At 46.8% G+C, this 131,802-nt stretch overlaps 36 protein-coding genes across 36 annotated transcripts; 15 read left to right on the forward strand and 21 right to left on the reverse strand.

Annotated features, from left to right (window-relative positions):
- Window positions 1–947: 947 nt before the first annotated feature.
- Window positions 948–2,637, forward strand: EDD37DRAFT_675374 (aspartic peptidase domain-containing protein; the record flags this gene model as incomplete). Its single annotated transcript, XM_062819538.1, has 2 exons — window positions 948–1,451; window positions 1,547–2,637. The coding sequence occupies 2 exons, from the start codon at window positions 948–950 to the stop codon at window positions 2,306–2,308; spliced, it is 1,266 nt and encodes a 421-aa protein (XP_062665481.1). The 3' UTR covers window positions 2,309–2,637.
- A 901-nt stretch (window positions 2,638–3,538) lies between these two features.
- On the forward strand, window positions 3,539–5,958 carry EDD37DRAFT_200320 (uncharacterized protein). Its single transcript, XM_062810163.1, has one exon. The coding sequence runs from the start codon at window positions 3,677–3,679 to the stop codon at window positions 5,627–5,629; it is 1,953 nt and encodes a 650-aa protein (XP_062665482.1). The 5' UTR covers window positions 3,539–3,676; the 3' UTR covers window positions 5,630–5,958.
- Window positions 5,959–6,782: 824 nt separating this feature from the next.
- On the reverse strand, window positions 6,783–10,214 carry EDD37DRAFT_200318 (uncharacterized protein). Its single transcript, XM_062810162.1, has 3 exons — window positions 9,473–10,214; window positions 9,210–9,423; window positions 6,783–9,160 (listed from the first exon to the last, which is right to left on the reverse strand). The coding sequence occupies exons 1-3, from the start codon at window positions 10,112–10,114 to the stop codon at window positions 6,831–6,833; spliced, it is 3,186 nt and encodes a 1,061-aa protein (XP_062665483.1). The 5' UTR covers window positions 10,115–10,214; the 3' UTR covers window positions 6,783–6,830.
- A 1,183-nt stretch (window positions 10,215–11,397) lies between these two features.
- EDD37DRAFT_570882 (peptidylprolyl isomerase) lies at window positions 11,398–12,375 on the reverse strand (the record flags this gene model as incomplete). Its single annotated transcript, XM_062814305.1, has 4 exons — window positions 11,398–11,584; window positions 11,644–11,750; window positions 11,809–11,978; window positions 12,138–12,375. The coding sequence occupies 4 exons, from the start codon at window positions 12,373–12,375 to the stop codon at window positions 11,398–11,400; spliced, it is 702 nt and encodes a 233-aa protein (XP_062665484.1).
- A 268-nt stretch (window positions 12,376–12,643) lies between these two features.
- On the reverse strand, window positions 12,644–15,851 carry EDD37DRAFT_675410 (uncharacterized protein; the record flags this gene model as incomplete). The annotated part of the gene is made up of 2 exons (XM_062819539.1): window positions 12,644–13,516; window positions 13,566–15,851. The coding sequence occupies 2 exons, from the start codon at window positions 15,849–15,851 to the stop codon at window positions 13,109–13,111; spliced, it is 2,694 nt and encodes an 897-aa protein (XP_062665485.1). The 3' UTR covers window positions 12,644–13,108.
- A 1,344-nt stretch (window positions 15,852–17,195) lies between these two features.
- On the reverse strand, window positions 17,196–20,748 carry EDD37DRAFT_654496 (3-hydroxy-3-methylglutaryl-CoA reductase; the record flags this gene model as incomplete). The annotated part of the gene is made up of 3 exons (XM_062818688.1): window positions 17,196–17,565; window positions 17,615–20,358; window positions 20,413–20,748. The coding sequence occupies 3 exons, from the start codon at window positions 20,746–20,748 to the stop codon at window positions 17,196–17,198; spliced, it is 3,450 nt and encodes a 1,149-aa protein (XP_062665486.1).
- Window positions 20,749–21,455: 707 nt separating this feature from the next.
- Window positions 21,456–23,008, reverse strand: EDD37DRAFT_642626 (toxin biosynthesis protein). Its single transcript, XM_062817377.1, has one exon. It carries the CDS (start codon window positions 22,782–22,784, stop codon window positions 21,543–21,545), a length of 1,242 nt encoding a protein of 413 aa, XP_062665487.1. The 5' UTR covers window positions 22,785–23,008; the 3' UTR covers window positions 21,456–21,542.
- A 1,439-nt stretch (window positions 23,009–24,447) lies between these two features.
- On the reverse strand, window positions 24,448–25,585 carry EDD37DRAFT_200855 (3' exoribonuclease family, domain 1-domain-containing protein). Its single transcript, XM_062810164.1, has 2 exons — window positions 25,258–25,585; window positions 24,448–25,198 (listed from the first exon to the last, which is right to left on the reverse strand). The coding sequence occupies exons 1-2, from the start codon at window positions 25,434–25,436 to the stop codon at window positions 24,601–24,603; spliced, it is 777 nt and encodes a 258-aa protein (XP_062665488.1). The 5' UTR covers window positions 25,437–25,585; the 3' UTR covers window positions 24,448–24,600.
- Window positions 25,586–25,648: 63 nt separating this feature from the next.
- On the forward strand, window positions 25,649–29,448 carry EDD37DRAFT_200986 (DNA excision repair protein ERCC-6). The gene has a single exon (XM_062810167.1). It carries the CDS (start codon window positions 25,729–25,731, stop codon window positions 29,038–29,040), a length of 3,312 nt encoding a protein of 1,103 aa, XP_062665489.1. The 5' UTR covers window positions 25,649–25,728; the 3' UTR covers window positions 29,041–29,448.
- Window positions 29,449–30,513: 1,065 nt separating this feature from the next.
- EDD37DRAFT_200894 (uncharacterized protein) lies at window positions 30,514–31,525 on the reverse strand. Its single transcript, XM_062810166.1, has 2 exons — window positions 30,772–31,525; window positions 30,514–30,715 (listed from the first exon to the last, which is right to left on the reverse strand). Exon 1 carries the CDS (start codon window positions 31,324–31,326, stop codon window positions 30,961–30,963), a length of 366 nt encoding a protein of 121 aa, XP_062665490.1. The 5' UTR covers window positions 31,327–31,525; the 3' UTR covers window positions 30,514–30,715; window positions 30,772–30,960.
- EDD37DRAFT_200893 (uncharacterized protein) lies at window positions 31,526–32,612 on the reverse strand. The gene is made up of 2 exons (XM_062810165.1): window positions 32,259–32,612; window positions 31,526–32,188 (listed from the first exon to the last, which is right to left on the reverse strand). Exons 1-2 carry the CDS (start codon window positions 32,381–32,383, stop codon window positions 31,726–31,728), a joined length of 588 nt encoding a protein of 195 aa, XP_062665491.1. The 5' UTR covers window positions 32,384–32,612; the 3' UTR covers window positions 31,526–31,725.
- Window positions 32,613–34,175, reverse strand: EDD37DRAFT_675422 (uncharacterized protein; the record flags this gene model as incomplete). The annotated part of the gene is made up of 3 exons (XM_062819540.1): window positions 32,613–33,520; window positions 33,545–33,669; window positions 33,746–34,175. The coding sequence occupies 3 exons, from the start codon at window positions 34,173–34,175 to the stop codon at window positions 33,077–33,079; spliced, it is 999 nt and encodes a 332-aa protein (XP_062665492.1). The 3' UTR covers window positions 32,613–33,076.
- A 2,804-nt stretch (window positions 34,176–36,979) lies between these two features.
- EDD37DRAFT_201020 (D-xylulose reductase A) lies at window positions 36,980–38,542 on the reverse strand. Its single transcript, XM_062810168.1, has 2 exons — window positions 38,301–38,542; window positions 36,980–38,251 (listed from the first exon to the last, which is right to left on the reverse strand). The coding sequence occupies exons 1-2, from the start codon at window positions 38,322–38,324 to the stop codon at window positions 37,202–37,204; spliced, it is 1,074 nt and encodes a 357-aa protein (XP_062665493.1). The 5' UTR covers window positions 38,325–38,542; the 3' UTR covers window positions 36,980–37,201.
- EDD37DRAFT_642634 (D-lactate dehydrogenase) lies at window positions 38,536–40,879 on the reverse strand. The gene is made up of 5 exons (XM_062817378.1): window positions 40,448–40,879; window positions 39,237–40,399; window positions 39,075–39,186; window positions 38,850–39,025; window positions 38,536–38,797 (listed from the first exon to the last, which is right to left on the reverse strand). The coding sequence occupies exons 1-5, from the start codon at window positions 40,740–40,742 to the stop codon at window positions 38,726–38,728; spliced, it is 1,818 nt and encodes a 605-aa protein (XP_062665494.1). The 5' UTR covers window positions 40,743–40,879; the 3' UTR covers window positions 38,536–38,725.
- A 734-nt stretch (window positions 40,880–41,613) lies between these two features.
- Window positions 41,614–42,735, forward strand: EDD37DRAFT_613649 (CVNH domain-containing protein; the record flags this gene model as incomplete). The annotated part of the gene is made up of 1 exon (XM_062815473.1): window positions 41,614–42,735. One exon carries the CDS (start codon window positions 41,614–41,616, stop codon window positions 42,733–42,735), a length of 1,122 nt encoding a protein of 373 aa, XP_062665495.1.
- Window positions 42,736–42,868: 133 nt separating this feature from the next.
- On the forward strand, window positions 42,869–44,566 carry EDD37DRAFT_642639 (2OG-Fe(II) oxygenase). The gene is made up of 2 exons (XM_062817379.1): window positions 42,869–44,160; window positions 44,213–44,566. Exons 1-2 carry the CDS (start codon window positions 43,126–43,128, stop codon window positions 44,345–44,347), a joined length of 1,170 nt encoding a protein of 389 aa, XP_062665496.1. The 5' UTR covers window positions 42,869–43,125; the 3' UTR covers window positions 44,348–44,566.
- Window positions 44,567–45,183: 617 nt separating this feature from the next.
- Window positions 45,184–45,634, forward strand: EDD37DRAFT_669763 (uncharacterized protein; the record flags this gene model as incomplete). The annotated part of the gene is made up of 2 exons (XM_062819347.1): window positions 45,184–45,542; window positions 45,601–45,634. The coding sequence occupies 2 exons, from the start codon at window positions 45,184–45,186 to the stop codon at window positions 45,632–45,634; spliced, it is 393 nt and encodes a 130-aa protein (XP_062665497.1).
- Window positions 45,635–60,414: 14,780 nt separating this feature from the next.
- Window positions 60,415–61,817, reverse strand: EDD37DRAFT_660123 (uncharacterized protein; the record flags this gene model as incomplete). The annotated part of the gene is made up of 2 exons (XM_062819088.1): window positions 60,415–61,629; window positions 61,725–61,817. 2 exons carry the CDS (start codon window positions 61,815–61,817, stop codon window positions 60,415–60,417), a joined length of 1,308 nt encoding a protein of 435 aa, XP_062665498.1.
- Window positions 61,818–72,508: 10,691 nt separating this feature from the next.
- Window positions 72,509–73,906, forward strand: EDD37DRAFT_596863 (uncharacterized protein; the record flags this gene model as incomplete). Its single annotated transcript, XM_062814591.1, has 1 exon — window positions 72,509–73,906. One exon carries the CDS (start codon window positions 72,509–72,511, stop codon window positions 73,904–73,906), a length of 1,398 nt encoding a protein of 465 aa, XP_062665499.1.
- Window positions 73,907–74,908: 1,002 nt separating this feature from the next.
- On the forward strand, window positions 74,909–76,006 carry EDD37DRAFT_554701 (mannosyltransferase putative-domain-containing protein; the record flags this gene model as incomplete). Its single annotated transcript, XM_062813694.1, has 1 exon — window positions 74,909–76,006. A coding segment is annotated over one exon (1,098 nt), but the record flags the coding sequence as incomplete, so codon positions are not given.
- Window positions 76,007–76,756: 750 nt separating this feature from the next.
- Window positions 76,757–78,481, forward strand: EDD37DRAFT_642646 (acyltransferase family-domain-containing protein). The gene has a single exon (XM_062817380.1). The coding sequence runs from the start codon at window positions 76,769–76,771 to the stop codon at window positions 78,440–78,442; it is 1,674 nt and encodes a 557-aa protein (XP_062665501.1). The 5' UTR covers window positions 76,757–76,768; the 3' UTR covers window positions 78,443–78,481.
- Window positions 78,482–79,529: 1,048 nt separating this feature from the next.
- EDD37DRAFT_642647 (uncharacterized protein) lies at window positions 79,530–81,879 on the forward strand. Its single transcript, XM_062817381.1, has 2 exons — window positions 79,530–80,155; window positions 80,222–81,879. The coding sequence occupies exons 1-2, from the start codon at window positions 79,931–79,933 to the stop codon at window positions 81,704–81,706; spliced, it is 1,710 nt and encodes a 569-aa protein (XP_062665502.1). The 5' UTR covers window positions 79,530–79,930; the 3' UTR covers window positions 81,707–81,879.
- Window positions 81,880–82,251: 372 nt separating this feature from the next.
- On the reverse strand, window positions 82,252–83,880 carry EDD37DRAFT_201280 (uncharacterized protein). The gene is made up of 3 exons (XM_062810169.1): window positions 83,547–83,880; window positions 83,016–83,491; window positions 82,252–82,963 (listed from the first exon to the last, which is right to left on the reverse strand). Exons 1-3 carry the CDS (start codon window positions 83,568–83,570, stop codon window positions 82,297–82,299), a joined length of 1,167 nt encoding a protein of 388 aa, XP_062665503.1. The 5' UTR covers window positions 83,571–83,880; the 3' UTR covers window positions 82,252–82,296.
- A 20,718-nt stretch (window positions 83,881–104,598) lies between these two features.
- EDD37DRAFT_201298 (uncharacterized protein) lies at window positions 104,599–106,731 on the reverse strand. The gene has a single exon (XM_062810170.1). The coding sequence runs from the start codon at window positions 106,572–106,574 to the stop codon at window positions 104,844–104,846; it is 1,731 nt and encodes a 576-aa protein (XP_062665504.1). The 5' UTR covers window positions 106,575–106,731; the 3' UTR covers window positions 104,599–104,843.
- Window positions 106,732–107,309: 578 nt separating this feature from the next.
- Window positions 107,310–109,189, reverse strand: EDD37DRAFT_201301 (uncharacterized protein). The gene is made up of 3 exons (XM_062810171.1): window positions 109,087–109,189; window positions 108,978–109,043; window positions 107,310–108,928 (listed from the first exon to the last, which is right to left on the reverse strand). The coding sequence occupies exons 1-3, from the start codon at window positions 109,173–109,175 to the stop codon at window positions 107,503–107,505; spliced, it is 1,581 nt and encodes a 526-aa protein (XP_062665505.1). The 5' UTR covers window positions 109,176–109,189; the 3' UTR covers window positions 107,310–107,502.
- A 154-nt stretch (window positions 109,190–109,343) lies between these two features.
- On the forward strand, window positions 109,344–110,375 carry EDD37DRAFT_201391 (succinate dehydrogenase cytochrome B subunit). The gene is made up of 3 exons (XM_062810175.1): window positions 109,344–109,479; window positions 109,532–109,619; window positions 109,670–110,375. The coding sequence occupies exons 1-3, from the start codon at window positions 109,440–109,442 to the stop codon at window positions 110,130–110,132; spliced, it is 591 nt and encodes a 196-aa protein (XP_062665506.1). The 5' UTR covers window positions 109,344–109,439; the 3' UTR covers window positions 110,133–110,375.
- EDD37DRAFT_201471 (aliphatic nitrilase) lies at window positions 110,173–111,908 on the reverse strand. Its single transcript, XM_062810176.1, has 5 exons — window positions 111,584–111,908; window positions 111,438–111,523; window positions 111,138–111,338; window positions 110,648–111,087; window positions 110,173–110,599 (listed from the first exon to the last, which is right to left on the reverse strand). Exons 2-5 carry the CDS (start codon window positions 111,449–111,451, stop codon window positions 110,214–110,216), a joined length of 1,041 nt encoding a protein of 346 aa, XP_062665507.1. The 5' UTR covers window positions 111,452–111,523; window positions 111,584–111,908; the 3' UTR covers window positions 110,173–110,213.
- A 154-nt stretch (window positions 111,909–112,062) lies between these two features.
- EDD37DRAFT_201331 (uncharacterized protein) lies at window positions 112,063–112,561 on the forward strand. Its single transcript, XM_062810173.1, has one exon. It carries the CDS (start codon window positions 112,156–112,158, stop codon window positions 112,456–112,458), a length of 303 nt encoding a protein of 100 aa, XP_062665508.1. The 5' UTR covers window positions 112,063–112,155; the 3' UTR covers window positions 112,459–112,561.
- Window positions 112,562–112,664: 103 nt separating this feature from the next.
- On the reverse strand, window positions 112,665–114,258 carry EDD37DRAFT_613661 (Aldehyde/histidinol dehydrogenase; the record flags this gene model as incomplete). The annotated part of the gene is made up of 4 exons (XM_062815474.1): window positions 112,665–113,285; window positions 113,369–113,626; window positions 113,668–113,674; window positions 113,708–114,258. 4 exons carry the CDS (start codon window positions 114,256–114,258, stop codon window positions 112,665–112,667), a joined length of 1,437 nt encoding a protein of 478 aa, XP_062665509.1.
- Window positions 114,259–114,701: 443 nt separating this feature from the next.
- On the reverse strand, window positions 114,702–117,111 carry EDD37DRAFT_201524 (uncharacterized protein). The gene is made up of 2 exons (XM_062810177.1): window positions 116,842–117,111; window positions 114,702–116,789 (listed from the first exon to the last, which is right to left on the reverse strand). The coding sequence occupies exons 1-2, from the start codon at window positions 116,962–116,964 to the stop codon at window positions 115,146–115,148; spliced, it is 1,767 nt and encodes a 588-aa protein (XP_062665510.1). The 5' UTR covers window positions 116,965–117,111; the 3' UTR covers window positions 114,702–115,145.
- Window positions 117,098–118,804, reverse strand: EDD37DRAFT_201327 (Alpha/beta hydrolase family-domain-containing protein). Its single transcript, XM_062810172.1, has 4 exons — window positions 118,450–118,804; window positions 118,264–118,402; window positions 118,108–118,216; window positions 117,098–118,064 (listed from the first exon to the last, which is right to left on the reverse strand). Exons 1-4 carry the CDS (start codon window positions 118,717–118,719, stop codon window positions 117,260–117,262), a joined length of 1,323 nt encoding a protein of 440 aa, XP_062665511.1. The 5' UTR covers window positions 118,720–118,804; the 3' UTR covers window positions 117,098–117,259.
- A 703-nt stretch (window positions 118,805–119,507) lies between these two features.
- On the forward strand, window positions 119,508–120,416 carry EDD37DRAFT_201387 (poly(A) polymerase). Its single transcript, XM_062810174.1, has 2 exons — window positions 119,508–119,950; window positions 120,001–120,416. Exons 1-2 carry the CDS (start codon window positions 119,716–119,718, stop codon window positions 120,300–120,302), a joined length of 537 nt encoding a protein of 178 aa, XP_062665512.1. The 5' UTR covers window positions 119,508–119,715; the 3' UTR covers window positions 120,303–120,416.
- A 1,315-nt stretch (window positions 120,417–121,731) lies between these two features.
- Window positions 121,732–123,629, forward strand: EDD37DRAFT_201610 (tRNA-dihydrouridine synthase 1). Its single transcript, XM_062810178.1, has 2 exons — window positions 121,732–122,002; window positions 122,062–123,629. Exons 1-2 carry the CDS (start codon window positions 121,820–121,822, stop codon window positions 123,532–123,534), a joined length of 1,656 nt encoding a protein of 551 aa, XP_062665513.1. The 5' UTR covers window positions 121,732–121,819; the 3' UTR covers window positions 123,535–123,629.
- On the reverse strand, window positions 123,572–126,167 carry EDD37DRAFT_201619 (uncharacterized protein). The gene has a single exon (XM_062810179.1). The coding sequence runs from the start codon at window positions 126,037–126,039 to the stop codon at window positions 123,724–123,726; it is 2,316 nt and encodes a 771-aa protein (XP_062665514.1). The 5' UTR covers window positions 126,040–126,167; the 3' UTR covers window positions 123,572–123,723.
- Window positions 126,168–126,721: 554 nt separating this feature from the next.
- Window positions 126,722–130,177, forward strand: EDD37DRAFT_642718 (uncharacterized protein). Its single transcript, XM_062817382.1, has 11 exons — window positions 126,722–127,200; window positions 127,257–127,558; window positions 127,610–127,627; window positions 127,675–127,870; window positions 127,931–128,226; window positions 128,280–128,486; window positions 128,536–129,035; window positions 129,110–129,210; window positions 129,292–129,530; window positions 129,596–130,044; window positions 130,100–130,177. Exons 1-10 carry the CDS (start codon window positions 127,101–127,103, stop codon window positions 129,686–129,688), a joined length of 2,052 nt encoding a protein of 683 aa, XP_062665515.1. The 5' UTR covers window positions 126,722–127,100; the 3' UTR covers window positions 129,689–130,044; window positions 130,100–130,177.
- Window positions 130,169–131,678, reverse strand: EDD37DRAFT_642753 (uncharacterized protein). The gene is made up of 2 exons (XM_062817383.1): window positions 131,183–131,678; window positions 130,169–131,125 (listed from the first exon to the last, which is right to left on the reverse strand). The coding sequence occupies exons 1-2, from the start codon at window positions 131,300–131,302 to the stop codon at window positions 130,400–130,402; spliced, it is 846 nt and encodes a 281-aa protein (XP_062665516.1). The 5' UTR covers window positions 131,303–131,678; the 3' UTR covers window positions 130,169–130,399.
- Between the last annotated feature and the right edge of the window lie 124 nt (window positions 131,679–131,802).

A 131,802-nucleotide genomic window follows, 5' to 3' on the forward strand; every position in this document is an offset into this window, starting at 1 on the left:
CCCCCCATCGTTATCAAAGGTCGTTCAATAGGCTTTCTTTTAAGCGAGGTAGACAGCCACGAGGGAGAATTGGACTGTGTGGGGAAGTACTAGCTTAACTTATAGTACAATAATTGACTCGCCGGGGCAAGGCATGCAGTTCCTGCCCCGCATAATCCACTGGTACAGCCCCCACCCCCGGCCGGCCGAATTTAGATAAGTTAAGAACTCTCGCTAAAATCTCCCCTTCATCGAGCCAGGCACTAAGTATCTGGCGTCCCTTGGTCTGGCGAAACTTTGGGACGCACATCTGAAAGTTCGCTTCTGCATCTCTGCGCTGCTCTCTCTTAACTTGATTAGCTGCTGCTCATGTCTGCCCGTATCAGTCCAGCAATTGGTGAGGCATTCCCAATTGAGACGTCCCGATATGGATGGCGGTTTTAGTTTCCCTTGGCCGCATGCGTGTTACCTCGTGTTACCTTCGCCTGACAAAGGGAATACCCTCTGACCTCGCTCACCTAAGTCGTTGTGGTCGACCACATTTTGATATCATGTTTATGCGCGGAGGAGGACTGTGGCGGTAACACCCTTCAACCTTGCGTTGCGGGCACAAGGGCTCTTTGCCACCTGCGCGGCGAGCTATTTTGAAGGAGCTGTCTGGGGTTAACGTATCAAGCAAGGCGAAGCCGCCGTATTCTGCCTTGATGGTGACGTCGAGGCGCACCCTTTGAAAAAGACCATGCCTTGGGGACTCAGCCTAAGGCCACACCGTCCAAATTTTGAAGAGCTGAAAGGCACCAAGCCGAGTATGGAAAGACATTTGTCTATGTCCAGTCCAGCTTCGAGGACATATATGGGCCTGATTGCCGCTGCACGATCAGCGAGGCGCCGAGGCCATCACGGTTCATATTTGACAGTGACTTGCTTCATCCACAGCAGATTTCAGCAACTCTCCATCCCTGGGCAGCATGGTCTCAGCGCTTGCATTGCTGCTTATTGTGCCGCTGCTTGGCATCACGGCGGGCTCGCCTCTTTTTCACGCGCCTGACTTGCGGCCCTCGCGTCACATCGGTACGTTTAGCCGCATCCATAGTCCGACGGAACTTCGTCGACTTCGTGTGCCAGATTCCGGGAATAATCGGCGTCGACGAGGGGCGTCGCTCCTGGACATTAGGAACGATGGTCGACCCGCCGTCGAGGTGGCATTTGGGAGTCAGTCATTCTTCTTAGAGGTCGACACTGGCAGTGCCAACGTCTGGGTGGCGTCGTCGACGCTGACATGCGACCCTGTTGGCTCTTGTTACTTCGGATCGGGTGGCTTTGAGGCCGACAGTTCGACTCAGCCCCTCCTGGAGCAACATTTCAACGCCACCTACGAGTATGGCCAGTGGGCCAACGGGTACGTGATCGACGAGAGCCTTTCGTTTGCCGGCATCACAGTCCAGGGTCAGAAAGTTGGAATCGTGACCTCGGTAAGCCAAGATACAAGCTGCGTCGTCTCACCCTTCCCGTCTCTCCTGGCAGGTTGACTTGAGGCTCTAAGGCTTACTTTCTAACTTGACTCAAGGGGGGCGACATCGGCGACGGGACTACCTCTGGTATATTGGGCGTGGCCTTTGGGCCGTCGGCCATCTACTCTGGGTCGAATCCCAAATTCGATGGCGCGAACAATCGACTGCAGTACTCGGTTGTCATGAACACTATTTTCGACGTCCAGGGTTTAACATCCTCGTACTTCTCACTGGCACTGTCGCGCGACGCTTCTCAAACCGGGTTCGGCGGCTACCTGGCCATCGGCGGCGTACCGGACCACACCGACCCTCGTGTCAATGCGGCCACAACCTTCGCCAGCAGCCCGATCCTGATCGACCCGAACTTCGACGCCGCTGAGCCCTCGTTGTACACCGTCGACATTGGCGGAGTCTTCTGGTACGGCAATGATGACACCACCTCTGGCAGTGACACCGAAAATATAAAGTTCGTCATCGATTCGGGGGCGGCATTTTCCTACGTGACTCCCGACACGGCAGCTGCCATCAATGGATTGTTCGACCCTCCGGGCTCGATTGTTGACGGGTCCTGGGAGGTGGGATGCGGTGCCACGCCTCCGAGTGTCCAATACGTAATCGGCGGTCAGGCATTCAAGGTGAATCTGGCAGATATGATCCACCAGCAGTCCATCAACCAAGGGTGCCTGAGTGCCTTCCAGACCATGTCACCTGGAGGCTACCAGTCTCTCGGGGACAATCTGTTCCGCAATACTCTTATCGTTTTCGATTGGGGTGAGATGCAACTACATTTGGCAGCGCGGCCAGACTATGAATCATAGGGGTTCCCCGCTCAGTCTGATTAGCTGATGTTTCGGTGTATGAATGATGATGAGCTCGGATGCGTAACTGCCTAATCATAAACGTAGTAGGGACAAACCGAGATGGTAATTGGTCTCACAAAGGACTCGCTAGCTGCCAGCTCCCCTCCTATGTGCCTGTCAAGCGAGCCAGACTGGTGTCCGGCTGAACCAGAAGCAGAGCCCATGATACCAAATTTTCTGTTTCAAAACCTCGCACTGGTCGCCCCAGAAATCCAAGTGACTATCCTCACGATGTGAGCCACATGGCTCATCTAAGCTTTATGCAAGGAGTCTTTGCTTCCACGCTACCGCTGCAAACGCTGTTCCAGGCGCCGACCTAACTTAATTTGTACGTCTGCCGTACGTCAAGAGGTTGGCGAGTCAGGCAGGGCGCGCACGCACGCTAATTAGCTTCGAGCTGAACTGGACTGGACTGGACTGAGGCTGGTCTGTCAAAAATGCGGACAGATATGCAAGCTGCAGTGATGTTTTTGACCGGCAGATTCGAGAACCGAAGGATGTCTCAGAGAAGCGTTTCCCAAGGAATTTCAGAGGGCATCGTCAATTCCAGTGGGAACTCCTGATATCTTCCTCAAGCGCCTTGCGTCTTCGATGACGTTCGCACCCTAGAGACAATCAGTGGGTGGTGCGAATGCGCTCTAGGAAAAATTGGTCAGGCTGCCGCAGGCTGCTCCCTCCCTCTATGAAAGCGCATTCCCGCCGCCGAACTCTTTCGATCTCCAGGTTCGTATTCGTGGCAGCTGTTCCACCTTTGTGGCCTTTGCAATGGCTGTGATTGACTGATGTGGCGAGAAGTGACTGGAGATTCCACTTGCCAGTTTCACTGACTATGCACTCAGCCGCAAATGCTGGACCTAATATGGACATTTTCCCTGTGATCCTTCCTATGTAGGCTGCATTTGACGCTGGACTCGCTCATGACAACGGGCTCAGTCTCGAGACTAACGACATCCAGCCCAACATTAATTACGAGATCAGAACGTTCATGCCTCAAGACCTAGATAAGTCATCAGACCATGATCCGTACTAGCCTGCCCCCGTTCAATCACAGTCGTCTGACCCTCTGCTGCACCGGGAACAACGATAGGTAGGTGGAAAAAGCCAAGCAAGGCTGTGCTCGAACAGCTCTCAACATAAACCCTCCAGAGATCACTAATTGACACGGACTGTTCATCTCTCATGTGACTCCGTATCTCCATTACCACCAAAGTCGAGACTGCAGACGTCACACGACTCAGAAAGTACATCTTAAAATTATTGCCACCGTTGGGGCTCATAGCGCCTTACACAAGGAGTTTTCTCCGTTCCCGAAGGCCACATTTGCCAATGGCAGCGCTCATACCACAAGATCACCACTCACAACCAGTGTCTACGCCTTTGATACGACCGTTGTCGAATAATGACACCCAGAACAGCCGAGTGACCTCCGAACATCAGGCGAACTCGCTCTTTCACGAGCAACGAATTGCTAGGAAACCTGTCCCGATCGCGTATCAGTGGACTGACGGACCACCGCTTCGATCTGATGGAACTTCACAGCAGGCAGAAGAACCACCAGTGAGCAGAAACGTTCATTGGGTAACTCCTACAACAGCAGTGGGGCTTTTCCTGCTGGCAGTGGGCATGGCTTTCGGACATCACTTCTTCCTGAAGTCCCTGAACGACAAACCAGTCTCCAACCAGGCGTGGGTAAATCGATACTCACTTGCAATGGCTTTCGTGGTCAAGTTTTCGGTAACTGCGACCATCTCACTCGCATATGTACAAAGGCTCTGGTTTACACTGCACCGCACCGAGGACGCGGACGGCGTTACGATCAGGGCAATCGACGCCTTATTCAACGCTCAAGAATCATTCCTTAGCCTGTTCGTCGTGGACTTGTGGAGATCGGCCTTGCTCACCGCCTTGGTCGCGGTCGTCGTCTGGCTCATGCCCTTGATAGCTCTGGTCTCTCCAACGGCTCTGTCTGTGGGTCTACTGACACAGTCGTTCTCGATGTCGAAATGCGCCGTGCCGACGCTCGACATGACTGATCAGAACTGGCAAGACTATGGTACATCCCTGGCACTGTCTACGGTAACATACACAGGTGTCACCTACACCCCCTCCATGACTGCCCGAAGGATAGTGACAGCTACATACCAGGGTGGACAACAACTAGGCTGGACGTCACCATGCGGCTCAAATTGCACTTACAGTGTCAACTTTGTTGCACCAGCCCTGAGATGTACCCGCACACCGGACATTGACAGTCCCCAGGCCCCATGGACCATGTCGCAGCCTTCCTATGCAGATAATGCTTCGTACTGGTTTTCCGGATATGGCAGCGGGTACAACTACAGTTTTGCGAATGAACAGACCTTGTACGACCGTCTTTACTACGCTGGACTCAATGAAAACACCAATCAATTATGGGTCGGAGTCAGCAACGTTTTCGCGCAGCTTCTGTCGGAGAATGAGTCTGTTCAGCAAGCTCTTGACGTCCATGTTTATTTCTGCGATTTCATGAACAGTTCCTACACTTTACGAGTGACTTACAGAGATGGTCAACAGACCAATGATATCCTGAATGTCAGCCATATTAACAGCGTCGGCTTCTCGTCCTCCGCTTGGAACGGTCGAGGACCTACCGATGCCGGCCCCATTGGCCCAAACGGAGTTCAACAGAGCCTCACTCCAGCCGCCCTGGATACTGCAGCGATATACCAGATACTGATATCCACGATCAATGGTAGCATTTTTCGAGATCCAAGAGAGGTTCTCGTCGACCAGACAACCATTGCTTTGGTGCCGACTCTGATTAGTCAATACAACGGAAGCAGTCCATACGGCCAAGCTGAATTGGCAATCCCGCACCTGAAAATTGGTCCTCTCATCGAGGAGCTTTCTCACAATATCTCTATCTCGCTGCTTTCTGAGCCGCGCCTCCAGATCACCAATATTACCAATACTTCCTGCGCAACCACCTCCTCAAGCACGGTGTGGAAATACTCGCCTTTGCCGTTGATAGTAGCATATTCCTCAGGCATTGGACTCGCACTGCTCTGCCTAGCGATTGGCGCTCACGCAATGCTATCTAGTGGCTGCGCACGAGATAAGACCTTTTCGTCGATTGTGCGTACAACTAGGTCTTCTGAGCTGAATGTGATAAGCTCATACAAAGACGACGGAGCATTACCGCTTTCCAAAAAGGCTGAGACAGTAAGAATCCGGCTGTTGACTGAAGCTGGAGGCAGGGTAGCTTTTCGTCTGTGCAAGCCGGAAACCGATGGTCCGTAACTTAATCAAACACTGTGCGACCTTGCGAATAAAGGCTCTGATGGGGAAAGCTCACGATCTGCAAGGACTATGTACTTGAAATGTTGTGGCTCTGTCATCCGGAGGAGTCTCTTCACGCTGGATGCCAAATATACACGCCAAAGCGCGCCTCACGGTTTTTCAAAACGTCTACGATTTCTCTTTGTACCAGACTCATCTTTCAGTTTCCAGCCTTCCTGGTAACGACGGGCAAGCTGTGGCAAAGGTAGTCAAGTATGATGAGTTGCCACGTAGTTGCGCAGCTGCCTTGGAGGGACTTCGAGCGGTCACTTTGGATCCCAAGGACCGGATCTTCGTGACGGCCATGCAGGAAGGAGACGTACAGCGTATGGAAGCTGCCTATCAAAAAGCATTGAGGGCTTATCAGAGACGGAGGTTGAGCGGAAAGATCTGGCTCGGGTTGGAAAGTGTGCGGTTATGGACTAAGGAGGTCTCGCGCCCTTCTGCGTTTCAATCTTTTTGCAGCTCCGTTCTGGGTGGATTGGTGGTTCTTATCATATGACGCTGGTTGGCATGATCTCGGCAGGGAACTTGATATGTGGTCGAGTCCAAGAGACATTCCAAGTCCAGAACGTCTACTTGCGATCTGTTCATAGCAGTCGCCGTAAACATCTGAACTATGAATGATAGTGCGTTAGCTATCCATTGCCAAAAGTCAAGGCAGCTTGGATGCAAAATATGGTACATCGGAGTCTGGCCAGGGGGTTCAGCCTTGCGCAGGTCTCAGTCACGTGACTGTCATTTCCCGCCTCATTCAACGGCGCTCCGTCTGTCCACCCAACTTTGCACGGCCGCTGTCCCTGTTGAAATATCCCTGCCTATATCTTCAGTTGAGTATGTGGACCATATCAAGGTCTGTACGGGACGATGGGAAGGTGCCGATGTCTTGATGCGCAACATTGATGGACGAGAAGAAATGAATTGTCAAACTTGTTTTTCAGATCTTTCAAGCCCTTGCATTCCCCTACTTTCGTGCTCGGAAGAACCTGTCTTCCAAATCATGACTCATGATGTAATATCACCTCTTTATCAACCGGTTGGGCATTCTTCACCGGGGCATGACTGAAAGCTGGACTCGTCCACGCACAAAGCTCATCAAGGAAATCGAAAAATGGTCATGCCAGCCACAGCCTCCTCATTGGAGCAACATGGACTCAAGGACTTACTGCTGTTCCAGCGCAAGATCTGGTATAAATTTCCCCACAGCCGCCGCTGGCTCAGCCAAGCCAGCTAATTCTCGGGATAACGGTTCCACCAGGCTGTCTGTCGGGAGAGAGCTGAGGTCGGTGGCTGTCGATGTTCGAGTAAGCACCTTCAGCGTTTGTTTCATGCCCCGAGACTTTGCGATATCCACGGGTGAACGTCTGTCCTGTGCAATAGCTCTGGGATCAGCGCCTTTGCGCATCAGAATCTCCGCCAGGGTGGCAGCCTTAGCGTCCAGCTCCGAATCCACCTTCCGTTCCTGCTCCCAACATAGCGCCTCTTTCAGAACTTCCTCCATATCCAGCGCCTTAACATCCAGCTTGGAATCCAGGTTTCGTCCTTGTTGGTGACACAGCGCTCGGCCCATCACTTCCGCAACTTCAGCGGCCGTAACATCAAGCTCGGCATCCAGCTTCGGGCTCAGCTTCTGAGACTGCGACATTTCTAGACGGTCCTCCACTATATTTAGGCACCAACCCGGCCATGTGGGGCCCAGCCGTATCATCCGTATCGGAAACCGAGACACATCTGGATGATGTTGCTTTCCATCCACCTTCGTTCTCTGAATCAAATGAAGCAACCGTTCCAGCTGTTGACCCAGCTCCCAGTCGGCCTCGCCACAAACGTTGTGCAATGGAGTGTGGCCACGTGAGTCCATTTCATGGACCCTGAAATCTGGTCTCTGGATGAGGTGCGTCGCCGTGGAAAAAAGATGCTGAGCACAAAGAAATGACAAGATCGTGTCATGTCGAGCGCATGTAGGGAGCTTACGCTTCGGAACTGATGGATCTTCGACCTTCTTCCATTCGCGAACCAAGCCAGCCTTCCAAAGATCAGACCCGTCAAGGAGATATGAGGCCACAAACCCTAGTATATCGGCCTTACGCGCATAGGATGGCCAATCACAGGCGTAAGCTAGCAATGGCCATTTTCGCTTGTTGATGTGGAGGTGAGTGTCCGTCCGAGAATGACCCACTTTCTCCGAGCAGAGATAATGGAAGTACAATTTACTCAGTACGAAATGCCCCTGTCCGATCGCGTCGCGGTGGGTGTTGACACCGAACAGCAGAAAGCCTTTGTCAGCAAAGAACTCCTTGACGGTTTCATGAACTGGCTGGACTACCGACCCATCGAGGGAATTTTCTTCGTCGGAAGAGACCACTTCAAGGAGCCCCCGAGACAGATACAATAGTCTCAATCGTGTTCTGTGAAGTTCGTCATTGACCCAATAGTACTGGGCGCCAAAACTATATTTCGATGCTCGTCCGGTGCGATCAAAAGATATAGCTTCATGCAACTCCACTAGGTGCATGCGAAAAGGTGTGCAGATAACCAAGCGCCACATTTGCAGAGCCTCCTCTCTGTCTTTCATGTTGAGGTTCTTAAAGAGCTCCGCGAAAAGATCAGCCATCTTTGTAGGGATATCGTCAAGTCTGCGTTGCATCATTTCCCATGGTGAGCCTCTGTCCGCGTCCTCTCGCAACATCTGAAGAACAATGACGACCCATAGGAACACTCCTGATGCTTTCTGGATGACCGTCACGGCAATCTCCTGCAGAGACGTCTGGTAGGACGCATGGGTCCTTCGTAAGGTAGTTTGCACATATCTTTCAATGTCATCTTTGTTTCTTTGCTCGACTATCACTTCAGGACAGTCTGGCACAGATATGTTAGGATAGTGACGGCTTGAGAAGCAAACATTGAGATTGGACCCATGGGCAAAGGCTGAAGAACTAAGTTCTCGGAAAAAATCAACCACTCTTCGAGCTTCTGGCTCATCGCATTCATCTAGAGCGTCGATGTAGATCTCGATCCGCTGCTCTATCGACTGATGAGAAAGGCAGTCCGCCAGGAAACCCTCCAGCTCAGCCTGGTGCCAGGCTACTGTCTGAGCTGTAGACGCTCTCTTCTCCACATACATCTTCAGGATCTTAGCTTGGGCTCGCCAATCATTGTCTACAATCTGCAACACCAAAGAGAGGAAGAGACCAAGAGCTGAGTATTCAAGTTCACCTCCCCGCGCGTTGAAGAAGTATGACATAAGGAGTTTGTCCTCTGCCTCTGCGTCGACCGATGTCCGCCGGAGAGCTTCTTTCATCAGGGTTGATTTTCCACTACCTGGCTTTCCCTTAATCCAGAGTAGACCTTGATGAGAGTCAGCGTCTCTGCGGTGGTACCAATTGAGGTAAGTTTTGTCCGCGAATAGCCAATTGCAGGTGTCTTTCATTGGTGAATGTATGCTGAGTTGTCTCAATGCCATATCCGCATATTTCAGGGACGACAAGCAGGCTAAAATACATATCAGCAGATTAAAAAAGGCTTAAGGGTGTATTCTTGCCGTGCAGATCTGCCTGTGAGGCGTCTGTGCCTTGCTGCACTACCGCTCGCGTGGTTGCCGAGATCTCTTCGACCAGGTTCTTGAGTTCCCCTCTGAGCTGGTTGTAGCGAGGGTCGTCGGCTCCATAGAATCGGCACATGTTCATGTGATTGGCTTCAATAGTCTCGGCACGTTCTCTAGGATCACCGAGCGAGGACGATTGCTTCGGCACAACCTGAGAGTTCGGAATCAGACAACCATTCGATTGTCGTGTGTTGACTGACCTTTTCATTTAGCAGTCCCACGTTGACGCCCGTCAGAGGCAGTGCTTCCTGGAACGTTTTGACGTTGAAGTCGTACAATCTCCATAATGCAATGAAAGACTCTCTTCCGAGTTCCAGCTCGGGGCTGTGAAGTCCAAGGGCGCGTAATATGGCTGGATTGGTGTCCATGCGTAATATTGTGCTCGCAATCCTGCGGATCACATCACCGACAGTCGCGAAAGAGGCACTGCCACCATGAGGTGTTCCTAGAAACACGATTCCAGAGGTGGACTCCACTATACCGTGAATCGCGGGCTCCGTCGCGTCCTGCGAACGGCGAAGGGCTTCCTTCACAATGATACCTCCAAGCGAGTGAGCAACGAAGATGAGTCTTCGGTCCTTGTCCTTCGTATGCTCTCTCTGGAGTGTAAATAGCAGATTTTTGGCATGCGCGAAGATATCATCTTGGTTTGCTGCACTATGGCGATTTGTAATCATTGTATTGTATCCCCATGTCAGGATTCTTGCGTCGGGACAGTCATATGGCAAGAGGTCCCGAGGCCAGAAAACAGTCGCTGTAGGCTCTTTAGGAAAGGGGAGTGCGGTTGCATCCTGCCTGGATGATCTCGGCTGTTCATTGCCGCGGCCTAGTGGCTTGCACATCAATTTCTTCCAAAATGTCTTTTGAGAGTCCAATTGCGCAGGAGGTGGCGGAGAAGGACAGGACCAGGTCCTTTGAGGATGACCCTGCAGCCCATGCACGAATACGATACTGCCATAAGTCAGCGTTTGTGCGATGGTGACGTGGTCAACATGCTCAGCGACTGGTGCTACACCCACTGGTTCGTAGACAATAGATAATCCGATATCAGAAATTGGTCTCGATCCCATAATTGCGAGGCGAATTCCGGTTTACTGTGATAGTCAAGGTCTATCGCAAACAAAGCGGCCGATCGCTATATCCCGGCGAAGGATGAGACAGGAAACTCTTGAGGTTGACAGCAGAGCTCAGAAGAGACAAAGCCACCAGCCAAGGCAGACTTCCGCCAGGTGAGACGTCGATTGGTTCCAGGCGCCATCGAGGCATCTTGCAGGATTGGTCAACTGACGACGAGTCGGTTGGTAGACTGACCTAGGCGTTTTTAGCCCAACCCCCCTAATCAACAAGGCTGGAGTGTGCCAGACAGGGACCCTATCTGCAGACAAAAGTGAGGGGCAAGGTTCCTTCACATCCCGAAGTTACCATGATGAGGCTGCAACGTCGAATTCATCAAGAGGTAACAACCTTTGACCGAACATGGGCAGCAGTGATGATAAAAGTTCCTACCTTCATCGAGCCTCACCTACCGCCCTTGCGGTGCTTCTTCATCTCTTAGGAAGGATTCTCCAGCTTGACGGCAGTCTCACAGTAGAAAATGAATTCACGACTTCCACCAGCGACGCGGCGGGAACATATTACATACCTCCAGCTCACATGCTGGGGACGTAAACTCATCGAGTACATTAAACTGGCGGCACCAGATGAATCACCTCCCAGAAGCACGTCATGACAGAACCGAAACTTTGCCATTCCGACTCAGGGGCTCACGAAACGGCAAATGATCGGAATGAGGGGTCCCCAAAGCAGATCTCAACGAAATTTCACAGTCCAGGTCGCGGCCATTGCCGTTGAACATCATCGATCGACAGTTGAACACGTTAGAGAACAAAGAAAAACTACCACTATACCACGCAGTATATCACGCACTATCACGCAGGACACCACGAAGAGTTATGAGTATGGAGTAGAATCAACTTTTCATTTGCCTATTGTATGGGGCTCTCTGTCACTCCTAGCAACAAGTCTGGCTTTTGTTCGCTCTCATGAATGTACTTGAAAGTACTATGCTTCTGCGTCTCTCCATGTTTTGCAATTCTGCCAACTGCAGTCTCATCGATTCGCACTTCTAGTTTGCACCAGCATCGACGATGGTAGGCTTGAACTGCAGCTTGACCTGACCAGTGCCGGAACCAGTCTTCTCGAGATCCTGGACGATTCTCAGGCTCTCTTGGTCGGCAACCTCACCGAAGACGACGTGCTTGCCGTCCAACCAGGAGGTGACGACGGTGGTGATGAAGAATTGGGAGCCGTTGCTGGACACGAGAAATGTTAGTATATAACTTCCAATCGGGCCAGACGTGGCTGCACTTACGTGTTTGGTCCGGCGTTGGCCATGGACAAAAGACCAGGCTTGGTGTGCTGAAGCTTGAAGTTCTCATCCGCGAACTTCTCGCCGTAGATGGACTTGCCGCCAGTGCCCTGTATTTGTATCAGTATATGACGCCCACATCTCTTTGAACTTGTTTTCTGAACTCACGTTGCCCCGGGTGAAGTCGCCACCTTGCAACATGAACTGAGGGATGATTCGGTGGAACTTGCTACCCTTGTAGCCGAAGCCCTTCTCGCCAGTGCAGAGAGCACGGAAGTTCTCAGCAGTCTTTGGGACTACATCGTCGAAGAGGTTGAAGTTGATACGGCCACGCTTAGCTAGAAATGAGAAGTCAAAATGTCAGCCAATGGTCGAGAAGCAGTGTAGAGAAAGCGAGCTGGCCGCTGGATAGATGCACAAGCATGCCCGGAGCTCTGAGGTGAGCCTTGACATGGAGAAGAATGGAGGGCAATGAAACAAGGGGTGAGTGAACTTACGAGGAGGAACGTTGCCGCCGGATCGTTCAGCATCAGATCGAGCTCTGTCGAGAGCAGCGTCGGTGTACTCGACGTCGAAGTAGGCCTTGATGGTCATGCTTGCGGGTGAAGAAGAGAAGGATCTGACGGATGAAGGAACAGTTGGAAGTCGATGAGTGATTGGAAGAGTGGAAGAAGAGAGTCGTGGGGTGAAGGTGTGAAATTTAGAATAATTGAGACAGCGGCGGGGCAGTGCCATAGTTGACCAAGTTTGTGATGCTGAATGAGGGGTTAAAAACCGTAGTTATTAGGGCGGCGGGCGGCGGGCAACGGTAACAATGCACCGAGTGATGTGATGCACGTGATTTGATGTGGTAAAGGGCGAAAGAGAGAAATAGAGCTAGGTACTGATGGCATCACCTGTCAGCTTCACTCCATCACGTCTTCAAGATTCCCATTGATCCGACTCCTTCCGAAGCTGGACCATAGAAGAAACTTACCAGCTAGCAAATATAGCAGAGCAATGCTGGGTTGCAAGAGCTCAAGAACGACGCCTTTTTCAATGATGCCAGGGGGCGCAGGTGTAATCGCTTAGTCTAAATATGCACCACGCAACGATGTCGTAAGGGATGCCTGAGAAATCGTGTGGCCGGAACCCGAAAGAAACCCAAGATGGAAAATGATATAATCTTACAAACGAATACTGTAATGTACAATGATGCAGGAGAAGAACTTTCTGGTTGGAGAATGTCTTGATAATGGAGCTGTAAGAGAAAAAAAGCTCGACAGCCTGTCATGTCAATCGAGATGCCAAGCTGTCACGTGCATCCAGAGAAAAAGGGGCTTCAAGGGCTTCCATCAAGGGGTGGCACATCAACAGTAGGTATCTAACCAATATTGATACATTATCATACATCGATACTCATGCCCATAAACATCGTAGCACTTTCGTCTTCCAGCCGTACAAACTCCCGTATTGTGGTGAGTTGCTATCAGCTAAAATCTTCGGCCTCACCATGTCCCGCTTCAATGGCCATGACTCTTGACACGAGTTCCTTTGTCTCTCGTGCAACCTGGAACGCCAGGGGAGGTAGCTTCTGCATGAACTCTTTGCTCTCAGGTCGCCCCTCATAGGCTGTCGAATTCGTACTTGCCTGCGAAAGCTGCTCCCCGCAGTCCTGTAAGATCGAGATAATCGGCCCTAACCTCTCAGTCAAAATTGATTGGTATGATGACGGCTCATTCCTTGTTCGTTCCACCGATGATACGACGTTTTCGATCGTGGCGGCAATGGCGGAGATATGGTCGCGGACCACAGGCATATCTTCATCGTTGCGGATGGCATCGACGAAGAGAGTAATGGATTGGACCAATACATCGGTTCGATCCTCGAGGTACATCTAGACCGGGGTTAGCTCAAAAATCACACACTCGAGCGACAGATCATACCTTAAGATCCTCAAGGTCCGCCTCCTCTTGGCTGGTGCCATACGTAGACTGAATACCAAGTCCCGCACCGTTCACATAGCCGGAGCCATTCTTTTGGGCCGCTTGCATAGAAACATTTCTAGTATCGGGCGGAGTACTCAGAGCGCTGTAGATGCTTTCGACGGCACTTCTTCTTCGAAGGCTTTCGGCAATGTTGAAGTATCCATTGCTCTGCATTGGTTCGAGTGTGCCGTCGTCATTGTCTTCCAGCTCACCAGGAGGGGTGGGACGAATTTTCGCGGTATGCAGAAGATCGACTACTGCCGCCGTCAAATGCGAAGCCGCTGCATCCACAAGACTGACAGGGGAAAGCCCATTTGCGGAAGCGAAATTCTTGGATGCCGTGATGAGGTTGTTGGCTGTAGCCGACACCTTGCTTTTGAGCTTGGTCCTTCGCTTCGCGACCTCGTCAGACTTGTCCGCAGTCGCATCCGCGTCAATGTCTGAAGTGATGGCCCGCACAGCCAATACCACTGTCTTCATATGGTCAAGTACAGCAGCAGGACTGTCAGACCTGGCGATACGGAGCAGCTCATCAATGGAGATCTGGAATTTGGTAACGTGGACGTCTTTGACCAAGCCTGCTTGATCCTGGAGAGCAGCCGCGTGCCGACTGGCATCTGGACGAGCGATGCTGAGTCCTAGTGAGCTGGCTCGAACGCTGCGGAGCGCGGTTTTGGTCTTGACATATCGAGCCTTCCACTCTTTGACCTCTTCCTCGAGTTTGTGAACATCTGCTTGTAGCTTCTGCTCACGGTCCAGATTGCCTCCTGATTCGGCCATGGCTCTCATCTCCTGCAAGAAGGTCTGAGCTTGCTGGCGAACTTCGTCAGTCAGCTCTTGTTGTTGCGCCAGGCGACCCTGTAGATTCTCGTGATTTTGGTCGAGTTGCAGGTATTTGGTTTTCCAAAGGACGTCTTCTCCGCTGTTATGTGGCTGCTCCACCTTCAACCTTTCGATTTCATCCTTCAAGGATTTGTTTAGGTCTTCTGCCGCTTGAAGCTTCTTTTCCAGTTCTCGAGTCGTGGCTTTCCACTGATCAGAGTGAGCCGTCAAATCACCAATCTCGGCATCTTTTGATTCCAAACTCAGCTCCAACTGAGAGAGCCTGTCTTCCATTTCTGTCAGGGCTGGCTGATTGCTTTTGTATTTGGAGCTGACCCCGCTTTGCGAAGTGGCTGATGTATCTCGATCACTTCGTGGACTGGCAAGAGAACTCTCTAGGCCAAACGCATCGCTGGAACGATCATACTTGGAATCCATGGCTTGACTATCGTCCTCGTCCTCTACCATCATACTCTTATTGGGCATAATGGTGTTGCTTTGAAACTGTTTAGCCATTGGGCGACCGTAGTCACTGGGCGGAGGGTTGTCAAATTGTGGAATATTCGTGACAGATTCATTTCGTTGAGAATAGCCAGGACCGGAACCGAAAGTTTGAGCGCGTGGTGGAGGACCAAAGCCGTTGGAGCCGTCTCGAGAGGAGAAACTGCCTGTCGGGCCTCTCGAATGTGATCGGTCACTTTCCCTCCGTGGTCCATCACCGCGCGCAAACTGGGGAAATCTTCTCTCCAGTTCGCAGAAGACATCGGTTGACAGATCTTTGAAGCGCGGAGCTTGGAGCGACGACAGCTTCTGTCTGGCTTGGTTGCGCTTCTCATGGAAGTCGGGACGTGGTTGTAAGAATGGAGGAACGTTTTGTTGCCGTGGTGGCCGTCCTGGTAAGGGCGCCGCGGCTTGTCTTCTTTGTAATTCGTCAAAGACGTCGGTGCTTAATTCGTGAAATTGGACTGGGGAGAGACGCAAGAGCTTGTCACGAGCCTTGTTAGGGCGAGGTGGAACTTGCGTGCCTCCTTTCAGATATCCTTTCAGTATGGTATAATGTTGGAATAATTGCGCCTCCATTCTCTTGTATCTCCTACTTTGCTCGTCCGAGATGGTCCCATCACTCGACCGGGAGGCGGCAACCGAGCCGGCTCTCGACGAGCCTCGAGAGCCAGACTCCGAGGTTTGTCGTTGCCCGAAAGGGTCGAGGGGGCCTGGGCCATAGGACATGCTTCCATTGGCTTGAGGCCGAGGAAAAGGTGGTGTTTTGAGGGGATAGTCGTCGCCGGAGGACTTGTATGGTGCGAAAGGGCCATCATTGCGCGGGAGTTGGTTGTATGTGTTCACGCCCGACCACTCACTCCCTGTAGACACGGGAGATAATTCCGACCCTCGTGAGGGAGGCGGCATTGTTGCTTGCATTACTTCACTGGGTCATCCGCAAGGGTTTGTTGAGCATTGACGATGATCTGGTATCTAGGAGTCTTCTCGAGCGACCAGGTGAAGCGAGGAAGACTTTGGAGCTTTTCGGTGTAGGGTTTGCAGGTGAAGCAGAATGTGTCAGAGGATATGCAGCCGAATCAGGGCGTGGACGACCGGGTTGGCCAATGTCGCAGCCGTGACTGCGATTGCAGCGCCAGAAAAGGAGAGTAGGTCTGCAATTATAGGCCGATGGGATGAGATACGGTCGGCACTTTGCACCAGACAACCAAAAACGAGTGTGGCAGCGAAGGAATGCTGGAGTAGGAAGAGGAAAAACAGTTGCGGTGTGGCGTGGTGTGGAAGGTGAGTGTCCAGTGTCCAATGTCCAGTGTCTGCAGGCGCAAGCGGCAGGGGTCAATTAAAAAAGTGTAAGGCACTCGACTCCGTACTTTGGAAACGTCAAGCCTGAACGACAGTCCAAGTACGAGTCACCCTTTGTCCACCTAACTTATTCCATTCCTCATCAATCCCATTCTCTCAACATTCATCTCAGCTATAGACGCATATGCACACCTCGGCCTCAACCACAATGCTGGGTCTCTTCAATTTGCACGAGCAACAACAACATTATGCGAGATCAGCAATTGAACATTCCAGGCTTTTCACACCTCCACGCCCATAAAACCTTTTTACCCCTTAACTAAATCTCACGCTAGGGATCTGACATTCCTGTCCCGAGGAGATGGGCCTTTTACTTCAGCCTTCTCGCCCCAGGGCGTCAATACGGTGCACCGATTGGTCTCGGTCGCGGTCATCGACGCCAACCCATCAACACGCGAACCACTCCACGCCGGCCACATATCGATACGAATTGTAGAGTTGGACCTCACTCAAGCGCGAGAATGAGCTAGAGAGGTAGGCTACACGTGTGAAAAGGGCGCAATGCAACATATTGTTGGTCATACTGTGCGCAAGACTTGCCCTGCCCATCTCCCCTCCAGCAGATGTGTAGGGTTCCTTCCACAACTTTGCGTCCAGCTGCTTTGTAGAAACCGTGGCATTGTCACCTAGCGAGCACCAGGCGGTTGCTTGTCACTGCTCACACAGATTATGAAGGTCATGATAATAAGGTCGTACTTGATTGACATTAATTGTCTTCGTATTGCTTGGGCACTGTCTTTTCGTGAGACATGTATCGCACACTGTGCCCGGCCCAGGAGAATTGCCTCACTGTGGATTACCATACCAGGTGTTACCATCCATCTATGCTCCTACAAAGTTTGAACGCCACGCGAACAGCCCGTATATACAATAAGGTTCATGTGTACACTGTCGGTACGCTTTTCATTTCCCATTCGTCATCTTCAGTGACGAAGGGACGTTAGACCCATTCTGAGCCTTAAGGAAAGGTTCAACTGCAGCAGACACAGGCGTAGAAGTCCGCGTTGGGGCTGCACTCCGGTTATGCGCCATGTGCGCCTTGACCAAGTGACCAGCTGCAAGAGCACTGCACAAGCTAAGCTCACCAGCGAGCACAGCTGCTGCAATAATCCTAGCTAACTGTCGAGCATTGTCGCCAGGATTGGTGGGATGAGCTCCTCGCACACCAAGCAGATCAAGCATCGACGACTGCGCTTCGAGGATGGTCCCACCACCAATAGTGCCAACCTCCAGGGAGGGCATCGACACACTGATTTGTAGGTTTCCGTTGTTACTAAATCATGTTAGTCATCTCCCTCACAGAATCAAGATGCATCACTTACTTCTTCATGAGCGTGATGCAATTGGCGCTCTCAACCACCTGAGCCGGATCTTGACCCATGGCTAAGAACATAGCAGCGACAATATTCGCAGCATGGGCGTTGAATCCACCAATACTGCCTGCCATAGCACTACCGACCAGATTCTTCGAGATGTTGAGCTCTACGAGAGCATTCACATCACTCTTGAGCACGTTCCGAACCACGTCACCAGGGATAATGGCCTCAGCAACGACTGCTTTACCTCGTCCATCGATCCAATTGATGGCCGACGCTTTTTTGTCAATGCAGTAATTGCCAGAGAGTGATATGATGGCCATATCATCAAAGCCACATTCGGTTGACATGACATTGAGGGCCTTTTCAACGCCTTTGGAGATCATGTTCATGCCCATGGCGTCTCCAGTGGTTGTCTTGAATCGGACATAGAGGTTGGTGCCAGCTATCGCCGACTTCATAGATTGCAATCGGGCGAAGCGACTGGTGGAGTTGAAAGCCTCTCGCATTCTCTTCTGACCTTCTTCCGAATCTAACCATATCTTAGCCTCTCCGGCTCTGGTTACGGTCGGGAAGCTCATGCATGGTCCTCTTGTCATTCCGTCGGCAGTGAGGATGGTAGTAGCACCGCCACCAGAATTGATGGCCTTACAACCACGGCTTGTGCTAGCGACTAGTACACCCTCAGTCGTGGCCATAGGAAGAAAGTAGCTTCGACCATCAATGACCAGGGGACCAGCAACCCCAAGAGGCAGAGGTAGATACCCAATGACATTCTCACAGCAGGCGCCGTGGACAAGCTCATAGTTGTAGTCTCTGTAGGGGGCTTTGGAGGCTTCCAATGCAGCTGAAAACTGTTTGGTAGCTGGCGTCCTCGACACGACACCTCTTCGTACCTTGACTGCTCGGACGAATGAATCCAGCCGAGTCATGACTTCTAGGTTTTCTAGGGTCTTTTCAATGGCGTAACCCGGGATCTTGCCTTTCAAAGAGAGCTCTATCAACTCTTCGTCTGTAAGGAATGCAGCTTTCTTTTCTTTCAGCATTTGCTCGGCCTCAGCTGATGATCGATCTGATGTGGCTGATAAGTCGAGGTTGAGCGGCTTGGGTTTTGGTGCCGCAGATAATTCCAGCCGTGGAGCCTTCGTACCCTCTGGTGAACTCGTCGACGACTGTGGCTCTTTCATACTCCAGCGCGCCGCATTGAACAAATATCCGTTCAGGATCAGACTGAGCGTCAGGACAATGAGGAACCATTTACTTAAAACAGGATCCTCGAGACTCTTCAAGACTCCTCCAATGACACGACCGCCTACAACGTTCAAGAACTGGTCTGTATATTCTTGATCAAAGAAGCCGAGGTCGTCTTGAACGTCATGTTGAAGCGATGGACAGTCGAACTCATATTTGATAGGTGGTAGAACAGTAACGAAGGTGTCAAGTTTCCTGCTCTTTGCCATCACATATATCGCATCCAAGCCATTCTCTGCAACCTTGAAAGGATCGATAGGCGCGGGTGTCAAAACGCTTGGTATAGAAGCTCCCGGAGCCTTGATGTTGCTCATGGTGCGAAAAGGCACCGTGCAAAGGTTCACAACATTGATGATAATGAAGCCGGTGACCATCCAGATCTTGAACTTGGGCACGCTATTGGCCTTGATCTTCTGGCCGAAAATGTTAAATCCGGTGTGATCCGCCGAACCACTCGGCCAGTCGTTGCCAGTGGCCACGTTTTCGGCGACCTTGTGGCTGATGCCATCCTCTTCCAGCGCTCTGCGCAATGCGACATGACGCTTAATGCGATTGATTTCTAGCTTGATGCAGAGAATGGTGGCGTAAAAGGTAAAGAGCAGAGCACAGTCATAGAAAAGGATCCATGCCGCCAGGAAACAGAACTGTCGCAGACCACCTTGGATGCCCGAAGCTGCACCAAGAACAAGGATGGCAATCTCAATTGCGTAATCCCGAACAATTTCGAATCCGGTCTCTTTGACCGCGATCTGGATGGCGTCCTGAATGGAGTTTGGTGCATTTGGAGCAACTACTGGTCCAGTAGCGCTCCCGTTGGCGGACCCATTCTCCGTTGGTCGTCGCTTGGTATCGTAAGATGCAGAAAGCACAGCTTTTGTGAGAATGATGGACTTTTCGAACCCAATGGTGACAACTAGAAATGGCAAGCCTTCCGAAAGCAGGACCATGTTGATAGGAACTCCAAGCTTGGTGGTCGTCACCAATCCGAACAAAAATGCAAACAGGCTAGAAAACAAGACCGAGACAGCCAACCAGGCGTTGGAACCGAGGCGCTTCATAGAAAGAAATAGCGAGATAAAAGTCAGATGCATGGACAAGTAGCCAAGAGCCATGATGACAATGTCCAGAGTCTCGGCATGCTTGATCAGGTCCACGAAGGAGGTCCAGCCCTCTTTGAACCACGTCGCATATGTTCCTCGCGAGCCATTGGCACCTATTCGTGCCGCTTTCATGATCCAGAGAGCGGAGTCATCATCTGTCGAGGGTGTATGTCGTGCTGGGAGCTCTTGCACAGACCGCAGAAAATCTGGGAGTTCGGAAAATGCAGCATAGAATGCGAGTGAGGTGTCGTGCGAGATGGATGAGAGGACGTTTGAGGTAGTCGGGATGTTGTTGGCTGTGACATTGGAAGGCACGTGAACAGAGTCTACCTCGGGAGCCAGCTGTGTCGAGGAAGAATCAGGGAAAACGAAGGTCGTAAGAGCGTAGTGGTTGGGACCCTAACATGAAGTGTCAGACGTTATACTCAAGTCGAAGCTTCTTGAACAACTCACCAGCGACACTATAGGGACGCTAAAATCCTCGGAGAACTGCCACTTCCAAGCGGTGTTCTGAGACAGTTCCAGCGTTCTACTCCCTTTCAGGAGTGCCTCAACGTCTACCCGACCATTGTGTTGTAAAGACTTGACCCCACTGTCAAACAGGCTCTCTTGTAATAGGCCAACATAGGAGGTACTGGCGAGAAGAGCAATGGCAACGATGGTATGAATAGGATGTCCGCAGGCAACGTGGCAAACTGCCAGTAGATTCGAGGTGACTGTGCGATTCAGCCAGCTGTCGCTCTGGCCCAGGGAGCGGAGTTGTTTAGGAAGGAGGTGTGAGCCTCTCATTTTGGAGGTGGAGAATAGGACGGTCGCAGAGAATCGTGTGTAGGACAGGAAGCACAGGTGGTTGCTGCTACCTTGCCATGCTCGAGACCCGAGATAGTGGCTCCTGGTTCCAAGTTGTCAGTCGCGTGCACAGCGCGAGGGGTGAAGAAGTTGTACCAAGACGCAAGTGGCGGTCAGGAGGAGGACTCCGGTGCGGCGTGGACAATTAATTAATTCTTTGTCTTGGGTGACAATGGCTTGGTTCGTGGAGAGGATGCTGCTTTTCTGTGATGAGTGGTGTAAAGGAATGAAAGTATCAGCGAAAGATAGACTGGAGGCCAAATGAGAGATCGCAGTTGATCCAAGGGGAGGGAGTGGAAGGTGGTTCTCTAACGTTAACTAAACCTGCTAGAGGTACAAAATTTCGAGGCCATGGCGACTTCCCGGTATCTGGGAGATGGACTGTGCAGGTCGTTCCACTTTGACTACTGTAGCAGACTGCACTCCACAAATGCCGGTTGATCGAGGGTTTGACGCCGGTTAAAAAGTCCCAAAAGGCAAAGGGAAAAAAAGGTGGCAGAGTGGCTCCAGGTGGGCGCATTCGGCTTCTACGCCAGCCGTCGTCGCTAAAGGGGCCTGTGATTCGTCATGCACCCTGGACTGTCATCGGTACCTGCATGATGCATTGCGTTACAAGTATTTCTGCTACGCCACACTGCATATCAGATCTGGGGAGACACAGAGATAAGAGAAAGATCCAGACCCATATTCTGTACGAGGGGCCCTTTTACCATCAATACTTTGCATTTCGCTTATCATAACTTCGTAACGCGACTCACTTTCTGCATCCGCTCAATAACCTCCCCAGGGACGTTCTCTGGGTCGATGGGCGCATCCAGACGTCGCCTTCCCTCCTCCTCATTCCAGTCCTTCCAGATTTGCTCGATCCATCCCACCGATGCTTCAGCGGTCTCTGTCGGTACAATGAAAATCAGAGAATGCCCGCCAGGAACAAATTTCTGCTGTATCTGGCCTGGTCTTGATCCCTTGGCTTGAGCGGCATCGATCAAGCGTTTTCGGTAGCTTTCACTGCTGATATAACCGCCCTTGCTCCCCCAAAGGAACAGAATCTTACACGTTACGTCTGCCAACGCCTCTTTGACTCTGATCTGCACGGTCTTGTAGAAGCCTGGAGGATGATTGGCCTCTGCAGGTCTCGTCGCGTAGTCCTCATGCTCAGGATATCCACGTAATGGCGGAGACGGTTGCTGAAAATGGTGTAGAGTTAGATTCGGTGGTGTTATGAGTTCAACTCGTCCATCATCCAAATCTTGATAGTCATATCGTAGCATCTGCTGCAAAACTCGCTTGTCATATGGTTTCCACATTTCGTTCCGACCGACTGATTCATTGAGGGCAGCACGGCTTGGATAGTGTCGCTTCCGTCGACCGACCATGAAACCGATGGGTTGGCGAACTGCCGGGTGTGCAAGATCTCCATTCTGGGAAGCCTCAAGGGCATGGTAATAACCATTTTCCGTAACTGGCTCGCTCATTATTACTCCCTCGAACAGTCGAGGATGCCATGCTGCGCACATTGCGATTACGGAGCCGCCCCAGCTTTGACCAAAGCCTATCAGGGGAGGTCGCATCTCTGCCTGAAAGTGATTGATCACTTGCAGAAGATCTCTGGAACTGTCGAACCAATGCGGTTCATCTCCTATTTCTTTTCGGTTCAAAAGAAATGATTGACCAGCAGAGGCAATGTCCATGGCCCATATTGACCTCACCGGCGGCAGATTCGGCTGGCATAGCAGATCCCACATGAAAGGCTCGCAGGCTTCTTTATTGTCACCCGGCGGCATCCCATGTTGTACAATCAAGGTGACGGCATATCCATCGTCGGCCAGAGGCCGCGGTGTAGCAGGGATATACTGCTTGACGTGGAGCCGTAAGCGCGAGGTTTGTGGATCGCGCACACCCCGGCGGTATCCTCTTGGATGAGATGCTGGAATGACATGCTCTTTGACCGTCCACGTTGGACGGAAATCCCCCATATCTTTGTTTTATATCGTGCATCTGGTGGTCTCACGATACATGAAGACAGCTTGATAACATAAGAAACTGTTGAACGACATTCTTGCTTCAGCTTGGTGGCCTGAACAGGATTGTCAATACTATCAGCATTAGGTTTTCGGCTATCAGGAACGCCGTAGCGCGCTGCAATCTTCGTACAATGAAGCGAAAGCGACTGTTACAGACAGCATGACGAACGTTTAAGACAGGTAGACAAGGAAAATACAACGTAGCAACAGTAGTATATGCATCTTATGTTTCTGGACATTTGGAGTATCTTATTACACCGACGGATCTCTGAGTTGCCAGGTCAGAGCCTTGCGGTCGCAGCCTTGTCTGAGCCAGATCAGCTTCATCAGCAATAGTCCCGAATGAGCTTCCAGCCTTCCAAATGAGCTTCCGGAAGGTGCTATAACGTTTGCCACGTGAGATCCCAGACGCGACGTACTGTATTGTTCTTCAATGCGACTCTTTCCAACTCTCTTTCTCGCTCCTGCCTCTATGAAAGATGACTCATTGTCTTTCGCACGACAACAATAGCAATGTCGACTGTTGCATGAATATCAGTCGGACCTGGAGCGCACGACTGCCTGAACATGACTAGCAACGTCGAGCGCAGTGAAGTCCGGGGTGATGATAGACGCGTGGTGACGATCGCAGTGAAGCCAGGTACGTTGGGTATAAGAAAGGCTCTTCCCGGCTTTCCAAGGGTAGAGTCTGAACAACGCGCTGCCAGGATGGCACGAGCATAGCGGCATTTGCCGGCTTGCCTCGGTGCATCCATCTCCAAACATGTTTGTACAGTGAAGCTTGCTGGGTGGACAGTATCCTCTTCAGTTTGGCTAACCTCTCACCAGTATATATATCAGCTCACAGACGTTTCTTCGGCGCTTCCTCCTCTCACCAGATGCAATAACACCTCGTCTATTGTCCAGCTTTGCCGAAAGTGCTTGAGCTCGACAGCAACAAAACACAACATCAACAGCTCAAGCGGTCCAACATGGCACCCAAGGCAGATGGTGCGCAATACTCGAAATCGCGCCGAGATGAGGAAGCAGCTGCAGCCAAAAAAGCACGAGCTCTCATCCCAGACAAGTACTTTGAGACGGTCGAGGCCGAGACTGATGGCCGCCATAACCCAACGACAAAGTTGCTCAAGGCTGTCATGGCCTATCTCAACGACATGGCAAGCGGCCCAAGCGTTCCATCCACACAACAGCAGTCAGGATCCACTGTACGTTCTGAATCATGCCCGAAGTCCTTCTTCGCTAACACCGAGCAGACAGGCCCGATGGCAGCAAATCCTCCACAATGGGTGCAAGATGATCCTGGTCTCCGCGCCTTACAACAAGCGACGACACGGTTGACTCAGTGCATCCAACAGCGGGCATCGGAGGAAGGAGAATTGTCCGAGGACGTGAAGGAGATAATTGACCAGACGAATGATGCCTTGGTGGACGTGATTGAGAAGATCGATAGAAGATCAGCTTAGTGTCGGGGTGGATGCCGGTGTATCCAAGGTGGTTCGGGCCATGGAGCTGGAGGCCGTGTTTTGTCTTTATTGTCACCCAGCCGAGTGCTCTTTAGGAGCGTGCTAGATCCAACGAAACATTGTCCTGGTTGTGTCTTCGAAAGCCCCTAGCCGCAACGCCATAGTTACCCTTGATGCAGGTGCCAGGTCATATGGCCCCATCGTGCATCTGGACATGACGACCGCCGCGCTTGGATCGCCCTTGAGCTGATGCAGTACATCCACCACGTCAGTCAGGGTATTTGAAAAGCTTCATCTGCCCAAAACTACTTTCTGTTCTGCATTATTTTTGCGCCATGTTTTCTGATGACTTCCTCCATCTTGCGCCTTACTTGCTTGCATCCATCCACACCTGTCGCTAACATACTCTCCATTTTGCTGTTCGCTCCACCAATTTGGCAGCGTGTTTCCATCATCAAGACAGAAACCCTGTCTTCCATTCCTTGTTGGCCAGTCACAGTTGCAATCGATAGGAAAGGCAATTCTAGCTCCTCGGCATTGTTTAGGTCGAGAATAGGCTCGGGCTTTGCTGAAGAGTCGTCCGTAGGTGTGATACTTCCGCTCGAGATGGCTGCAAGTATTGAAGGCATTGGAACACCGGCGTCGACAAGGGCAAGGCTCGCGGCGTTGAGACATGCGACCAGCAGAGCGCCGTCTAAGCTGAGGACATGCAGGGTTATGGAGATGGTGGATCGCGGATATAAGTGTGTGAAAAGATGACTCTGGAACGCATTGGAGATTGTGGTCTGGAGTTCTTGTGTACGCTTGTCGTTTCGATTTCGTCGCCGGCGGTCCATCTGTGCGAAAGGTGCGACGTTGATTTCGGTCTCAATGATAGCATTGTTATTGTCTCGTTGACCACGACTGTCATATAAGATCAGCATGGGACCGGATAGAGAACAGCTCATTAGAGACGAACATACCCTTCTCTTGGACCCGTCACAGTGCACAGCACCATGGTGTTGCCCATGGTCAGCAAGCTGCTGCCATCACTAGACGGCTGTGTTGATATTGAGGCAGTGATTCTGCGGAGCTCATTCCATCGTCGACCATCTTGTCGTAGCAGAGTTTGCGAGTAGGTTGCGAGGGTATCGAGAGGCATGACGCCGGAGTTGCTCACCTGGAGCAGATAGCTGCAGCAATCGTACCATGGACTGCCTCTGCAGGACAGTCAGTGCAGTTCTAGATGGCCAGGAAAATAAAAAGAACGAGGGCCTGCGGAGTGAAATCATCTTATCTCTTATCTTCACGTGCCGCCGCGGAAATTTCGTGCATCAACGCGATGACGTGCCGTTCTTTCCAATAATGCGCCTTCCCTCGTCTACCCTCCTGCCTCCTTCTCGTGCAGTTGAGCCCCTACGGCTTTGAGGCGCAGCCTCCTCGGAATTCTCATCATGGTGTTCACCGATAGCGAAGACGATGACTTGGATGGACCACGCATCAAGCGAGAGATTATCACTCCTCCCAAAGCGCACGCTGGACATACCGACAAGCATCGCCCATACGTATACGAAATCAATTTTGCACCAGCCACTGAAGCCGAGAACTCAGATGCGGTCAAAATCGCGAAGAAGCCCACACCGAAGAGAAGACGCAGCCCCACCACGACTAGTTTCTCCCGAGTGCAGTTGGACTCGGACGATGAGTTGAACTACATGCAGTCGGAGGACGAACGATTCAACAACAGAGAGAAGGATGCCAAAAAGAGGGCACTCAAGTCTGCGCGGAAGGCGCGTGCCATTGCAAAAGAGAATAACCCACCTCCGCGGTCTAGAGCAGCTGGAGCCACAACCGGTGTAGGGCTTCAAGGGCCGAAGAAGAAACGTAGGAAGCTGAAGGACTATGGCGAGTCGGATTCAGACGACAACCTCATGGAATGGACTATGCCAGACTACGTCCGAAGTCGAAGGGCCGAGTTCGATAAACGCACTGAACAACTGAAAGAGGGCGGTCTCTGGTTGCCACCAACATACAATGATGTATACTTTTCCGACGATGAGCGATTGCAGCATTTATCAGAGCGGCCAGACTTCCCACGATCGACAGCTGTCCAAGAATACAAGGACATTGAGTTGCCCTACTCCCTCGGCCTTATACCGGCGCCCATTGCTCAATTCTTGCGAGATTACCAGATTAAGGGCGTGGCTTTCTTGCACGAGCTGTTCGTCTACCAGAAAGGCGGGATCCTGGGCGATGACATGGGCTTGGGGAAAACGGTGCAGGTCATTGCGTTCTTGACGGCTGCTTATGGCAAGACAGGTGATGAACGAGACAAGAAGAGGATGAGAAAGATGCGTCGAGCCGGCAAGGAGTATCCCAGAACATTAATCATCTGCCCAGGCACTCTAATGGAGAATTGGAAAGACGAATTCCGCCGCTGGGGATGGTGGCAAGTTGATACCTATCACGGAGGCGCTGGTCGTCGCGATGAGGTCTTTCTGGAGGCCCAGGCTGGTATGCTGGAGGTCATGATCACCACATATCACACCTATCGTGCTCACAAGAGCGAGATAAATATGATCAAGTGGGATTGCGTTGTGGCCGATGAATGTCATCAGATCAAAGAGCACCGATCAGATACCACAAAAGCTATGACTGACGTCAATGCTCTTTGTCGTATTGGTTTGACCGGAACTGCAATCCAGAATAAGTACGAAGAACTTTGGACCCTCCTCAATTGGACCAATCCCGGACGCCTCGGTCCAATGTCGACCTGGAAGACATCGATATGCGAACCGTTGAAGTTAGGTCAAAGCCACGATGCTTCGAACTACCAGCTTGCTCGGGCGAGGAAGACTGCAAAAATGCTGGCTAACAACCTTCTACCTCAATTCTTCCTACGCCGTACTAAAGCGCTCATCAAAGATCAACTTCCGAAGAAATCAGACCGGGTGGTCTTTTGCCCCCTTACTCCCACACAGGCAAGAGCGTATCAAAACTTCTTGGAAAGCGACATTGTGCAAGCCATCAAGAACAGCTCCGAGCTCTGTGACTGTGGTAGCAGGAAGAAAGCAGGCTGGTGCTGCCATATGAAGTTGGAGGATGAGAGCACATGGCAGACATGGGTGTTTCCTGCCATTCAAAATCTTCAGAAGATCTCGAATCACCTTGCCGTACTCATCCCACAAGGGTCGGACTCGAACGAAAAACAAGCAAAAGATCTCGACATGTTACAAATCGCTATGCCTGACGAATGGGAGGAGATTTATCGTACTCGAGACAGCATTCTTCATATGGGAAACCCTGAGTATTGCGGGAAATGGCGGGTGTTGAAGAAGCTCCTGAACTTTTGGCACGACCAGGGTGACAACAAAGTGCTTATATTCTCGCACAGTGTGAGGTTGTTGCGGATGCTTCAGACCCTTTTTATCAGCACCAAGTTCAATGTCAGTTACCTTGATGGCAGCATGCAGTACGAGGACCGCTATCAAGCTGTCAGAGATTTCAACACGGATCCATCTCAGTTTGTATTCCTGATCAGCACGAGGGCTGGCGGCGTTGGACTCAACATCACTTCCGCAAATAAAGTCGTCATTGTTGACCCAAACTGGAATCCCAGCTATGATCTGCAAGCACAAGATCGAGCTTATAGGATTGGTCAGACAAGAGACGTTGAAGTGTTTCGGCTGGTCAGTCAGGGAACAATGGAAGAAATTGTGTACGCTCGACAGATATACAAGCAACAGCAAGCCAATATTGGCTACAACGCAACATCAGAGCGTCGATATTTCCAAGGTGTTCAGGGGCGTACAGACCAGAAGGGCGAGATATTCGGACTACGGAATCTATTTGCCTACCAGAACGAGAACCAAGTCTTACGTGACATTGTGAACAAGACGAATGTCGCAGAGTCGAAGGCGGGCGTACGAGTTGCTGATCTCGAAACCCAAGAACAGGAGCAGGAGTCTGCCGACGACGAGGCTGCCGTGAAAGACGAGGACGGCAATCGCCAATTCATCAAGACTGAAGCAGCAGACGCCGCAATGTCCCAATTAGTGGCGGAGATCATTGGAGACCAGAAGCCACGCTCCCGTGGTAAAACCTCTTTCCGGCCGGATGCAGCAGCACAGCAAAAGCATGATCCTGTCGAAGCCATTCTGTCCTCTGTCGGCGTTTCGTACACTCATGAAAACAGCGAAGTGATCGGCACCTCCAAGGTAGAAGCCTACCTGTCTAACCGCGCCGAAAAGGCCGCGAGCAACAAGACGAATTGGGATACCCAAGAACAACTCTCCAAAGTCTTTCAAGATGGATCGCAGTCTCAGATGAACCAAGACCGGGTGTATTCAGACGGAGAAGGAGATTCAATCATCACGCCTGATGGTGATATCCGGTACCGATACAAGCCTCCGCAAGTGGTGCAGAGACGCCAGTTCTGCAGCATGGCACGCTGGGCAGGGTATGGTGACGATGTAGTGTCTTTTGCTCTGGTCGTGGAGAACTGGACGCAAGCTGAGCGGAGAGAGTGTCTGGATCGGTTCTATCATGCCCGGCGTGATGTACTTGCCGGTCTTGTCAAGGAGGAAGAGTTCTATCAACACGACGTCAAGACAGCGAAGGACGGGTTGAAGACTGAGGACGACGTCAAAAACGAGGTCAAGCGTGAACCCGAGGTGAAGACCGAGGAGAGTATGAAGCACGGCACGGAGGTCAAGATTGAGCATATCGTGGAGCTCCGAAGCGACGACGAAGATGATGAGCTTTGATATCCATGATTTGATGACTTATGAAGTTATGACTTGATACCCCTGAATGAGAAAGAATTTGGTGGCAGGAGTACCCCAGGTAGTACTGTTTCAAGCAGGAATGTCTTCAACCACAAGTGTGCCTGGGAGCATTCTGTAGTATCAACGTCGCGAGACATTTGATGCTAAATCGGAACTTCCCCATGTCAGTCCTGTAACAATTCGTGCCATTGCGAACCAATCTCCAGCTCAGATGTGTCAAAGAACTCCTTCTTTCCTACTCCACTCACTGCTGTAGCCCAATGTCCTTAGCTGTCGGCTTGCAACGTATGGGAGAGCCACGGCTCGATGCCGGGATTACCGTACAAAGCTGAGGACGCTATGATGGACGACGGTGCTGATCCGGCATATCCCCTCCATCGGACCTTGACGATTCGGTGGTGCCGCGTTGAAAAACTTCAAGAAGGTCATTGTCTTCTGAACTTCTGTTCCCCGGTCTTCCCAGCAGCCCTGCGGAGATGTTGATGGCGAGCACTGTCCCAGCTGTACTGCCAGGACATCTCTCCGACTTGTTCGAGTACGTCAGTTGTACAGAGATATAGTTGGTGGCTTTCTATGTGGCGTCCTTCCATGCAGTTATTTGAGGTGTATGGTGTAATCACAGGGTTTTACCGAGCGTACGGCCCTGGTTCTCGAGAAGCTCGTCTGGTGGGTTGCCTGGTGATCTGTGATGTTGGCATCTGCTCAATCGTGGATTCATTCTTCTCCTGAATATCGCTGATTTTCAGACAAACCTAGTCCCTGCTCGAATCGCATTTCAGGATCCTCGCTATCAGATCATTCATCTTCTCCCATGCAGCGATGAGGACCATCAGCTCTATATAAGTATATTTGGTGGGCTTTCTTGGACCGGCAACCCGGTTGAGCCAGGCGATAGCTGGTTTGATCAACCACTTCTCTCCGGATGTCTCTCTGCCTTGCTGGCCTTCTTTGGCCTTCTTTGGAATTCTCGCTGCCACGGCGTAGTTGGTGATCCATCTGTACAAGGATCACAACCTTCCTTGAACTGGGCGTCAAGTTGCGACAGTCAAGGAGCTCATTCATATGGTGCTGTACAACCTCCAAAGAGTGGACACAGGTCGATTGTGGCTGTTAGCCGGGATGGGGTCCATAGAAGTGACTGAGAGCAAGGTATACGGTGACGGCACCTGGATTCCTCTGTTCCGCCTGCTGAATGACGGTGTGTTGGATGTCTTGGTAAAGGCGCTTGAGTCCGCCGCGTACTGGTACCGTGGACGCTCTCAATGTCTGACGAGTAGACATGGTGGCAGATTCACATGCCCTCATTGTCATCCGTCCTCTGAAGCTGTATCCTGATAGTGGGATCGACAACTAGGGAGTCCTCGTTACGATACGAGCCGATCTTCAAGATCTTGTTCGGAAGTGCTCCTCCTTCGACCGCTAGGGCGATCGTGAACTGTTCACCTTTCTCGGTCTGCGCGTTCGTTTGGCGGCTTGGAGTCGTCAAATGAACCTGGCTTACTCGCCTTCATTTCTTTCGACACTATCCTCTTCGACCGGAAGAGTCTATCCTAGTCACTAAATGCCTTTCAAGCCTTTTGCTGTATTTTGTTAAACACTGTGCTTTGATTCGTTGCCAGACGACACGTCTCACTGTACGACCTAGACAAGCTGACTAAGAATGACTTCGGTCAGTTCGAGAAATTGATAACTTCGCCGCCAATTTCATACTTCATGCTGACATCTTTCGCTACTCTCGATCAACTCCTCAACCATACCGACAACAACAAACCCACTCCTGTTTGTATGTGTCTTTTCCAACTTGACACGCACAATGTCATCCGATCTCTCGTTGTGCCGGGTCGCTATGGGCGCTCAGGGCGTCTTCAAAGGGTAAGCGCTGTCGTATCGTCTCCGGATCTAGTAAGTATCTAGGGACGATAAAATAGAGTAGAAATTGTCGAAGTTGTTACTTATCGGTGTGCCGGTCAGGGCGATACGACGCTGCTTCGGCCCAAGTTTGGCGAGGCATTTTGACTGAGCGGTTTTCGGGTTGGATAGGCAGTGGGCTTCGTCCGCGATGGTCAGGCTGGCTTTCTTTAGGAGCAGCACGGTGACCGCGGCGCGAGCGGCCGGGGACGTTCTGTGCCACGACGCCGGTGTCGTCTGGATCCTCAGGTCCAACGTGAAGGAGGATTCCCCACTCGTCGTCGTCCACTCCGTGCTCATCCTTCTCTTCCAGCAAATCGTACCGGCGGTTGACATTGCGCCTGGGCATGTTGTCATGCCTACCGCTAATATCGAGTTCCTGCATTCCCAGGCTGTCTTCCCACTCACTAGGCTGCCGCTCGTGTTGGTTCCAGCTGGTGCCAGTAGACCGAGATTTGGGCCATAGTAGCGATTCCCCCACGGCCTACGCTTTGTTCGCAGCTTGCCACCCGTGTCGAGATCTTCCGGCCAGAATTCGTTAGCCTGGCTCTGCGTCAAGTTCTTCACCTTTCCGGCACTTATCGTGCTTCGTGGTCACCCGCTTGACTGCAGGTTAATCTTCTGAAGAAGGCTGGTAGGTTATTATCGTTCAGTTGATCGTATGGAATGTTGTCATGTCGCTGACGTGTGAGCTCGGTGTTCTTCTTGTTCGCGCCGATTAGTCCCCGGACACCATCATCCCATTCTTCGCCGCATCTAGCTGTTGCCCATCGAGCCTGCTGAGCAGTGGTCCAGTTTGTGGCCGCCAACGGCGCCGAGGGTAGGGGCGCAGGTTGCCGTCCTTGAGCCTCGTAGGAGAGGAACAGATCTATGGCAATGACCTTTTGCCTGGTCCTTGTGCCGCTGTGGCCGACCATGTCTGGAATTTGCGGCGAAGGCGTGACGAGAGATGTGGTAGCTATTTGCCGTTATGGACGTACTTGTCAAGCGATGGAGAGACTCCGGTACCACGTGATTGAGGTAGAACACCCTATCTTCGATTCTTAGACTCTCGCGTACTCCAAGGAGAGGCTCACTTGGATAGCATGGAATATCAAGTTCGCGCCACAATCTGCCTGAGGGCATTCTCGTCAAGGTTGATGATCGAGGACTTGGGGCATTGAGCATGGTCGTGTTCGAAGCAGTGGGAGTCGAAGCCTGAGGAGGACATCCTGGTGCTCTTAACGTCGGAGAACGTCAGCACCTGCGGCGCCGCCACAAAGTTCGTTGGCGATCCAGATGAGACCCACCGTTCATTTTTGCACCTGGGTGGATTTCCCAGTTCCAGGCAAGCCAGCAAAGCAGTAAACAAAAGAAGGGTGTCCGAACAAAACAATGGCAGAGCGCATTTCCATGGAAAGCCGGAGGACAGCATGGGTCTGTCCAGTTCCTTGGTCCTCCCTTTGCGCCGGATCGCCCTTGAGATCTCGTTTGATTTTCCGCCCTTGTGCACGTGGTGCGTATATCACTGCCGCCCGGGCAGTGAGCCGGAACGACGTTGGGTGCGCCATGTGATCAATATCAATGGTAGTCCTTTGATGTTTGTTGGTGGTTGTACTCTCAGAACAAGAGATACCAACTTGTCTGGGAAACGTATCTTCAACGAAGATCCCCATGCATCCATCTGCATCCATCTGCATTCAGTGGCAACAGGTGCCATAGCAGGCTCATGTGGTATTTCTCGAACCACGGTCAACCACCACAGTAGTCTCGAATTCAATGATATATATATTCCGGCAAATGCAGAGGGCGCATGCACGGCGCATCTTGCAAACTTCCTCACTTTCGGCCAGATGGTACATGACGCGTCGATCTGCTCTCACCTTCGCGGCCTCAAGGGCCGAAGGAAGATCGACCCAGATGCAGAAAATCCTTGCTGTAGGCAATGGACAACCCAGAGCAGAATAAAATCGACGGCATTATAAGCCGAATCCTTGTAGCTTTCAACACTGCGACGGCGGTGATCATTTGACTTCTAGATCGTACCTGAATCGCGGACGGTTCATATCCATGTCCCATTACTTCCCGATGGTCGCCGTGATTGGGATGCCCTTCGATGGAGTGCCATCTAAATCCGCTCTGCAGCTTCTTTCTTGGAACCCAGAAGTCGGACTCTCTCGACGCTGTCAGGGGAAACCGGCACTTCAATCTCCTCGTTCCATGTTGCCTCGTCGCTAGCGTAGAGCCTCGCGACGCAGTTGGCCCATTCTCTGCTCGCTTGAAGCGTACCGTCCACCTGGAACTCACCCAATCTCTGGAATGCTTCACTTGAGATGGTCCATACCTCAGACGCGGACATTTCGACGCCATATGAACCGCCGGCATTCATGTCTGAGAGCTTATGGACGACACCGGATGACAGGGGTGCAGAGAAAGATTCATGGGACGAAATGAGCTCGTCTATGCCGAGACGTCGAACACCACAGTTGAAGGGGGCGCCATATGTACAGATAGAGGCCTTTTGTCCAGGAGTCGACTGTTCACAGCAGGAGTCGTTGTCTGCGGACCACCCCTATTGGCTTTCGCGTCGGTGAACGTCAACACTTGCATTGCAGTCGTCAATTTTGTTGGCGAAGGAGAGCGCCTGCGCACAAGGTTTGGCGGTGTCGGCTAGAGCTTCTTGTCGGCACCACATCTCGTCAGCACATTGATGCGTATGTTCTGCCGCATCAAGAGACAGCAACGTCGACTCTCATGGTTTTCGGGTGTGCCAGTTGGATGGCTGGAAGATTCTTACCATGGACGGCTTTCCCCTTCTTGACGAACTCCGGTAGCAACGACTCCTCAACTAGGCCATTGGGGCCCAGAAAGCGAACCTTGCGATCAGGGTTTGTACGTTCTGGCGGCCACCATAACGAATTCAAGCGCAAGAAATGAGTGGTGTTGAGTGCTTCACACCTAAGAAGGCAGATGCATGGAGACGGAAAACTTCGGCCTTGCCCAATCTTGCCCAGTCGGCCTCGATCTGCCGCCTTGACCGCGTATCGATAGATCGATTTCGAAGGTTGAAGGGTCATATCAATGTCTGTTGGGTCGCTGTACAGCGTCGTTGCGACACCTGCTGAATCTCCCAAAGCGATCATACCCTCGATGTTTGCATGGAATACCTCGTTGCTCTCTGTGTAGTACTTTATGGCTTCGAAGACTCTATCTTCGTGGACGTCCATTGTTCCGCATACTGTGCGTATGGCCTCATGTATCGATTGCGTATCGATGTTGAGTGGCTGGTCTCGAAATAGATCTTTGGGGTGCCTTCCTCGGCGCAGCTAGTCACGAAAGTGACGCTGTTCTGTGATTCTGAGGTCTAAGACAAGAGCGGGCTACACCATGTTTGCAGCCTTGTTCATGTTCCGGAAATACCTCTGCACTTGCTGGTCCCCACTTCATCGCTGGAGCTTCGATCATGGCAGGTCCGCTTCAAAGGATCGTAGCATTGTCTTTGCGAATAGGGACCGTCGTCGTGGGGTCACGTCTCCCGATGATGGCTGACCTCAATCTCTTTACAACCATTAGAAAGTAGTACTTCATGGATTTGAAGAACACTCCCTGTAAAGAGCACACGGATTAGGAATTTGTTTTCGAAATGATCCAGTTTTGCTGCTTGAATCTCGGTCATGGTGTTGAGTTCGGCAGTGCAAATCGATGTGTCCAAGGCAAGAGACTGCTCAGCGGATACTTTTCGATATTGCTCAATTGACTCTCTCCTGTAAGCGAGTCGCTGATTGGGTATACAGAAGCCAAACATCCACATGGTCTTCGATGTTTTCGTGGAAGGCCTCATCGGTCTCGCGTAGTTCTGGATGATCCAGAAGACTCTATCTCCGTGGATGCTGATGTCCTACATGCAACTCGCACCACGGTATGTATAGGTGCTGCATTTCTGATTCCGACTACCACCTCAGTCTGAGAACATACGGAGACGTCCCGCCGATGGGGTGCTTTGCAATCCAGGTTGTCACATTCACAGAAGTTAGGGTAGAGATCCCTTCTTGTAACTTCTTGTAAAGCTGATCCAGGACTTCTCGAAAGTATATCTCGAATCCTGTTCTCATATGGCACAGCCGTTGCTTCTCGTCGCTAAAAAGCCGCATCTGACCAACATCGTCTTTCAGCTGGGTTTGGGTAATGATATAGTGCCCCATCAGGACTGATGCGTGCTCTTTGTGACAATCTCTGACGGTTCCACCAAGGCGTCGGACACAGGGGCCAAGACTCCCTGGTTGGTGACATAAGCAGCCTTTTAACTTGGTGTCATTAATGCTTGTTCCAGTCGGTCATGCCAGCACAATTGTCCTTCGCAGAGACTCTCAAGCGAGCCAACGACAACCACCGGTGCCGCGTGTCTCTCGAAGCACAAACAGCATGGTCGAGTATTTCAACGTTTCGAACCAAAAGCCCAGATGTGGACCGGACCCAGTTCATCCTGATATGACCACTTGGAAGAGATCTGCGTGGGGAAGCTGTGTCAGAGCCCACTCGAACTTGATCCGTATGAATGATACTCCGGTTGGTCCTGCAGAAAGCAAGAATGTGACAGCCACACGAGGTGTGGGCATCACGGACCTTCGAGATAGAAGGCCCAACTGGCGTCTTGCACGGTGGTTTCGTGTAGCGACGAGCAATATGTTCGTTCATAACAGGTCCGAAAGTCATCATCGACTGAAAACGCAGAAGAAAAGGCCAAGTAGTTGTGCTATTCTGTTTGGGCGAGGACCATAGCAGCCTACCTCACTGTGCACTACTATGGCCGGTGAGCTGGAAAATGTTACTGCCCAAGCTGGTCCTGGTCCGCGTCGCTGAACTTATTGTGTCATCGAAACCTGGCTCTGGTTCCGAATCCGAAGGTCGTCCCAAACATTATCATGTTGTTTTCGCGTCTTCTTGTCCTGTCCGCTCTGCAATCCGCCAGCACGCAGACCTTGGCCGTTTGTAATAGGGTTGAGGAAATGCTTCGGCGCCTACTTGCCCTGTGGTATTGTCATCGCAACTGTACAGTTGGCAGGATTCTTTGGATAATGCGACAGCCAAATCTGAAACAGTATCCACGAGTGGCGACAGAGTTAGTCGTTGTTTAGGGCACGCTCGTCCAGAGATAGTAATGTAGTTCCGTGGATGACTGGATGACGACCGGACCGTCGGCGTCAGAGTCCTAAGCAGCTTGACGTAGAGCATTCAGTAGACCTTATTGCTGATTCCTGGAATGCCAAACCGCAGTGAACCGGTCAGGCATGTTCGTGATGTCTTTCAGAGGCTGCCGGGCAGGTCGGACGGGACGAGAAAATGGTGGGGGAGGGTAGCACTGGTCTGGCCGGCGGAGATGATGAGGCGAGCTCAGCACCTGGTGGGCTGCTCACATAGATAATTGGAGCAATGAGAGTGCAGCTCGAACGGCTGGAAGGGCTTCCTGGGTCAAAGCAGTCAGGTCGATGACTGATCTTGTTTCCACGGACGAATATCCAATTCTGGAGTCCTGGCCAAGTCGCCTGACGTCTCGAAAGCCTGTTCGCAGCCACGGCTTTCTGACCACTGAGCAGCCCGTCTTTCCAGTGATTCCGAGGGGCCACAACTCCCTGCGACAGCCATCCTGGCTGCGGCTCCCCGCATGCAGCTGCTGGTTGTGCCCAAAGCTGCTGTCGTTGTTGGTTCAGTTGACTGATTCTTGCAACCAATATGGCTCTTGCATTGTACCCTTCAGGGACAGAGGCATGTTCTTTGCAGGTGGAGAACACCTGAGTGAAATGACTTGGTAAGTGGTGGAAAGTCTTAACGACATCGGACAAATCTGGACGTGATATATATAAGTGTACATGCTAACACCCACCCCAGAAGTCCAGGGCCAGGGTCAAGGGAAAAGGAGACGAAGCATGAAGGAGAAAATAAGTACAAGGGTCAGAGGGGATACTTATAGCCTTTGCTGGGACAGGTCCTCATTCCATGGCTTCCTGGAAATGTTAATGTAGCGGAGAACCATGGAATTGCAACAGGCATCCAGGACCGCACAAAAACCAGTCGACCCAAGAAATTCACGGCGGTTCCAGGCGTTACGACCAGAATGCACTTATGACTGTTCGACAATCAGCACAGCATGAGTCACAAAGACCGAAAATCCAGGACACGTCCATAAAATGAAGAAGTAAAGACTTTCTCGGCAAACCCATTCAATTTCTTTTTGAGAATCGGCAATCACCACCTCCTATTTCGGCCCTTCGATTAGGACTTTGATGGCCTTTCCAGCCTTCACGTCCTCGAACGCCTGTTCTGCATCTTCAAAGCTGACTTTCCTGCTGATCAACTTCTTCACGTCAATCTTGCCACTACTCACCAAATCCACGGCAGTCTGGTAGTCACCGGACCCGTATCTGAAACTCCCTTTTACCGTCAATTCCTTAGTACAGGCGGCCATGATTGGGAAAGTGATTTCGTCTCGTCCCATACCGCCTTGAACGTAACTTCCGCCCGCGCGAAGTACATGGATTGCCGTTTGCACACTTGGCTCCGCGCCACTGGCATCGATAGCCACGTCAGCGCCCGCACCAAGAGCATTTTCACTGATCAGTCTCTGGGCGTTCTCTGGGGCTGAGACCTTGAAAGGCTCGAAAGTCGAGTCCGCAGCGTATGACTTTGCGAAGTCGAGTCTTTCCCGGTTGATGTCCACAGCAACCACTTTCTTCGCACCAAATGCTTTGGCCACTGCGCAGCATAACAAACCAACGGGACCGGCACCAAAAATGACACAGGTATCACTCTGTTTCAGTCCCGACTGTTTCGTTATATGTACTGCAACTGCGAGCGGTTCCATCAATGCGCCCTCTTCCAGACTTAGCGATTCAGGCAGCTTGTAGCATAAATCTTCCGGCAGAACATAGTACTTTGCCAGTGTTCCGTCATATGGTGGCGTGGCTGCAAATGACATCTCAAAGCACAGGTTGTATTTGCCCTCCTTACACCGTACGCAACGCCGGCAGGGAACACCAGGCTCCATTGCGACACGGTCGCCCTTTTTCAGGCTCTTGACACTTTCACCGACCTCGACCACTGTTCCTGCGGATTCATGACCGAGAACCATTGGGTCCTTGACCACGAAATGTCCTATCCGGCCATGTTGCCAATAGTGTACATCCGAACCGCAGATGCCGGTGTAGTTGACCTGGAGACGGACGTCGTGAGGGCCGGCGAGTTTAGGGACTGGTCGTTCCTCGAACGTGACATCTTTGATGCCCCGAAGGACGAAAGAGTTGTTCTCCTGTGCAACGTCAGTACATCGTCGCTTTCACCACTGAGGTTGTGCCGACCTTTGTGCTCGTTTCTGTAGTCATGGTTGAGAGACTCTGCGAAGGTCACGGTGTTGAGAAGGAACCACGAAACAAGAAGAACCACGCTGTAGGCACAATTAACCGCTCTCAAGCAGCCGACTAATGGCTGGCGGACCGCTTTCCACCACAGGTGATCTTTCTACGTGGAGCAGAAGATCCATCATCTCGAGGGACTGGTGCACCAATGATCTCATAGTGACCACCGGAGAAGAGATGAAAAGAAGTTGTAGAGGGCATTTAGGCTAAATAGAGGGCAACAATTTGGGCCGCGGGGTTGCAGTTCTTGTTGCAGCTCGGGGTATTTGAGACCTAGAAGGGCACTCTGGAATATAGTATTCGGTATATATCTTTGCCGACGTGCATTCTCCCTTTCATATTATCGTGCTTTTTCCTGGTACAAGGCTTCAATGTCCCAGTTCAAGCTGAACAATCTTGTCACAGTTCAAAATTCCAAGAGGATCATACGCTTGCTTGAGCTGTGTTCCTTGTTAGCATCTGTAGCAATGACTCCAAAAATGGACCGCTTACCTTGCGCATGGCGTCGACAGTCTCCTCTCCCAACTCTTCACGGATGTAATCACGCTTCTTCAGGCCGACACCGTGCTCACCAGTAACTGTGCCATCCATAGCGATTGCTCGTTGGATCATGCGGTGTACAAGCCCTTCGGCTGTCTGCTTCTCGGTGTCGTTGTACAGCAAGATGGCTTTGCAAATGTCAGCGCATGCTCATGAACACAATGTTGGTTGACCTACTGTGGAAGTTTCCATCACCAACATGGCCGCAAATACCTCCTATCAATCCACTGCTGGCGACATCATCTCGAGTCTCTTGAATGATATCAGCCAGTCTGCTGATAGGTACAGCCTGGATCATGATTAGAATTAACCATCAACTTTCCCTTGAAAGATACTTACCACATCGGTCGTCCAGACATGGTCTTTTTCGTCTCTCCGCATAGCCATAACACTCCATAGCGCTTCCTTTCGAGCACTCCAGAGTTCTGCGGCCTCGTCATCGTTCTTTGCGAACTCGAAGGTTTTGTTGTGAGTGGCTTTTGCCAGCTTTCGCACCGTACTGATTTGTTCTTTGACACCGTCCGGCGTACCAGCGAACTTGAAAAAGAGCGTTGGCGCTTCTTGCCATTGTCGAGATGTTGTTCCACTTTTGTTGATGCACATCATCTGGACATCATCAAGAATTTCCATTCCTGCAAGTTGGATACCTTCACCGACGACCTTTGCAACACACTCGGCTGCGGAATGAATGGTCGGGAAAGTAGCGACGGCAACAGACTGGCTCTTAGGCAGAACAGTCACTTTCAATGTTGCTTCCGTGACAATACCTAATGTGCCTTCGCTGCCGATGAACATCTGGGTCAGATTGTAACCAGCGCTGGACTTTCGTGGTCTCCGTCTCGTCTTGATGACTGTGCCATCGGCGAGTACAACAGTCAGCGAGATCACCCACTCACGCATAGTGCCATATCGGTAAGCGTTTGTGCCGGAGCAGCCTGTGCCGACCATACCTCCGATCTTTGCACCTGGACCTGGGTCGGGTGGAAAGAACATGCCAGACTCGCGCAGATATTCGTTCAGGTCTTCCCAGCCCAAGGCAGGTTGGACGATGATATCCAGATCTTGCGGGTGGAAGTCCAGTATCTTGTCCATTCTCATCATATCTATGCATATGCCCCCTCTTGTCGGCGCGAAATGACCCTCAAGACTAGTCCCGCCAGAGAGTGCAGTCACTGGGATCTTTCTCGCGTGGCATACTTGCATGATCTTGGACACCTCCTCGGTAGTGGCAGGGTAAACGATAGCAAACGGCCTCTCTCCGGACTTTGTTGTGTAAGAGGACCATTCTGAGCCGGAATGCGCTTCAAGGTCATCTGGTACTGTGGAGACATTGTCTTTTCCGACTATTTGAGCGAAGTCGACCCAGGCTGCCTGGAGAACGGAGGTACGTGTGTCGAGTTGAGGAGGATGCGCCCGTGCTAGAGGAGTGGTGGAGGTAGTGTCTAAAGCTTTCTCGCCTCTGGTTCCCAGCCAGTAGGCCACACCGGCCACGGATAGGATGACTCATGACTGTCAGCCCCCAGTAGAGATGAAGCCAGCGACATACGTACCAACACTCAGAGCCAAAGTCCTCGGCTCTCCTTTGCGCTGGCGTTGAGCTTGGATGTACCGGGCTTCAGAGTCTCTTTCCCGCTTCAATCGGTCTGATGTGCTTTCATAAAGCTGACCTCGAAAGGACGCACTTCCTTTCGGTTCCTCTCTGCCCTTCTCTTCAGATTTCGGTCGGGTGCTGTGGAACGTTCTTGCGGAGATGGCTCGTAGGATAGGCGATTGAGATGGTTTCGTGCGCTCAATGGACCGCACAAAGGAAGCAGCTGAGCGGCCAAGCCGCAGGGTATGTCTCATCTTGAAGATGTACCGGCTGCCACTACGAAGAGCTGGACATGGTTGCACCCAACCTTGACGGATAGGGCAGTCAACAGGCTTAAGAGCGACAACAGAGGAGGATTTGTTAAGCAGGGTCCGACTCCGCAGGATAATGTGTTCGGCATCAAGTGCGGAGAAGGTTGATTGACACCTAAATGACGCCTTATTTCCGCGCTTAGGCGTGCTGGTCTCTGGCTTAGGGGAAGTTGAGAAGTCCGGTGCACCTAAATTCCTTACTCCTTCCCGCCAATAGCGATTGTGAACGTAAGGTACAGTACCTGTACAGTACCGACTTTAGAGACTAGGGGCACCACTATCATCTTCTCCTCGTACAGTACCTTCCCTATCCAATCGAGTGCCTATTCTGCCCTTGCGGTCACTATCCCGGGATCGCGCATTGTTGTCATGTTCAGGCGCTCTCCCAGTCAGGAGACTTGCCGTGAGTATGACTGCATGGTAAGGTGTTCATCGTAAATGTTTCAGCATTCATTGGGCCCGGATCTTCATCGGTTGCATCATAAGGAGCTTGCATATCAGCTTGTCAAGCTGAGCGACCCTGTCTGCATAGACCGGATGCATTGCCTAGTGGTATCACAGCTGCCTCTCATCCCTCGTAGGGAGATAGAACGTGGCTGTTCTACAAGGCTGTCTCCCTATCACATCTAGGGAATGTATCCATGGGTGGCTGTGTTATGACCTTCAGCCACAGTCCTTTCCCATCTAATGCTAGGGCGGTGAGCCTGAAACGAGGATGCCTAGCGATCACCACTACCCCTCAAAGCTTTTATAAGACAGTAAGTTCCCGATGAGTGATGAGGTCTGGGAAGAAGCTTCCAAAGGACTGAGCAACATGTCGGACCAAGAGTACTGGAACAATCAGCGTCCTGGCCAGAGTTGGGGCTACGGAGGTAATCAAGAGGAACAATGGCAACCTCCTTCTGGACCACCTCAGGGCTACGGTGGGCAACCTTACGGTTCAAGTTACGACCAGAACCGCCCATATGAGGAAGGTCGGGACTATCAACCACCATATCATCAACCAGCAGCCTATCCAGGCTCGGACAATCAGTCTTCGAATCAGTACTCTTCTCCTCCACCAACCCAGCCATATTCCTACCAGCAACAGGAATACTCGTACAGATCCCAATCTTATGGTTACAATGACCAACCTGATTCCCGAGCATACTCCCCAAATCCACAGTCTCAATACAACAGTTTCATCCCACCAGCAGGACCACCCCCTACTCATACTCAGACAGGCCCATACCCTCCACAACCTGCTCCTGGGGCTCCTCTGGACCCCAACGACCCACAAGCCCAAGACCGAGGGCTCATGGGTGCCGTTGCCGGTGGCGCTCTAGGAGCATATGGCGGCCACAAATTACACCACGGCTTTCTGGGCACAATTGGAGGCGCGATCGCCGGGTCCATGACCGAAGATGCCTACAAGAAACACAAGAAGGAGAAGAATCCTCTTCGTCGAGACTCTTCGTCAAGCAGTAGTTCGTCGGACGATGAGAAGAAAAAGAAGAAGCACGGCTGGGTCGCACCTGCTGCAGCTGTCGGTGCCGGGACATACGGGGTGCACCAGTACCAGCAGCACCCTCAGCAGCAACCACGTCCGCAAGATCAACCTCAACAATACGTTCAGTCACGGGGTAATTTCTCTGCTTCGTCTCACAGCATCACTTTGGACAGAGACTATGATCTGATCGCATCGTGCGCTGACGTCCATGGGAATCACAAGCTATCATCTATCTCGCTGAACAATTGTCTGGCTAATGAGCACGGTCAGTTCGTGTGGGCTAGAGGTGGCAACTTCGGTGCCAGTGCAAGGGATGTGAGACTGTGTGAGAACGGAAAGGTGTTGGAAGCAGAGTTGGGAACAGGCGATGGCTGCTGGAACAGGACTTCTATCAGGTTGGATCAGCGTGTGAGCAACAACGACGGCGAGTTGATTCTCTTGGATTGATTGTAAGGAATGAGACTTGCTCTATGTAGGCGGAGTCAGTTATACGATCTACAATTTCATCCAGCAACTTCTACTGTACTATCTTTTTTTTCGGCCTCGTTGATGCCACCCTCGAGCAGACACACTCTAGCAAATATACTCCAAATGTCTGAGTGTAAGTATGAAATTGTGAAAGTAGCCTTTGCGTCAACGAGGATCAGCCCACGAGCCTCTCGGGTGCATCATATTCACCCGCATACGACCTTCTCCGGCCTCGGCGCATTGCGCCATCGCTCAAGCATCGTCGAGCATCAAACAGCCGCCACTCTCTTTCATTTCCCTTTCTTCCAAACAATAATAAACACTATACCATCCGACATATCAGAAACCCCCTTTTGGTGACAGCCCAGGATGTCATTCTCCAGCATCCCAATCCTGGATCTCTCACTATCCCGCTCCCCAGAGACCAAACCCCAACTTCTCGCCGGTCTCCGCCATGCCCTCCTAGAAGTTGGATTCTTGTATATCAAAAACACAGGCGTCCCACCAGACCTCGTCGCCGAAGTAATCCGGCTAGGCAAAGCTTTCTTCAACCTCCCCGAGGAGAAGAAACTCGAGGTCGAAATGAAGAACGCCAAATCCTTTCTCGGCTACAATAAACTCGGCATGGAAATCACGCGCTTCAAAACCGACTGGCGCGAACAGATCGATCTATCGACGCCGCATCCCATACCCGGTCCAAATGATCCGTTATATAGGAATTTACTCGCGCCAAACCTGTGGCCTGACGAGAATGCTTTACCGCGATTCCGTGAAGTCTACGAAGAGTACATGGCTCGCATGGGGGACATGAGTATGGAATTCACCAGCTTGATCGCCGAAGCGATCGGCTTACCGTCCAACGCCTTCGCCCAATTCTTCGACGAAGCGCAGCAACATAAACTCAAAATCGTCAAGTACCCGGATCTCGAGGAGTTGGGTGTCGAGGGCGAAGCTCAAGGCGTGGGTCCGCACAAGGACAGTATGTTAACGAGTTATCTTCTGCAAGCGAGTCATCATCGCGGTCTGCAGGTTCAGAACGCGGAGGGTCAGTGGGTTGATGCTCCACCTATTGACGGCACGTTTGTCGTGGCTATCGGCCAAGGTATGGAGGCTCTAACGCAGGGTGTCTGCCAGTCGACCACGCATAGAGTGCAGAGTCCAGCTCGGGGCACTGGCGCGCGGTTCAGTATCCCTTTCTTCCAGGGTGTCAGTTACGACGCCACATTTGAGAGTATGGATGTTCCAGATTCGGTGAAGAAGTTGAGATCGGATATCCTGGAGCGAAGGGGTGGCGTCAGGCTGGATGATATCGAGTTCACGTTCATCAGGGGTGCGTGGAGCAGGCTGGGCGAGGCTACGCTCATGAACAGAATCAAGAGTCATCCTGACGTTGGTGAGCGATGGGTAAGTCTTGAGTATCCCTTGTGTGGCTTTGGCCGCTAATTTGTCGTAATAGTATCCTGAGTTGCTGAAGAAGATCCGTGAGGACCAGGCTGAGGAAGCGGCCAAGTTTGCGGCAAAGGAAGCTGCTTCGTCACGGACCACGTCTAGTTCTATTCCTGCTCAGCCGCAATCAATACAAGCACACTGACGTGCTGTTTTCGCGCTTGTGACGATTTCCATGCTTTCTTTTTGTTGAAACGTCGTGTAGATCGGCTGTGCTGCTGCAGCGTTTCTTCGCGGCATCCAGCAAGACTCGTATAACTTCAATACAGTTCATGTTGCTGTCGTTGCGGAACATACCAGAAGAGTTTCAGGTGGTCGAGTAGTCGCTGCCGCCCGAGCTCTTTCGAGCGTAGCATGATGGGCCTCGATCTCCACTCCGATTCGATCTGAATGCCCCTCCAGACCCCCAAAAAAATTGGTTCCTTACACGCGCAGCTCACCCAACAACAGCGCAAGACCTAAAAAGAACAAAAAAAGACTGTGTCACATGGAGCGACCTGAAGGATGATTAGTCGTGATGTTACCAAGATTGTTTGAGTGTACATACCGCGGGAAGATTCGAACTCCCAATCTTTGGTGTTTTTCACATCGAAGATATCTTCAATATCCGAAAACCAACGCCTTTTTTTTTTAGCCAAATGTCCACCGATTTCGAGCATAATAGGCGGTTTACCTTAACCATTAGGCCACGCGGCCGGCCGACTGTTCGTTAGATCGTATCTATTTCGACAGAGGAATTAATCAAAATTTAAAGTTGTCTAATTCAACAAGCTTTGATTTTTTTTCACGTGCGTTTGACGTCGGCGATATATTTTTCCTCGTACTGAACGATTATATTAGATATCTACTGTCCTTGCACGTTATTATTAATGAATCCACACTAATTTCTTACCTATACGTAGGTACCTGCCTCGCCTGGTATCTTCTGCCACGATGAAACTCGAGCTGTATATATAGCTTTCTTATTCTCCGAAAGGAAATATGGTTTGCCAGATTGACCTAGCGACTCTATTCGTCGTCTTCCTTCTGTTTATCTTCGTCTTCCTCTTGTTCATCTTTATCTTCCTCCTGTTTATCTTTGTCTTCTTCCTGTTTATCTTTGTCTTCCTCCTGTTTATCTTCGTCTTCCTCTTGTTTATCTTCATCTTCCTCCTATTCATCTTCGTCTTCCTCCTGTTTATCTTCGTCTTCCTCCTGTTCATCTTCGTCTTCCTCCTATTTATCTTCATCTTCCTCCTATTTCTCTTTATCTTCCTTCTGTTTATCTTCATCTTCCTCCTGTTCATCTTCGTCCTCTTCGTCTTGGTCATTTCCATCTTCCTCTTGCTTATTATCGTTCTGTTCGTCTTCCTGCACTATTCTTATATACACCACTAGCAATATTGACATGAACATTAGGAACAACAACGCCGGGACGGTGCTCCGTGTATAAAGCGAGAACTTTAACGTAGCGTTCTGTGATGCCGAGACTTGCTCGCTTGTTGGCTCTGCCTCTGTCTTCACGACAAGTTGCAATGTTTCCAGAACTTGTTCGATCTCTGCTATTCGACTATCGCTTGTCTGACTCGCTTGGCCTGCTCGCTAGCCTAGATACTCCACGAACCTCTTCTCATAACGCTAGGCTAGGTTCTCTTCCCACTTCTAGGTCGCGCTCGGTCGAATTTTGAAATAGGTTTCCCGATGAGATAAGCGACTTTTAACGGTATCTAGGATGTATCGTAGCGGATCAGCAAGGTTTGTCGTTTTAAATCTAGGGTTCGTCAGCTTTTTGCTATAGCGTACGTAGGGTGGCCTAATATTAGGCGTTGGAACTCTAGTACTACATTGCTTGCTAGGGTCTATCCTTTCTCGTTATTGATTATCGACATAAATATAATAGTAGCTCTCTTCTCTCTCTCTTCATCCTAGCCCTAATGCTGATAAGTATCTTCTTTCATATAGAGTATATAGTCTTCGACTATATCCGTGAAAGCTTTGATATTCTTTGCCTCTTTCAAATTGTTGTATCTTAAAGGATCAACGCGAGTATGATCGAAGACGACGCTACTAACGAGGGTCTCATAGCTGGCTTTTAATACCTTTTGTGGCGCTTGAGTGGATGCCATTACTATATAGTCAGTTAATGTTTCCGATGTGCTATACCAAAAAGGTAAGTTGTAAGTCACTATAGGGAATGGACAACCTACTAAAAGGGTTTAAGGCTATGAAGAGTACACACCAGGAGCTTTGAGATCGTTCTGAGATTTAATAGCTTAAAAAAAGCATAGAAAAAGACCCAATAATCGATCTATTCGTGGTAGTTATCTTTCTTCTATATATAAGCAGCATTCCGTTCCACTAGGGTACCGACGCTAAATTACGCTTGCTTTTTCGGTAATATAGGCTATTTTCCCTAGACCTCTAACCCAAGAGCTTAGCTTCACGTCCCTATGTATTCACTCTTTATTCACGACCTAAACTATCCAAGTATTGAAGAACTTGGATTTAGTTAAGAAATGCTTATTATTACTCTTATACATCGACTTTAGGCCGTCTAAGACACCTCTTAGTCCATTAATACGTTGAATCCTGATCTTACTGTCTCTACTACTATCACTCTATTTGTATTGTGGAGATTGATGATCCTGATGCCTTTCGACTTGAGATGGGGAGGGAAGGCTATGATCATATGGAGATCTAATTAGGTAGGGGAGCAGGCCGTTGAGGAAGGTAACACTAGGTGACACGTATCGGTTTTCTCTAACGTGAAATGGTAATATCAAGACGTTATCTTGAATCTATTCGTGGCTGCTAGCGATACGGTCAAGTCGAATGACTGGCTTCATAGCCTTCTATTCTTCTTGTTAGGCTATAGTCTACGCCTACGACACATATAGTAGATCTGGTAGTGACGTAGTCTCTTTGTATTTGATGACTATGTACACCTAAAAGAGACGGTTAGTTAAAAACCTTGGTGTTTCTGATCGAGGCAGACTCCTACCATCCTACGTCCCCTATCGTAGCAGAGGTCCGTCAATGCAAGGGTAGCTGTAGCTGGCATAGACAAAACATAGGCTTCAGTTCTATGTTTAAGTCTCGAATAGGCCTTTTTGAGAGTCAATTTACCATCTATCGCTTCGTGACACCATGGCTCTTGGGGAGTGATGTCTTCAATTAGAGGCTAAGTTTGCACTATCTTCGCGATGTGTCTAGGCGGAGACTGTTAAGATATTTTCTCACTAGAACTATGCTACTACTAGGTTTTTTCCCTAGAGCACAACGTATTTTAGCTAGTCCACACTATTATCTAGATTTCCAACTATTGTTTAGGTTGCGAATATAAACGACTTCCATACTAGCAATCGCTTAAGAAAGGGGGTTTCTCTGTTTCTGAAAACGTTTATTATGTGTTTATTAAACTTGTTTTCTACTACGTAGAAGCCTACCTATATACAAAGCCGGAGGAAAAACCTCTTCGTACTAAATAAAGTATAATATCAACTATAGTGGATTCGCTTAGTCGTCTTTACCTTAGGTATAGACGACGTCTTAAAGGCTATATAGTGCCGTTTCTATAGGAGGCAAGATATTCGTAAGTATTGAACGAGACTATACAAGAGTATATAAGAGTAAGAGAAGGTGCTCCTATCGACGACGAACTTATTCTTAGCGATAGTACGGTATCGATCCTAATAGAGGCACCTCTAGAGAAATTGATTACCGTGACCGAAGCTAATGCCATAAACGTAATGCTTCTCGGTCTAGATATCAAGACTATTTAGCCTTAATCGATATCGTCATACCGAGGTAGTTTCTACTACTATACACTTTGTATAAGAGAGGGGCAAAATCAATGCGCTACCTTCGTTATCTAGAATCCTTCGGCTCTATAGTAGGTTACACTTATATTAGCATTCTATATTTAGTAGTAGAAAGATAAAGGAAAAGCTATGAGCGGGAAGTTCGACGTCTATTTCCTAGAGATACTATTATTAGATAGACTTACCGAATATTTTTCGATGCTCTAGGCGCTCTTCGTAATGCTATTATCTATGCTCTTAAAGGGGATGCGCTCTTTGTTGATATACTATAATAATATAGATAAGATCTAGTACGTACGATACGAGGGACTAGTGTAGAAAACTAACTAAGTACTAACTCTATCAATAGGTATAATCTATATAATAGAATTATATATAACGACTATCCGTAGCTCGCTATATATAGTATCTTAGCCCTACTATAATAGTTCTTTTTATCTAATTTCGATATACTCAAGAATCTATAGTACGCTTTAAATATATATTCGAAGTTATATCGATTCGAGGAATTTACCTTACGACCCTACGTAAGTGATTTTAAGATCGTTTATACTAGTACCCCTCGTCGATATATTATAGTTAAGCTAAAAAGAGAGTATATAATAATACTTCGAAGATTCGGGACTACTTATTATAGCGCCTTCTAGAATAGTTATAATAGAGATAAGTTATAACCTATCTTCTCTCCTTTTATATACTAGGACTAGCTACTTAGCGTATCTAAAGACGATGACGCGGCGGTCTTTATCCCCTAAGACGATATCCCTGACTTATAGTTCTACGCGAAGAGATATTAGCGCTTACGGCTCTTCGCCGAGTAGGTTACCTAGTTCAAGGTAAGATAGAGCTATAGAGCAATAGAATAAACGATACGTAATATAGAGAGACTATTGGACTAGCGTAGAAGATAAGGATTAATGAATTCTTATAAACGAAGACCTTTTATCCCTAGAATAAACTCGGATATCGAGCCGCTATTAGTAAAGGAGATAGAGCCTAAGATCGTCGTGCGAAACCCTCTAAGGCCGCTAGTGGGGACTAGACGTCGATGGTCACGTAAGCAATATAAGGCTGCTTAGATAGCCTAGTTAGGAGTCTTATATAAAAAAAAGTAAGTATTAGGTTAAAAAACACGAGTACTTTCTGAATACTAGTAGGAAATACGGAGTAATCTACGACCTCGGATATTACTCTTCTAGTACCTATATATTCGTGCCTAGCCGTTGGGAAGGCTAGTAATCTTCTAGCCTTATCTATAATATTCTACTATATACTCGACTACTGTTTCTGAACTTTACCTAGGCTAGAAGTATCGAACAAGTCGGTATCGGTAATCTACGGCGGGTAGTATAGTTCTTATATACTATATATAGGCTAAGCCTATTAGTTTATATTCTTAGCCCCTATTCTTAAGGATTTAAAGGCCTTAATCTCTACCGCTATATAGTGCTATTAGAGATTATCGCCGAGGACGACGGACGCCGTAAGCTTAACTAGAAAGCTATCGATAGTGCTAGTAGGTAGTTAAAGATTACCCGGAATACCCGACCTATTATCGACCGAGATAAATACTTCGTAGTAAACTTTGCCGTACGTGAGGACGATATTATGGACGAGTTTCGCCGCTTTACTAAAGTATATCTAACGATATTAGAGACTAGCCCTATAAGCTTTTAAGCGGCGAACCCTGCGAAGTACTTTAATATTTAGTAGGAAGTACTTAAATAATTGATCCTATATTAACTAGGTTAGGTATCTTTCTTACGGGTGCTCGAAGCTACTGAAGATGACGCGATAGATAATTTATGAAATCTAGTCGGTGCCTTCTCGCTAGTGTTATTATTAGGAGAAGCTAGTGATGCCTATATTCTTAATATCTAGTCTTAGGTGAGATGGGCTGAGTATCTCCTAGCTTTTATACCTTAACTGGGTTATATAGTTTCAATTTGAGCGAACTACTATACGTTTCTATACTGCCTCTAAGGTAGTGCAAGGTAGCACTTCAGGCCCTTTCTTATGCTGCCTCGTAGGTAACTTCATAAATATCTCTTTATGTTTGCTCCTAGTAGCTACGTATAGTGATCAAGGACGTAGGAAGGTAGCGTTATACTACCTTAATTATATAGTGCGTTATATCTCTATAGCTTAGGCTAGACTTTCTTTATATATCTCTTCTTTCTTAAACGTTCCTTAGGCACTACTTTATCGCTTACGTCGGGATACCTAGTAATAACTTCGAGCACGATACTAGCTTGGTAAGCCTATAGCTATAGCGGACTCCTTTCTACTCTAGGCCGGTGAGGTTATAGGCTCTATAACTACGTCGTTTAAGTATATTAGCTAGTGTAACCTTTCGACGTACTCTAGCGAGTACGGTCCGTAGCTCTTATCGATAGCTTCTCGAAATCAGAATAAAGAGACGAGCTATATTGTGCTACGAGAGATATTGTTTTCGTAGAGTAAGCTAAAAACACGAGCCTTAAAGCTTCGTAACTCTATTGTTGCTAGTAAGAAGACGATAACGACAGATAAAGCTTAGTGTTATGAATCGCTCCACTAGGGTGTCACGAGACAAAGGGTTCCTGAGTAGGGGGAAGTATCAAGGTATGGTGGTAAGAGAGCACGCTACTATATAAGCGAAACTGATCGATACTTAAACGTATAGGTATAATCGTTAACGAAGTTGACTACGAAGGAAAGCTATATAATGACTATCGTATATATACTTCTAATAGCTCCGTGATGCTCCTTATAGCTCTAGTAGCTCTATACGGAGCACTAAGAGCCATGAGATCCAATAGAGCCACTAAGGTTACGTGATAGCGTTTCACGTACCCTTGACCCTTCCTTAGTGGTCTAGCTATCGTTATAGCTTGGCTACGGCTATATATAAGGCCTAGTTCGTAATACTTTCCCCTCTCTTTCTTTATGCGTTGTCCTTAACGTATATATAATATAGGATTCCTCCCCGTTATTTAATGTTTGTTTTCTTTCCGTTTTCATAGCTAACTATATCTACTAGTCGCGTATCCAAACATCCCCACCGTCTTTCCTCAACTCAACGTCGAAAACTTGCCGCTAAGCGATCCAAGCTTCTAGGGCGTGAATTATTCGGAATAGGTAGATATTCGAATTGCATCCAGTCGGATTCGCTATGCTAGATGTTAGACGGGCAGTCCATGTGTAACACGTATCGACTAAAAAACAAAAGGGTGGGTGATTATGATGGGTATTTCTCCGTATTGGAATTCGATTCGCTATAGGCGCAACGTGAAAAGATAATACAGGATGTTAAGGAGAAGGATAGAGAAGTGCGACGACTTCTGGACACGCTTCGCCAAGCCGCTAAGGCCTTAGGTTAGGCTTCGGCTACCGTTTCCCGAGCGTAATAGTAGAAAGATCACCTATAGAAGAGCGTTAATTATCTACGCGACGTCCAACACTAAATATTGTCCCGCGAAATAGGTGCTTTAGACGCTATCGACGAAGCATCTTTAGACGAGCCCTTAGCTTAGTTCGCCTTTGCTTTGGATTCTACTTTTGTCCCTTCTCTACAATAGATAGTTGACTTCTCTAGTAGTACTATTATACTAGAGTCCGTAAGAGGTATTCAATAAGTTCCTAGGTATTTTCTAAATCTTCGTATCCTAACCATTTAATTAAGTAGTGTAGTTTATTATTAATAAGTTAGTAGTCCAATATCCTTTCGACGTTATATAACGGTTATTATGTCTCTTTATATATTAGTACCGATCCTAGTTTAGCGTTTAGTGATACTTTCTCAATAAGTAATTTATAGAATACTAGATAAATATTTATGCCCTTAGGTAAGTCGATTTCAAATATTACTATTCCTAGTTTCTTTTTGATTTCATATAGTTCGATTTTAGTATGGTCCAATTTATCGCTTAGTCGTTATGTTTTAATGTTTTTTCGTAAGATATAGACTATCTCCCCCTCTTGAAAGTTTAGTCCCTTAGATCTTCTTTTGTTTACTTAGATTATCGTTTTCTTTAATATTTCTTCGAGTTCCTTTTATAGCATTTTATGTAGTTCCCTTAATTTATTGACTAATATTTTTGCTTTTTCTATAATTGATTTAATGCCCCTTAGTTCGTATTCAATGTTTAGGTGTCTTCCGTAGTTTATATAGAATAGTGATATTTCTATTATCGATATACTATTGTTAAATACGAATTATGCTATAAGCAAGAGTTAGACCTAATTATCCTATTTAAAGCTAATATAGTATCGTAGATATTGTTTTAGTGTCTAGTTTATTCTTTTTATCTATCTATTTAACTATAGATAGTATACTATCGATATTTTCTAATATATCCTAGTAAGGTCTATAAGTAACTACTAAAATTATAATATAAATAGTTTATCTCGGTCCGAGCGTATTTCTTTTGGTATTCCGTATTGCGCGATAATTGTTTTGTATAGTAGGTATACTAGATCTTCTACTATGGATACTTCTTTATATAGTACGAAGTACGTATATTTTATTAGGATATTGTTTATCATTAGTATATTATCAAATTCTACGCCCGTAAGGGGTTCTATGGATTTTGATAGCTTTATAATAAAGTCCAATACGATTATCGACTATACCTTCTCTAGTATTTATTATGTTTATAGTAGGCTATATAGTTTATATCGTACGTACTTTGCTTTATAATATATATCGTAGTTCTTAATGTACTCTATTACGTCTCTTCGTATTCCCTTCTAGGTGAAGTCTCGTATAACGAGCTCGATAGTTTTTCAATACCTAGGTATCCTACTAACTTATTATTATGTCTACTTTAAATAACTTCCTTCTTTTGTTCTATTGTTAATTCGATATCTATAGCGGCTATTATTTCTATTTAAGGCGTTACGTAGGTCAAGGTTCCATCACGTTCCTTAAGTATAGCCATAGGTTCTAGTTAGATATTTTTTATGTAATCTAGCCGGCGGTTAAGTACGTCTACTATAGCGTTTTCTTTTCCTCGGACATAATGTATTCTGAAATCGAATGGTATAAGTGTTTTAGCCCACCGAACTTATCGTCTATTGAGTTATTTTATCGTCGTCTAATAGAGCAAGTTCTTGTGGTCAGTATAGACTTGAGTAGGGTACTTCGTACCTTCTAAATATACTCTCCATTCCTTAAATACTTCAATAATAGTAAGTAGTTCTTTATTATGTATATTATAGTTGAGTTCCGATCTAGTCATTTTTCTCGAATAGTATGTAATAGTATAGTGCTCTCTATCGGCGCTCTTTTACGTAAGGCGAGCCCCGATAGCTTCGTTCGATATATCTATTTCTATATTGGTTTTATACTCTAGGTTGAATATCGCGAGTATAGAGGCGCTAGTAATAGCTTCTTTAAGTTTCTCGAATACTTTCTTATATTGCGGTCCGAATAGAAACTTCGTTTCCTTTTTTATAAGGTTTATTAATAGTATAGCGACCCTTGAAAATCCTTCGATGAATTTCCTATTATAGTTAATAAGTTTAATAAAGGCTTATATTTCCGTAATATTAGTTAGTTATGACTATTCCTAAATAGACTTAATTCTTTCCGGATCGACCTTAATACCCTTATCTAAGATGATATATCCTAGAAAGTGTATACGGTGTTTATAGAACTCGCACTTACTGAGTTTCATAGGTAGGTCTTTCTATCTAAGTCGTTCTAGGATCTTCCGAATATACTGTATATATTCTTTAAGTATAGTTAAGAATATAAGTACGTCGTCGAGATATACTATTGCAAAATCGTCGAGATATTCTCTTAGTATATCGTTGATTAGTTCTTGAAAAGTAGCCAATGCATTAGTCAATTCGAAGGGCATGACCAAGTATTCGTATAATCCGAAGCGGGTTTTGAAGGCTATCTTCTATTCTTCGCCTTTCTTTATCCGTACTCGATAATAGGCGTCCCGTACGTCGATCGCGGTAAAGTATTTAGCACTTAATAATCTATCCTATAGTTCGTCGATACGTAGTAACGAATACCGGTTCTTTTTGGTAATCGCATTGAGTAGTCGATAGTCAATATATACTCGAAGTCCTCTATCCTTTTTCGGGGCAAATAACACCCCGTATACTATAGAAGATTTAAATAGTCGAATAAAGCCTTTCTTTTTATGTTTTTCGATATAATCTTTAAGAAAGTCTTCTTCTTTCTTAGAGAGTTGCCGAAGCCACTCGTTATACTTCGGTACTTTTCTATCTTCGAGAGGTATTTTATGGTCCTATGGTTTATGCTTTAGCAATGCGGCTAAGCCTTCTCTTTCCTTAAAGAGGTCTACGAAGTCTCGATATTCTTCCGGGATCTCTCCTATCATGTTAGCGAGAATCTTTCGGTTTAGTCTTACCTATATTGCCCTAATGGGTAACCTAGAGGATAATCGGTCCTCTTTCCTATTTCCATGACTATAATTAGGAAACATAAGAGTTCGTTCTTATTAGTCTATTACTAGTCCTTATTTCTAAAGCTATTTTATTCTTAGTATAATATCGTATTTAATTAGTGCAATATCGAGATCAATTTATTCGGTATAACCCTCGATTTCGAGTCGGACGTCTCGAATTTCTCTGCGAATCTACCCTCCGTCGTACTTAACGGGTATTCTATCTACTATATTTAGTAGGTAAGGTTTCGCTTTTTATCGACACTATTTATATAATCTCTTTATAAGCTATAGTAATACGTAATTTTAATTTACTTCGCAATCTATTATTACCTATACTTCCTTATCGGCTAGTGTAGCGCCGAAGACTAATAGTATTGAATACTAAGGGTATAAGGTAGCGAATAGATCCTAAGGCTCTATTTAGAGGGACCGCTACCTTATACGGTCTCCTCGTTGTCGTTTTTTGACTCGTTTTAGACTTTTTCCTTATTAGGTAATCGATCTCCCTAATTCGGATATCTATATTTCGGTACGGACCTTCTATCCGTTTTACGTTTTGATTCTCGAGATTCCATTATATATAAGGTTTAACTAGGAATTCCTCTCGGCCTCTCCTTCTTAGGGTCTTCTAGTTGCCTTTCTAGGATTTCGTCTCCCAATACTCTTAGAGTTCCGATTTCTTGTGGGATAGTTTTAGATTCTTCGTTATCGCTAGAGAAGATATTCGTCGTCGTGAAGTAGTGTATTCCTACTTCTTTTACCTAGTATATATACGTATTTTCTTTGTCTTCGTATAGTTAGTTTCGGCACTTTGGAATTCTAATCAACTTATATTCCGGTTGAATTCTAGTCTTTAGGCTGAACTTCTAAACGGTCCTTCCTTGCTATTCGTCTTCTTCCTAAAAGTAAGTCCTAATAATTACTCCGTAGTCGCTAGTTTCTTGGATATAGTACCTAACGGCTATCTCCTCGATTAGGTCTTCTCGGGTAAGGGTATTCTCTTCCTTAAAGGGAAATATAAACTAGTGACTATCGATTACCTAGTAGTAGTGTACTAGGCTTCTTACGTCGTAGTCGTAGTATCTCTATAGGACTATACACTTATCTTCTTCTTGAGGTTCTCTTTTTGGGTTGTAGAGGAGATACTTCTATACGTATCGGCCTTAGTGTTGGTATAGTTCTTGTGTTTAGTACTTAGTTTATATAACTACTATCGTCCCTCCTCGTCTTAGGATATTCCCTACTCCTCGTAGATTAGTCTTATCTAAGAGTGCTTCCTTATATTCGCTATCTATATCGGTATCGTCTAATAGGGCGAATAGAAAGTCGTATCGATTTTCTTCCACTATATCGTATATATAGGTTCGTCGTTAGTCGTATCTCATTACAATATAGCGTATCAATAGAACTAGTTCTTCTTTTCCTTCGGGATTAGTATATAAACTAAACTTTCGATGAGTTTCTCTATATAGGTTTAGTTCTAGTTCCGTATAATACCCGTTATAGGGTACTTCGGACTAGTACGATATTAAGATAACTATAACGTAGTTACCTTATATAATCACCCTATATTTTTCCTAGTAAGGGATATCTTCCTATTCTATAACTATAAGTATATCTCGTCGAGCTTTTCTAAATTTGTCCGTCTTTACCTTAGTTTTCTTTCCGTAAGGGAACTATCCCGACTATTCCTTAAAGGGTCGATAAATAGGACAAAAGTCGTTAAAATAGAAAGCCCATGATTCTACTTCGTGTTTATCGATTATTTCGTATTCATTGGTTTCTTCGTCATCCGTACTTCGTGAATGATAGGTTCCGGCGGTTTCGGTAACCTCTTCACTACGTTTAACTTATGGTGGCGAGAGCGCTCCTTCTCCCTAAGTCTTTTCCGACTCCTTCTATACTCTCTCGGCGCTACTAGCTTTTTGAGTACGTTCATTATTTTGTACCCTACGTTCGAGTTCTTCTTTTATTGGAGTGTCGGCCTTTGTTTCTCTAATACCGGCTATATTGTCTATTATATATAGTCCTTATAGGCGAGTATCGTATTCTCGCGCCCTATGTCCGGATTTTCCATAACTATAGTATAGGTTTTCTTTCTTGCGTCTCTCTCGCTCCTTAGGTAATAGACCTTAGCGTTGGAACTTACTTTTTAGTCGTGAGGACCGACTATATTCTATATTGTCCAAGTCTATCGGGTCTCTATAGGACTAGTAACGATTCTTTTTCTAATAGAACGTCCTACTAGTCCTCCTTTAGAACCCTTTCCTTTCTATCGCTCGTTCGTAGAGCCAATTATCGATCTCAATGGATTTAGCGACTAGTTTCTTATATTCGTCTAGTCGCTCGATCCCTATCTTATCTTTAATCGAATCCTTTAGTCCTAAGTAATAGGCTAATGCGAAGGCATTCGATTCCTAATCGAGTTTAGCAGTAAGCCTTTAAAACAACGCATAGTACTGAGCTGCTAACCTAGTCTATCGGAGTTATTGAATACGTTGGGCTACTACTTGTTCCTCTCCTAGTGTGCCAAAGATCTATTTGAGTCGAGCTTCGAAAACATTAAAGTTACCGAAGATAGCCTTGATTTCTTTATCTTATTGGTCTAAGTAAGTCGTAAGATAATCTACCATAACTAGTTCAAACTAGTGGAAGGCTAAGCCCTTTATATAGAGTCCGGCGTATAGGACCCTATCGATATGTATATTATACTTACCTCGCTATAGCGTAAACACTACTTTAAGTTGCATAAGGAACATACCGAGCTTGGCCCTATCCCTATAGAAGTACTCTACTTTAAGGTCACTCTTCTCACGGTTATCCCTATAGATCCTAGCTCCCTATAGGGCCGAGGATCTAATCGATTCTGTTGGTGATAGCGAACGAACGGTTTGCTTAGAGCTAGCTATAGTGCTGATACGTCCTTTAGAGGGTAGTTAAAGTATTATGAATCGCTCCACTAGGGTGTCACGAGATAAAGGGTTCCTGAGTAGGGGGAAGTATCAAGGTATGGTGGTAAGAGAGCACGCTACTATATGAGCGAAACTGATCGATACTTAAACGTATAGGTATGATCGTTAACGAAGTTGACTACGAAGGAAAGCTATATAATGACTGTCGTATATATACTTCTGATGGCTCCGTGGTGCTCCTCATGGCTCTAGTAGCTCTATACGGAGCACTGAGAGCCATGAGATCCAACAGAGCCACTGAGGTCACGTGATAGCGTTTCACGTGCCCTTGACCCTTCCTTGGTGGTCTAGCTATCGTCACAGCTTGGCTACGGCCATATATAAGGCCTGGTTCGTAACACTAAAGTACTAAGTAGCGATAAGATTCCTATCGAAGGGCCTCGCCTTATAGTAGTGCGAATTAATAACTAGGCCTCCTTATATAGCTACTCTCTATATCGTCTAGGTCTATACCCCTATAATTAGAGTATCGCTTTACTTCGGACTATTATCGGATCGTACGCGAGGCGTATAGCTCTTTTCGTATAGCTATTAAATCTAAGTAATTCTAAGACCTAGAGAGAGTACTCTCGAAGCCTTATAGATACTAGTTACGAATATCTCGTTATTCGCCTACTTTTCTCTCGCGACCTCGATTATAAAAGATACGCCTAATACTTTTAGGAAGTAATCGCGTCGAATAATCTTAAGGCCTTTCGTTAACGGAAGACTTTAAGCGCGATTCTTTACCTTCTTACTCGCTACCGTAATATCGATATCGTCGCTACGAAGTACGCGAATCGTAGTCGCTTCGCTAATCGTCTTCTTAATCTCTTTAAGAACCTCCTTCGAGGGAAGGTCCTTAGCGCCTTAGAGCTAGACTCGTATCGTATATCGCGACGAATATATTAATATCGTTTCGCTAACGAAACGAATAATAAACGTAGCTACGCTCGCGTACGTCGCTCTAATCGATATTTCTATTAGGCCTATAGCCCTAGGTCCTCCTCCTTATACTAAGAGAGACTCGATTCTTTCTAGCCTCGCCTCGACGCTAGTAGTAGCGCTTACCCCTTAGAACGCGTGCTTAACGCGTACGAGTACTACCCGAACCTCTCGCGCCGCCTACGCGTTCTTCTTCTCGAGACTCTCTTTAATACGTTTAAGTTTAGTAGAGATAGTTATCTATTCCTCGCTTTTGCCCTCACGGGCTCGTTCCTCTTGCTATTACTAGTATGCCTCCTACGGCGCGCCGGGGCGGGCCCCTAACGCGTTACCTCTACGCTTTGGCTTCGCTATCGTCGCGTACGCTTCCCGTAGGCTTGTCGCGTATCCTGAAGCTATAGATAGGCTATGCGGATATGGAAGTGTCCTTTTGATTCGAAATAAGGGTTCTTTTCGTACGCGCACGAGCTTTTTCTAATCTAAATAATATCTTGAATAGTATATATAATATAATATATTGAATTCTCTATTCTTCTATAACTACTTATATACTTACTACGTATTTATAGGTAAGAGAGGCATTATTTATCTACTTCCTATAACGTGATTTACCCACTGATCGAGACCTCGTCGTCGCCCTTAAACGCTGGTGTAACAAGGCGCTGTCAGACCATTGAATGGTGCGGGAAGCCGTCGCGTAATCTTGCCGTTTGACAATACATGGTCGCCCGTAAATATTCCCGTAGTCGAATGGCCTTGGGAAGAGACCATCGAGTTCTTTTGATGTCAGATTGACAGATCTTTTTGATTTTGGAGTATTTTCTGCACCATTGTCGCTTGAAAACTTCGGCCCCGCGTCGAGGACAATGACCCTCAGCCGCCTCTGTAATGTGAATAAGCATAATAGCTATAAACTATTCCCTGTCATCTAAGTCGTGTTCCGCTCTTCCGAAACGTGCAGCGTCGCTCTTGCCGGGGACCCGTTACTTTACTGAATGTATTGCTTCAGCCACAGGTCGCGTCATGTTCTGCTATGGTGGGGATAAACTCACGACCAGAGTATCCGGCAAAGACTGTGAAAGCAGAGGTGTGACTAGGCCAATATCAACGTCAACCTAGCCCAACGCGACGATGATTCAAAACGACCACAACCGAATTAGATCTCCCAATGTCGAGATAGGTCTACGTCCTGGTCTTTTTGCATCGAACGGCCACTAGTGCCGCAAGTATCCTTGAAGTTCCAATCTCGAGACACGGGCTCGCTTACAATCGGCCGAATCGACACGCCGTCAGGGGAGATTCGACCGCATAAACACGATGAAAGCGCTTGGCTTGAGAGACAGTTTCAACCGCTTCTAGAAAATCGAGAAGTTTTGATCTGGCGAAGACTCTGCTCGTTGTCCGTACATATATCCACTCAACGTACTCTTTCCGGGACCGGGGGGACTCGGAAAAATGGTCTTTTATATATGGTGCCTCGTGCAGATGAAAGCAACACTGGCATGTCTCTAGGTCCACGCTTAGTCCACAGAAGATTTCCGGAGCAGAAGGAAAGAAGAGTTCCCCAAGGTGGCTACTGGTCGACATTCGTCTGTGTAAAAACGAGAAGTACAGGTTCAACAAATCATCAACATAAGCAGTTCGCAAGGACGGGTTTTATGGCACGGATGATGCCAACACTGCCACAAAAAAGGGGCTCGAAACGAGGCGAAGCATTATGGAACCCGCAACGGACCTGCGGTCAAGAGTCTCGAGGTTTTGTTCATTGGGACCTTCCTATAGCTTTACCCGACATGCCTCGGCCATTCGCTTTGTCAAAAATGCTTGTTCCCGGATGAGGCTTGACAGATGATTAACCCCCTCATATCCCGAGGCAGAGCTCTGCATTTGAGGTTCGCAGGTGGGTCTTTATCCCATCGTGAACTGTTCTGTCCGCGACAGCGTTTGAATCTAAAAGGAGCCAACCCTGCAGCTGGACTGGCCAATCTCGTTTCATCGCGGTCCCAGTACTGCGACGCCCATCATTACCATGATTGCTCTGACACAAAGACGCGTCTCGACCAAGGCAACAATGTCATAAGTTTAGCGACGACAATGATTGAACGATTATATGTTTTTGGTTCTACAGAACGCCAGATCTCGTAGCAAATCTCCTGCGAAAACATCGATGATCCCAGACCTCGTATCTTCGATACCGAACGCTATGACCAGCGGGTCGTCCTCGTAACCATGATACCTTTGGTCACGATTCTTCCAGCTTATACTTGTGACGTAAAACATTTCAGTGTGGTTCTGGGGGAACTCGTCATCGGGTCGACCTTCGTAGAAGATTGCGTGTGTATCTCTGGTTAGAGGACCCCGACCATGCATCCATAACGGTTTTGTAGAGATGGCGTGAATGGCAAAGGGCGCAGTACGTTGGAAGAGCATGATATATGCTTCGTAAACTGCATGAAAGCCGAAATAAGTTTTGTGCTGAAAGATCATCATGATATATGTGTTTTCGTCACTGGGTATGCAAAGTGACTCGGAGCGTTTGCAAAGGGTGATCGCTAAAGAATTGGTTGCTTGGTGTATCGACTCCAGTTCTGGTCCAATCTTTGGCATATATTCTTCCAAGCAGACTTTGTCTCCGTTCGAACTCTGAGGCGCGAGGTTGGGCCCAACAGTTCCATCGGAGGCAAGCTGGGCGAAAACACGGCAGGGATGAACGTCTTGGTGCGCGTATACCTCGCCGTGACTATCCCAAAAGAGGAAGAAGTTCTTCTCAATACCATGGCGGGGGGGCGGCCGGTCAAGTTCCGTTGCATTTGTGAGTTGCACCATCATCTTCAAAAATGTGGACTGCAAGTCCCCTATGAGCGCGCGAGCGTCTTGGATCCAAAGCCCCATGCAGCCGTATGTCGACTGAGATCCGTAAACGATAAAGGGGGCTTCGGGTCCGTGAAACATGCGTGCGTCACGGGGTCCAAACATGTAATTGAACATGTCGAGCTCCCTTGTAGGACAATCACCCCGGACAGAGGGCGCGACAGGCAAATCGATCGGAGCACCGGTACAAACCAGAGCATCATTCACCAACTCCGCAATGCATACCAATTCATGCATGACTGATTTGACCACTCGGCTCTCTTCCTTTTGGGCGATAACAACCCAGGTATTGTTCTTGGTAGGGTGAGGTAGAATATTCGGATTGTATGCCAGTATATCGCCAAAATGAATTGGTAGGAATTTACCGTCCGTCGTTGTTAGTGAATACAATGGGCGATAGCCCGATCCAGGATCAAATCCGGTATCGTAACGAAGCTCAGTGGTTTCGACCTGAGGCAGCACATTGAGGTCGACCTTGGTGGTGTTGTCGCTCTGCGATCCGTCGTCGCCGTGCTCGCCGTCTCCTGTTTGAGGTACAGAATTACTTTAGGCCACTGACGTGTCAGTGGCTGGTGATGGCAGTGATGATAACGTCTGATCAGGTCTTTGCTCTGCGTCAACGTAGTCGTTTCCCACATTTGGCCGCGTGAACTGTAAGGCCAATCCCGAGAGGTTGATCCCGATCAGGACATGATATGCCAAAGCAGTAGAGATGAGGAAAAGGGAAGAAGTGATGACGATGAACTTGTTGGAAAGATTCATCGACCCTCGCAATTTGATCATGCTCCCACACCTTTGAAAGGAGAAATTGTGATCTCTGCTGTCGTGAAAGAAAACGAGCAAGGCAGTCAATCCCGCTAAAATTCGTTGTGTCTCTTATTTTCTTTGTGGCGCAGAACACTCCCCGAATCCTAGAGGTTTTTAAACCCGGTCTCAATCAATGCTGGCGATGTGTCGATAGTGAACCTTCCCAATGCTTTTCAAAGCTATAAGAAAATCAAGCAAAGTCGTATTGGACCTGGAGATCGATACGAAATCAGGGGATTTGGGAGATTTGGCAAGCTTGTGGCCCTGAGGGACAGCACGTGAAGCAACTGAAGCGACTCCGATCAGACCAAAAATTAGCCCTGGAACGTGTCAGGGGGATGGGTTAAAAGCCAACTAAGCCACCCAATTTTGGCTGCCCCCCAAAATCTGGTAGAATCATGGTCGTAAATTCAGAGAACAGGCTTGCCGACAAAAAGTGACAGCATGCTGGCTATATCGTCTATGTACTCGTGTGCGAGCCCTTGCACAATAACATACTGGATTTGTGGCCGTGGATCGGAGAGCTCGTTCGTAGTACGTCGAACCATACTGAAGCACTCTCTAGGAGAGGTAGAGGGCTACGAGCTCTGTTGACTTACTCGCTCAGGCATCGACGCCACTTGGGCCTACAGTGTCCGCCTCGCTGACAACTTTTCAGCGATAGGAGCGATACCACGAGCCTTCACACTGCAAAACTAGTTCAACAACGGGCGTAGAAGATTATGGACGGTAATGCTTGATAAGCAACTCAGCGGCGCGGTATGATTGCCAAGCCCACGAATGTCGGAGAACTCGCAATATGCGATAGTCTACAGGACCAGGGGCACATGGCCGTCAAGATGGCAGCACTAAGATCGATCTCGACTTCATAATAGCGTGAAGATGTGCGTCAATGGATTTCCTGAGCAATCGAGGAGCTGCCGGCGACCTTGCACTGCTGATACCATTGATGCTGGCACCACCATCTGGACCATCAATTGCACCTGCACCTGATCCGAAGTCCCATGCCCTTGCCGACATTGGCGTGCTCCAGACATGCTCGCGGACATCCATCAGATCCTGGCACCGTGGCAACTGCGTTGATGGCTGGAGACTCCTTTCCAAGACTGCCGGACTACAAACTTTCTGCAAACTATCAATCTCTGCTCATTCTGAAGCTGGTGCTCACAACACCGGCGAGGCTCCATCAGTCTCGGGTCGGCCACACACGGTCAACGAAAGGGAAAATGGTTCTCAAATCTCCGTTCGAGCTCCACTGCTACACCCAAGCAGATGTCTACAGTACCCTCGCCTCCGGCCAGCATTCGTTGTAGACAACCTTCGACGCGAGGCCTTTTGCATACTTGTGCGTCTTGGACAATAGCCCTGTCTAGAGGGGCCCGGACGGTCCTATGCAGGCTCGGACCATCACCACGCTAAGATTATGTCGCAACCACGAAGAGGGAGGCTTTCAACAACGGGACCGTGGGTAAAATACAACAAGCATTCCCGACACGAAGTTAACTGAGGTCCCAGCAATTCATGTGTAATGGCACAGTATGACAGTTGGGTGTCCAGCATGCTCCATGGAACGCACGGTGGGGCCTGCTCTTCTCGCCAAGCAATGGTGGGGAAATAGACCGTTGAGTTAAAGCCCAGGACCCCGGCCCCTGTCAATGGATTTTTGAATCTCCGTATTTAAGGTTGACGCGGGGTGTCTTGGCACATAACGATCAGAAGTCCCGATCAGTGCGGAGGTACTCTCCGCATCCACTACTGCCACAGCAAGTCATAGCCGAGGCATCACGTCATGCAGGTCATCCGTCGATCTCTCCTCGCGTAGATTTCAAAGAGAGTGTGGAACAGGTTTCGCTAAGCATGCTCCCTAAGGTTGCTCTGGCTTATTCGGCGTTTGTGAGGCTTAAATTGTTGCCTTTCTTGCTGTTGCGTGATATGGTTAAATGTAGTACTGATGTTGCTGCCCCAGTCACGGCGCCGCCACAAAACTTGTAATGGGGCAGCAAAGGACGTGCTCGTGTCAGTCGAGTCCTCTGACCTGCAACTATCCGGTCTCGCTACCCAAGCTAGAGTTGGTCTGAACTCTACCAGCTTTTCTCCACGAATCATGACACACCCAATCTCAGCTGGTTGTTGGCTTGCGGCTTTCCTCTACTCCACAATGGCAAGATACTGTACGCCTCACCATGTCGATGCGCATGAATACGAGGTAGAACGACAAACCAGCGGACGAAACTATGCCGATCTATCTTCGACCAACTCGATCGGTGGCGTAGGCCTCACCGAAGAGGAAGCTGGCTGTTTCCATTCCTTTGCGAAAAGTTGCCTCCTCACACGCTCTGAAGAGTGACCATGGGTAGCGTCAGACTCATGGATGGTGTGCACACCAGTTTATAGCACCTTTCTCGTCAAGGGCTTGCTTAAGACAGGGATGGGCCTATGGACCACCTCAGCACCTCGTATAAGCCCGGTTGGTCAGTGCAGCCATCGGGTACCAAAAAGCATGGCAATTTATCAAAGCTCCTTCGATCCTGGGAATCTGGCTTGTACCATTGCCCCCAACCAGCGGTCGAACCTTAACAACCAAGCATCGAAACACTTCTTAGAAGACCTTTCCGTGTTGTCAGCTACGCCACATGACTTGAGCGCAGGAGATCTTCCCACCACTTGCAGGTTGTCGAAATTGGCCGTGGTCGAGCCCTGCTTTTCCGTGAGTGCTCCTTGAAAGAGTTTCCAGTGGCTGTAACTCGTAAAGCCGGTCTCCCTACTCCTGTTGCTGGTCCGCATACCGGTAGCGTCGGCCTTCAGCAAGCATCCTTTCGTGGGTCCTGCCGGACTGGCATATTTACCAAGCAGGTCTTGCATGCTTGCTAAGTTCGTGTACCTGACAGAGCCTCCCGCGCCAGGACCACCAAGTGTTGATGCAGATCCGCATGCACAGTACGAGGGAATCGCCTGCCGGGATGATTGGCAACGGCATGTTGGCCGCTGCTTTTTGCCGTTTGGTCAATGGCTTGGGAGCACCTGTCTGCCAGTCCGAATCGAAATCATGTAGGGGGTTGTGTCAGCTTCAGTGGCTTGCGGCATTCGCTTTCATGGCGAACAACCCGGTGCAAAGGTGTATTAGCCTCCGACATGTCCCTATAATCTGCCTCGCCTGAGACCTTTGCCACCCACACCGCCATGATCCAGGTGTCCGTGGCTTGCTAAGAGCCTTTCCCATTTCTCTTTGAGTTCGTGGCGCCGGACACACTGCTATTCACAGCGAATGGCCTTTCGAGCCACTCCTAGCCCTCACGAGCTCGAGGGTCTTCAACCAGCTGATCACTACGGCCTCTAAAGACTCACTGTTCGTACGACTTGATCTATCTCTTCCTTCTGGCGACTAAACGTTCATCGTGATTAGTATCGATCGTTCAGCCGCCATGAAAGGTCTTATCAGCTTTTTTCTCTTTGCTCTAAGTGCCTCGACGCAAGCACGTCCAGTTTCCTCATACTCGGTGGGTACATCTGTGGGCGGTACTTGTTTTGTTGTTAACCATTTATAGTCGTTCTGGCTGAGCGATGCTGTTACCTCGACAGGCTGTGAGGCCCACGATATACCCTGTATTTGTACATCTACACAGTTCTTGCAATCAGTGTCGAACTGGGCTGCGCAGACCACTGCTGATGGTAGGTCGCTTTTCATCACAGTAATGTATATTCTAGCATACTGACCTATTCAGACACGCTCGTGAATGTGATGAAGACTTGTTCTGGTATCAGCCCTCATCCCGTCAGGAATCATCATACCTTTGGCCTGATAACTCAATAATTCTACCACGATGTAAGCCCATATCTCACCTCAAGGCTTCGATATGCTAATACGACCAAAGGCGCTCCTCTGCACAGCTTCTCCGCAGGCGATATCTAGACAGTTGCACCGGCAGTTCCACCGGCGTCTAACACGTCGATGAGGTGGAACAGGGTTTCGCCATCCATGATTGGAGATATACAGCGGCCTCAAGATGTATTTTTGCATTCAGTGGCGAGACAAATGAATGTCCACCAGAAATTGTTGCTGGAGTCGTGAGCCTCGTTGATCGATGGTTGCAACGCCATGACGGCATGCTAGAATTCAGCATACCACAACATTATGTACTTTACTTTACTCTTTTCACAGTGGTGACATCAGCAAGTGTTCAAGTTCCATTGCTCCAAAGCATTCCACAAGAAGTACATTGGTACCAGAGACTTGCGACGTTCTTTTCAAGATATTTTCTGCCGCGAGCTTCATTCCGAGGAAAATTATAGTCATGCAACGAAAGTCAAAGACCCCTGAACTCCAAACCTACCTCAGGGTATACCACCTGGAAGTACTGGAAATCTCCTAGAAGAGTTTGACGGTGACCAGGTGACTTCCAGGACAGTAGAGATAAGGTCTTGGCACATCAGCATTAGGATATGACAACGGCAACATGTACAATCTGGGAGATCAGCGACTGTTTCGGTCAGGCTTTCCATCATCATCATCATCATCATCATCATCATCATCATCATCGTTATCGCTAGGCAACTGGGGAGGGTACGAGACACACTCGGGATGATGAGATATCGACAGTATGCGATGAAGAGACCGCTGGTCAACTCGGCGACATAGACGGCTTGCCAGCAGCAGCTGGCGGCGATGACGAGCCACATTGACAGCTTGCGAGCCTGGGACCCAGTTTGCAGATTGCCGTGCAGAAGGCGAACAGAAAGACGCTCCAACGGTACTCAACTGGGCTGGTCCACATCTGCGGTGGGTAGTTAGGGTTACAAACGTGCGGACTACATATCTAGCTGGGGGCTAACTTCATCGTTTCACAGCGCAACATGAGGCTATCTCACCTGTTTACGTGTCGAGAGGTCAACCAAAGAGTACTAAGGGTATGTTTGTGCTGCCGAAGGTCCACCGGGGTATCCGAGGTCTTCACTTTTCAGAGATCAATCACAGATCGTAGTGTAGCTCTTCGAGAGACACTGGGGTGGGCCATTATGTCGGAAGAGAGTCGAGAAATTGCACGCTGTCACAGATGACCCGTTCTTGGACCCCATGGTGGCTGCCATATCTATCAAGGATCCTAGGTATCTATATGAGCACATAGGGTAGGTATTGGCATTCTCCAGTCAGCAGATCCTGATAATGCTTCGTGTACCTTACGGAATGGTGCCAGCCCTTTTCTCCAGCTTCATACTATGTTCATCGTTCGCGGTACTAGTCATCTGCTCCTCATGAATACCGTGGCCATCCTCATTAAGCATGCAATTATTGGATTCGGCCATGTCTTCGTGACACTGACGTTGCCAATCCGCACTGTCGTTTCCGACCCGCATGAGTATCTGCTATTGAGTATCTGTCTCAAGAAAGCTTCCTGTGTTATCCACTGATTGACGCAGTGAGAGGCGAAAACAATGTTCGGCTCCTCAAGAGCTAGAAGACCTGAATGGATAACCTTCACGAGGCAGAATAGACCTGGCGAGGCCGGCTACATCAACCACTGAAGACAGGCAATTCTGAGACTTCGATTACTCAGCATTTGTTGTGTGTGATATCAATCTGTGGAACCTGGTCATTCAAGACACCCTTCTGGCACAACCCTCGCATCCTACCACAACCCTCGCATCCATGGAACATATCATCTGACGCTCTCTGAGTAAGAACCCTTGGGGTATGGTGAACATCGTGTAACACCTATGCCAGGCGTCATAAGGTCTTGTTACTCAACCTTCCAGTAGGTTGACGACTCTCTGAAAGTCATCTTCCACTGCGGTAGCATGCTCAACCCCAAGTCCATATGTCTCAAGATACTTCACTGCGTCTCGATGTCTCTTTCTCAATATGGTCTTCTCCGCCATATTGCCGCCTTGTCGTTGACGGCTTGGAGGGGAAAAGCAGCAAGACACTAAGTGATAAACTAAGCACGTGCTAAGGTACGTTGATACGTGGGCGCGTTAATACCAAGCAAGCCATAATCCCAGAAAAACAAGCAGTATCACGAAGATGGCCATTCATACTCTGCTGGCCACACAGTTCCCATCGGGAAAACATTTTGTAAAGGTCCTAGCATAATACCACAATCATCATCTGTCCGTCATAAGACAGAAGTTTCCTATAGGTATGGCCCCCAAAGTACTGTGGCTAGCTAGATGACGAATAGGAGAGGTAAGATAATTGAAAGGCCATGACAAGTTCCTGACATGGATATGGTATGTCCTTCTTTCTTAGAAATACCTAGCCTCGCTCGGTGTGCTTGGTAGCGACCTAGCTGGTAGGTATACTGCATTGCGCATACGCGAAAAGTGTCCGTCCATGTGGTCTTCGACTTTCCACTCCGCGCTGCACAACATACATGTGTCTCCGATCTTGATCAGGTGAGTGAGCTTCAATACGTTCAAACCCTTGAGGTCCCTGGATAACTAGTAATCTACGAAACTTTGAGGGTTCTGCATGTTGAAAAGTCTGAAATAAGCCTGTTATGTCGTCTAGTTCGACATTCGTGGACAGCTGGGGGGATCTTGTCTACAGAATATCTAGCCTCGATGGTGAATCTCAGGCGCACTGAAACCTGCAGTCTGACCCAGAGGTATGAAACCCTCCTACGATTGACACATTGGCATTTCACATCGGCCAACCTGTGTCAACGTCTTTTTGTCTGTCGCCAAATAGCGGGCTGAAATGTCTATCAAGTTTGTGCTTGACAGGAACCCCTATTCCCTGGCAGGAACAGGATTATGGACGGTTTTCTGACATCGACGGCTTCGAGTTTGCACACAAAGAGACTCTCTGAAGATGTGGTGGGGAAAAAGGCGCGGTGAGTCTATGTTCACAAACATTTTATGCCGTCGCCTTTCGAGTCTAATGTTCTCCGGGACCAGAAGATCAACTCTCTTTCATGTGGCCACCGCGCCTAGCACCACATGGAGTCAGATCATGCCATCATGACGCTGTAGCATTCGACCAACGACTCAAACATTACTCTCTCATCGCCCTTTGTCACTCTCACAACTACACTCAGTATCGCATATTTTCGCTGTTGTATTCATCCATCACAAAAACAGGAGACACCACTCCACCTCAACGGCTCGGTACAAGACCTAGTGGTACCACTTTTTACCGTTCTCTCCGATGAATTATTCACAACGAGCATCGCCTGATGCATTCGTTGCAAAATGTCGAAAACTTGACATGGGACACGATCAATATCGCATAGGACTGTGAGTCCACGAGCTAGAGTTCGCCTCGTTCCGGCTGATGGTGGAGGCTGGCAGCGGCGCACACCTTAACGGCAGATACGAGTGTGTCTACGAAGGTCAGTCTACCAATACTTGAACACTTTCAAAGCCAGTGTAACATACCATCTCGGTATTGGACATCGATTTGCTCGACCCACTGTAACGACATAAACTGTGGAGAGGTGCAGATACAATATATATCGGTGGCGGCGCAACCGGACGAGGCAATGACTTCGGTCAAGCAAACCGACTCGAAATGCGTCAATGACAAGGTCTCTATGGTCTAGTGAGGGTACTTACTGCTGGAGGGGGAGTAGGTCTTGCCTACGTCGAAGCAGCCAGACCAAGAAGAAGAGAAATAGGTAGGACAATAACGCTAGTGAAGCCCTCCATGGTAGCTGCGAGTGATTGTGATCAAAGGGAGCGTGGTGAGCAATCGATCTCCAAGAAGGGAGAAAAATTCAAGTCTTGAGAGGCACAGGTATATGGACACTGTGCATGGTAGGTGACGGATCGGTACCACCTGAGAATCCCCTCTAGCCTCAGAGACTGAGTGCTGTGACTGAGTCCATCATGACTCCACCGGACTCGTCTCGCAATTCATGGCCGGCGTGAGATAGTCCTGGATCACAGGCTCTCCAGGAGAAGTCGCACGCGAACAAGCTAATAGCCGACTCATCAATCAAGCTAGGAACTGGAGACAATGAGGCGCACACTCTGCGACCATGCATGTCTTAACAGAAGGGAATGCAATTTCAGTGTGTCCGGAGCCACGAACTCAAAGATAAGAGGAAAAGGCCCTCAGCAAGCCACGGACACCTGGTGCATGGCAGTGTGGGTGGCAAGGTCTCGATCGAAGCAGATCCCAGGAATATGTCGGAGGCTAAATATACCTTTGCACCGGATTGTCCGCCATCAAAGCGACGGGGTGTAAGCCACGGAAGCTGACACAAACACCCCCATACATGATTGCCACTCAAAGCATCTTTATCATTCGAACTGACAGCCAGGGGCTCCCGAGCCATTGGCCAGCCGGCAAAAGCAGAGCGGCTGACATGTCGTTGCCAATCTCCTGGCAGGCTATTCCCTGGTTCTAGGAATGCGAAATCTGCCATGAACTTCTCGTTGCGTGCCGGCGCGGGAATGCTCTGTCAGGCACACAAAGCTAGCTAGCAAGCAAGACCTGCTAGGTAGATATTGCCAGTCCGGCAGAATCCACGAAAGTATGTTTTGATAATGGCTGACGCTACCGGCATCTAGAGCAGGAGTAAGGAGACCAACTTCACGAGTTACACCAACCGCGGACCCTCTCAAGGAGCACTCACGGAAAAGCAGGACTTGAATGGGACCAATTCGTCGACTCCCTACGAGTGGTGAGAGGATTTTCTGCGCTCAATTCCTGTGGCGCAGCTGACAACACGGAAAACTCTTTTAACGGGTGCCTCGATCCTTGGCTGATGAGTATTTCGATCGCCGGAGGAGGCTGGTACAAGGCAGATTCCAGGCTATTGAAGGAGCATTTGACGGATGGCCGCGCTTTTTTGATAATCGACAGGTGCACTGGGCGACGGGGCCTTATACGAGCTGTTCAGGAGACCCATTGGTGGCTTAAGCAAGCTTTTCGGTAGAAAGGTGCTATAGCGTGGTGTGCACACCATCCATGAGCCCGACGCCAGTCATTGTCACTTTTGAGAGCGCATTAGGAAGAAGGTATAGCGAACAACCGTGGCAAGCGCTTTGACGATGAAGGCCCATGCGGCCACGCCGTCGATCGAGGTAGCCGATTGGTACGGCCTACTGTCGTCCGCTGGTTTGTCGTTCCTACCTCGTATCGCACGCATCTCGACGAGGTGAGGCGCACGGCACTTTGCCACTGTGGAGTGCAAGAAAACCACAAGCCAACGAGCAGCTGTCACTGGCTGTGTGATGATCATGGAGAAAGACTGATAGGGTTCAAGCCAGCTCTAGTTTAAGTTTCTGAAGAGCACAGATCAGAGGCCCGACTGACATGAGCAGCACGTGTTTTGCCGCCTCGTAAGTGGTTGTCTGACGGCCCCGTAACAGGCGCTGCTAGGCCACTGGCCGGAACCCAAAGTCACTTTTTAAGCGTATCAAGCAACAGCTAGAAAGCCCATCTCAGCCTCACAAGGGCAGGAACAAGACAGAGCAGCCTTAACGAAACAAGCTCCCCAGCCCTCTTCAATGCAAGATCGAGACAGGGGTTTGTAAATCTACGCGAGGAGACCATCGGATGCCTTGCATGACGTATTCTTCGCGGCTATTTTTCCTTCGTTGTAATGGATAGTACCTCCGCACGGGGGGAAAATCCTGCGGGACTTTTTTGATTGTAGCATAGTATGTGCCAAGACAGCCGGCGCGAACTCTAAGTACGGGGATTTAGGCTTCGCTAATATCAAGCCGGGGTCCCTAGCCGCAAACCAACGTCCATCTCGTAAAAAGCGTTACTCAGCGAAAAGAGTAGGCACCGCCTCTCATTGCATGGAGCATGCATTGCACTTAGCTGTCATACTGTGCCACTGCTCGTTGGATCGTTGAAGTATCGTTCCTGGCGTAGATGCTTGCTGCACTGTGGGCCTCTGGCCGAATTGCGAACAGGTAGCAGGATAGCTTCGACTCTTTCGGTCCATTTGATGCGTTTGGCATTGTCACTGGCGGCTACGAGCCTTTCGAAGGTCTTTCACGTGGGTCGAGTCCTCGAAGGGGGCAGGTTTCCACCCTTGCCCTGGCCCGGAGTTGTTGGTCAGATCGTGCCGCAACCATCTTGAGGCTTGGTCGAGCTCGCGCCCCGATGTTGCACAGTACGTTTCGCGTTCCTGCACTTAGTGCTTTCACTTGTCTCCGGACCTGCATTCTCATTTTTCACTACGTGCCCGTAATTACGAAGTTGCCGTGCACTCGAAACCGCACTATCGACTCGTGTTTCCAAAATCATGTCAATTACCACAGAGGCAAGGCGTCTAAGGAGTCGGCATCCTTGCACACAGGAGAATTGTTCTAGTTCGGACAGGTTTGACGAAGGCCTCAGTTGCCATCTTCAACCTCACCACCATTTGTCATGAAGAACCGACATACCTTGGGATTGTGACCTCCCTATTTATCAAAACTTCACCTGCTGACCAGTACCATGCTGGTCGGTAAACCATCTGCGCGCAGACGGCTGCTCGCCGGCGTCGCTGCGCTATTACTGATCTCTTTCTATTCTTTCCACAACAGAGAAGAATTCGTGCAAATGTTCGAGTACACCGGCATTATGGCATCAAACGGCACCCACGCCATTTTACCGGTCGCAACGCAGTTCTCCGCTTCATCGTTGACTGCAGTATCAAGTGCTCCTACGTCCACTGGAGCTAATGCTGTCTCGGTATCTTCGGAGCAGGATGCCAACCACGACAGCACACCGCCTTTATCAGATCAAGGTATCATCATCGAGCATCCATACGAGGTCGACTGGTCAGTGTACCGCGACTTTTCATCGCTTGCGACAACGGACGGTACCTACTTCGTCGTGGATTGGGGTCAGGGGGGCATAGAGGCATATAACCCGAGCTTTGTCCCCCATCCCAGCAACCATGACCAGTGGATTGTTGTTGCTCAACAATCGCTGAGTGACGAAGACTTGAAAGCACATCGCTCAGCGCAGCTTGCATGCAGCGCGAGTTTCGTTGACTCAAGTCTAGTCTGTTTGGAACCTCCAATCAAGCTACCTATACGGCATACACTGCCATGCGAAAACAATGACAAGCGTGGACCACATGATGCACGCGTCTTCTACGGCCCTGACATGCCCTACATTCTTTACGGTTCAGATTCTGCATTTTCCTGCCTCGGAATGTGGCTTCATGACGCGAGGACGTTACTTCCCGATTTCGACAATTTGACTCGTATGGACAATCCGTTTGGGGAGCCTGTCGACGTGCAAAAGCCAACGCCTCCCTACGGCGAGACGGAGAAGAATTATTTTGTCTTCTGGGACTTGGAGAGAAAGCCTTACGTGCATACCGATCTGATGGGAGGACGCCATGAGGAAGGTGTGCGCCAATTCGCACCCCTCAATGCCGATGGCTCAGTTGGGTCCGACCTTGCTCCTGCAGTTGCGAAAGCAGACAGCCTTTGTATGACAAATTATATGCCCCGAATGGGGATAAGGAATGACCCCGACGCCGGGTTTATTCGGTATGAAGCTATCCACCAAGCTTCGAATTCGCTCTCGATCACACTTTGCAAGAAGTCCGACCTTGAATGCATGAGTAAACCGAACAACACCTTTATTATGGTTGTTTTCCACCATAAAACATTTTATAGCTGGCATGCTGAATACCACCCATATATTATGCTTTTCCAGCAAAGCGCGCCGTTTGCGATACATGCCATCTCTCAAAAAGGAATTTGGATGCACGGCCGGACCACTCTCACCAACACTACCGACGCGAAGGAATGGCGAGGCCGGGACGACCTTCCTGTCGCTCATTCGGAGATGTTTTTCGTGACTAATCTAAGTTGGAAGAAGCACGGGCTGATGTACCACGGATATCTAGATGATGAAGTGTTTCTTGGATTTGGCATTGAGGACACTAGAGCTGGGGGCATTGACGTCTTAGCGGGAGACTTACTGCAAGATCTAGCATATTGTTTTGAAGCTGATATCTGAGCCCAGTCTCAGCCTTTGGGTCTGCGTTGAAGCGAGTGTTCCTAGCGTCGTGATAGTATGATGCACCTGAATTACGTGTTAAAAACATGGTGAAAGCTGTACCGGAGCTGTACGCAATGTTTGTCAATACTATTCTAATGACCTCAGTTCAGACTTATTGATTGCCACAAAGGCAAGGCGTCTAAGGAGCCAGCATGCTTGCACAGAGGGTTGTTCTAGCTTGGCCAGATTTGACGAAGGGTTCGGTCGCGACCCTCAACGGCACCGCCATCTGTGGTGAGGCAACAACATACCTGGCATGGAAGTCACCATTTTGCGGGCTTTTTGAGGCCCGATGAGGATAACCAGCGCCTCGAATAGTGACACATACTTCCGGAGGGTACCCGATACTCTACTTCAGTACGTAAGTACTATCATCTTCAACAAAACGTCCTGAGGTACTAGTGATCAACTCACTGATAAAGGACTAGAGTACAATCTACCGTCTAAAGAGTATAACCGTTCAATGAATAGTATGTGGCTGTTTTCGCATGGCCGAAGCGCGTCGTCTAGCAGGCGATCCACACCACCAAGGAACCATGTAAGACCAGTAGTAGCGGTGGGGCGCAACCTTCCACAGGGAGCTTGGTTCAAGACTAATCCGGTGCGCTAGGGGACGCTAATAGCCCGAGGAGAAATGCCATCCGAAGAAAGGTTCAACCTTTTTAGTGGCCTTACTATTCCATGACCACGATCGTTGCCGCCTGACAACGAACTGAAGCAAGCATTACTACCTATCGTCTCTGGAATTCCCTTCGAGTGGAAACAGCTATGTTACTGACTGTAAAGAGTGCGGGATGGAAGAGGCTCGTCTTCGTCCTCGCCCTGCTTTTCTTTCTACAAGCTCTTACCTTATTGCATTGGCATCACGAGAGCGTCAAGAAGCGAAATTCTCTGCACACTGCGGCTGTCTTGCACGCGTCTACTGCTGCGTATCCATCTCCAGCCGACACTGAGTATGCCTTTGGCTCGAAAGGCAGGAAAGTTGCCGCTCTCGCAGAGTTGGCTCAGCATTATGTGGACAATCCATCACTACCCTACACCCGTTTGGACGAGGCTATCAGGCAAGAATTCCCTTGGTGGGTTCCAGAAAAGCTTTCGTATATTCCCTGGAGGTCTACAATACGGTCACAATCCTGGGAGACTATCTTTGGGTGGAATACGACTGGTTTAGTAATCTGTGCAGGAGATGGGCAGGCTTGGGAAGCTGCACACTTGATCAGCACTCTAAGGAATGTTATCAACAGCAAGCTTCCTATAGAAGTTGCGTATGCAGGCGACCAAGACTTGTCTCCTACTACACGAGAATTCCTGGCAAACACCAGCAGCGAGGTACATTTCGTGGATCTTACTCAGATCTTTGACGATCATGTTGTCGGTCTTTCTGGTTGGGCCATGAAGTCGTTCGCAATTGTAGCGAGTCGGTTTGCCCGCACGATCCTGGTCGACGCAGATACGGTCTTTTTCTTCGCCCCAGACACTATATTCAGTACTTACCCAGGCCTCCGTGAAACCGGGGCCCTCTTCTTTCACGATAGATTTACTACCTCGTCATGGTCGTATAAAGCTCCTGCACGTCGAGGTTGGGTCGCCGCAGAACTTATAGCTACGCAACGAGCCGCTTCAGTTCATCTCAATACTAGTTCACTCTTTTATAGGGAGTATACTACTGAGGAGGCAGACTCGGCTATGGTAGTTATCGACAAATCGCAAGCTAAGCTCTATTTAGCTACACTCTTTGCTGCTTGGATGAATACCAAGTATATAAGGGACTTTACATACGATATGTTCCACGGCGACAAGGAGACATATTGGTTAGCAACAGAACTTTCTGGGGCAACTTATTCATTTGAACCCTGGTCTGCAGCTATTATGGCTGAAGATGACTCTTCGGAATCGATAGCAGAGCACTTAGGCAAAAAGTGTACAGAACATATGGCTCATGCAACAGCAGATGGTACTGAACCATTCTGGGCTAACGGGGCTATCTGGAAGGATATAAAGCGCAAAGATCTAAGCTTTGTCAATTGGACGCACTGGTTCCTCGGCAGCAGGATTGACGAAGTACTCAACACAGGACAGACCCAGTCCAACGAAGAAAGAAAACCAGACATCAGCTCAACGCAGCCCGTCTGGGATGGATGGGGAACTCTGGAAACGTGTCCTCAACACGATGAGAGCAGATGGAGGGTACTGAGCCCCCGTTTCAACAAGACTCTCGCAGCATTACTTGCAGAAGCGGAAGCAGTCAATGAAAGGTATTCAAGACAGCTATCCCGAAGTTAGTGCGAGAAAGAATGCAAAAAATGCCAGATTTAGGTCAAGAAATACAACATTGAGCCTCCCCATAAAATGCTTGTTGATAAGAAGTAAGATATAGGCGTAACGTGCCTTCCAATGTAAATCTATTCATCGAATTCAGCTATCCGATTGCATTGTTTGAAAATGGCAATGCAGCCACGGAGCTCTCATGGCGCTCTCGAAACCGAAGGTGGCTGTACCTTTAACTCGCAACAGGAAAAGGACCTGTCTCGTAACAGGCAATTCCATGCTGCTGGCTGGACTGAACGAACGCCACAAAATTACCCTTGCATTGTATCCGAGATGCATGACGACGCTAATAAAGCAGGTCCGGAGCTGGCCCTCGGCTCGGGTCAATCAAGTGCATGTGGGCCCTGGATTGTCCTGATGCACAAATTTGGCACAGCATATGGTAGCACTTGCACCATTTCCTGTCCTCCAGTCTCCAGTGACTCTGGTTGATACGGATGCTGCAGCAACTGGCGTGATTTCCGACCGGTCTCAAGTCACGAGTAAGACTTAATGATCGGAGCGCCTTCTAGAGGAGCCAAGCGGGGCCGATTTAGCCTTGCTTACGGTGAGTCTCTCGGACATCTCAGGCGTTTTAATTATCTATGCCTCCCATTTCCACCACCACCCCGTCTCACTCCATCACAGCGTCAGGAAAAATGCAATAGCACTATATCAACCCGACATTGTTCAGCCAGAGCCGCTATGTCAAAAGCGACACATCGTCTCTCCGTTCAAGACCTGGAGAAGCATGCACCAAGACAGCGACCTGATTTTATTTCGGTCATGTCAAGGTTGGGCTATCATCTCCTCCCGAGTTTCCTTCAGAAGTCACCAAAGGCTCGCCCAAAGCATGGTGGTATAGCTGCCCTCGATGGGCTCAGAGGACTTGCCTGCCTCTTCGTCTTCAACGAGCATTATGTCATTTGCTACCAGTCCAAAAACAGTCAGCATTGGATCAACCGAGTCCCATTCATACGTCTATGGTGGTATGGCAAAGGAGCTGTCTTCCTATTTTTCGTCATCTCTGGCTATGTTCTGAGTTACAAACCGCTCAAGCAAATTCGATCAAGACAGTATGAGGAGCTTCAGAACACCATGGCATCAGCGACTATACGACGCGCATTTCGACTGTACCTGCCGTGTCTAGCTATGAGCGCTGTAGCCTGCGTCCTCACAAGCCTGGGAGGATTTGATTCAGCGACGGAGATCTACAAGGAATACGCCGACTATCTCTTTCTCAAAGAGCCTCCTCCACCACATGAACCAACTCTTGCGCGTCAATGGGCTTTATGGTGGACCAATTACAGGTTCATTATTTGCGCGACTTTCCCTTTCAATATCGAGCTGTCTGAATGGTGGTACTTCAAGTACGACGATCATCAATGGTCAATACCGGTCGAATATCGCTGTAGTATTGCCCTCTTCATGGTTCTCATTGGAACATCACGCATGAAAACTATCTGGCGTATGCTTACGGTCTTTATCATCAACAGCTATCTGTACAACTCAGACCGTGGGCATGCCGCTTTGTTTTTTGGTGGCATGTTTATCGCAGAACTCGATCTACTTCGACAGTCTTACACTTCTTCCACCAACCACATCAACTCGAAGACCCCTCCCTCGTACCTAAAACCTCTCTTACAACTTTCTGAACGTACTTACGAGTGGTTCTGGTTCATCGTCTTCGTGCTGGGTTACTTTATGATTTCCTCACCTATCGAAAATCAGTGGGAGAAAGGAAACTGGCTCCCCCATGCTCTCGAGAGCTGGGTAGCACATCCCGATGAATTTATCCTTTCCTACGGCTCGATACTCACTGTTTGGGGTGTCGCCAACTCGAAAGCCCTGGGAAAAGTCTTTCTACATCCTGCCGTCCTGTATCTTGGCTACATATCGTATGCTCTTTACCTTGTTCATGGAACAGTGATCAAATCACTTGGTTACCTCTGGATGCCATATACACTACGGATCGCAACATTCACACCACCAAGCGTGGCTTTGAGTAAAGAGTGGTGGGACGGTGTCACTAATACTCAAGCTACGGTAGCACACATCTTGGGGTATGTTGTAGTTGGATCGGTTGTTTTTTGGGGGTCAGACTTGTTTTGGAGATATGTTGATGTTCCCGTCGTATCTTTTGCGAGATGGGTTGAGCGTAAATTAAGTGTAGCGGACTCATCATAAAGCGCAAGTACATAGTAGTCTAATTTATTTCTACTTGCTATTCATTCTCTCGATTCAGAGACAGAGCATGAGGAAGCGTGCAGTCCTTTTGCTAGAATCCTAAAATTAGGTAGTTAGGAATTAATTCCAGTTTTTGTATACACTTTGCCTCGGAAGATTCTTATGGCTTGAAAGGCTGCTGCGTCCAGTCTACCAGAAAGCCCATCGACGCTCTGGGTGATGCTTGTGCTGGCGATGCCGGTGCTTGTGTCCTCTGATCTATCTCCTTCGTCCACTTCATCGCTGTGATCCTACTCGTCTTGATCCTTATCGTCCATGCCACTTGGACGGTCCTGTCATTAATACTGAAAGTGACACTCATGACATCCTGTCAGTCACAGGTATCACGTTGGGCGACGCTGTTTGAGATCATGATCGAAGCCTTGTCTCAGAACAATCGTCGTCTTGTCCCAGCTCCACGATGGCAGTTCCAAAGTCGAGCGACTCACTCGCAAAGGCCAAGTAGTAGTGGCTATCAATCTTAAAATTGGAAACGGGATAGATACAAAATTAGTACCCCCACGTAGACTGCCTCCCTTCTCGTAGTGCGTGCTCAGGAAATTCTGGGGAACGTCTTGAACATAAGTTAAATCGCAATCGCCACAACGAAGATGACATTTCACGACACGTAGAGGTCAAGAGCTGTAGATGAAGTGAATATAGTCGTTCGGCTTGCGCCGAGTAGAATAAGTTCATTACGACAAGCTTTTACTTACAAAGGTGAGCGAAGACATGCCACCTTCATCCCAGCCGGCACGTCAGTACAGTTCCAAAGGGTGCGGACCCTACACGAAAGCTTGGGATCAGCAGCCGCATGGACTCTTCATGGGATGATGTTCGAGGCTCGGCGGGATTGTTTGCCAAACCGAGGTTCTCGCCTCCCATACTAACCAATCATTCAGCGATGCCAATCGCTTCAAGGGTCGCTTCGTATTCGCCAGCCTCCAGAACCTTGGCGAGGATTAAACAGCCGGACGTGCAGATGCGCTAAGTAGACCCCATTCTCTCGCCCCGTTTCATGGACAATAATGTTTTGTAGCCTTCGTCCTGGCAATATCTCGGAACGCCATAGCTCGATTTCCCAATTCTACAAATTCCCCTGCGGAAGGATGAAACGGACCCTCTGTAACCATAAATGGATATCCAAGACCGGGTAGGTGAGTAGGTATTCTGCTAAATCTTTCCCCAGTCCGACCTAATTGGAGTACACTAAAACTGCAGAGGTCGTGGCCCAAAGCGTTTTTCAAAGGATCTGCAATCAGGGGTTCATTTTCTCATTTTCTATCCTTCCGGTATTGAATCAACATCTCTTTGGGGGCAAGTTCCCTAAGTCATGTTTGCTGTCGCATGCATACACCGCAACGCGCTGGCCCCTTCGCCTACCGTCGTCCACTGATGACTTCTTCACCAAGAAATCCCTTTCGTCAGATCTAACTGCCTACCGCCGACATGGGTCAGACTAGCTATGAAGCGGCCGATCGTACCCACGCAATCGAAAGTAACAACCATCCAGGGACACTGGCTCTCTTCCTTTACGATACTCAGATTGCTCCATGCCTGCGATCGACATCGCGGTTACGCATGAGATCGGTGAAGCTATATACTGCAGCGATCTTTCTGAGTCTGTGCTGGTTGGCATGGTCAGAGAATCTCAGATTCATCCGCGGGGATAAGGTCAGTTGTCTTACCCTGGACCGCTCTATTGTTGTGTCTGACGTTGCTCGTTGCCTTGCTCTACAGCCCCAGTCGTTGCTTGTTCCAAATACTCCGAGTTGTGACCAATGTCCTTTTCAGCCTATACATTTATCGGGTTTCAGCAATCATGGCGTGCCTGGTAACGCCATGTGCGATGCATTGCGTTACAATCAGACTATTGGAGTGCAGCAGAGTTTTTATCTACATGACAACCTTACCGAAGTTGTACTCCTTACCAAATCCCATCCTCTGGTTGCATATGAAGTTGAGAGCTACGCAAAGAACTCCGGTCATGAAGACATCGATAACGAAACATGGGCACGACTTTCGGGCTCAAGCGTCTGGCTTCCTGAGCATGCTGTCTTTCTCTCCGTGACACGTGTCACCTTCTACCCCGGAGGATCTCTAGACTGGCCCACAGTCAGCTTTCTTCGTGGTCAAGTGTATGACGCAGACTGGAATCATCTCGAGGACTACATTCTAGATTGGTTCGGCGATAAGATTGTGTTCCCACTGATTTTCGAGATCCCTTTCGAATGGAAGGAAAACGGAGCCGACCCCTACGGACCAGAGGATCCACGCGTGGTCTTAGAAGACAACGTAAGAGGTGCCGAACCGGTCATCATATTCAACATGCAATCCAATGCACCAAATTGGTTCCGAGCGATGTGGGTCTACCGGCCATTTTCGAACTTCACGACCGTCCTGACTATTAGAAACGAGGACAGGAAAGATGTGGAGAAGAATTGGATGCCTTTCTTTCATCGTGTCGATGCGGGCCTGTCAAGCAATTCTCCAAATGAGTACCTTCATTTCATCTATGGCTTCGTGCCTCTGCGGATACTCAAATGTCATCTGCTCAGCGGTTATTGCGACTGGGCATATCAACAAGACATCACCCCCGAAGTCGCCGCTGGGAAAGAAAGTCGTGGACAATTACATGGAGGAACCAACTTCGTGTCAGTGCCCTTTGATATCCTGCAGAATCCAGGTATACAACTCTACGTTGGCTTTCCACGTACATCGCTTATTTCGGGGTGTGAAAGCCGGACATACCGCCCAGAGCTTATGGTTCTATCCAGCACGGGCTCAAGCCAATTCCACATCGCCTATACCAGTGACGCACTCGACTTTGGTGCTGCAATCTTGACCCCAGCTGCACGGGCAGATCCGTGTGGTGAAGGTCACATTCTGATTGCCAACAGTATTTCTCACTGGAATCGCAGCGCTGCACAAGATATCATGACAATAACGTTTAGTGTAATGGATGTGACTGTACAGGTTGCGAGGTTAGAAGGCTTGGGGGCACTTGTTCAAAGTCTACCATACTTTGAAGACCTGCTGGACTACAACACTGCTCAAGGCGAGAACCATGGTATGGAGGCGTTCTCATGGAAATCGGCCAAGTCGCTCATAGGTGCTGACGTTGTGGCATGCGCCGTAGAGGCCGCAAGCAACACCAGCATAAGAGACGCCACCAAGGCTAGAGAGGAAATGGCAGGGATGTCTCAGGACAGCTATCTCGGATAGCTGGAACAGTTATGACGAGCATGCCTTGGCACCTTGGCATGATCCTGTACAAGGCTTTCATTCTTCTTGATTAGACGAACACAACAATGTGTCACGATGGCACTTGCTGTCTGAAGCTCTCGTCGAGCGCTGCAACAGGTGCGTGGCATCGCAGAGTTCACGGATTGCAAGAGCATTGGCTATAAGCTTCAGGCGACTTTAATGTCTAGAACCTCTAAAGACTTAGGCACGACGTAGGTAAAGCTTATAGGCGTAAGTCTTAGCACTTAGAACTTCAAAAATTATTACTAAAAGAGATACTTTTTATAGTACGTACGCGTTATTAAATCACGAAAAAAATACAGATAATTAGTATCAGTAATATCGTAATCGCTCGCGCTTTCAAACAGTGTACATACTAACTGTGATCATGTGGTGTTTGAAAAGTTGATTGTGGACTGTACTGGGTGCATTTGCATTTGCATTTGCATTTCTGAATTATTGCGCGGACACGTGTCGTAGTGAGCCGCCGTACCAGGCCAGGCAAGCTGAACAGTGGCGTGTAGAAAAGAAGTAGAAGCTTTGTCCTTATTTTGTACCTGTTTTAGCATTCATAGAGCATGCAATCCAAGAGTGTCCTCTACCTCAAGCTTTGCCAGCTCCATCCTCTCCGCATCATCTGTTGCATAATATGTAACATCAGCGAAATTCTCCAGCGCCATCTTCGCATTTGCCGGAGATAGACTTCGGTCATACCGCTCATTGACTGTTGCATTAAACTCTCTCATCTCCCTGAATTGTTTCCAAAATTTGTCCACTCGATGACCATAATCCGTCTGTTGTAAATCAATGTCCCATTCGGCCGCTCCTGGTCCTTCTATTCGCTCTAACCACAACCTCAGTCGGGTATCTCTATCCCAGAGGCCGGCGAAGTGAACAAGTAGATCTCCAGGGTTTGGCTCGAAAGCGTAGGCGTTGAACCATGGGCGAGGCATATATGCGATGTACTGATGATATTGACTCTCATTGAAGGTTAATTGCAATGCCATCTGGTCGAACGAGAAGCCAAGGTCGATATCGGGACTGATTTCGGGATAGTTGATTGACTTCATCAGGATTTCGATCGATTGTTCGTGAACGCGGACAAAGAAAATACCACTGTTGAGGCCACCCTCGTCTTTCGTCACAAGAAAGTGCACATTTGATAGGTCGTCTGGTGGAAGGAAGACTTGTACGGGGAAAGATGGGTTGAGGATGACTGAGTCCGCATCAAACCACCTGTGGTATTGTTAGTAGCAGGTCAGAGAACTCGCCGATGGAGTGGTTTTACATGAGCCATTTCAGACGCAGCCAGGGTTCTTTGCTCATTTCGCTGAGGAGGAGAGCGAGCAGATAGTATGGCTTATTCCAATAGCCTTGCGCGAGTTGATTGCGGAGGACAAGTTGGATGTATCCTTGTCGTGAAGAGTGAGTTTGGTGTGTGACCATTGCTCTTTCATACAACTCATTAATTTCGCCGTAGAGCATTGAGACTTTCGCGATTTGACACTGCTCTCGTTGGGAGATGCTCGTGGTGGAATTGAAATCAAGGATAATCTCATTGAGCTCGGACAGGCTTTCATTCAGCCAACGATCGTGCTCAGTAAGCTCGTCGAGTCGTAGTCTAAGGTCTTCACCAGGTTCGGAAGACTCACTCAACCTCTGTAAGTCGGCTCTCTCATGTGCCTGAATCAGGTAGAAAGTAAACAACAGCACTGAAATGAGAAGGCAAACGTGCTGAAGCGATTGCAGCCAGAAGCCTCGCGTCTGCACAGATAGGTTAACCCACACGGTCATAAAATCAACAGCCAGCAACACATACCAAGAACGTCGGTGTTTGGGGCATTTTGCACAACAAGACTGCGCCTTAAAAAAATTCCATACGCCTGGCGACACGAATTACCAAGTCGACCACCTGGAAGAAAAGTGGAAGTTGCGAAGACAACGAAACACTTTTTCCAGATTCAATCTGGACAAGTCTTCTTATCTGCCGGCTACCCCAGGCCAATTCTTGGTAGGGTGCTCGAACCGTAGTACTCGTGAATAGAAATGAAACTCAGCCAGAGCCATAAACAGAATCGCTCGGTGAGTGTTTCAGTGGCAACAACGAAAGCGGACGCAAAACCTCGGAGACAAGCCCAAACCCTGCTCGATGAATAGGATGGCGAAACCACAGGTTGCCCAACACACCTTCTAGCTTTCAGGGGATTATCTTGCCGCAACCAAGCCACGACCAGATTAGCTGCACAATTATGAGACCTCCACAGGAATACGAGACTCTTTGAGTTCCCCCACAAAATCCCGAACCTGCATAAGCTCAACTTTAATGGCACCGCTGAATAACATGACGGAGATAGAAGAGGCAGCAAGGATGCATGACTCACTTAGCAGGTACGCTAGTTACGCTAGGTACGCCAAGATGTTGACAGAAGTCCAACAGCGTAAGTTTCATGAGACTATCCATCGCTAGTAATGACAGCAGCCATTGATCAAGGATGAGGTGACCCGTCGGAGCTGAAGAACTAAACGCCTGCCATCCGAAAGCCAACAAACTAGCTCAGTCCGGTGCCAAGCCGGTGGACGCCTTGAGAGACTATCATATGGATATATCATATGGATGTTAATTAACTGCCAGTGCTGATAAGACTATCAGGAGCGATGACCTGCAAATTTCATCAGCTAGCGACGTCCTGGTCCACTAATCACGATCCCACTTCAATGACCACAACCCTTAGATATAAAAGAGGCTTATAACCATTTGAAACCCGTAGGTAGTAGCATTCTTAGTTGTAGGACTAACTATCTAGTGGCGCTGAGCGTAACTATGAACACTGTGGCTCCATCACAATATCTGAAAGTGGCACTGACTGAGGCGGTGAGGCATACGTGACCCAGGGTCCAATAATGGGGCCTCCTCTTCTCTGATCAAGCTGATCCCGAGGTCTCTTGGCTCGTTGTTGGATGACAAGGCTGTTGGCTAGACGGGGACGCAAGGCTGAATCACACGACAGCCGACCTAGGCACGTGACCGAAAAAGTTTCAGATTGTGATTATTCAGCGTATCAGAGATACCAAGGGATATAAAGACGGTTAAAGACCGTCAACTAACTTAGGAGGATATCGTACACGATATACGACCTCCGAATAAACATATAGTCTAACGAGCCCTTACGGCCCTTGAGTAATAATAAGTCCTCCGTAAAAATTATATCTAGTAGTAACGATTTAATAACTCTCTACCTTAAGCTAAAGCTTCTAAAGCTCTTATACTTTTTCGAAAGAGAAGAAGTATAGTTAGAACGATCTTAAGATCTCGAAAACGATACGATCTTTAATTTAAAGTATATCGTAAAATACTTAGGTATTCGATAAGAATCGTTATAGTAACGATAATATCTTTATTCTAAAAAGTAATCTCTTCTTTCTCGAGAAAGAGCTCTTTTACTCCTCTTAAAGACTATCGAACTTTTAGCGAGACCTTAGAACGACGAGACTAAAGAAGATATTAGTTAAGAAAGAATTTCGATATATAATTATCTCTTTAAATTACTTAGTCTTATATAATTATCTTAACGCGGATCCCCTTAAGATAATTTAGCTTTCTTTAATTATTTTGAAGTTAATAATAAAATATAAGTAGTCTTCGAAAATATCGCTATAAACTATATTAATATTTTCGAAAATAAAGATAAATATCTTTAGCGACTTTAAACCTTATTAAGTTCTTAAATAAAACTTTATCGAAACTAATATACTTTATTCGAAATAACGCGAATAGTTTTAAATAAATCTTTTAAGATTATCTTAACTATAGAAATCTCTCTCGATAAGATAAGAAACTATATTAGCGCGATAAAAAGATTAAAATTCTCTTAAAATAACTCTTTCGAAAGAAATAATTAGGCTTCGAAAGATTAAAGTATAGCTACGATTTAAAGTAAAGTACTTCTATAGGGATAGAGCTAAGCTCGATATATTCTTTATATAACTTAAAGTAGTGTTTACACTATAGCGAGGTAAGTATAATATATATACCGATAGAGTCCTATACGCCGAACTCTATATAAAGGGCTTAGCCTTCTACTAGTTTAAACTAGTTATAGTGAATTATCTTATAATATACTTAGATCAATAAGATAAGGAAACCAAGGCTATCTTCGATAACTTCAATATTTTCGAAGCTCGACTTAAATAAATCTTTAGTATACTAGGAGAGAAATAAGTAGTAGCCCAATATATTCAATAACTCCGACAAACTAAGTTAGTAGCCTAGTACTATACGTTATTTTAAAGGCTTACTACTAAACTCGATTAGGAATCGAATGTCTTCGTATTAGCCTATTATTTAGGACTAAAGGATTCGATTAAAGACAAGATAGAGATTAAGCGACTAGATAAATATAAGAAACTAGTCGCTAAATCTATTAAGATCGATAATTGACTCTACGAACGAGCGATAAAAAGGAAAGGGTTTTAAGGAAGAACTAGTGAAACGTTCTATTAAAAGAAGAATCGTTACTAATCCTATAGAGACTTAATAGACTTAGATAATATAAAATATAGTCGATCCTTACGACTAAAAGATAAGTCCTAACGCTAAGGCCTATTACCTAGGGAGCGAGAGAGACGTAAGAAAGAAAATCTATACTATAGTTATAGAAAATCCGGATATAGGGCGCGAGAATACGATACTCGTCTATAAGGACTATATATAATAAACGATATAGCCGATATTAGAGAAACAAAGGCCGATACTCTAATAAAAGAAGAACTTAAACGTAAAGTATAAAATAACGAACGTACTTAAAAAGCTAGTAGCCCCGAGAAAGTATAGAAGGAGTTAAAAAAGACTTAGGGAGAAGAAGCGCTCTTACTACTATAAGTTAAATATAGTGAAGAGAATATTACTATCGTAAAGACTTATTATCTAGAAAGTATAGATAACGAAGAAGCTAATAAATACGAGATAATCGATAAATACGAAATAAAGTTATAGACCTTCTATTTTAACGATCTTTATACTATCTATTAACTCTTTAAGGAATAGTTAGGATAGTTCTCTTACGAAAAGAAAACTAAAGTAAAGACGAATAAATTTAAAAAAGCTTAATAAGATACGCTTATAGTTATAGAATAGAAAGATATTCCTTATTAAGAAAAATATAAGATAATTATATAAAGTAACTACGTTATAGTTATCTTAACGCTATACTAGTTCGAGATACTCTATAATAAGTATTATACGGAACTAAGGCTAAACTTATATAGAGAAACTTATCGAAAGTTTAATTTATATACTAACCCTAAAAGAAAGGAGGAACTAGTTCTATTAATACGCTATATTATAATAAGATACAACTAAAGACGAACCTATATATACAACGTAGTAAGAGAAAATCGATACGACTTTCTATTCGCTTTATTAAACGATACTAATATAGATAGCGAATATAAGAAAGTACTCTTAGACAAGACTAATCTACGAGAAGTAAGGAACGTCCTAAGACGAGGAGAGACAATAGTAGTTATACGAATAAAGTACTAAGTAAAAGAATCGTATTAGTACTAAGACTAATACGTATAGAAGTATCTTCTTTATAATCTAGAAGAGAAGCCATAAGGAGAAGATAAGTATATTATTTTATAGAGATACTATAACTACGATATAAGAAGTCTAGTATACTATCACTAAGTAATTAATAGTTACTAGTTTATATTTCCCTTTAAGGAAGAAAATACTCTTACTCGAGAAGACCTAATCGAAGAAATAGTCGTTAGATACTATATTTAAGAAACTAACGACTATAGAGTAATTATTAAGACTTACTTTTAGAAAGAAGACGAGTAGTAAAGAAGAACTATTTAAAAATTTAGTTCAAAAACTAAAATATAATCGAAATATAAATTAACGGAATCTCGAAATATCGAAATTAACTATACGAAGATAAAGAAAATATATATATATACTAAATAAAAGAAGTAGATATATATTACTTTATTACGACGAATATCTTCTTAAATAAGAAAGACGATAACGATAAACTATTATAAGAACTTATAATAATAAAAGAAACCTAAAATAATACTAATTTAATTAAGTTTCTAGTTACTAAAGTTATACGACGATTATAAGTTATCGTTACGTAATATTAAAAAAATATAATATACTAAAGAGAAAATTATTTCTAAGAATAATAATACTTATATACGATATTTGATCTAGAAGTATAACTAAAAGAATATATTAAAACTATTATTTTATAGCTATATTAAGATACTAGTTATATATAAGCGCTAAAGATATATATATATCGAGAAGATAATAATAAAAAGATCGAAATTAAGCTACTAATCGAGATCGCTAGAATCGTCTATAGAAAAGACGACTCTACGATATACGATATAACAAAAAACAATAAGAAGAAAGCATAACGAGATAAAGCTTCCTTCTAAAATAGCCTTAGAATCTATTCGCTATCTTATACCCTTAGTATTTAATACTATTAGTCTTCGACGCTATACTAGCCGATAAGGAAGTATAAGTAATAATAAATTATAAAGTAAATTAGAATTACGTATTACTATAGCTTACGAAGAAATTATATAAATAATATCGATAAAAAGCGAAACTTTACTTACTAAATATAGTAAATAAAATATCTATTAAGTACGGCGAAGAGTAGATTCGTAGAGAAATTCGAGACGTCTAACTCGAAATCGAAGGTTATATTAAATAAATTAATCTCGATATTATACTAATTAAATACGATATTATATTAAAAATAAAATAGCTTTAGAAATAAAGATTAGTAATAGACTAGTAAGAATAAACTCTTAAGTTTCCTAATCGTAATTACTAAAATAGGAAAGAGGATTAATTATTCTCTAAGTTACTTATTAAGATAATATAAGTAAGACTAAACTAGAAGATTCTCGTTAATATAATAAAAGAGATCTCGAAAGAATATCGAGACTTCGTAAATCTCTTTAAGAAAAGAGAAGACTTAGCTATATTACTAGGATATAAACTATAGAACTATAAAATATCTCTCGAAGATAGAAAAGTATCGAAGTATAACGAGTAACTTCGATAACTATCTAAAAAAGAAGAAGACTTTCTTAAGGACTATATCGAAAAACACGAGAAGAAAGACTTTATCTAACTATTTAAGTCTTCTATAGTATACGAAGTACGATTTACCTTAAAAAAAGATAAAGGACTTCGAGTATATATTAACTATCGACTACTTAATATAATTATAAAAAAGAATCGATATTCGTTACTACGTATCGACGAACTATAGAATAGATTATTAAGTACTAAATACTTTATCGTAATCGACGTACGAGACGCCTATTATCGAGTACGGATAAAGAAAGGCGAAGAATAAAAGATAGCCTTTAAAATCCGCTTCGGATTATACGAGTACTTAGTTATGCCTTCTAGATTAACTAATATACCGACTATCGATCAAGAACTAATTAACGATATACTAAGAGAATATCTCGACGATTTTAGTTTACTTTATAAAGTCTTATTATATTCTTGAAAGTACGAATAAGAGACCGTGAAAGCCGTATGTCTCGAAGTTCCGAAGGTTTAATTAAAGGTATAGAGGTTTACTTTAAGTTAAAGTTATTTACTCGCTACCTAGATATAAACGTAACGAAGATTATAGACTAAAACTAATCACTACTCTAGCGTCTTTATATTTCGCTAAGTCAATCATAATATTATAACTATTATAAACCAACTAAATTATTCGTCTTAGGTATCGATAGCTAATCTAGATATAAGTCTCTATAACTAATTATAAGATCAACCTTTTATACTAGATACGATTAAGTAAGCTCTCCTACGAGGCGTACGAATATATATAAGCCTAATCCATTCGAATCTCACTACGTATCGATATAATCCTTCTAAGGCTCGCCTATACTCTTATATAGGCCTTGACATAGGCCGGGTCGGGCCGGGTATTCGATTAATCGACCCAGCCCAACGGGTTTCCGGGTCGCTTTAGGAGTCAACCCAACCCTGACTTAGTGACCCGCATATTAGGTCGGGTCGGGTTAGGGTCGACCCGTTATAGCGACGACGAGATCGTTAGTACGAGATATTAAAAATTAAATTATAGTTCTATATACTATAGAGATATTAATATATAATAGTATCGTTACTTTTACTATTATAATACTAATTAGTTAAATAAATAGACTTAAAGTTATAGAATCTTAGAATTTTCTTAATTTATTACCTTATTAGGAAGGTATAACCGAACCGGGTAAACTCGTTTAGGTTAGGGTCGAGTATTAACTATATAATACTCGCCCATTGGGCTATAGGGTCAACGAGTACTTCGACCCTAACCCGACCCCGACCCGACCTTAACCCTGACCTAACTAGGTTTACCCGGCCCATGTCAAGGCCTATTCACCGCTAGCTCTAGATCTAGTAAACGAGCTATAAGTATATTACGAAGCTTCCTATACATAAAAGAGATGAGATCGACGTTGCTAGATATACTACCTAACGCTATTCATAATATTATATCTACTTACCGCGATATATAGCTCTCGCGTATCACAACAATTGCGCTTCTTAACACGTTGCTAGTGATAGCACTAAAGAATAGTATAGTACCGATATTCGATATATATAATAAGGAGAGATATTCTAATCGTCTCTAGATATCCGCCCTATAGTTATAAGCGCGCTACCCGAGACCTTTCTAGCCTAGCGTATTCGGCTCCACGACTAAATCGGTGTTAAGCCTACTTAAATCCAATTATAGACACTATTCGCCGGCAAGTCAACGCCGTTAGTCCAGGCCATTGCGATATTATATCAATAGCTAAAATACTCGGTGACTAGTAGCGAGGCATAACTTAGGAGTATAGTCGAGCACTACTATACGTAGGAGAGCAAACCAACCCTAATAGTCGACCTACCGTTCACCTCGCTCGAGCGAGGCTGCGCCAATAGGTCATCCATAAGACGAGCTAACGCTATATTCGCCCGCCCTCAAGAAGTAGTCTTTCCGTACAGGGCTAGAGGGAGAGTCGAGACTCGTGTTATCGGCCATATAGAGTCAAGGTTAGTTTCAACTACTCAATAGGTCCGGTATACTTATAGATACTACGACTATAGACTAAGCACTAGCCCTTCTATCGACGAATAATTCTCTTTAACCTTAGATATAATCCTCTCCTATCTTAAATCACGGTTACCTACCGCTATTCGAAACCTTAGATACTTAGTAACGCTTCACTAGACGATTAGTACTAGAACGTTTAGCCATAGACGCTAGGGTATCTAGACCGTCCGTTACGCTTTCCGATCGCGTAACGTATTCGTCCGACGTATCGGCCAAGTCGTTATCCACTATCCAAAATCCTTCTAATATCAATATAAGTCGCGACTATAAATCCTAAATATCGATCATAGCTAATGAAATTCGTACGCTAGATAAAGAAGTTACCTAAGCTCTAAGACTACCGCTTACAATAGGACACTAATTAGATTGAATAAGTCTTCTAGCTCAATACTTTCAGATCCGTTCCTTATGGTTAGCGAATTAAAGCCCATTTCGATAAGAAGACTTCGGTAACCGAGGAAATCCTTCGAATCTATAGTATATATCTACGACTAGCGTTAGTCGCACTTAGTCTCCTAGATAATACTTATACTAACGATCAAGGCTTCCTAGGCCAATAGTACGTAGATACTAGTAAAGCTATAGATACCTATAATGCTCTAAAGAAGATAATAGAGAAGCAATAGGGCTGAAAATATAGTTTCTTAAGTGTAATAGTAACGACTAAAGTTGCGAAGATATACGCGTATAATAATAGTTGAGAATATTTCTATCTCATAATATAGCCGAAGCAGTCTTCCTATCGTTTATAAGTGTTTACTTCCTTCATTAGCGGCTTTACTATCTCTAAATATTGACTTTATTACGATTGCTAGGTCCCATTTCGAATAAGCGACCTCATTGCCCTTTACTTGTCTTCTACACCCCTTTATACGCCTAATCTCTCACTTATATACACTCGAATAAGTATTCGTCTAGCTTTACGTCTTCTTCTCCTACCTAATTTATACCTTGCCGCGTTTAGTGTACTCGTAACTACGTTCTCCTATTAGAATAAGTCCTCTAGAAGAGGCTATCGAAACGTTTATACCGGCCACACGCGAAGCTACGAGCGACAAGTTCCTTTCTGGTACGAATCTTCTCTAGGTTCATAATGAACCTAAGAACAAGATTATTCGTATTCGTATTAAGTAGTCACTCGTAGTAGGAGCTATCAAGGCCGACAAATTCGGTCCGGATATAACGTATATTATCGTTGTATACGAACCTATATAGGCGATACTACGACAAATACTAGGCGTAGATCGACCACTATTATTTCCACCTAACGATATTCACCTTATCACTATCGCGTTCGTTCCTAGATATTACTACCTAGATCGTCTTATAGCTCTACCTACGGCCGATCTTCTATATCGCCCTTCCGACCCGCGTCCGAAACCTCTTACGCTACTAATATATACTCCGGCGCATTTTCAGCCCCTATCGAATAAGGAGGAGGTTGAAATCTTGGACCCTAAGCAGCTAGAGCAGAAGAGAGATAAGACGCAAATTATCTCGACTATAACTTAGGACGAAAATATCATCGCTATTCAGCAAAGCGAGACGATAAAAGACTTCCTACGTCGAGTAAAGCCCTTAAGCTATATAAGGTCGTATCTCGACGCTATCGATATAGCCGACTCGTCTATAATAGATCTCTCTCTAGTTAACCTTAGCGACTTTAAGCTTTAGGGAAAAGACCTACTTAATAGGTTCGATACGTTCACTACCTAATATAATAGTGAGAAAGAGCTTAATCGAACTACTATATCTGACTTACTAAAGCGTTATCTCCGAACGAAAGGCTACGAGCTTAAGCTTAATATTAAGGCACTAACGTAAGGGAAGAGTATAGTTAAACGAAAGTAGTTACTATTTCTACTATTCGGCCTTAATTTAGATAGGATTTAAATGGAATTCGCTCGGGCGATAACTAAAGGCACATTAGGAACTCATACTTAAGTACGAGGAATCTATATAACGACATTACTCTATAAGGCAAGGCGAGAGGATCTAATCTCGTTATAGACAAAGAATTTTCGCGATCGCGAGGACGTATAACGGGTCCTTGCCGATATCGAGACTATACTAGCGAGACTAAGATTAAGTAAGAGAGCTAAGCTATACTATAAGCTAGACGCATTTACGTATTTAGGCCTACGTAGCGATAATAGATACTACGTAAACGTAACTAAGTAGAATAGAAAGATAAAGTAAGCTCTAGTAGTTAGCTAGATAAAAGGTCTATAACCGAATCTAGGCGGCTATTACGCGTCGAACCTAACTTTTCGGTAAGGTGAGGAAGAGTATCTAGCTATCTAGGCGTTGACGCGATAGAGTAGGAGATAGATATTCCTAGGCGCTATAGATAGAACATTCGATTGAATCTAAGAAAGTAGTCGAGAAAGGACTATCCATTTACACAAAGAGCGTAGTTTTTATATATTGCTTTATTAACTTATACTCTTAATAAAAGACTTATTCTCTTATATACTATAGTCGTATAGACTAGGAGCGTTCTTCGTATTCTTTAGAGTAGTTATCCTTATTCCAAAGTATTGCTACCCGAGACTAACTAGAAGTGAGTATAGTAAGCTATTATAATAGATAGAAGATATAGTCTAGTAGAGAAAATTAATAGTATAACACTTATATAACCTTACGATAAATTATTATAATAATCAGAAACATAGTAAAGAGACCGACACGAATATTATAAAGAAAGGTATTATCTCTACGAGTAGAAGACTACCTTAAATTTATCTATTAAGACAAGGGCGTTCTTACGTCTATACTTAACTTTTATTCGTACTAGCTACCTACTAACCTATATAGGAACCTTAAATAGCCCCCTAACTTTAGAGCTTAATAATTCGATATCAATATAATCCACTTACGTATCGAGTACTATAAATATACCTATAGATTAGCCCTAACCGAGTAAGCTATCTAACCCTTACTCCACCGAAGCGAAGACTTACCTTTAATATATAAATCTTTATCCTATACCACGAACGGTAAGTAACTCTTAGAAGCATATATATTCTTTCTCTCTCCTCTCCCCTCTTCTTTCTACTATAATACAAGCCTAGCTATTCTAACCTTGCCCTAGACATAGAATATTATCTCAACGTCTTTTAAAAGATAATACTATCTCGAGATAAGTTAGCAATCCTTCCTCTCGGCTAGCTTAAGCGTCGATATAAGAGGGTATCTTAGACGTACAAGTATTCATAACTTTTGCTTCTTAGGAACTAAATCTTCTATATAAAGTTAGTTATTCGCTTTACGTTTAATACCGATCTTATTATCCTCCGCTTTATATATCGTAGCAAAGAAATCTCGGATATCCTTATCTTTTCGCGTAGTAGTATTATAAACCTTCTATAACGTCTCCTAAGGCGCTACCTGACTTTGAAGGCTTCGAGCTCCTAAGCCGGCTATATTAGAGCTTCCAGGCTTCTTGGAAACCTAGGCCATAACTTTTGCGAAGGACGAAGGTCGAGATTCCTCGATAGGTATATCTCCGAATATATACTTATCCTATATCTTCCGGAGAGAACTTCTTAAGGGCTTCGATATTATTACTTCCTTATCTTTTCGTTAGTTTATCGTCTTTTACTAGAAAATATTGCTTATAAGCTTTAGTGCTATCGCCTTTTTAGTCTAAGTGTTACGAACCAGGCCTTACATATGGCCGCAGCCAAGCTGTGACGACAGCCAGACCACCAAGGAAGGGTCAAGGGCACGTGAAACGCCATCACGTGACCTCAGTGGCTCTGTTGGATCTCATGGCTCTCAGTGCTCCGTACAGAGCCACTAGAGCCATGAGGAGCACCACGGAGCCATCAGAAGTATATATACGACAGTCATTACATAGCTTTCCTTCGTAGTCAACTTCGTTAACGATCATACCCATACGTTTGAGTATCGATCAGTTTCGCTCATATAGTAGCGTGCTCTCTTACCACCATACCTTGATACTTCCCCCTGCTCAGGAACCCTTTGTCTCGTGACACCCCAGTGGAGCGATTCATAACATTTAGGTACTAGTAGTAAGAATATACCTAAAACGTATACGGTAAATAGAAGAAGTACGGTTAATATATCGACGCCTATATAACTCGGGCCTATACGAGGGACTCCCTCTCTTATATAAACTATAGTAAGAAGTATAGGGCGTAGTAGCGTAGCGAGTACTCGTTCTACTAGGCTTACTTCCTAGATATTTAACGTAAACGTATCGTACTTAACGAGTAAGCGCTTAATATGTAAGACGCGAGCTCCGCGAGTAGCTTCTACTATAACGCCTTATCTAGCTAATCCCTATCCTAGAGCTAGGCTACTATAACTCGTAAGAGGCTACGAGGCGCCTCGCTAACGAGAGATAAGTACTAGAGAAGAGTAGAAAGACCTATCTACGTAGAATAAACGATAAGATACTCGAGATAAACGCGTATTATCTTTAGCTAGAAGATATCCTTCGGGACCCCCTAAGGATAGATATACGAGACGTAGGCGACGAGCGACGAGAATATACTTAAGGTAAAAGCGATTATAGTATATAATAAGTAACTATACTACTATCGTTTAATATAACTATAGTAACTTAAATAACGATAAGATAAAAGCACTATTCGATAGCTTTACGTACTTGATCGCGATTATAATATAGGAACCCCTATATAATAGATATACTCGATCGACCTACTACTCGAAACCGTATAAGCTAGTCTACGAGGTATATAAGATAATTCGCGTTTACTTTCTTATTCGACGAAATATAGGCGCTATATATTAGAACCGTATATAGTACGGCCTAAATATAGTAGCGCTTCGTCTTAGCCTAAAGCAAGGCCCCCTAACGATTATTAATATCTATAATCTAAGGGATATAAAGCCAAAAGTCTCGATTTAGTCGAGGCTTTAATACGCTCTAGAGAAGATAGACGAAGAGATATTACTAGTAAGCGATTTTAACTACTACTATAAGAGATAGAGAGGTATCGAGGTCGTATACGAATAGTAAGCGAACTATCTACACTACGTACTAGAAGCGTAATAGCTCTACTAGGTAATAGTATAGGAAGAGCTTACGTAGAGAAGAGGGGATAGCTCGTTTACTATTAACTTTATATACGCTACGTATACAATATACGCTCGGCTCGCTTTTTACGAGTTCGAGAAGAGATAAGGGCTAATCGATAATTATATCCTAATCCGAATCTCTCTTCTCGCGAAGATAGAAGAGTCGACTACTTAACGACGATATAATCTTAAGAGGCTCGATATCGAGGGCCTCGCGATAGCCCTACGAGATACGAAATAATAGGTAGCGGAATAGCTACTCTAGGCCCTCTAGGACTCTCTAGTCTCCCTTCTTCCTTAATATTATCTATAGATATATCTCTCGCCGCGAGCGAAACTAGATTAGTCCTCGAGGGCGAGTATACTTCTCGTAGGCGTTAAGAGTACGAGAAGAAGATTTAACGAGATAGACGATAGCCACTACGGCGTAAGCGCGAGGACTCTCTTAACGTAGCTAAAACACGAAATACGTAGGGTATTAAGGGCCTCCTAGCGCCGTCTAGTTAAGGAACTAATAAGTACTTAAGATACTAATAATTAAGACCTATAAAGGCTCTCTAAGTAAAGTAGATAAGCTATAAGCGAATAGTATAAGGAATAGTACTTATTAACACTATAAAGAATACCGAATAGCTCGAAAAAGATTAAGAATAAAGAGAAGACTATAATTCTCGCGGAGAAGTTTTTCTCGATACGAGACGTACGCGAAGCGTAGTAATCTCGTATCGAGTACGCCGCTCTTCTAATCTCGCTAAAAGAGGTAAAGGTAGTTCTTAATAAACTCCTAATAAATAAGGCGCTAAGTACGAACTTAGTCTCGAACGAGATATTAAAGACGCTAAGCTATAATATTAGTATAGATCTCGCGTATACAATTAGCGTAATATTCGTAAGCGTTTCGCTACTATAGAGGTATAGAGATTTTATAATACTTACTCTTCGTAAAGAAAGTAAGAAGAACTACTCGTTACTTAATAGCTATAGATTAATAGCTCTTAAAAATATTTTAGCGAAGATAATCGAGAAGACTCTTACTAATCGCTTAAGTAACGTAGCTAAGGAGTAAGAACTCCTCTCGTAAATATAGATAGAGATAAGAAGAGATCGCTCTATACTATTAATAATTAGACTACTAACTTTATATATTAAGACTATATAGAAAGTATACCTAAGGACTATAGTAACGCTATTAAGCTTAAATCTAGCGAGAGTCTATAATAACGTCCCTTATAGTCGACTACTCGAGATTCTACGATAGAGAGACCTATAGAAATAGATAGTTCGCGAAGTTAAGGAGTTTCTCCGAAAGCGCCGTACGCGAATCGTATACGTTAAGTACGAGAGTAACTAAATAGAGATAGAATATAAGATTTCGTAGGGCTTCTCTCTATCTTCGATTCTTTTTCTCTTCTATATCGTCGATCTTCTCGAGTAGTTTAGGAGTTTCTAAGATAATATACTAAACTTTAATTTCGTGAACAATATAAATTTAATAGCCTAAAGAAGAACCGCGAAGAATAATTACTATAGACTAACTATAGCTTACTTATAGTGCTAAAGCTAAGCGGCTTAGAACGAAGCGACCTTTACCTCGAAGAAGTACTAATTAATATACTTTATACGTCGTAGGAATTACGGTAGCGAGGACTTAACGACTATTATATAACTAAGTCTCGTTTAGATTCTAATTTAAAAAACGATTCGAGTTCTAAAGGTTTAGCTAGACTCGGCGCTTATATAGAAAGAGTATATTACGTAGGCGATACGTAAGGGTCTCGCTACGATTACGGCCCTATTAAGACTAACGACGTTAACCTAAGGCCCCTCGACGTAAAATACTCGCCTACTATATATAGCGGTAGTTCGGTCTATACTTCTTTACGACTCTTAAGAATAGAGGATAAGAGAAGCCGACGAGGCTTTAGCGAAGAGAAAGCTTAAACCCCTTAAGGACTTATAGTATATATACTTTAGGCGAGCTATAGGGGCGTATCGTAGAGCCCCGCGCCTCCTAGTATAGAGGGAAGCCTAGATTTCGTCTCTAAATCTCTACCTTAAGTAGATAAAGGCCTAACGAGCTATAGTAATATAAGAATACTCCGTAGAGACGAATATCTTACGCGTAGCTAATACGATTTAAGAGCGTATATAAAGAGTAAAGGGGCGACGAAGATACGGATACTAAGACGCGAGGCCACTAATCTCGAGAGAGACACTCCGTACTAGAGCGAACTAAGAAATATAGGTTAAGAGGGAGCGCTAGGAAGCTATACGACTCGCGCGCGTAGTGAACGCGAGGCGCCCGCGAGCTACGCTAAGGCGAACTAATAAGGCCGTACTAATGACGATAATAAAGGAGAAATAGAAAAGAAGGTAAATAGAGAAGGTTAGCGATAGAATAGACTACCGCTTCACGACGACCTAAACTATACCCTAGTCGTAGAATCTCCGTACGCTATATATCGAGCTATCGAAGATAGAGAGTATAGTACTACTACTAATACGGTCGGAGGTTATCGGCCTTAACGCCTAGCTAGCTAGTATCTAGGTCCTAAAGATTACGACGATATACGCGTACGGGTAGCGTACGTAAACCGTACGATATATTTTACTATACTATCTAAGGCTAAATAGAAGAGGCCTTCTATAAGTATACGATATAGAGCGCCTCGAGAAGATCCTAGCTACGCTAGATCGTATATAGTATACGACTAGATAGTTAGTACGCTATAGCCTTATAAAGTAGTTTAGAGTAGCGGCGGAAATTACGAAGAAGAACGTCTTAGGCTACGCGCCCTTTTAGGACGCGAAGAAGTAGTAGGGGAGAGAGACTCTCGAAGATACTTAGGGAGAGATTAGAAAGAAGTTAATAACTAGAAAGATATCGAGTAGGTAACGTAGCGCGTACACTACGTAATCGCCTCGTAAGGTAGTCGTAGGTTTTCCCCTAGGGGTTTTTCCTATAGTAGAAAATCGTTCGTATAGCCCTATAGAGGGATCGATAAGACTATAATAGAATAATATATATATATATACTATTCAATAGTTATAAGCCCGAAATCGTATCCCTTATTAAGATTTACTAATAACTACTTCTAGTCGAGTATACTTTAAATTTAAACTAATTAGAACGCGTCGTCTAACGAGGCTATAAGATTAATATCTTCTAAGTTTACTTATTAAGAATAAGTCTATATAATAATACTATTAATTCACTTATAGTAATTATATCTTATTTAGATAACTCTTCTATAGTAGCTAAAGTCTCTATTATTCTCGATAAGGTTTAGGACTAAAACGAATAGTTTTATAAAATACGTAACGAGGTAGTCTCGCACGATATCTAATAGTATATCGATTCGATAATTACGCCGAATCTAATATAACTATTACTATCTCCTTTACTATCGATAGTAACGATAGTTAGGAATAGAGTAGTAACCTATAGCGACCTTAGTGCTAACGAGAAAGAGATATATAAGATATTATATTAAGATTATTAATACCTCTTAAAGACTTACGAGTATAAGTATATAGTATTAAAGGCTCTTAATAAGTTAATTAACAATACGATCGCTAAGTATAATTTAATATATATTAAAAAGAACTATTTATAGCTATAGTAAAAGTTAATAGTACTTTATTTATAACTATTACTTATATTCTTCTATAGGAAAACAAAAGTAATTAAGCGCTATAAAGCTCTATAATAAATACTAAAGGCGAAAGATATTAACGTCTAGCTAATAAAGTAGAAAGTTACTTATATCGACGCCTTAAAAGTAGAAATTCCTAAGGTAAGTCTTAAACGACTAGTTCTTAACTTTCTTAATACTATTATAAGTATTAAGGAGACCTAAGCTAAGATCTAGAGATTAGCCTTACTTATAGATAAGAATAACTACTCTTATAATTTATTAAAGATTATATAGCTCTTTAAATAATTACGATTATACGATAAAGTAACTAAAGCGACTCGAGTCTTTTATATCTTATTCGTAATCTTTTAAGATAGATAATTAAGTTCTTTTAAATACTTTTACGAATAACGATATTAATATATCGACTATAACTACGTAAATAAGATAAAACGACTATTATACTAAAAGTTAAACGTTACTACTTAACGAGATTTCGAAAATAAGCTTAAGACTAATACTCTCTTCGCCTCTTAAATTACTAGAGCTAAATAAAAGACTAGTAAAGAGATAATCTAAAAGGATATCTCTCTCGACGATATTAGTAATACTTCGATAAGCGAAAAGTAGTCGTTAGGGACGTTTACGGCGGCGTACTCGATAATAGCGAGATACTCTCTTATCGATAAATAAATTATCGATTTAGGCTTCGATATTTATTTATATAACGAAAAGAAGGGATCGTATTAAGTAATATACCCTACTTAATCTAACGATAAAGTATAATACGATATCGATATTTATTTTATCGATAGCTACGATACTATCGTAATTAACGTCTCTACTAATAACGAGCTTAGGACGATAATAATCACGGAAGTTACTTATATATTAAGATATATAAATAATATTATCTCTCTATTACGCCTTATAGTAAAAGGCGTATACTAAGATAACTTAATAGAAAGTCTATAACGCGATAAAGAGTATCTCTATTACGTTAAATAATAGAAAGAACACTTCGTATTAGGAAATATAACGACTTAATTAATTTACTTAATATTTATCTTAAGTATAGCGCCGTATAATAATAGGACTTATATAGCGATAGAATAGTATTAAATTATAAGATACTCTAATATCGAGACTATTAACTAGCTACTATAGAATATCGAAGAGATTTAAATTATAGTTAAGAATATCTTAATAACTATCGAGTACTAAGCTTATAGTGTTTCTAAGGCTAAGGAAATTATTTCGCGAAGACTTAAGTATAAAAACACTATAACTTAACTATATTAACGAGTCTTATATAATTTAGCTATTCTTAACGAAGCCTATAGTAATAATAAGTATATAAGTTACTTTAATAACTATAAGACTCGATTTAATTATATTTATACTTATTCGAGTAAAAGGAACTATATTCTAATTATTCGAGTCTATTTAGCCTTATTTAAGAATCACTATAGAATTATCTCTTTCTTTATAAGACTCGACGAAGAGACCTCTTTAAGTAAAGCGTTTAATAAACTTATAATTAAGAAAGAAATTATTATTAAACGATCGACCTTATATACTCTTACGTAAAATAGTAACGCCGAACGCTTAAGGAGTATAATTATTTAAAGAGTAAGAGTAATATATATATATATATATATATTTATCTATAATACTATAGCTTAAGTTAGTAAAAATAACTAAATACGTACTTAACTATATACTAATTCGAGTATTAAGATAGAAAATATTATTCGAAGTAGTTAATAAAAAAAAGCTAAGGCTAAATTATTTATATATAGTTAGCTATCGAGCTTATATCCTAATTAACAAAATATTAAGAAAAGATAAGCTTTATAAACGAGTCTTTATAGGCTACTATATCGAATATTAATTATATAATATTTAATATATTTAGAATCTTATTAACTACTAAATTATTATATTTAGAAATATTATTTTCGACGAGTTAATATTATATAGCTTTAATAATCTTAATAACGATCGATTAACGTTAAGAGAGATACTAAATATAGTAAAGATAATCAATAACTTTATTAACTTAAAGCCTTACTAAGAGTAATAGAACTTAAAGAATAATAAGAATACGATTATTATTATACGTATAGTACTTTATTAATAATAATCGACTAATTAGGAAGCACTAAAAAACGCTTAAAATACGACTTAAAAGAACGTCTTAATAACTATAGTGAATTAAGCCTTAAATATATAAGATCTTCTAAGCCCTAAGGTAACCCTAGGACTTAAGGTTAATTCCGCTAATTAGGAGCCGTCGAAGAATTTAGCTAATTAATCGAAGAGTCGAATTCTCGAGAAACTTAATACTATACTACGAGTTATAGAGATAATAGTATTACTTTTAGAGAATAATATTATTCCTAAGAGTACTCGTTGTAAACGATAATTAACTCGTCGATAAGCTTACGTAGCGACTCTTTAATAAAAAAGTAACTTCGTTAGTAATTACTATTATACTTTCGTTACTATTATTAAATAAAAGTAAAGTATATAATAAATATATCGAGATTATTTTTCTTTATTACCTAAATATTAACGATAAGTACTATAATACTCTTATCGTAAGGAATAGATTAAGACTATCTTTACTAAATAAAAGGCTATTTTAATTAATTAAACGATTAAAGAGATTAATCGCTAAAGTATTAAAGATAAATAAGTTCTATTTCTATTATAAATCTTTATTTATAAATTTAATATTAATAGATATCTTAATAAATTTAAGGCTCGTATCTATATACGAAGAGACCTTTAAATAAACGAGAAGAACGCTTACGCGACTACTCTTATACTTAAGATCTTTCGAGTATTAATAGGAATTATCGTTTACTTTAATCTCGAGATCTATTAAGCTAATATTATTAATATCTTTCTTAACTCTAAGATCAATAAGGAAGTATATATCAACTATCTAGAAAAATATAATAAAGAAGATAAGAGTTTATACTTACTTAAAGTATTATACGACTTAAGATAATTACTATTATTATAATATAATATATTTATCTTAGCTCTTAAAGAGCTTAATCTTAAAGAAGTACTAAGAGTAAATTATTTACTACGAAATAATTAATTAATTATTTTCTTTTATATTAATAATATTATAATACTTTATTAATATAGCTAATAAATATAATTTAATAACTTTATTTAATAACTTTAAAAACGCTTTACTTTTCGAGTTATTAAAGATACTAATTAATTCTTAAGTATTAGAATTATTAAAGATAAAGCTAATTATAAGCTATAGTTATATTAGAACTTATATATCGATAAGTTTATAAGTCGATTTTATATTATACTTACTTAATAACGATAAATTATACTAATTATTATTAAGTCTCTTTTAATTAACGAAAATAAGACTACGCTATAGTAAATTTATATTTACTAATAACGAATAAACTTAATTAACTTTGTCGTAGTAATAACTAGACTAAATATCTCTTTAGTATTCTTAAAGCTTACTTAGTTCCTTATAAACTCGTCTTAAAAGTATCTTAACGCTATTAATAAAGTAATTAAATATCTTAAAGATATATATACTTTAGTTATTAAGTATTTACTTATACTCTTTAGTAATATCTTCGAATATATATTTAATATATTCTTCGTCGATAATAAAGACTCTTAGCGAAGCTTAAATAATTATATTATTATCTTATTTAGCGAAGTAATTAACTAACGAGCCTTTAAGTAAAAGATCGTAATAACTTCTTTTATCGAGGCTAAATTACTCGCCTTATTAAATACGATAAGTAAAATAATTTAGTAAGAATAACTATTTAACGATATTAATCTTAATCTCGAGTAAAAGTCTACTATTTACTTTAATAATCTATAAGCTATTCGTCTTTTAATAAAGTACGGCTATAAGCTTAATACTTATCTACGATATATCGATATCTATAGGTATTAGCTTAGATAGAAAGTATAACACGATAAGATTACGATTAAGTAGATTCTTACTAATTAAATAATTATCGATAGCTTTACTAAGGCGCTTTCTCGATAGTAATTCGAATTATTTATATAATAGCTTAATCTATAGAATATTAAGAATAGACTTCTTAACGCTAACGCTAACGCCTAGTAGTAGCGACGACGATAGCTATAACGAAAGATAATCTTCTTCGTCCGCGATAGAATAAGGAGAGGAAAAGAAAAGAGTTTAAAAAAAAAAAAAGTTCGTTTATATAGAGTCCTAGGAAGATAGGAAAGAATCTCGATATTACATAGTATAACACTAAGCCACGAAGGCGACGACGAGATCTTCCCTAGGCGGGTATATTAAACGGCAAGATTACGCGACGGCTTCCCGCACTATTCAATGGTCTGATAGCGCCTTGTTACACTAGCGTTTAAGGGTGACGACGAGGTCTCGATCAGTGGGTAAATCACGTTGTAGGAAGTGGGTAAATGATGCCTCTCTCACCTATAAATACGTGGTAAGTACATAGGTAGTTGTAGAAGGACAGAGAATTCAATGTATCATATCATGCACACTGTTTGACATGTATCGATGATAGCCTGGCCTCAGGCTCGTCTGGCAATTTGCTTCGAGTGCGAGTTGATGAATCGAGAGCAAAGGTAAGCAGCAAGGGCAAGTAAACCTGAGCAACGGATTTTTCAACACACAGGGAAAATAAACAACTTTCATTACTCAGCTTCTTCTACCAACCAGACATGCACCAAGTCAGTTCGATCTCAAATCGGCTTTAATAACTAGCAGATGATCAGGAAGTCCTCCGACCTCAAAGCAACCTTGATGCAGCATTCCACACATACATTCCCACGTACCACCGCGATGCCCCGAATTTTTGCAGAGTGCGTAATGTCTAGCCTTGTGGTTGTTATCACTGCAGACTATGCCGAGATTTTGGCCATAGGTTCTGAAGTTGGCCCATAGCACGCTGGGTCCCTCAGCAGTAACGAGTACGACCTTGAAGCTTTTTGGCCCATTATGATAGTATCCGTCAGTGAATGGAAACCGTGTATAGCGATCATGCGTGCAGTCAACAAAGAACACATCGTCCATCGTAGTGAATGGTACCATTGGATTGACCTCATCTTTGTTGGAATTGGAACCCAGCGCAATGCTTAGCTTGTCGTAGCGGCATTCGACTTGCCATGTCAACTCGCATTTCGTGAAACCATCGTAGGGCACGTCTTTCTCCAAGCTCAGAGGCTGTGGTGTAGCATTGCCCCTTTCTAGCAATCCCATGTCATCATAGCGTTCGCCACTGTCCGTATAATGGTGCGTTGTGACCTGGCTGTATTTATCACTCTTCCACAAGATACGCCGTGCATGTAGAAGAGCCGTACACGGCTCTCGTGCTGCAGCTCCAGGCTATGTAAGATCTCGGGAAAGACGGTCTGGCCGCTGAAACTGGACATGGCCAGCGACTCCGCCGAAGAAACCTGGTGACCAAGGAGCCGGAGAGCAGACTGGAAAAGATGACGTGGGGATGCATCGAAGTTGTTGTTGGAGGTGTCATTTCTCTCTCTGTCGACTCCTGCTCTGTCGTCAATAGCAACATCGATATCCTGCAAGATACCCCAAAGACGTTCGTGAAGAAATCTTGGTCTTTCAAATCCATCTCTTGATGTCCATCCGGGACTCTCGTAAAGAACAGATAGTGGCGGCAGACTGGGGTTTGGAACGAACAGCGACAGGGCAAAAATGGTTGCGATACATTTTTTGACAACTAATATATCGTCTTCGAGATCAAGGAATTCTCGTTGAAGTTCTTGTATCGCCTCGATGTGCTCAGAGTAGTGTGGAGGGTGTTTCTTGAGCATGAATGTCGATTCTAGTCCTAAGAATCGTGCCATTGTTTCTGAGATATCGGACTCAAAGGGGTATTTGGCAGTTGTCTTGACAGAGGTATCACCAGGCAGTCCATGACAGAGCCGACTCACTTTGTCATCTTTTCCTTTTCGAACGTGTCTCAAGAGTGCCGAGCATCCGTAAGAGATCATGTCAACGGCAGCTAGCCACCGTGGAGAGTCTTGGGGACCAAAGTACTGTACGAAAGACTCAGCAAGTCTGGTCACCGGCACTAACCCGATGAAATCTTGGTTAGGGTCTCCCGCTGTGATCAGCTCCAGAATGTTGTCAAATCGGTCACAGACAGTAATTTGGAGCCGCTGATCAAGGTCCCAGTCGTCGGTATCACCTTCAAAGCCTTCATCACACGGGATGACAGTCACTTGTGATCCTGCTAGCAAAGGAGTACTGCCGCCATATTCAACATTTGGAGGACGACCCAAAAGCCATTTGATCAGTGCTATCACCCAAGCTGCTTCCTGATGTACGATTTCAATTTTCAGACTGTGCCTTCTCTGGTCACCGAGGCGTTGGAGGCTGGACAGGGCTTCGACAACCTTCTGCGTGACTGCACCCGATGGTGCGTAATGCGTGCGCATGCTTTGCCGTCTCATATTGTCGATATGGAGCTGCCAGCCTACGACGTTAGTTGAAAAGTCTGAACGCCCTAACCGGGATTCGAGATACGTGAGAAGGTCTTGAAGCTGTCTTGCTGTGGGCACGAGCAGCTTATCGGCAGCAGTAGCAATGATGAGCTCTTGAAACGTCTGCGCAGCAGACCACTGGTCAAATGTAAGGAGGCATGCTGCTAGACCAAGGAACCGCTGGCCAGCATCACTTCGAGAAAGGTGCCAACCACTATCACCATTGCGCCATCCCACTTGAAACTTCAAATGCTCGATGATCTGGCTTTGATGACCCTGGGAGCACAAAGCGCCAACAGTCTTGCGGGTTTCGTAGCTCATGGGCAGAGTAGCTCCAAAGCTTTCACATGCTAATAATGCGAGGGGTTGAACATTGTCAGTCGTTGCTGCCTGAAGAAAACCTGTTGAAATGCCTATCAAATCGTTCGTTGTCCTGGACAGTTCCCATACGGATGAGAAAGCTGCCATGGCTGTATCCGACTGGTGGAGAGATGCTTCTGTGGGTGACAGGGTGGTCTCTCACACGGAGGGGATGTTGATATGATGAATGGGAGGATAATAACTTGATCAGAGAGGGATTTTCAGGAGATATAAGACAGCTTTGATGGACATCGTATTCAGACATGCGAACACTTGCGCTTGCTGCGTAATTGGCTGTTCCGTCCGGATGAAAGATGTCATACAGCTGATGTTCAGGCACACAGCATACATGTTTGTGATCAGGGGCCCACATCATGTTTGCTTCCTCGTCTCCAGCCCAGGATCCACGGTGTGACAGCGAGAATGACTGTGGGTAGATATTGCCGTATGCTTACCAAACCGAGAGGAAAGCCTCAAACACACCATTCCGTATCGCACAAGTTTTATGTCATTATGGTCAAAGTACACCGTTGGCCTTCTCTTCATCGTGACCCCGGACGCCCAAGGAGCCATCACCAGGAGATCCTATGGCGTGCTCTTTTTCAGCCGAATATCGGATGGTATAGAAAGACACACCGTATTTCTGCTTGAAGCTGAGACAAATGTGGATCTGTATTGCTGAGTGGTTTGCACGCAGGACCACGTCTCTGCCCGGACATACCGCACAAGATCGGCCCAACGCCTCGCGCAATGGCTGATTCCGTAACTTGATGTCATTGACAAGAATTGACTTCAATTTGAGTTGCAGATGCGAGGTCTAGCGACTTTCTCCATCAAAATTGTGCTGGTTGGTGCCAGTCGTACCGTGTTCAACTAGCTGCGCCGATATCTCATGACTGGAACGCGGGATAGTAGTTTGACCTTGAGTATGAATATTGGAGCGTGCCAATTTGGGTATGAGGCCGATGTCTGCATCCAGTCCCATGGAGGGAACGTCTAGACAAATCATCTACATTGGGCTGCTGAACATTGCCCATCACCAATGTAACCAATCAGACATGAAATCTGCCCAGAAGTCCTCTGTGCCCAATTCTTGCGAGTGACGTGTATTGCCGTTTGTGTGGGAGCCATCGTGCTTTCCATCGTCTACAAATGAGTTGACGAGCTCATGTGCTGTCTCCTCATTATTTAAGCCAGCATCGGCTGTGGGAGAATGCAGCCGAGATATCGTTTGCTTCTCCACGGCTGCAAGGATCTTCTCTATCCAGTCGGAGAAATGGGGAGCGTTGAGAGTGGGGTTTGTATCGGTCTCAGACCGAATCTTATGAAGAAGATTTCGAAAGTCACCAACGTGCTGAAACGTGAGTGGCGCTGTCCTTGGCTCGGTGGGCTTCACTGGTAAAGACGTCTCCAGCTTTGGCAGGAGAAACAAACTCGTCAGCACATGTCCCCATTCCACTCCTCCCAGAAAGAAAAGGTAGGAGATGTCTTGATCAAGGACATTTGACAAAAGAGCCACGAGATGGTCCACGCAGGTCCCAATCTTCTGTGCTGGAAGGGATCGATATCCTGCGCTCTTGATGATGCTGTAAGCCGAGATGAAGTGATAACTTGATTTGGTAGCTGACGACAGGGTAGACCTGTAATGAGCCGTTCTCCACATTTCCTGACTTGTTGTTGAGTCCAGGGACGCCAACCTTGCAGTATCAGTGGAACTCAAGCAGTCCCATTGCTGTGCCACAATATGCATCAACTCAACGATAGCTGGTGCTTCCTTGTCGAGCGGGTTGTCCGAGCCTTCCGCCAATACTCCTGCTGCAGCCCTCAACTTCTCAACACATCGCATGACATCCGGCCTATCGAAGCCAAGGATACCACAACCACAGCCAAGATAGTAACAAAGAAGAAAAGTCCTGACTGTGTTCAGGTCATTGATTGCTTGCGCAAATTTCCCATGCTTGAATTGCTTGTACAAACCCAGATCTGCCGCCATGCCTAGCGCGAGTTGCAGGAACTGGTAGTATTGCTGCGTCGAAGGATCAAATCGATGGGGATACCAGATCAGGTAAGTGAGAAGACTCTGCAGGAGTTCTAGGCTGCGCTGTCCCTTGATGATGACACGGTCGGCCAGAGTATGCCGGAATATATCCTCGCAATGCCTCTCAAGCTCTAGACACGAACTACTGGCACTGAGTATGATTGAAAGAAGCAATATAGGAGAGGTCGATAGCAGTTTTTGTGGTGCCACTGAGGACGGGTAGATCGCGAAAGGCACTGCAGTGGCGAGTCTCCGGTAATGCTCGCACAGTTCTTGACCTCGCTCATGGGTCAGTGTTTCCAATGCAGGCCATTTGCTGGGTGAAACAGCTTGGACTTGGAGGGCGACGAGGAGTTGATGGCCAAAGCTATGCTCACTTGTCGCTTGGAGCTTGCTGGCAACATCGACAAAACGTAACTCTTTTCTAGAACCGTGTCAACCGATGCCCCAGAATCAAATACTGGCCATTAAACCTTGGGATTTTCCGTCTGCGAGTGCGTGCTTCATGAGCCTCACAGCTGAGGTCGTTCTCTTCGCATCTGAAGTCCTTAGCGGCGTTTTCGTGAACTTGTCACCTCTTACCTCTTGCAGGTATCGGCGCTCTTGCCAGGCAAGCACCGCGACTTGCGTGCGTGGCACCCTTCGCATGCCTGTCGCCGTCTTGACCTCATATGCGTGATGATACGGAGAGGCAGAAGTGGGAAAGAGTTTGTCGGAACTTATCGGCGTATGAAGAAAGCCTTCTTCGGCTAGACTCCCTCGAAAACGCTCAGACCAAGTCCGCAATTCTTGACATATGATTGGCTGAACGAATATACCTCCACAGTGCAGGGAAGGAGCATTCATCTCGTCCTTGCCTCAGCCTTTCGGTCTCTACACTGCACAATCCTTGCGCGGCTCTTCACAAGGAGGACATCTCTCAACCTCACTTATCAATGGCGTCGCGAATCGTGGGAAATCCCTTGAAACGAGGACGTGAGTTGGTCACACTGAACGCTCAGTCCAGGACTAACGTCTGCCAATGCAGTATATAGCGTTTGCAATGGACCACTGAGACTCAGGGCAGGAGTCAGAAGCACCCCCTTCTGCGCCGCACCCGTCCTTCTGCACCATCGGTATGTGTCCAAGTCCTTCGGTGTTCTGAAACTCCTAACGATCTAGGCAGGCTATCTACCACCGACTCCCAAAGCAAACCGAAACTCCAGGCCATTACGGCAGCCCAAAATGACATGCTTCTGGCTTCCCAGCGCCGCTCCCGCCCTATCAGTCCTCACCTCTCCATCTACCAGCCTCAGATCCACTGGGTTTCAGGTGCCATCATGCGCAATTGTGCCATCATTCTCACGGCACCTATATACCTCTATGGGGCAGCATATCTCATCTCGCCGCTAGTGGGCTGGCATCTTGACACCGCAAGTCTGGTGGAATGGTTCGGAAGCCTTTCGCTCGGTACCCGTCTGGCGGTCAAGGGTTTCTTTGGGTTTCCCTTTGTCTTCCACATTGTGCATGGATTGAAACATCTGATCTGGGATACCGGTGCCATGTTGACCAACAGACAGGTGTGGTTGTCAGGCTGGACTGGCTTGGGAATCAGTGTGCTTGGGACCGTTGGTCTGATGGTATGGTAGAAAAGAAGGAATATGACGACACGGATGCAAGCAGAGGAGAGAAGAAGAAAAAGACATGAGCATGAGCATCATCTTCCACACCTACTTGCCGCATGCTCCAACTTTTCCCTCCGAGACAGGAGCAGCTGGAGTATCAATCTTATGCTTCTTCTCCCGTGTATCACAACCCAGCCACAACAGATCTGGCCTGCTGTAGTGACCACAAATATCGAGAAAACTTCTTGCCATGATCGACATGCTCGGATCAATATCCACGATAACCAAGCCCTCCGACTTGGGGTCGAGCGGCTCCGATAGCATGCGTCCATCAGGTCCGATGACAGCTGAGTAGCCACCACCGGGAGCATTCATGAGCATTGCTTGCGTTGTTCCCATGGACTCGATGCCTTTCTCTCCAATCACTGTTGTTGAGTGAATGACGAAAGTTTGAGTCTCGATAGCATAAGTTCGTGACAGATTGAGACATCCTGAGAACGTTAGCTAACCTCAGAAGTCATAAGCTAGGCTCATCGAACCCTCGGCTGACATTGACCACAGTTCGGGTCCAGCATGAGGTGACAGTGGCGGCCAACCGCCTGCGTGAATGTCCTCTCTCTGTGTTGCAGTATGATACTTGAGCAGAGGCTGGACATGTTCCCAGCAGGCCAATGACCCAAGCCGCTTCCCAGCTGAAGTTGGAACAACATTCGTCAAGCTGTCACCTGAAGCGTCACCAAAGATGGTCCTTTCCATATGGGTAGGTTTGAGTTTTCGGCGTTTCATAAGGAGTTTGCCGTCACTGTCAATGATGGCTTGAGAGATATATACCGAGTTGTGGTCGTTTTCTGAAAATCCCAAAGCCACAACTACCTTGTTCTTTGCTGCACAAGCTTGGATTGTTCGCATCTCTTCCGAATCAACGGCCAATGAGTTCTGAATGTACTTTGTCGCCAGGACCGGATCGACTGGTCGGTGCCTGATGTAATGGTTAAAGTTGTGGCCAAATTTGGTGAAGAAAGTGTTTACCATATCCAAGCAGGATATCCAGGGATGAACGCTTCGGAGAATCCCAAGATCTTGACCCCTTCCTTGCCAGCTTCATCGATGATCGAGCAAGCCTTCTTCACCGAAGCTTGCAAGTCGAGCCATTCGGGCTCATATTGGGCTGCGGCGATACGCAAAGTCGTGGCTGGCTCGGTGCTACCCATTGTTGAATCCAGGTAATTGCTTCGACCAAGGTAAGACAATGCTGTCAGTGAGGCAGTCCAGGATTGAGACGATAAAGCCTTCGCTCGATGTTGTATATGGGGGATTCTTCTACCCTACCGGCAAACCAGCATCTGTTCCCTGAAGCTTCAAGGCGTTGATGTCAGCGCGGCTTTGGCAAATGGCATCAAATACCCTTTTAGAGAGTGCTGTCGAGTCAGTACCAGGTATCTCCTACATTCTGGATCAAAGGCGGGGACTCTTATCTTCTGCACATGTCATTGGTGGCCTTTAGGTGTAAGAAGCGTGGTCCTCCGGAGCCGCGGTATCGTTCCGTTGTTCTAGCCCTTCACTAGGCGATGGAAGTCAATCTGTGGGCGAGGCCATCACCAAGACGTGTTAGTGATAATGCTGAAGGAACTGAGCTGACGACACAGAGATCTTTGCAACTCGGTGGGCGTAGAGATACACAACAAACCTGTGCCGGGCCTCGGCACAAATCTAAGGGTGAAGCAAACGGCGTCCAACATCTATTGGTAGGACGATTTAAGGAAATGGAAGACGTCAGAGCATTGGGTCTTTACCCCAGGTCTGGCCCGATCTTGGGACATAACATCATGGTAAAAGTGAACCTAACGTCTACCGCAGATTGAGTCTTTATTATATGTACTCTTCTGACACCACTGGATTCAAGCGACATCATCCAGCTTCTCATCCTGAACACTCAGCTCTTGACCCTTACTGACCCCACGAAGCCCACACGAGCATCAACAACACCTCCAGGGACCGATCATCCAAAGACTAATCTCGACAAATCATTCCGGCAACACCATCCATCATGGCCGGCAAATCTCTCAAAGATTCAGCGAAATCCAACCCAACAGCCCTAGGCGACCCTGTGTCTCTCAAGGCCGAAAAGTCAGACACTTCACCGACGGAGAAAGACCGGCCCAACAAGGACAACGACAAGAAAAGTCTCAAAGACATCGCCAACGAGGACCTCAATGAAGCCAAAAAGGGCAATCGCTCAATGCTAGGTGACCCCGTGAGTCTCAAGGCCGAAACAAGCGACAACGATCCCACCAGTGGCGACGACATGGGGAGCATCACCGATCGAAAGGGACGAGACTCGAAGCTATAAACCGGCCGTCCTCCTACACCCACAAGATGCTAAGCCTTGAGTGGTGTTTGTCCAGACCCCAGGTTGTGTCGACAGCTTCATATTCATGTAATCATACCTGTTCAAATGTCATATTCTCAGATTACCTGTCCAAGTACCATCATCTCATAGCGCCTCTTCAGGTCCATATCTTCATAACCTGTACATAGCCCGCCACCCTCAAACCTTCAGATACTCTTGAAAGTATGAATAGCCTTAGTATTAGCATAAGCCAACACCCCATTCCTCCCAAACTCAGTCCCCATCCCCGACTCTTTCCACCCCCCGAAATGCGCCTCAACACTGGGGAACGGCAACTCATTGATCCAAACACTCCCCGCCTCCAATCGTTCCGCCACATGGGCCAACACCTCCGGATCCTTCCCGTGAACACTCGCGCCCAATCCGGACTTCGTATCATTCGCCCGACGAATCGCATCCTCGAGATCATCATACTTCAACACCGGCACGATCGGCCCATAGGGCTCCTCCTGCACGATCAAACTCTCGTCAGGCGGGTTGTCAATGATCGTTGGGTGCACATAAAACCCTTTGGAGTCGGCCACATCGCCTGATCCAAGCGCGAATTTGTAGCCCGCAGCTTGACTGTCGCGGAAGAAATGCTTGACACGCTCATACTGCATTTCATTCTGGACCGGGCCGAGCACAACTCCTTCCTCGTCAGGAGCGCCGACCTTGAGGCTCTGCGCGATTTGTACCAATACGGCCAGGAAGATGTCGTAGATCGAACTGTGCACGTAGATGCGTTTTGTTGCCGTGCAGACTTGGCTTGTGTTGATGAAAGCGCCCTGCAACACGACAGGGTCAGTCACTGATACTTCTAAACATGCAGCTCAAATGTCAAACAAAGGTTGAGGTTTGCTTGACTTACCAGAGCAATCTTCTGCGCCGCCTCCCCAATATCAGCATCTGGCAGCACAATCGACGCATCATTCCCACTCATCTCCAATGTACATCGCTTCACAGTCTTGGCCGCAGCAGCCAAGACTTTCTTTCCCGTAGCAGTCGACCCCGTGCAAGCGATCTTGTGGATACGAGGGTGTTCGATGAGCGCTGGGCCCAATTTCTCGTCACCGCCCAGTACCTGGATCACACCAGGCGGGAAGATCTGGTTGGCCAACTCGACGACCTGAGAAATGTGTACCTTGCGGCAAATGTGTCAGCGTATACCAACCCTCTAGGTACAGTTCCCAAAGCATGATGAACTCACGGAGTATAAGGGCTGGGCTTAACAATGATAGTATTGCCCATTAGAACCGCCGGCAACACTTTCCCCATAGCGTGAATGAGAGGGAAATTCCAAGGGCAGATAGCAGCAACAACACCAAGCGGCACGAATCTGTTGACGACACGTTTTTCCGGAGTGTCGATAACCTCACCCTGGGGCTCCTCCATCTTGATATGCCAGTCAAACACCGCCAAGCAGCTGTCGAACTCAATCGTGGCTCCGGCTGGGGGCTTTCCAGTCTCCTTGATCAACAAATCCACCATTTCACTCCTGTAAGCCTCGAAGATCTCCTTGAAGCGGACCATGCGCGCTGAGCGAAATTTCCAGGTCGTAGTCTTCCACTGCTCAAAGGCCTTGTTGGCGGCGGCAACGGCGTCTTCGACAACTTCGGCACTGGCGACGGGGGCTTGCCAGTTGGGTTGCTTGGTGGTAGGGTCGACGCCATGATATGTTGTCTTTGAGGAACGCGATTGGCCGTTGACGATGTTGGCGAATGTATCAAAGGAAATCGTCTCGAGCTTGGAAGGAGACATGATGGATGCTTCGAGAGAATCTTACTAAATCGAAGATGGGGAGGAAAAGAACAAGCCTACCTAGGTTGGGATTACTTGGTCTTTGTAGACTTCCTCATGGGCACCACACTCCGCCTTTATTGGAAGTGCTTGACTGGCTGACGATCATTCCCCATGACTTACCGGTCGGTGCTTATTCCCACAGCGATCTCTGATTGTTCCAGACAAAAGTGGAATGTCACCAGGGTCAGCCCCGTGTCATGCCCAACGTCCTTCCGGTGTCGAAGAATGGAGTCCATTGAGAAAGTATTCGCCATGTCTGCTGCTTCCCTTTTCACCGAACAGCCTCCCGTGCGCGCGTAGAGTCTGCGGTAGCTATCCACCGGAGCAAGGGATGACTCCGGCTTGATACTCACGGGGGAATATTCATCAGACCATCAGGGTAGCGTCCTCACGACGCCGAAAAGATAATCACCGAAAGATGGCTGGAAATGGTACCGAGAAGGTGCTTGTAGTCTTATATCAACTAGCTGTGGGGAGAACGTGCGTGAAAAGAATGCTCCGAGGAGGTTGAATGAATGATGAATAGTGCGATCCATTTTGTGAACGAATCAAGCTCATTTTCGAGCGATAACGTCCGTCCTAGCTGGTGAATCGCATGAACCAAAGGTCTGTGGATGTGTGACCATGGAATCCCGTCTCCAGCTCCACAATAAAAGCCCCTAATCTGCAACAGTCGAAGACTAAAGAATTAGTCGATCATTTCAGCCCCAGGATAGCTCAAGCAAGACTGCACGCAAAGTGCATAGTGCAACACGTCCGACCCACGATCGTCCAGTGGTCGACATCTCAATGCACTGCAGAAATATCGTCCGCGCCCGGGTGGAACACATCACAACCATCAATGATCACGCTTTGGTGAGCAAGACAACGAATGTGGCCTTTCGCCCATGAACATGATCAAGGTATGCGTCGAGTTCCTCATCTTCATCAATCACAAATGGGATCTCGCCACTGGCGTCTTTTGCGATTCCCTCGATACGAGCCGGCTTTGCGTTCGGATACTTATTCGCAAGCATTGCATGAAGCTCTTGTACAGTTCGACTCGACAATGATCCCAACCACATCTTAGTATTGTTGTACAGTGTCGACCCCGGGGATGGACGAATGTACACTGGCGTCATGGTCGAAACTTGTGGAGAGCCCATATCATCAGCGACTTGCAGCAGGTGCGGGTCGATTTGAAGGTCTGACAGATCTGCATTTTGCGCCGCGGCTGCAATCTCACTGAAGGGGTTGGCAGGCAGAGAGGGAGCATAGGCACCATCGAAAGTGGGTTCGTCAACATGGTCTGCCGTTTGAGTTGGAGTCTGGGGTGCATTCTTCCGGAATGTTCCCTTCTTCTTCGCTCGGTCATCCCGTACACGTTTCATGACATCCCGGCAGATCAGTTCCAAAGCAGATTTCTTCTTTTCGTGCATTGGATCATCTTCGCCTGGAGCCAGGATTTGCTGCAAAAGTGGTGTACTGGCGATCAAGCCATCCTTGAGTTCTTGCCACTTTTCGGGACCCATCTCGATCTTGCTGGTGTAATGTGTGGACATGAGGATGTCGTAAAAGCGACCACGAATTTGTCGGCCCTGTTCGGGGTTGATCGCTAGGACGTTTTTCGACTCCAGAATGGTCAGACGTCGTCCCATTGTCCGAAGACGCTTGGTCACATCAGTACAAATCACATCGAGAGCAAGGTCTTTCTTCTGAGTTGCCTCCGCATCGCCGGTATCCTTGGAGAATACATCTTGCAGGAGAATGTTCTCAGATACAAGTCGATTTTTGACAGCCTGCCACTTTTCGGCTCCTGCGACGGTCTTCTGAAGGATCTGCTCTTCTTCACAAATGGTCTGGAATTGATCACGGATCGCCTTGTACTGTTTGACATTCAACTCCAATATGTCTCTGCTTTCCTCAAGTGTTGTCTCTGAGGGGAATCGAGGAGGGCCAGGCGGATCGGCAGGAAGCCCAGCATAACCTTTGGTTCTTCGACGACGCTTCTTGTGTTTCAATCTGTCATCGCTGACTGTCTTGAGCTGTTCGAGTCTCTCCTTTTGCTGCTGCACGAAATCCTCGGGTGGATCATCCGGGACGACCGATCGATCTGGTTGACCGGACTGAGTGAGCTGAACGGATTCGTCGAGAGTGGACTCGTCCTGGGTTGCTGCGATCAACTGCGCCTCGAGTGAAGCTTCATCTTCGTCGGCAGGAGTCTGCTTGGTACCATTTGGGATTCGCATCAACCATCGATGTTTGGCGCGTAATCTCATGAGCTCACGTTCCTTGATGTCATGACCCTCCTCATGAAGCACTGCAAGCATATTGCGTTGACTGTAGTTGGCTTCCCATAATTCTCTCACGCGTTCGACAAGATCCTCGTTACGATGGGCAGGTTTGCGTTTCGAGGGGAAATCCCATCGCTTGAATTGAGTCTGGAAGGCTCGTTTCGAAGGCGCGAAGTTGTGGTTATCACGCATGTACAGCATGATATCCTCAAGGGACTGAAAGGCTGTTAGCTGGACTGAGCAGAAAGGTGAGCGAGGGTAATCATACCTTGCGCTCTTCGATGTAGAGTTTGTAGCAGACATCTTTGTGCGGATCCCAGCTGTAAACCTGATGCTGGTTAGAATACTCATCTCTAAACTGCACGATTGCATGAAAGTAAATACATACCATGATGGCTTCGCCGTGTTGCTCGACCGTACACAGAAACGCGCTTTGTGGATGTTGATGTGACGGAGTCTTTGTAAAGCCACGCAGATTGTCCAAAAGATGCAGAAACTGCTTCGCAGGAGGTGCAATCCTTTCACGTGACTGAATTAGGCAAACCTTCCTCAATCAGACAACATTTGTCTTCACTGCTGAAGTCCACGACAGCTTCAAATCATCCTGAACACTTCAATAATTCAGATAACAGTGGCACAGCCGATATGATCATCCCCTTGCGATCAGGAGAGTGCTTGTCGTTTCATCAAGAACGTTGTGCTTTTGGCCCAATCATCTCCCTCCATTCGTCGTCTATGCCAATTCTTTCCTTCCGAGGCCTTTTTAGCCATCGTCGTTGCCATTCCTGAGTCATTTTCTGCCAGCGATCTACCTCAGACGCTGTAAATGAAGCAGCGGCTTCTGCACAAGCACTGACCTTTTCCATGGGCACGAGATGGCCACACTCCAACACCACCTCTTTGACCCTACCTGCTCGTTCTCCACCACTGCCTCCAACTCCAATTCCAGTTGTCTCCATTTTCTTTCTTCTTAATGTAGGTGTTGCAAGCTCCGAGGACTTCCCAAAGATATATAGAACCGGTGGCTTCAACTCCGGTAGCCGGCGGAAGATCTCTGCAGGCTCCGGACGGTAAAAGGGATACTCTTTCTCCACATCATCCGGATGCATGTCCCCGTACACGTCACGGTCGTCCTCCGAGGCGATACCTGAAGAGCCGTAGTACTTTGGCCTCAAGTACGAAAAGACCTCTTGTGCCTTGGTGGTCGTCAAGGTCACTGGAGGTTCTTGGCCGTCTCCACGCTCAGGGTAGAGTTCGGTGGGTAGGTCTCTGAGACCATACTTAACCCATCTCTCAAGCACGCGCCGATCCCACGCTTGGTAGAATCTGCTACTAGCAAAGCTTTGTGCTGCTGCTGTTCTCGATGGCCAAAGGTCACGTCGGTATGTCGAGGCTTTAGCGAATGCCTTGCTGGGATTCTCCGTCTGGATGACCGGATCGATCAGGATAAGAGCTTGCAGTAAGCCAGGGTGGATCAAGGCAAGCTGAGCCCTACAAAAGTCAGCCATGAAATTGCTCTTGCTGTCAGCCATACAACTGTGATCCTCCCATGCTATGGCCGATCCCTACGAGTGGCTGAGACATTTGATCCTGCTTCTGGTTGATCAAGAATAGGAGATCTCTTGCAAAATCCCACCAGTTGGCTTCTTCTGCGTCAGTGAAAGTGCGAAATCTCTCATGCTTGACGTACGATCATTTCCCAATGCTTCTTCATTGAGTATGCCACTTTGGCCTTGGTGAGCAATGTCGGCGATCCAAATACCACGTATTCTCCGTCCAAGAGTGCTCAGATTTACTTGCAGCTCTTCAAACAAGGGCTCATAAAGCTCCTTCATTGTCTTAGAATACGAACAGCACACTGTTTCAAGCCACTTACCTTTGGAAAGCCATTGGCATGGGCAGCAATAAAGGTGACGTCTCCAATCTGAGGGGTGTTATTGCTCTTCGGGACATATTGCTTTACTGCAATCCTCAAAGTATTTTCGTAGCCGACGTCAGTGCCTCTCGGCCAGTGTCTCGTATGCTGAGCCGGTACGACATGCTCGATCACTCGAAATTGAGATATTGATTTCCAGTACGCATCTCTGGATATCCCAGGTCGAGATGGCTTGAGGGACACTCTGCAGCTGGCCCGGCACAAGCACATCCTCTGGATATGACTTAGTTTCTTTCAAACCTGCCATCTGCCCATGTTGAAAGTTGTTGATGTTGCCACGAGGACGATTTATGTCAAGCAAGCAGCCGACCGAGAGAGCAAAATCGGGCCAACCTCGGTCTTTACCTGGACTGTCGGGCGTCATCGTGCGTCTTGACTCATTCCTCGACTCCGTCTTCCAGGTCACATTTCGACAAACATTGATACTGATTATGCTTTGTCTACTGAACAGTCTCGCATGAACGGTTTTAATGCATCAACAATGGACAAATTTGTTTTCAACCTCTTATTTGAAGAATTGAAATGAATACGTATGTACAGAATCCCAAGAGGAACCGCTTGGCGCGAGTATAGAAAAATGTTCAGAAGGGTAGCTTCGCTGGTCTCAAGACGCGTTGAGGTGTTTGACGAGCACTCACATGAATGAATGTGCAGAAAGACGATGTGGGTGGTCGTTGCCGGTGTGCTCAACGCGACAAGGCTACGCGTTGGGAGCGGTCGACGTCCAACTGCTTTGACCCCACTAGAGGACATGCTACTGTGCATGGCAGAACACCAGAGGATTGACATTCTCTTTATTCCATGGGAGTGCAACAGACATGGATTGTGCCTGAGGTGTGCAGGTCCAGACGTTGTCAGCCTCCAAAGGCCGGCCTCGCTTCCCACCAGGGACGTCCGATGACACAGCCCCAACCTCAGTGACTCAGAAAACCCTCTTTCATGAACTACCACTGCACCTCGCGCAATATCTTGGATGGCTATCACAGCGCGGTGGTTTCATTGAACGATCTTGGGACCCCTGTCACGACTGCGAATCAAATCTACCATAGTATTTGACAAGTGACTCATCCAGTGACCAATGAAAGCTCCGCCACAATGGTCTCAAACGTCTGCTATGGCGTTTATATCACTTACCAGAACCACTTGACCCATGTTGCGAGTATTATCGCAAAGACGGCCGTTCCATTCTGGTACTGAAAGCCCGTTATGACCGAAGCTTCAGCGCAAACGATCCAAGCGTCATCAGATACTATTCAGGAGCTCCGAAGTATCGCAGAGAGACATATTCGGGAGATCCAAGAGGAGAAGGAGCAAGAAGAGAGAGAGGATTTGAGAAGGTTAGAAGAGTTGCAACACTATGCCAGACCTCGACGGCGCGAAAAGATTGCGAAAACAACGACGACAATGTCGACCACGGCCTCGAAGATGAGATCAGCCCATGGTAGGTGAAGTGACCATTGCTGGATGGTTTTTATTCATTTCTTTCTTCAGATGTGCTTGACCGTATGCACTGGGATGATAGTCTCGATGCCTCAAAGTTCACCATTGGCTACCTCGAGCGGTTCACTGGCATCAAAGAAATACCAGCGTCCAGTTGGGTTTCCGAATTCACAGAAGAAGAGTGGATCCCACAGCACCGCATCAAATATTTCAAGCAGCGGAACGACAATGGGGAGCAGGTGACGGTGTGGGATCGAGAGAAGAGGATCGACAGAATCTTTGGCAGCGGCCTCACCAACCTGGAAGAGGCTAAGGTCTGCTCGAGAGATCGGGGTGTAGTCCTGGCGCAATGAACCAACCCGAGAAGCGGTACTGCACCGTGTCGATGTGAGAGGCTCGGGCATCAAGTGAGCGTCTTGTTGTTGATGATGGGTCGTTGAAGGCCGCCGACACCGAATGTTTGCTTGATCGGACACCTGAAGCCGAACGGTGCTGGATCTTCGTCTCATTGGCAACTTCCAGTGAATATTTGTCAAACTCCTTGCGAGCGTCCGAAAACGGCTCCGAGAATTGAAATGTTATGCAATTGCGGGGGAAGCAAACTGTTGGTGTACAAACAACCCGGTCAGGGGTAGTTATACAAATGAGGGCCCCCTTGTCTGCCTGCACGTTTTTTGAAGCCTTGCCGGACCAAGAATGCCATGGATTTGCGCCATTGTGGCACTTGTTGCCACAGCCTTGCAACTCGCAGATACCTGCAACACCAGCCAAACGGCGGATGGAACCTGTGGTGTAGGTTGAGACCATAACATGCCCCCCGAAATTTCCATGTAACTGATCATGGTAGCTCTATTATTGCACCGAGGCAGGATGGCAAGGAATCTGTGCTCACGACGTCTTTCCTTCGAATGTGTGCATTACTTTGACGAGCAACTGGGTGAGTTGTCAAGCCCCGAAATATCGTAGTCCACTCACAGGATTCTGATGTCTGCGCATCAACAGAATCATTCAATCAGGTCAATAGGTCCCGATGAAGGAACTTATTGCATCCTCTTCAGGTACAGGAGCCCGTAGATAGATAGTTTCACCAACAATTGTCGACTTGGGCGAGGCTGATAGTGCGAGCAGTGACGCAAATTGCAATGAACCTGTTTGGGCATTGAATAACGACGAACAAGCCGAAATCTCATATCCTGGGGAACCGGACGTTTGTGGAATGGACCTCAGTGACTCATTTGGCAGCTTTGTCTGTCAGAATTCGCCGGAGGTCAACGGATGTGATTAGCATAGGTCATGAAAACACTTTGCAAGATATGTGTGGGGAGGCCTGGCTTGTCAGGACCAGAATGGCGGAAGCCCGTAGCTGGAGGTCGAAAAGAAGAGAGGCGAATGTGCAACCAAGACATGGCAGACAAACAGTAGAGCATGCGCAAGCCAGGCTACCTCTGGTTTGGACTTCAATGAGGTGAATATTCTTGGAGACTGACATGGCTGTTGTCCAATCCCTCGTGGAATTACCAGGCAGATCGTCGCACCATCGATGACATGGAATTCCATCAATGACGGACAAAAGACAATTTCGGATGATCAATTTCGCCATATTCCGTGCGCCGTCTGACAGCCTGGATTTTCTCTTTTGGGAAACAGCCTATGAGTTATGGGCAACTTTTCCGACAAGGTCACGTGTAGATAAGATATTAATGTACGGTACAGTATGAACGCCAAACGTGTAGTCGACGATGATTTTATTTTCTGGGTCTTGTTTGCCTTCTTTACAATACTGCCACGTTCTCCTGTGCCTGCTGCTATTCAACGCGCAGTCGGCGATTTAAGCGCCACGGGGAGGTGTTCGTTGGCTCGAAATGTGCTTATGTACAGGTCGGTTTCTGCAAGGATCGTAAACGGTCTGTCGCAACTCGGTCAACGAACCATGGCGCAAGCGACTTCCTCTGGCGAAAGCCACCCCTCTGCGAAGCTCCTCGGTCGAGCCTTCTACGAGAGTATTGGGAGTCCCAAGATGATCGTTGCGCCCATGGTTGACCGTTCAGAATTTGTCCGTCCCCTCCACTACCCTTTCGCCCCTCCATCGATCTTTGTTGACTCGTTATTCAGGCTTGGAGACTTCTCACCCGATCCTTTCTGAATGAAGACCGCTCAAAGTCCTTGCTAGCCTACACACCTATGTTCCACGCCCGTCTCTTTGGCGGGAATCCGAAATGTCGAGATGACTACTTCAGACCCACCAGGGAGAGCCTCAAGTCGAAACAGAAGTCGACTGCGCCTCTTTGGCTAGATGGCAATCCAAAACTTGACAGGCCGCTGTTCGTACAGTTCTGCGCAAACAAGCCGGAAGATCTGCTAGAAGCAGCCGAGTATGCAGCTCCCTACTGTGACGCGGTGGACTTGAACTTGGGATGTCCACAAGGCATCGCTAAAAGTGGTCACTACGGGGCCTTCCTGCAAGAAGATTGGGACAGCATCTACAAGATGATCAACAAGCTACACAACGAACTGTCGGTACCGGTAACAGCGAAGATGAGGATTCTAGAGACACCCGAAAAGACACTCGATTATGCGAAGATGATACTGTCTGCCGGTGCAAGCATATTGACGGTCCACGGACGACGGCGTGAGCAGAAGGGCCACAACACCGGCATCGCAGACTGGTCTATGATACGCTACTTACGTGATAATCTGCCGCCCGAAACAGTCTTGTTCGCCAACGGCAACATTCTGAACTCAGGAGACATTGAAGCATGTCTAGCAGCCACAGGTGCTGACGGTATCATGAGCGCCGAAGGAAATCTGTGCGATCCTACGATTTTTGCTCAGCCGCCAAGGGAGCATAATCCGCGAGAGTACTGGTACGACACTGATGGGAAAGGTGGATACCGCATCGATGCAGTTTTCAGGCGATACATGGACATCATTTACACATACTCTCTCGAAAGACCAGGTCCTGAACGCCCCCCGTTATACATACCCGGAGACCCAAAAGAAAGTTCGGAGCAAAAGAAGACTGAATCGGATGAAAATCAGCCGGTCAACAACAAAAAGCGCAAGCGCGGCGATGACAAAAAGTTCAAACTGGACCCAAACCTGAAAGTGATGCAAGGTCACCTTTTCCAACTTTTGAGACCTTTAGTTTCCAAACACACGGATATTCGAGATACCTTGGCCAGGACCAGGTGTGGGGAGATGGAAGGCTTCGAACGAGTACTTGCCATGGTCGAAGAGGCCGTCAGGAACGCACTCGATCAAGCGGAAGAATCAGCGACTTCGAAAGAATTGGTAGACAAGGCCGAAACTGTTCCGGAACAGGAGATGACGCCCAAACAAAAAACAGAAGCAATTTACAAGAGACCATGGTGGGTGTGTCAGCCGTACATACGGCCGTTACCAGAGGAAGCCATCAAGGTAGGCGCGCTTCAGCTCAGCAAGAAGGAAGTCGCCAAACTAGCCATGAATGAAGTTACCGAGACCAAGAGCGATCCAGTACAACGGACCGATGAGTACGATGGTCAGCCTACTCCCTCTCGAAACGCCTCGAATGAAACACCAAAAGCCGCTCTGGTCTGCGGTTGAAACGAAAGAATGTCTCAAAGTCAATTGTATTTGTACAATGTCAACCTATTCAAGGAAAAACGTAACATAGTCAACCATCCAGATACCCAGAAGCAATTCATACCAAAAGGTTCCTCCGCGAGTCCAGCTCGTAATAAAGACACCTTTCGACACAACAGATTCTTTGCAGAACAATATACTTCCCCTCAATTACTCAAGTCGTTGTCTCTTCGCCGGCGGCTCGTCGGCGTCACCATGAGACGGCGACGCTCCATCGGGGACGTCACGGGGAGTTCCCTCATTGCTGTCACTCTCTGCATCTTCGTCTTCCATCTCAACATCATTGCGCTCTATTTCCAGTGGTGCCGCGTCGCGAATGTCTCGGATTGCTTCCAAGACCTCATCCTCAGACATGGTCATGACATCAATCTCAGGCAAGCCAACCCAGTTCAAAAGCTCCATGGCAACGGCCTGGTCCTGGACAGTCATACGAGTCATGTACAACTCCGTGATGGCAGCAAGGACACGACCCCAGAACCAGAATGTTCGCTCGTTGAGATCGACAGTGAAATACAACTCGTAGTCAACCTGCTCGATCAACGTGGATGTCCTCATGTAACCTTCCAGATCAAGGTCTGCGAAGTCAGTGAAGTCGTATTGTCCGTACGGATCGGGCCCAACTTCGTGATGGGACATGTGTTCGTTGACTCTATTGTGCTTGCGTCTGGTGAAGTACGTGTCATCAGGTTTGACCAGGAAGTCCTCGCAGATACGCGCATCGCGCGAGCGCATGGTCATCAGGGCGGCCGCGTTACGTGGCTTGCGAATCCCGCCGGATTGCTTGGTACCCACGAATTCCTCGTTGTAAGCTTTCTCCCATGCATTTTTGGTCGCCGTGTCGACGTGCATGTGCTCAAGGATCTCGTCGTCAGACTTGTTGGGGTTCTTCGCTTTGTGTTTCTGGAAGAGTTCCGTCATGCGGTCGTGAAGCCATTGGCGCTCGGCCTCGGACCAGGTCTGATGGGCTGCTCGTCGGAGTGTGCCGACTGTTCGTTGCAGGTTTTGACGATACCAGTTGGTCAAGAACGTGATGTGTTTGCCGTTGTTCCAGTCGAAGAGCACTGGTTTGTCCCGGGGCTTGCTGCTTCTCCTGTTGGTCTTGGGAGGGCGGTTTTCGTCTTCACCTCGCTCTGGGAAGTAAAACTTCTCTGGCTCGAAGATGTTGGAAACGTACTTGCCGTTCTGAATGTATTCGAACACAAACCTTCGTGGATTCGGCATTCCTTTGTACGGAAGCTTGGTGAGTCTGTTGATTGTGAAACCTGGCTTTTTACGGTCATCATTGTTCTTGCTCTCCGAGGTTGGTGGTGGAGGGGGTGTCTCCTCGAGCTCACTGTCTCCTTCTTCCTCAGGATCAAAAAAGTCGTCTTCGTCACGCCACTGGTCGTCATCATCGGCTTCCAAGTTTGATGGTATGCAATCCTCAGGGCTGGGCTTGGTCATGGGTTTTCCGGTCATATAATCAAGTCTCATCCCATACTCCTCCTTTTGAATGCCACCTTTTTGGCCTGGATAGCGCTTTGGACGATCTGTATAAGGTGGTACCCCGTCTCTGTACCATTGCTCAACGGCCCTCACAAGGTTCCAGTTGTGTGCTTGGAGTACAAGGAGCAGCGAATACCAGTCTGGACGGCCAGTAATGTTGATGAATTCAGCGAGTCTCTCGTCCTGGGACATTGAGACTCTCTTGAGTTCCTCGGCTGCTGCTCGTTCCTCCTCGGTCTCTTCTTCCTCCTCATTGGCGTCAGCCTGAGCCTTTTTTCCTCCAGTCCCTCGTGTCTTCATATGCACGACATCACGTTGCAGTGGCGTTCTCATTTTGTCAAAGATTCTTGCGAGTTGGCGTCTGACGTGGTTGACGCTTTGGAAGGTTTCTTGAGCTGTGGCAATATCGTACTCTTGGAGGTGATTCCACAGGACGGCTTCGGTGCGAGTAAGTGTGTCGGTGAACAGGGTTGAATCTCGGACATGTTCCCGGAGAGTGTAAGCTACATTTCGACGTTCTTGTTCGGTGTTTGCGTTCCACGGAATATCTGTCTCAGTTAGGAGTTCAATTGCGTCTGGCAGGGCCTGGACCTGCCCTGCAGTTGTCTCTCCATCTTCTCCTTGCTCACCACCTTCTTCCTCGTCCTCGTTGTCGCTAGCGTTGGCTTGGGCGGTTTGAGGGTGACCTAGATTGGCAAGAATTTGTCTTCTAGCAGCCATGTACTGCTGGTACGCAGCCTCGGCATCGTCGTTGTTAGTTTCGAGCAAGACTTCAATTACTCTTCGAGTAGTGACTTGCGGATAGAGGCGCTGTCGGAAGTTATCGATTCTATTCTCCCTCGTAGCCCGGCTAACATTGGAAGGACGACCCTGAGCATTGTTAGGAGTGTTAGCACTAGATGAGGGAGTGGAAGGGCTGGATCTGGAGCCTCGTTTACGTTTGCTACCTGCTCCAGGAGTCTTGTTCTGCTTGGGAGGCATTTTCGGCCTGTGGTTGTTGCTTACCAAAGAGTTGTGGGTGTCAGGAAATGTATTTGTATATATTTGAAGAGAGCAGGAAGAGATGAGCGGAGAGTCACTGATCAAATACCTTCTCGCGAGGCGCGGGCATCCATTGATCGCGCACTTCAGTGACAAAGAGACGGGCTGCGGGTATGCCTCCTTTCGAGTTCAGCCTCGCGACAAAGCCCAATTGTGGTCACGTGATCTGAGATGCCCTTGTTCCCATTGTTCGAATCAACCATAGCAGTACAATAACCTTTGATGCTGTGATATATCTGGACAAAGAAAGCACTGATATTTTGGGCGATACTCATAGCAGATCATAGATTGCAGTAGCTCAAGGGCGCTCTGCCTGGGATAGCTTTCGAGAAGAGGAATGTCCCTTGCGCAAAGTCTGCGAGTCATCTCACCTGTCTCCTTCAAGCAACTTGCGAGCTTTATGAGCTCTTCTCATGACATTCGTGACTGGATATGGGACGCTCGAGGACGCTGGAGAGAGTTGACAGCTATATTGGGGATCAACAAAAAGTAGACAAGGCAACAATCAAAAGATCGAATAAAGATGTACACTGGCATGTCGTCATTTCAACTGAAAGTCTGCTGTCATTTGATCGACTTCGAGATTCTTCCGCCTCGTAGACGTGACACTCAACTCCAACCGCCTAAACTTTTCTCGAATCCAATGTCCACCATCTCTTTTCCCACCCGTCACGAGATATGAGTGCCTCGCATCCTCATCCAGACGGACAAAATCTCCTCCCCGGTCGCGAGTGATCGAGTCCAAAGCACCTCTTCTGTTCGGCATTTCTAGGCATTGCCGAAAGAATTAGGCATAGCTCACAAACACCAATGGAGGGACAGGGACAGTTGCTCCAACCAAAATCTACAAGTAATTTCGGTCTAGTCGCTTCGGCTTCTGACGTCCATCTGGCCTGCCAGCGTTGCTGTTTTTCACCGTTAGCTGGGGCACTCCTCTCGGGTACATGACTTGATCGGCCCGCCAAGGCGAAGGACAACCTCGCTTTACGGACATCTGGACCATGGCATCGGAGCTCCCAGCTCGCCTCGATCCTGTCCAGTTACCGGCTAAGAGTCGGCGTTCCGTCGCATGCAATCATTGTAGGGCGAAGAAGATCCGGTGTAAGTACACAAAGTGTATGCTCCCGAGGACTCGAATATGCTTACTATTCGAGCAGGCAATGGGAACATTCCCTGCGCCAACTGCCTGGATCGTGCCGAAGAATGTGTCGTCACACCCAGACGTCGTCCACGCATCCAGAAGAGCCTCAATCACGATGGTCGCGTAGTTTCGCACGAGGACAACGAGCCTCGTCCGGTACAAGCTGGCTACAGCAATGTGCTATCGCAGCCACTCATCTTCGTTCCTCAGCAGTCTGAAAGCCAGACAGAAACACCACAAGACGATCGTGAACCCTCGATCAATGTCTTTGATGATCAAGATGTCGGCGAGGACAACAGTCTCCATGCCACGGACACGGTAGGCTCATTACTCCGTGTGGTCTACCACGATACTGACTTATTCATTAAGCTCAGCCTTGAGTATTATGGTGAGTCACCGCGCATAAAACGCCGGTCATGGACTGATGGTTTACGGGCCCACGCTGTATGCTGTCTGTTTGCTCTCAGCCTGCCGTAGATTGGGTGATACTCAACACGAAATCAAAAGACTATGCCAGCATAGTGAAACGTGTTGTCCACAACTCGGCTCGCATGCTCAAAATGAGTAACAGCCTGTCGTCTTCCCGAGTGCCAGACCCTCCTCCCGAGATTGCATGGCAATACACCTGCGGCAAGTTCACTCTCAACATCGTCCAAACCTATTGAGCCGAAGAATAACGTTCTGTTTTAGCATACTTTGAAGAGGGGCTGGACCAGGCTTTCGGCGTTGTCGAGCGTAATTTGTTTGAAGCTCGGCTACGCGCACATTTCAGTGGGATACGGAACCTTATGACCGATGATAAAGCGTGGTACGCGTTACGCAACATTGTATTGGCTCACGGGTGCCGCATAGTCCTTTCAAGAAAGAGAACTTTCCGTGAAACCTTACAAGCCTCATTGGGCTTCTTCGAGAATGCGCTTTCCATGCATACCGAGAATCTGTTCCTGCATACATCCCTGATGGGCGTACAGACCCTAATATTAATGGTACGCATCATCCATTTCAGCATTTGAGCCGTGTATCTGATCTTTCTCAACAGGCATACTTCAGTGAGGGCATAGGTAAGGAGTCTTTGCAATATACTCTATGCACGGACGCCATGCGCCTCGCCTGTTCCAAAGGATTGCATCGACAGCCTTCCCATTCCTGGAAAATATCGCCGCAAGAAGTCACCCACAGGAACTGGATGTTCTGGTCCATTTACTGTCTGGAAAAACACATTTGCTCCCGGTCGGGGCGTCCTTCGGTATGTCTCTTCAGCACAGTTTATACCTCGGTGACTCTAACCTCACGAGATTATGGACGATGACGAGATAAGCTGTCGCGTATCCTCGAGTGCGCCCAGTGGGTTACCAAGCGACACTTTGTACTGTCACACACTCATCAAAATGATGCAGCTGAGTTCTACTGCTAGAAAGCGCCTGTCAAGCGCCCGCGCTCTCCGACAAACAACCGAACAGCTGATCAAGACCGTCCGGAAGTTGAGGAAGGACCTTGCAGATTTCAAGCTCTCGGTGCAGCACGACATCTGTCTTGACGACCCGCTTGAAACCTCTCGAATACCAGCAGGGCTGTCCTTACGCCAGGCTCAATCACTCCAGTCCCATTACTTCTGCTTGGTGCTGGACATCAACACTCCTCTGACCTACCCTTGGTTAGGCATCTCGGCTTACCTATCGAATGATGCAGCTGCTACTTCGCACGTTGAGGCCTCCTGTAAAGAAGTGGCCCAGGCTTCGCGTGCAGGTATTCTGGCAACCAGACAAGTACATATCGACGGTGGTTGCTCTCTCTTGTAATGCTTCCCGTTGCCCTTTATCCAATTCGGTGACCGAAGGTTCTGTCACTGGATCGCTGACTCTTGCATAGAATTGCAAAATACACGCCCGTGTACTGTTTTATGAACCTATTCATGCACATCTTACGAGACACTACTGCACCTACGGTTTCGTCGGACCTTGTGCTCTTGGGTATGTATTGATCCAATATCGTGCATACATACCCGTTCTCCTTCATGACAAGACCATAGAACTGATGAAGGTTTCACTCAGATATTGCCTTCGGATACTTTTCCAATCTTGAATTCGTCACCGGACTTGAACTATCGCGAATGTTCGTCAGAGATCTGTGCCACCTGGCACGCCTGGCTGTAGAGCATGATGCAGGGATCCAAGGCAACAATGTTGCGCATATGGGTATCGAGGGAACAAGAATCCAATCGAATCCCGCAGCTGCAAATCTAATGATCGACCCTGTGGAGTTCGACGACACAAACACTTTTCCATACTATGTCAGTGATCCTTTCGGACTACGGTCTAACTCTCCATGTTCCAGGCGCTAATACGATATCTACAGGAGAATGACTTCTTCGGATTCATGCCGGATGAAGATCTTGAGTCGTGGAGCACACTTGTGCCGCTGAATAATGTGGATGGTATGATGTTTTGAAGTCCGACCAAGGCGGTCTCGATGGAACCAGAAAAATATCTAAGACAGCTGTTGAGACCGCTGCTGACCTGCTTGACCGATGGTGCCTTGTGGCCGGTCAGTGTGGAGCACGTACCATTCCGCTATTTCCAATGCGTTCGGTTCGGCCTGGTTTCCATGCACTCCAGCGCTGGCCGTACCAAATCGAAAAGGCCTCACCACTTCACGATCAAATGACTGCAAGGAAAATCTGCTCAGGCCGTGCTTGGTATCCCCCGCAATTTCGCTGTCCCACTGCTCACCGTCTACCCTGCGTGACAGCCGGTCTTTCACATCACATGCATGAGGTCGGATCATCGCACTGGAATGGGTAGCGCGTGAGATGCCTCCTACACGACCCCCTTGGGCACTGCTAACAATTAGGACGATCAGGCTCTAGCTGGTGAAGTACAACGATCAACGATTTTCATACAGTACTGTGTAGATTGGTGTTCTATCTATGTCTTTTCAAATTACCGGACTTGTGTAAAACTCCCTTCCTGTCTAAATGTCTATGATGCTGTGCAAACTCCTCCTTACAAGAAAAGAATTGTTCAAACACGAATTTGCCAAGTGATACCGCAGCAATCCTCCTTCAAAAACTGAGGTGTCAATTGACCAGAATGCAAGTCTCTCGGAAACGCTAAGAAGGCTGATACGAAGCTCTGGTCAGACACTTTGCAGATCTGCGCCTCACACCTCGGCTGGTCCTGGACGATCTGACCCATCAGAAGAACCGCCCTTCTCCAACGGAATCCTGCTATGGCGCACGCCGCGATACTCGCTGAAGTCCAATTGCAGTGCGGCAAAATCCCAGTGGCTTGACAGAAGCAAGAACCCAATCGATGCCACTGGTAGGAGGAGCACGTCGAGGACCCCGAAGAAGATGAAGCCGCCATTGACGTCAATGACATGACTACCATCACTCAGACCAAAGGCAACGGGGTATAACGTCCATATCAAAGTCACCCAACCAGCCAGAATGAGATAGTCGCGACTGATACCGATATTTTCAGCCGATTCGCGACTCTCGTTGATGGTGCTCATGGCCAGGATGACACAGGCAAAGGTGCCGAAAGCGAAGAAGCCCCACTTGTAGCTGGTGGTGGTATAAGCGGCAATCAGGTAGTTGATGATCCAGAACCACGAGCAAACAATGTTCAGAATGATGGTGGTCCATGAGATGCCCGACAAGAGACCGAGGGACAAGACCAGTGCAGGGAACGAGACGACCCAGTTGATGTATCTTGCGTAGAAGACCTGGCTGGTGAGACCATTGGACTGCTCGACGGCATCCCAACCCAGGTCGGATGCTTGGGCAAAGTATGTCACTGCGCCGACCAGAAGGGCCATGGACAGAGTGTAGTTGAAAACTCTCTTGCTTTCGGGAGCGGTGAAAGAGGGGACCAGAATGATAAACTGAACGTGAAGCGTCAACGAAGTTATGGTTTCGAGATCGCCGCGAAAGAGACTTACAAAGGCGACTGTGTAGACGGCTGTGACAGCCCAGAGGAAGTCAGATACGTGGTCAGAGATGGCCAAGTCCACCCCTGTCGCGGGATTGACGTTGAAGGAACCGCGCGGCAAGATGTCCATGTTTATTACAAAAGCGAGCTGTTGTCGAGGAGATGCTCAATGGGTGCTTCAATCTGTTGAGGAGACAAGCAAGTCTTGAACGATAGTGTGTGCGGCTGATTGGTGAGTGTTCTGAAGTAGAAACAGAGGGGAACAGGGACGGGGGGACTCGTAGGTGTTTATAACTGGGAATTCTTACGTCGAGATGAGACTGATTAGTGAAGAAACTATGACTGTCTCATCCTCGACAACTGGAGACTATCGAGCATCGACCAAGTCTAGGTTACCAGCGGGATATAGATCCTCCGTCGGAACAGCGTCGACAAGGAGGTAAATCGAGGAGGACACACAATGATCGCCTTGACCTTACCAAGTAAGTGCCATTCGGACTTACAAAGTGGGCAACCGTTAGGAGAATATAGGTCCGCTGCCTTGTTTTGCCGAACGTAAATGTTCGGATACGCGATATATCCTGAATCTGCATACTGTGGGCCACTCACGGACTGTGACCGAACAAATGC

Source organism: Exophiala viscosa (genome assembly GCF_022695815.1).
Source record: "Exophiala viscosa unplaced genomic scaffold EDD37scaffold_16, whole genome shotgun sequence".
NCBI lineage: Eukaryota > Fungi > Ascomycota > Eurotiomycetes > Chaetothyriales > Herpotrichiellaceae > Exophiala > Exophiala viscosa.

Bases quoted from the DNA above. Each gene is read 5' to 3' on its own strand.
- EDD37DRAFT_200320 (XM_062810163.1), top strand. From the start codon at position 3,677: ATGGCAGCGCTCATACCACAAGATCACCACTCACAACCAGTGTCTACG.
- EDD37DRAFT_200318 (XM_062810162.1), bottom strand. From the start codon at position 10,114: ATGTGCAAGCCACTAGGCCGCGGCAATGAACAGCCGAGATCATCCAGG. The intron at 9,424-9,472 runs GTCAGTCAACAC...CCGAACTCTCAG, and splicing joins TGGGACTGCTAAATGAAAAG to GTTGTGCCGAAGCAATCGTC. The intron at 9,161-9,209 runs GCAAGAATACAC...TATGTATTTTAG, and splicing joins CTCACAGGCAGATCTGCACG to CCTGCTTGTCGTCCCTGAAA.
- EDD37DRAFT_642626 (XM_062817377.1), bottom strand. From the start codon at position 22,784: ATGGGGGATTTCCGTCCAACGTGGACGGTCAAAGAGCATGTCATTCCA.
- EDD37DRAFT_200855 (XM_062810164.1), bottom strand. From the start codon at position 25,436: ATGCCTCTCGATACCCTCGCAACCTACTCGCAAACTCTGCTACGACAA. The intron at 25,199-25,257 runs GTATGTTCGTCT...CTTATATGACAG, and splicing joins GTGACGGGTCCAAGAGAAGG to TCGTGGTCAACGAGACAATA.
- EDD37DRAFT_200986 (XM_062810167.1), top strand. From the start codon at position 25,729: ATGGTGTTCACCGATAGCGAAGACGATGACTTGGATGGACCACGCATC.
- EDD37DRAFT_200894 (XM_062810166.1), bottom strand. From the start codon at position 31,326: ATGACAACATGCCCAGGCGCAATGTCAACCGCCGGTACGATTTGCTGG.
- EDD37DRAFT_200893 (XM_062810165.1), bottom strand. From the start codon at position 32,383: ATGCTGTCCTCCGGCTTTCCATGGAAATGCGCTCTGCCATTGTTTTGT. The intron at 32,189-32,258 runs GTGGGTCTCATC...TCCGACGTTAAG, and splicing joins CCCAGGTGCAAAAATGAACG to AGCACCAGGATGTCCTCCTC.
- EDD37DRAFT_201020 (XM_062810168.1), bottom strand. From the start codon at position 38,324: ATGACTACAGAAACGAGCACAAAG. The intron at 38,252-38,300 runs GTCGGCACAACC...GACGTTGCACAG, and splicing joins CTACAGAAACGAGCACAAAG to GAGAACAACTCTTTCGTCCT.
- EDD37DRAFT_642634 (XM_062817378.1), bottom strand. From the start codon at position 40,742: ATGAGACATACCCTGCGGCTTGGCCGCTCAGCTGCTTCCTTTGTGCGG. The intron at 39,187-39,236 runs GTAAGTATCTTT...ATCATGATCCAG, and splicing joins ATGTCTGGACGACCGATGTG to GCTGTACCTATCAGCAGACT. The intron at 38,798-38,849 runs GTAAGCGGTCCA...CAAGGAACACAG, and splicing joins CTGTCGACGCCATGCGCAAG to CTCAAGCAAGCGTATGATCC.
- EDD37DRAFT_642639 (XM_062817379.1), top strand. From the start codon at position 43,126: ATGTCATTCTCCAGCATCCCAATCCTGGATCTCTCACTATCCCGCTCC. The intron at 44,161-44,212 runs GTAAGTCTTGAG...TTGTCGTAATAG, and splicing joins CTGACGTTGGTGAGCGATGG to TATCCTGAGTTGCTGAAGAA.
- EDD37DRAFT_642646 (XM_062817380.1), top strand. From the start codon at position 76,769: ATGATCGGAGCGCCTTCTAGAGGAGCCAAGCGGGGCCGATTTAGCCTT.
- EDD37DRAFT_642647 (XM_062817381.1), top strand. From the start codon at position 79,931: ATGGGTCAGACTAGCTATGAAGCGGCCGATCGTACCCACGCAATCGAA. The intron at 80,156-80,221 runs GTCAGTTGTCTT...CTTGCTCTACAG, and splicing joins GATTCATCCGCGGGGATAAG to CCCCAGTCGTTGCTTGTTCC.
- EDD37DRAFT_201280 (XM_062810169.1), bottom strand. From the start codon at position 83,570: ATGCCCCAAACACCGACGTTCTTG. The intron at 83,492-83,546 runs GTATGTGTTGCT...CTATCTGTGCAG, and splicing joins CCCAAACACCGACGTTCTTG to ACGCGAGGCTTCTGGCTGCA. The intron at 82,964-83,015 runs GTAAAACCACTC...ACAATACCACAG, and splicing joins CTGCGTCTGAAATGGCTCAT to GTGGTTTGATGCGGACTCAG.
- EDD37DRAFT_201298 (XM_062810170.1), bottom strand. From the start codon at position 106,574: ATGGCAGCTTTCTCATCCGTATGGGAACTGTCCAGGACAACGAACGAT.
- EDD37DRAFT_201301 (XM_062810171.1), bottom strand. From the start codon at position 109,175: ATGAGGTCAAGACGGCGACAGGCATGCGAAGGGTGCCACGCACGCAAG. The intron at 109,044-109,086 runs GTAAGAGGTGAC...TAAGGACTTCAG, and splicing joins AGCGCCGATACCTGCAAGAG to ATGCGAAGAGAACGACCTCA. The intron at 108,929-108,977 runs GTTTAATGGCCA...ACACGGTTCTAG, and splicing joins CGCAGACGGAAAATCCCAAG to AAAAGAGTTACGTTTTGTCG.
- EDD37DRAFT_201391 (XM_062810175.1), top strand. From the start codon at position 109,440: ATGGCGTCGCGAATCGTGGGAAATCCCTTGAAACGAGGAC. The intron at 109,480-109,531 runs GTGAGTTGGTCA...CTGCCAATGCAG, and splicing joins AAATCCCTTGAAACGAGGAC to TATATAGCGTTTGCAATGGA. The intron at 109,620-109,669 runs GTATGTGTCCAA...CGATCTAGGCAG, and splicing joins CCCGTCCTTCTGCACCATCG to GCTATCTACCACCGACTCCC.
- EDD37DRAFT_201471 (XM_062810176.1), bottom strand. The intron at 111,088-111,137 runs GTAAACACTTTC...CCATTACATCAG, and splicing joins GGATATCCTGCTTGGATATG to GCACCGACCAGTCGATCCGG. The intron at 110,600-110,647 runs GTTCGATGAGCC...TAACGTTCTCAG, and splicing joins GTGGTCAATGTCAGCCGAGG to GATGTCTCAATCTGTCACGA.
- EDD37DRAFT_201331 (XM_062810173.1), top strand. From the start codon at position 112,156: ATGGCCGGCAAATCTCTCAAAGATTCAGCGAAATCCAACCCAACAGCC.
- EDD37DRAFT_201524 (XM_062810177.1), bottom strand. From the start codon at position 116,964: ATGGTATGTATTTACTTTCATGCAATCGTGCAGTTTAGAGATGAGTAT. The intron at 116,790-116,841 runs GTATGATTACCC...ACAGCCTTTCAG, and splicing joins TCTACATCGAAGAGCGCAAG to TCCCTTGAGGATATCATGCT.
- EDD37DRAFT_201327 (XM_062810172.1), bottom strand. From the start codon at position 118,719: ATGTGCTTGTGCCGGGCCAGCTGCAGAGTGTCCCTCAAGCCATCTCGA. The intron at 118,217-118,263 runs GTACGTCAAGCA...ACGCAGAAGAAG, and splicing joins AGAAGCATTGGGAAATGATC to CCAACTGGTGGGATTTTGCA. The intron at 118,065-118,107 runs GTATGGCTGACA...TGACTTTTGTAG, and splicing joins AGCATGGGAGGATCACAGTT to GGCTCAGCTTGCCTTGATCC.
- EDD37DRAFT_201387 (XM_062810174.1), top strand. From the start codon at position 119,716: ATGACCGAAGCTTCAGCGCAAACGATCCAAGCGTCATCAGATACTATT. The intron at 119,951-120,000 runs GTAGGTGAAGTG...TTCTTTCTTCAG, and splicing joins GAAGATGAGATCAGCCCATG to ATGTGCTTGACCGTATGCAC.
- EDD37DRAFT_201610 (XM_062810178.1), top strand. From the start codon at position 121,820: ATGTACAGGTCGGTTTCTGCAAGGATCGTAAACGGTCTGTCGCAACTC. The intron at 122,003-122,061 runs GTCCGTCCCCTC...CTCGTTATTCAG, and splicing joins TGGTTGACCGTTCAGAATTT to GCTTGGAGACTTCTCACCCG.
- EDD37DRAFT_201619 (XM_062810179.1), bottom strand. From the start codon at position 126,039: ATGCCTCCCAAGCAGAACAAGACTCCTGGAGCAGGTAGCAAACGTAAA.
- EDD37DRAFT_642718 (XM_062817382.1), top strand. From the start codon at position 127,101: ATGGCATCGGAGCTCCCAGCTCGCCTCGATCCTGTCCAGTTACCGGCT. The intron at 127,871-127,930 runs GCAAGTTCACTC...GTTCTGTTTTAG, and splicing joins TGCATGGCAATACACCTGCG to CATACTTTGAAGAGGGGCTG. The intron at 128,487-128,535 runs GTATGTCTCTTC...TAACCTCACGAG, and splicing joins CCCGGTCGGGGCGTCCTTCG to ATTATGGACGATGACGAGAT.
- EDD37DRAFT_642753 (XM_062817383.1), bottom strand. From the start codon at position 131,302: ATGGACATCTTGCCGCGCGGTTCCTTCAACGTCAATCCCGCGACAGGG. The intron at 131,126-131,182 runs GTAAGTCTCTTT...CTTCACGTTCAG, and splicing joins CCGTCTACACAGTCGCCTTT to TTTATCATTCTGGTCCCCTC.